This window comes from Doryrhamphus excisus, chromosome 14, assembly GCF_030265055.1.
Source record: "Doryrhamphus excisus isolate RoL2022-K1 chromosome 14, RoL_Dexc_1.0, whole genome shotgun sequence".
NCBI lineage: Eukaryota > Metazoa > Chordata > Actinopteri > Syngnathiformes > Syngnathidae > Doryrhamphus > Doryrhamphus excisus.
The window spans coordinates 17094091-17238269 of record NC_080479.1 but is presented as its reverse complement, the minus strand read 5'-3'; the positions used below and the strand labels follow the sequence as shown (position 1 = coordinate 17238269).

The 144179-nt window shown below is 38.2% G+C and overlaps 2 protein-coding genes across 6 annotated transcripts; both read right to left on the bottom strand.

The window, feature by feature from the left end:
• Window positions 1-63446: 63446 nt before the first annotated feature.
• lrrc71 (leucine rich repeat containing 71) lies at window positions 63447-94753 on the bottom strand. Of its 4 annotated transcripts, none has more exons than XM_058046255.1 (17): window positions 93743-94753; window positions 93613-93651; window positions 89358-89486; window positions 88989-89096; window positions 87784-87859; window positions 86719-86793; window positions 86566-86634; window positions 86313-86472; window positions 86150-86233; window positions 85068-85166; window positions 84483-84551; window positions 83229-83357; window positions 83079-83139; window positions 81335-81381; window positions 81125-81236; window positions 79701-79792; window positions 63447-68715 (listed from the first exon to the last, which is right to left on the bottom strand). In XM_058046255.1, the coding sequence occupies exons 1-17, from the start codon at window positions 93819-93821 to the stop codon at window positions 67474-67476; spliced, it is 2670 nt and encodes an 889-aa protein (XP_057902238.1). In that variant the 5' UTR covers window positions 93822-94753; the 3' UTR covers window positions 63447-67473. The 4 variants fall into 4 exon arrangements, with proteins under 4 accessions (XP_057902238.1, XP_057902239.1, XP_057902241.1 ...); XM_058046256.1 differs by having other exon boundaries at window positions 81335-81378; XM_058046258.1 differs by having other exon boundaries at window positions 81125-81233; window positions 81335-81378.
• A 126-nt stretch (window positions 94754-94879) lies between these two features.
• On the bottom strand, window positions 94880-143408 carry ash1l (ash1 (absent, small, or homeotic)-like (Drosophila)). Of its 2 annotated transcripts, none has more exons than XM_058046253.1 (27): window positions 143262-143408; window positions 142198-142292; window positions 136052-136833; window positions 128464-132835; window positions 124730-125405; window positions 123207-123383; window positions 123042-123136; window positions 121473-121546; window positions 119051-119096; window positions 118814-118922; window positions 117296-117502; window positions 117046-117192; window positions 115072-115180; window positions 113470-113619; window positions 112597-112664; window positions 112284-112450; window positions 110740-110892; window positions 110472-110526; window positions 108928-109060; window positions 106152-106409; window positions 103881-103967; window positions 103667-103757; window positions 103446-103584; window positions 103184-103356; window positions 102549-102715; window positions 100566-101016; window positions 94880-96961 (listed from the first exon to the last, which is right to left on the bottom strand). In XM_058046253.1, exons 3-27 carry the CDS (start codon window positions 136643-136645, stop codon window positions 96870-96872), a joined length of 8790 nt encoding a protein of 2929 aa, XP_057902236.1. In that variant the 5' UTR covers window positions 136646-136833; window positions 142198-142292; window positions 143262-143408; the 3' UTR covers window positions 94880-96869. The 2 variants fall into 2 exon arrangements, with proteins under 2 accessions (XP_057902236.1, XP_057902237.1); XM_058046254.1 differs by having other exon boundaries at window positions 143132-143398.
• Window positions 143409-144179: the final 771 nt, after the last annotated feature.

Here is a 144179-nt window from a genome sequence, read left to right as displayed (position 1 = left end):
ACGGGAAACCTCACACACACTCAACAGGGGCCCCAGGAGCATCCAAAAATGGCATAAAATGTCAAAATTTTTCAGTTTTTTCAACTTGCTCAAAATGCACTTTTCTGTCAAAATAAACACGGGAAACCTCACACACACTCAAGAGGGGCACCAGGAGCATCCAAAAATGGCATAAAATGCCAAACTTTTAAGGCGTCAATTTTTGAAAAAAAACGTAAGGGGTTAGTATGTCGTTTTTTTCAGTTTTTTCAACTTGCTCAAAATGCACTTTTCTGTTAAAATAAACACGGGAAACCTCACACACACTCAACAGGTCACCAGGAGCATCCAAAAATGGCATAAAATGCCAAACTTTTAGGGCGTCAATTTTTGAAAAAAAACGTAAGGGGTTAGTATGTCGTTTTTTTCAGTTTTTTCAACTTGCTCAAAATGCACTTTTCTGTTAAAATAAACACAGGAAACCTCACACACACTCAAGAGGGGCACCAGGAGCATCCAAAAATGGCATAAAATGCCAAAATTTTAGGGCGTCAATTTTTGAAAAAAAACGTAAGGGGTTAGTATGTCGTTTTTTTTCAGTTTTTTCAACTTGCTCAAAATGCCCTTTTCTGTTAAAATAAACACGGGAAACCTCACACACACTCAACAGGGGCCCCAGGAGCATCCAAAAATGGCATAAAATGTCAAAATTTTTCAGTTTTTTCAACTTGCTCAAAATGCACTTTTCTGTTAAAATAAACACGGGAAACCTCACACACACTCAACAGGGGCCCCAGGAGCATCCAAAAATGGCATAAAATGTCAAAATTTTTCAGTTTTTTCAACTTGCTCAAAATGCACTTTTCTGTCAAAATAAACACGGGAAACCTCACACACACTCAACAGGGGCCCCAGGAGCATCCAAAAATGGCATAAAATGTCAAAATTTTTCAGTTTTTTCAACTTGCTCAAAATGCCCTTTTCTGTTAAAATAAACACGGGAAACCTCACACACACTCAACAGGGGCCCCAGGAGCATCCAAAAATGGCATAAAATGTCAAAATTTTTCAGTTTTTTCAACTTGCTCAAAATGCACTTTTCTGTTAAAATAAACACGGGAAACCTCACACACACTCAACAGGGGCCCCAGGAGCATCCAAAAATGGCATAAAATGTCAAAATTTTTCAGTTTTTTCAACTTGCTCAAAATGCACTTTTCTGTTAAAATAAACACGGGAAACCTCACACACACTCAACAGGGGCCCCAGGAGCATCCAAAAATGGCATAAAATGTCAAAATTTTTCAGTTTTTTCAACTTGCTCAAAATGCACTTTTCTGTTAAAATAAACACGGGAAACCTCACACACACTCAACAGGGGCCCCAGGAGCATCCAAAAATGGCATAAAATGTCAAAATTTTTCAGTTTTTTCAACTTGCTCAAAATGCACTTTTCTGTCAAAATAAACACGGGAAACCTCACACACACTCAACAGGGGCCCCAGGAGCATCCAAAAATGGCATAAAATGTCAAAATTTTTCAGTTTTTTCAACTTGCTCAAAAAGCACTTTTCTGTTAAAATAAACACGGGAAACCTCACACACACTCAACAGGGGCCCCAGGAGCATCCAAAAATGGCATAAAATGTCAAAATTTTTCAGTTTTTTCAACTTGCTCAAAATGCACTTTTCTGTCAAAATAAACACGGGAAACCTCACACACACTCAACAGGGGCCCCAGGAGCATCCAAAAATGGCATAAAATGTCAAAATTTTTCAGTTTTTTCAATTTGCTCAAAATGCCCTTTTCTGTTAAAATAAACACGGGAAACCTCACACACACTCAACAGGGGCCCCAGGAGCATCCAAAAATGGCATAAAATGTCAAAATTTTTCAGTTTTTTCAACTTGCTCAAAATGCACTTTTCTGTTAAAATAAACACGGGAAACCTCACACACACTCAACAGGGGCCCCAGGAGCATCCAAAAATGGCATAAAATGTCAAAATTTTTCAGTTTTTTCAACTTGCTCAAAATGCACTTTTCTGTTAAAATAAACACGGGAAACCTCACACACACTCAACAGGGGCCCCAGGAGCATCCAAAAATGGCATAAAATGTCAAAATTTTTCAGTTTTTTCAACTTGCTCAAAATGCACTTTTCTGTCAAAATAAACACGGGAAACCTCACACGCACTCAACAGGGGCCCCAGGAGCATCCAAAAATGGCATAAAATGTCAAAATTTTTCAGTTTTTTCAACTTGCTCAAAATGCACTTTTCTGTTAAAATAAACACGGGAAACCTCACACACACTCAACAGGGGCCCCAGGAGCATCCAAAAATGGCATAAAATGTCAAAATTTTTCAGTTTTTTCAACTTGCTCAAAATGCACTTTTCTGTCAAAATAAACACGGGAAACCTCACACACACTCAAGAGGGGCACCAGGAGCATCCAAAAATGGCATAAAATGCCAAACTTTTAGGGCGTCAATTTTTGAAAAAAAACGTAAGGGGTTAGTATGTCGTTTTTTTCAGTTTTTTCAACTTGCTCAAAATGCACTTTTCTGTTAAAATAAACACGGGAAACCTCACACACACTCAACAGGTCCCCAGGAGCATCCAAAAATGGCATAAAATGCCAAACTTTTAGGGCGTCAATTTTTGAAAAAAAACGTAAGGGGTTAGTATGTCGTTTTTTTCAGTTTTTTCAACTTGCTCAAAATGCACTTTTCTGTTAAAATAAACACGGGAAACCTCACACACACTCAACAGGGGCCCCAGGAGCATCCAAAAATGGCATAAAATGTCAAAATTTTTCAGTTTTTTCAACTTGCTCAAAATGCACTTTTCTGTCAAAATAAACACGGGAAACCTCACACACACTCAACAGGGGCCCCAGGAGCATCCAAAAATGGCATAAAATGTCAAAATTTTTCAGTTTTTTCAATTTGCTCAAAATGCCCTTTTCTGTTAAAATAAACACGGGAAACCTCACACACACTCAACAGGGGCCCCAGGAGCATCCAAAAATGGCATAAAATGTAAAAAAATTTCAGTTTTTTCAACTTGCTCAAAATGCACTTTTCTGTTAAAATAAACACGGGAAACCTCACACACACTCAACAGGGGCCCCAGGAGCATCCAAAAATGGCATAAAATGTCAAAATTTTTCAGTTCTTTCAACTTGCTCAAAATGCACTTTTCTGTTAAAATAAACACGGGAAACCTCACACACACTCAACAGGGGCCCCAGGAGCATCCAAAAATGGCATAAAATGTCAAAATTTTTCAGTTTTTTCAACTTGCTCAAAATGCACTTTTCTGTCAAAATAAACACGGGAAACCTCACACACACTCAACAGGGGCCCCAGGAGCATCCAAAAATGGCATAAAATGTCAAAATTTTTCAGTTTTTTCAACTTGCTCAAAATGCACTTTTCTGTTAAAATAAACACGGGAAACCTCACACACACTCAACAGGGGCCCCAGGAGCATCCAAAAATGGCATAAAATGTCAAAATTTTTCAGTTTTTTCAACTTGCTCAAAATGCACTTTTCTGTTAAAATAAACACGGGAAACCTCACACACACTCAACAGGGGCCCCAGGAGCATCCAAAAATGGCATAAAATGTCAAAATTTTTCAGTTTTTTCAACTTGCTCAAAATGCCCTTTTCTGTTAAAATAAATACGGGAAACCTCACACACACTCAACAGGGGCCCCAGGAGCATCCAAAAATGGCATAAAATGTAAAAAAATTTCAGTTTTTCCAACTTGCTCAAAATGCACTTTTCTGTTAAAATAAACACGGGAAACCTCACACACACTCAACAGGGGCCCCAGGAGCATCCAAAAATGGCATAAAATGTCAAAATTTTTCAGTTTTTTCAACTTGCTCAAAATGCACTTTTCTGTTAAAATAAACACGGGAAACCTCACACACACTCAACAGGGGCCCAAGGAGCATCCAAAAATGGCATAAAATGTCAAAATTTTTCAGTTTTTTCAACTTGCTCAAAATGCACTTTTCTGTTAAAATAAACACGGGAAACCTCACACACACTCAACAGGGGCCGCAGGAGCATCCAAAAATGGCATAAAATGTCAAAAATTTTCAGTTTTTTCAACTTGCTCAAAATGCACTTTTCTGTTAAAATAAACACGGGAAACCTCACACACACTCAACAGGGGCCCCAGGAGCATCCAAAAATGGCATAAAATGTCAAAATTTTTCAGTTTTTTCAACTTGCTCAAAATGCACTTTTCTGTTAAAATAAACACGGGAAACCTCACACACACTCAACAGGGGCCCCAGGAGCATCCAAAAATGGCATAAAATGTCAAAATTTTTCAGTTTTTTCAACTTGCTCAAAATGCACTTTTCTGTTAAAATAAACACGGGAAACCTCACACACACTCAACAGGGGCCCCAGGAGCATCCAAAAATGGCATAAAATGTCAAAATTTTTCAGTTTTTTCAACTTGCCCAAAATGCACTTTTCTGTTAAAATAAACACGGGAAACCTCACACACACTCAACAGGGGCCCCAGGAGCATCCAAAAATGGCATAAAATGTCAAAATTTTTCAATTTTTTCAACTTGCTCAAAATGCACTTTTCTGTTCAAATAAACACGGGAAACCTCACACACACTCAAGAGGGGCACCAGGAGCATCCAAAAATGGCATAAAATGCCAAACTTTTAGGGCGTCAATTTTTGAAAAAAAACGTAAGGGGTTAGTATGTCGTTTTTTTCAGTTTTTTCAACTTGCTCAAAATGCACTTTTCTGTTAAAATAAACACGGGAAACCTCACACACACTCAAGAGGGGCACCAGGAGCATCCAAAAATGGCATAAAATGTCAAAAATTTTCAGTTTTTTCAACTTGCTCAAAATGCACTTTTCTGTTAAAATAAACACGGGAAACCTCACACACACTCAACAGGGGCCCCAGGAGCATCCAAAAATGGCATAAAATGTCAAAATTTTTCAGTTTTTTCAACTTGCTCAAAATGCACTTTTCTGTTAAAATAAACACGGGAAACCTCACACACACTCAACAGGGGCCCCAGGAGCATCCAAAAATGGCATAAAATGTCAAAATTTTTCAGTTTTTTCAACTTGCTCAAAATGCACTTTTCTGTTAAAATAAACACGGGAAACCTCACACACACTCAACAGGGGCCCCAGGAGCATCCAAAAATGGCATAAAATGTCAAAATTTTTCAGTTTTTTCAACTTGCTCAAAATGCACTTTTCTGTTAAAATAAACACGGGAAACCTCACACACACTCAACAGGGGCCCCAGGAGCATCCAAAAATGGCATAAAATGTCAAAATTTTTCAGTTTTTTCAACTTGCTCAAAATGCACTTTTCTGTTAAAATAAACACGGGAAACCTCACACACACTCAAGAGGGGCACCAGGAGCATCCAAAAATGGCATAAAATGCCAAACTTTTAGGGCGTCAATTTTTGAAAAAAAACGTAAGGGGTTAGTATGTCGTTTTTTTCAGTTTTTTCAACTTGCTCAAAATGCACTTTTCTGTTAAAATAAACACGGGAAACCTCACACACACTCAAGAGGGGCACCAGGAGCATCCAAAAATGGCATAAAATGCCAAACTTTTAGGGCGTCAATTTTTGAAAAAAAACGTAAGGGGTTAGTTAGTCGTTTTTTCCAGTTTTTTCAACTTGCACAAAATGCACTTTTCTGTTAAAATAAACACGGGAAACCTCACACACACTCAAGAGGGGCACCAGGAGCATCCAAAAATGGCATAAAATGCCAAAATTTTAGGGCGTCAATTTTTGAAAAAAAACGTAAGGGGTTAGTATGTCGTTTTTTTTCAGTTTTTTCAACTTGCTCAAAATGCACTTTTCTGTTAAAATAAACACGGGAAACCTCACACACACTCAACAGGGGCCCCAGGAGCATCCAAAAATGGCATAAAATGTCAAAATTTTTCAGTTTTTTCAACTTGCTCAAAATGCACTTTTCTGTTAAAATAAACACGGGAAACCTCGCACACACACAACAGGGGCCCCAGGAGCATCCAAAAATGGCATAAAATGTCAAAATTTTTCAGTTTTTTCAACTTGCTCAAAATGCACTTTTCTGTTAAAATAAACACGGGAAACCTCACACACACACAACAGGGGCCCCAGGAGCATCCAAAAATGGCATAAAATGCCAAACTTTTAGGGCGTCAATTTTTGAAAAAAAACGTAAGGGGTTAGTTAGTCGTTTTTTCCAGTTTTTTCAACTTGCACAAAATGCACTTTTCTGTTAAAATAAACACGGGAAACCTCACACACACTCAACAGGGGCCCCAGGAGCATCCAAAAATGGCATAAAATGCCAAACTTTTAGGGCGTCAATTTTTGAAAAAAAACGTAAGGGGTTAGTGAGTCGTTTTTTCCAGTTTTTTCAACTTGCTCAAAATGCACTTTTCTGTTAAAATAAACACGGGAAACCTCACACACACTCAAGAGGGGCACCAGGAGCATCCAAAAATGGCATAAAATGCCAAAATTTTAGGGCGTCAATTTTTGAAAAAAAACGTAAGTATGTCGTTTTTTTTTTTCAGTTTTTTCAACTTGCTCAAAATGCACTTTTCTGTTAAAATAAACACGGGAAACCTCACACACACTCAACAGGGGCCCCAGGAGCATCCAAAAATGGCATAAAATGTCAAAATTTTTCAGTTTTTTCAACTTGCTCAAAATGCACTTTTCTGTTAAAATAAACACGGGAAACCTCACACACACTCAACAGGGGCCCCAGGAGCATCCAAAAATGGCATAAAATGTCAAAATTTTTCAGTTTTTTCAACTTGCTCAAAATGCACTTTTCTGTTAAAATAAACACGGGAAACCTCACACACACTCAACAGGGGCCACAGGAGCATCCAAAAATGGCATAAAATGTCAAAATTTTTCAGTTTTTTCAACTTGCTCAAAATGCACTTTTCTGTTAAAATAAACACGGGAAACCTCACACACACTCAACAGGGGCCCCAGGAGCATCCAAAAATGGCATAAAATGTCAAAATTTTTCAGTTTTTTCAACTTGCTCAAAATGCACTTTTCTGTCAAAATAAACACGGGAAACCTCACACACACTCAACAGGGGCCCCAGGAGCATCCAAAAATGGCATAAAATGTCAAAATTTTTCAGTTTTTTCAACTTGCTCAAAATGCCCTTTTCTGTTAAAATAAACAAGGGAAACCTCACATACACTCAACAGGGGCCCCAGGAGCATCCAAAAATGGCATAAAATGTAAAAATTTTTCAGTTTTTTCAACTTGCTCAAAATGCACTTTTCTGTTAAAATAAACACGGGAAACCTCACACACACTCAACAGGGGCCCCAGGAGCATCCAAAAATGGCATAAAATGTCAAAATTTTTCAGTTTTTTCAACTTGCTCAAAATGCACTTTTCTGTTAAAATAAACACGGGAAAGCTCACACACACTCAACAGGGGCCCCAGGAGCATCCAAAAATGGCATAAAATGTCAAAATTTTTCAGTTTTTTCAACTTGCTCAAAATGCACTTTTCTGTTAAAATAAACACGGGAAACCTCACACACACTCAACAGGGGCCCCAGGAGCATCCAAAAATGGCATAAAATGTCAAAATTTTTCAGTTTTTTCAACTTGCTCAAAATGCACTTTTCTGTTACAATAAACACGGGAAACCTCACACACACTCAACAGGGGCCCCAGGAGCATCCAAAAATGGCATAAAATGTAAAAAAATTTCAGTTTTTTCAACTTGCTCAAAATGCACTTTTCTGTTAAAATAAACACGGGAAACCTCACACACACTCAACAGGGGCCCCAGGAGCATCCAAAAATGGCATAAAATGTCAAAATTTTTCAGTTTTTTCAACTTGCTCAAAATGCACTTTTCTGTTAAAATAAACACGGGAAACCTCACACACACTCAACAGGTCCCCAGGAGCATCCAAAAATGGCATAAAATGCCAAACTTTTAGGGCGTCAATTTTTGAAAAAAAACGTAAGGGGTTAGTATGTCGTTTTTTTCAGTTTTTTCAACTTGCTCAAAATGCACTTTTCTGTTAAAATAAACACGGGAAACCTCACACACACTCAACAGGGGCCCCAGGAGCATCCAGAAATGGCATAAAATGCCCAAATTTTAGGGCGTCAATTTTTGAAAAAAAACGTAAGGGGTTAGTTGTCGTTTTTTTCAGTTTTTTCAACTTGCTCAAAATGCACTTTTCTGTTAAAATAAACACGGGAAACCTCACACACACTCAACAGGGGCCCCAGGAGCATCCAAAAATGGCATAAAATGTCAAAATTTTTCAGTTTTTTCAACTTGCTCAAAATGCACTTTTCTGTTAAAATAAACACGGGAAACCTCACACACACTCAACAGGGGCCCCAGGAGCATCCAAAAATGGCATAAAATGTCAAAATTTTTCAGTTTTTTCAACTTGCTCAAAATGCACTTTTCTGTTAAAATAAACACGGGAAACCTCACACACACTCAACAGGGGCCCCAGGAGCATCAAAAAATGGCATAAAATGTCAAAATTTTTCAGTTTTTTCAACTTGCTCAAAATGCACTTTTCTGTTAAAATAAACACGGGAAACCTCACACACACTCAACAGGTCCCCAGGAGCATCCAAAAATGGCATAAAATGCCAAACTTTTAGGGCGTCAATTTTTGAAAAAAAACGTAAGGGGTTAGTTAGTCGTTTTTTCCAGTTTTTTCAACTTGCTCAAAATGCACTTTTCTGTTAAAATAAACACGGGAAACCTCACACACACTCAAGAGGGGCACCAGGAGCATCCAAAAATGGCATAAAATGCCCAAATTTTAGGGCGTCAATTTTTGAAAAAAAACGTAAGGGGTTAGTATGTCGTTTTTTTTCAGTTTTTTCAACTTGCTCAAAATGCACTTTTCTGTTAAAATAAACACGGGAAACCTCACACACACTCAACAGGGGCCCCAGGAGCATCCAAAAATGGCATAAAATGTAAAAAAAATTTCAGTTTTTTCAACTTGCTCAAAATGCACTTTTCTGTTAAAATAAACACGGGAAACCTCACACACACTCAACAGGGGCCCCAGGAGCATCCAAAAATGGCATAAAATGTCAAAATTTTTCAGTTTTTTCAACTTGCTCAAAATGCACTTTTCTGTTAAAATAAACACGGGAAACCTCACACACACTCAACAGGTCCCCAGGAGCATCCAAAAATGGCATAAAATGCCAAACTTTTAGGGCGTCAATTTTTGAAAAAAAACGTAAGGGGTTAGTATGTCGTTTTTTTCAGTTTTTTCAACTTGCTCAAAATGCACTTTTCTGTTAAAATAAACACGGGAAACCTCACACACACTCAACAGGGGCCCCAGGAGCATCCAGAAATGGCATAAAATGCCCAAATTTTAGGGCGTCAATTTTTGAAAAAAAACGTAAGGGGTTAGTATGTCGTTTTTTTCAGTTTTTTCAACTTGCTCAAAATGCATTTTTCTGTTAAAATAAACAGGGGAAACCTCACACACACTCAACAGGGGCCCCAGGAGCATCCAGAAATGGCATAAAATGCCCAAATTTTAGGGCGTCAATTTTTGAAAAAAAACGTAAGGGGTTAGTTGTCGTTTTTTTCAGTTTTTTCAACTTGCTCAAAATGCACTTTTCTGTTAAAATAAACACGGGAAACCTCACACACACTCAACAGGGGCCCCAGGAGCATCCAAAAATGGCATAAAATGCCCAAATTTTAGGGCGTAAATTTTTGAAAAAAAACGTAAGGGGTTAGTATGTCGTTTTTTTCAGTTTTTTCAACTTGCTCAAAATGCACTTTTCTGTTAAAATAAACACGGGAAACCTCACACACACTCAACAGGGGCCCCAGGAGCATCCAGAAATGGCATAAAATGCCCAAATTTTAGGGCGTCAATTTTTGAAAAAAAACGTAAGGGGTTAGTATGTCTTTTTTTTCAGTTTTTTCAACTTGCTCAAAATGCACTTTTCTGTTAAAATAAACACGGGAAACCTCACACACACTCAACAGGGGCCCCAGGAGCATCCAGAAATGGCATAAAATGCCCAAATTTTAGGGCGTCAATTTTTGAAAAAAAACGTAAGGGGTTATTATGTCGTTTTTTTCAGTTTTTTCAACTTGCTCAAAATGCACTTTTCTGTTAAAATAAACACGGGAAACCTCACACACACTCAACAGGGGCCCCAGGAGCATCCAGAAATGGCATAAAATGCCCAAATTTTAGGGCGTCAATTTTTGAAAAAAAACGTAAGGGGTTAGTATGTCGTTTTTTTCAGTTTTTTCAACTTGCTCAAAATGCACTTTTCTGTTAAAATAAACACGGGAAACCTCACACACACTCAACAGGGGCCCCAGGAGCATCCAAAAATGGCATAAAATGTCAAAATTTTTCAGTTTTTTCAACTTGCTCAAAATGCACTTTTCTGTTAAAATAAACACGGGAAACCTCACACACACTCAACAGGGGCCCCAGGAGCATCCAAAAATGGCATAAAATGTCAAAAATTTTCAGTTTTTTCAACTTGCTCAAAATGCACTTTTCTGTTAAAATAAACACGGGAAACCTCACACACACTCAACAGGAGCCCCAGGAGCATCCAAAAATGGCATAAAATGTCAAAATTTTTCAGTTTTTTCAACTTGCTCAAAATGCACTTTTCTGTTAAAATAAACATGGGAAACCTCACACACACTCAACAGGGGCCCCAGGAGCATCCAAAAATGGCATAAAATGTCAAAATTTTTCAGTTTTTTCAACTTGCTCAAAATGCACTTTTCTGTTAAAATAAACACGGGAAACCTCACACACACTCAACAGGGGCCCCAGGAGCATCCAAAAATGGCATAAAATGTCAAAATTTTTCAGTTTTTTCAACTTGCTCAAAATGCACTTTTCTGTTAAAATAAACACGGGAAACCTCACACACACTCAACAGGGGCCCCAGGAGCATCCAGAAATGGCATAAAATGCCCAAATTTTAGGGCGTCAATTTTTGAAAAAAAACGTAAGGGGTTATTATGTCGTTTTTTTCAGTTTTTTCAACTTGCTCAAAATGCACTTTTCTGTTAAAATAAACACGGGAAACCTCACACACACTCAACAGGGGCCCCAGGAGCATCCAAAAATGGCATAAAATGCCCAAATTTTAGGGCGTCAATTTTTGAAAAAAAACGTAAGGGGTTAGTATGTCGTTTTTTTTCAGTTTTTTCAACTTGCTCAAAATGCACTTTTCTGTTAAAATAAACACGGGAAACCTCACGCACACTCAACAGGGGCCCCAGGAGCATCCAAAAATGGCATAAAATGTCAAAATTTTTCAGTTTTTTCAACTTGCTCAAAATGCACTTTTCTGTTAAAATAAACACGGGAAACCTCACACACACTCAACAGGGGCCCCAGGAGCATCCAAAAATGGCATAAAATGTCAAAAATTTTCAGTTTTTTCAACTTGCTCAAAATGCACTTTTCTGTTAAAATAAACACGGGAAACCTCACACACACTCAACAGGAGCCCCAGGAGCATCCAAAAATGGCATAAAATGTCAAAATTTTTCAGTTTTTTCAACTTGCTCAAAATGCACTTTTCTGTTAAAATAAACATGGGAAACCTCACACACACTCAACAGGGGCCCCAGGAGCATCCAAAAATGGCATAAAATGTCAAAATTTTTCAGTTTTTTCAACTTGCTCAAAATGCACTTTTCTGTTAAAATAAACACGGGAAACCTCACACACACTCAACAGGGGCCCCAGGAGCATCCAAAAATGGCATAAAATGTCAAAATTTTTCAGTTTTTTCAACTTGCCCAAAATGCACTTTTCTGTTAAAATAAACACGGGAAACCTCACACACACTCAAGAGGGGCACCAGGAGCATCCAAAAATGGCATAAAATGCCAAACTTTTAGGGCGTCAATTTTTGAAAAAAAACATAAGGGGTTAGTATGTCGTTTTTTTCAGTTTTTTCAACTTGCTCAAAATGCTTTTTTCTGTTAAAATAAACACAGGAAACCTCACACACACTCAAGAGGGGCACCAGGAGCATCCAAAAATGGCATAAAATGCCAAACTTTTAGGGCGTCAATTTTTGAAAAAAAACGTAAGGGGTTAGTTAGTCGTTTTTTCCAGTTTTTTCAACTTGCTCAAAATGCACTTTTCTGTTAAAATAAACACTGGAAACCTCACACACACTCAAGAGGGGCACCAGGAGCATCCAAAAATGGCATAAAATGCCCAAATTTTAGGGCGTCAATTTTTGAAAAAAAACGTAAGGGGTTAGTATGTCGTTTTTTTCAGTTTTTTCAACTTGCTCAAAATGCACTTTTCTGTTAAAATAAACACGGGAAACCTCACACACACTCAACAGGGGCCCCAGGATCATCCAGAAATGGCATGAAATGCCCAAATTTTAGGGCGTCAATTTTTGAAAAAAAACGTAAGGGGTTAGTATGTCGTTTTTTTCAGTTTTTTCAACTTGCTCAAAATGCACTTTTCTGTTAAAATAAACACGGGAAATCTCACACACACTCAACAGGGGCCCCAGGAGCATCCAAAAATGGCATAAAATGCCCAAATTTTAGGGTGTCAATTTTTGAAAAAAAACGTAAGGGGTTAGTATGTCGTTTTTTTCAGTTTTTTCAACTTGCTCAAAATGCACTTTTCTGTTAAAATAAACACGGGAAACCTCACACACACTCAACAGGGGCCCCAGGAGCATCCAGAAATGGCATAAAATGCCCAAATTTTAGGGCGTCAATTTTTGAAAAAAAACGTAAGGGGTTAGTATGTCGTTTTTTTCAGTTTTTTCAACTTGCTCAAAATGCATTTTTCTGTTAAAATAAACACGGGAAACCTCACACACACTCAACAGGGGCCCCAGGAGCATCCAGAAATGGCATAAAATGCCCAAATTTTAGGGCGTCAATTTTTGAAAAAAAACGTAAGGGGTTAGTATGTCGTTTTTTTCAGTTTTTTCAACTTGCTCAAAATGCACTTTTCTGTTAAAATAAACACGGGAAACCTCACACACACTCAACAGGGGCCCCAGGAGCATCCAGAAATGGCATAAAATGCCCAAATTTTAGGGCGTCAATTTTTGAAAAAAAACGTAAGGGGTTAGTATGTCGTTTTTTTCAGTTTTTTCAACTTGCTCAAAATGCACTTTTCTGTTAAAATAAACACGGGAAACCTCACACACACTCAACAGGGGCCCCAGGAGCATCCAGAAATGGCATAAAATGCCCAAATTTTAGGGCGTCAATTTTTGAAAAAAAACGTAAGGGGTTAGTATGTCGTTTTTTTCAGTTTTTTCAACTTGCTCAAAATGCATTTTTCTGTTAAAATAAACACGGGAAACCTCACACACACTCAACAGGGGCCCCAGGAGCATCCAGAAATGGCATAAAATGCCCAAATTTTAGGGTGTCAATTTTTGAAAAAAAACGTAAGGGGTTAGTATGTCGTTTTTTTCAGTTTTTTCAACTTGCTCAAAATGCACTTTTCTGTTAAAATAAACACGGGAAACCTCACACACACTCAACAGGGGCCCCAGGAGCATCCAAAAATGGCATAAAATGCCCAAATTTTAGGGCGTCAATTTTTGAAAAAAAACGTAAGGGGTTAGTATGTCGTTTTTTTCAGTTTTTTCAACTTGCTCAAAATGCACTTTTCTGTTAAAATAAACACGGGAAACCTCACACACACTCAACAGGGGCCCCAGGAGCATCCAGAAATGGCATAAAATGCCCAAATTTTAGTGCATCAATTTTTGAAAAAAAACGTAAGGGGTTAGTATGTCGTTTTTTTTCAGTTTTTTCAACTTGCTCAAAATGCACTTTTCTGTTAAAATAAACACGGGAAATCTCACACACACTCAACAGGGGCCCCAGGAGCATCCAAAAATGGCATAAAATGCCCAAATTTTAGGGCGTCAATTTTTGAAAAAAAACGTAAGTATGTCGTTTTTTTTCAGTTTTTTCAACTTGCTCAAAATGCACTTTTCTGTTAAAATAAACACGGGAAACCTCACACACACTCAACAGGGGCCCCAGGAGCATCCAGAAATGGCATAAAATGCCCAAATTTTAGGGCGTCAATTTTTGAAAAAAAACGTAAGGGGTTAGTATGTCGTTTTTTTTCAGTTTTTTCAACTTGCTCAAAATGCACTTTTCTGTTAAAATAAACACGGGAAACCTCACACACACTCAACAGGGGCCCCAGGAGCATCCAAAAATGGCATAAAATGTAAAAAAATTTCAGTTTTTTCAACTTGCTCAAAATGCACTTTTCTGTTAAAATAAACACGGGAAACCTCGCACACACTCAACAGGGGCCCCAGGAGCATCCAAAAATGGCATAAAATGTCAAAATTTTTCAGTTTTTTCAACTTGCTCAAAATGCACTTTTCTGTTAAAATAAACACGGGAAACCTCACACACACTCAACAGGTCCCCAGGAGCATCCAAAAATGGCATAAAATGCCAAACTTTTAGGGCGTCAATTTTTGAAAAAAAACGTAAGGGGTTAGTATGTCGTTTTTTTCAGTTTTTTCAACTTGCTCAAAATGCACTTTTCTGTTAAAATAAACACGGGAAACCTCACACACACTCAACAGGGGCCCCAGGAGCATCCAGAAATGGCATAAAATGCCCAAATTTTAGGGCGTCAATTTTTGAAAAAAAACGTAAGGGGTTAGTATGTCGTTTTTTTCAGTTTTTTCAACTTGCTCAAAATGCATTTTTCTGTTAAAATAAACAGGGGAAACCTCACACACACTCAACAGGGGCCCCAGGAGCATCCAGAAATGGCATAAAATGCCCAAATTTTAGGGCGTCAATTTTTGAAAAAAAACGTAAGGGGTTAGTTGTCGTTTTTTTCAGTTTTTTCAACTTGCTCAAAATGCACTTTTCTGTTAAAATAAACACGGGAAACCTCACACACACTCAACAGGGGCCCCAGGAGCATCCAGAAATGGCATAAAATGCCCAAATTTTAGGGCGTCAATTTTTGAAAAAAAACGTAAGGGGTTAGTATGTCTTTTTTTTCAGTTTTTTCAACTTGCTCAAAATGCACTTTTCTGTTAAAATAAACACGGGAAACCTCACACACACTAAACAGGGGCCCCAGGAGCATCCAGTAATGGCATAAAATGCCCAAATTTTAGGGCGTCAATTTTTGAAAAAAAACGTAAGGGGTTATTATGTTGTTTTTTTCAGTTTTTTCAACTTGCTCAAAATGCACTTTTCTGTTAAAATAAACACGGGAAACCTCACACACACTCAACAGGGGCCCCAGGAGCATCCAGAAATGGCATAAAATGCCCAAATTTTAGGGCGTCAATTTTTGAAAAAAAACGTAAGGGGTTAGTATGTCGTTTTTTTCAGTTTTTTCAACTTGCTCAAAATGCACTTTTCTGTTAAAATAAACACGGGAAACCTCACACACACTCAACAGGGGCCCCAGGAGCATCCAGAAATGGCATAAAATGCCCAAATTTTAGGGCGTCAATTTTTGAAAAAAAACGTAAGGGGTTAGTATGTCGTTTTTTTCAGTTTTTTCAACTTGCTCAAAATGCACTTTTCTGTTAAAATAAACACGGGAAACCTCACACACACTCAACAGGGGCCCCAGGAGCATCCAAAAATGGCATAAAATGCCCAAATTTTAGGGCGTCAATTTTTGAAAAAAAACGTAAGGGGTTAGTATGTCGTTTTTTTCAGTTTTTTCAACTTGCTCAAAATGCACTTTTCTGTTAAAATAAACACGGGAAACCTCACACACACTCAACAGGGGCCCCAGGATCATCCAGAAATGGCATGAAATGCCCAAATTTTAGGGCGTCAATTTTTGAAAAAAAACGTAAGGGGTTAGTATGTCGTTTTTTTCAGTTTTTTCAACTTGCTCAAAATGCACTTTTCTGTTAAAATAAACACGGGAAATCTCACACACACTCAACAGGGGCCCCAGGAGCATCCAAAAATGGCATAAAATGCCCAAATTTTAGGGCGTCAATTTTTGAAAAAAAACGTAAGGGGTTAGTATGTCGTTTTTTTTCAGTTTTTTCAACTTGCTCAAAATGCACTTTTCTGTTAAAATAAACACGGGAAACCTCACACACACTCAACAGGGGCCCCAGGAGCATCCAGAAATGGCATAAAATGCCCAAATTTTAGGGCGTCAATTTTTGAAAAAAAACGTAAGGGGTTAGTATGTCGTTTTTTTCAGTTTTTTCAACTTGCTCAAAATGCACTTTTCTGTTAAAATAAACACGGGAAACCTCACACACACTCAACAGGGGCCCCAGGAGCATCCAGAAATGGCATAAAATGCCCAAATTTTAGGGCGTCAATTTTTGAAAAAAAACGTAAGGGGTTAGTATGTCGTTTTTTTCAGTTTTTTCAACTTGCTCAAAATGCATTTTTCTGTTAAAATAAACACGGGAAACCTCACACACACTCAACAGGGGCCCCAGGAGCATCCAGAAATGGCATAAAATGCCCAAATTTTAGGGCGTCAATTTTTGAAAAAAAACGTAAGGGGTTAGTATGTCGTTTTTTTCAGTTTTTTCAACTTGCTCAAAATGCACTTTTCTGTTAAAATAAACACGGGAAACCTCACACACACTCAACAGGGGCCCCAGGAGCATCCAGAAATGGCATAAAATGCCCAAATTTTAGGGCGTCAATTTTTGAAAAAAAACGTAAGGGGTTAGTATGTCGTTTTTTTCAGTTTTTTCAACTTGCTCAAAATGCATTTTTCTGTTAAAATAAACACGGGAAACCTCACACACACTCAACAGGGGCCCCAGGAGCATCCAGAAATGGCATAAAATGCCCAAATTTTAGGGTGTCAATTTTTGAAAAAAAACGTAAGGGGTTAGTATGTCGTTTTTTTCAGTTTTTTCAACTTGCTCAAAATGCACTTTTCTGTTAAAATAAACACGGGAAACCTCACACACACTCAACAGGGGCCCCAGGAGCATCCAAAAATGGCATAAAATGCCCAAATTTTAGGGCGTCAATTTTTGAAAAAAAACGTAAGGGGTTAGTATGTCGTTTTTTTCAGTTTTTTCAACTTGCTCAAAATGCACTTTTCTGTTAAAATAAACACGGGAAACCTCACACACACTCAACAGGGGCCCCAGGAGCATCCAGAAATGGCATAAAATGCCCAAATTTTAGTGCATCAATTTTTGAAAAAAAACGTAAGGGGTTAGTATGTCGTTTTTTTCAGTTTTTTCAACTTGCTCAAAATGCACTTTTCTGTTAAAATAAACACGGGAAATCTCACACACACTCAACAGGGGCCCCAGGAGCATCCAAAAATGGCATAAAATGCCCAAATTTTAGGGCGTCAATTTTTGAAAAAAAACGTAAGTATGTCGTTTTTTTTCAGTTTTTTCAACTTGCTCAAAATGCACTTTTCTGTTAAAATAAACACGGGAAACCTCACACACACTCAACAGGGGCCCCAGGAGCATCCAGAAATGGCATAAAATGCCCAAATTTTAGGGCGTCAATTTTTGAAAAAAAACGTAAGGGGTTAGTATGTCGTTTTTTTCAGTTTTTTCAACTTGCTCAAAATGCACTTTTCTGTTAAAATAAACACGGGAAACCTCACACACACTCAACAGGGGCCCCAGGAGCATCCAGAAATGGCATAAAATGCCCAAATTTTAGGGCGTCAATTTTTGAAAAAAAACGTAAGGGGTTAGTATGTCGTTTTTTTCAGTTTTTTCAACTTGCTCAAAATGCACTTTTCTGTTAAAATAAACACGGGAAACCTCACACACACTCAACAGGGGCCCCAGGAGCATCCAGAAATGGCATAAAATGCCCAAATTTTAGGGCGTCAATTTTTGAAAAAAAACGTAAGGGGTTAGTATGTCGTTTTTTTCAGTTTTTTCAACTTGCTCAAAATGCATTTTTCTGTTAAAATAAACACGGGAAACCTCACACACACTCAACAGGGGCCCCAGGAGCATCCAGAAATGGCATAAAATGCCCAAATTTTAGGGCGTCAATTTTTGAAAAAAAACGTAAGGGGTTAGTATGTCGTTTTTTTCAGTTTTTTCAACTTGCTCAAAATGCACTTTTCTGTTAAAATAAACACGGGAAACCTCACACACACTCAACAGGGGCCCCAGGAGCATCCAGAAATGGCATAAAATGCCCAAATTTTAGGGCGTCAATTTTTGAAAAAAAACGTAAGGGGTTAGTATGTCGTTTTTTTCAGTTTTTTCAACTTGCTCAAAATGCACTTTTCTGTTAAAATAAACACGGGAAACCTACACACACTCAACAGGGGCCCCAGGAGCATCCAGAAATGGCATAAAATGCCCAAATTTTAGGGCGTCAATTTTTGAAAAAAAACATAAGGGGTTAGTATGTCGTTTTTTTCAGTTTTTTCAACTTGCTCAAAATGCACTTTTCTGTTAAAATAAACACGGGAAACCTCACACACACTCAACAGGGGCCCCAGGAGCATCCAGAAATGGCATAAAATGCCCAAATTTTCGGGCGTCAATTTTTGAAAAAAAACGTAAGGGGTTAGTATGTCGTTTTTTTCAGTTTTTTCAACTTGCTCAAAATGCACTTTTCTGTTAAAATAAACACGGGAAACCTCACACACACTCAACAGGGGCCCCAGGAGCATCCAGAAATGGCATAAAATGCCCAAATTTTAGGGCGTCAATTTTTGAAAAAAAACGTAAGGGGTTAGTATGTCGTTTTTTTCAGTTTTTTCAACTTGCTCAAAATGCACTTTTCTGTTAAAATAAACACGGGAAACCTCACACACACTCAACAGGGGCCCCAGGAGCATCCAGAAATGGCATAAAATGCCCAAATTTTAGGGCGTCAATTTTTGAAAAAAAACGTAAGGGGTTAGTATGTCGTTTTTTTCAGTTTTTTCAACTTGCTCAAAATGCACTTTTCTGTTAAAATAAACACGGGAAACCTCACACACACTCAACAGGGGCCCCAGGAGCATCCAAAAATGGCATAAAATGCCCAAATTTTAGGGCGTCAATTTTTGAAAAAAAACATAAGGTGTTAGTATGTCGTTTTTTTCAGTTTTTTCAACTTGCTCAAAATGCACTTTTCTGTTAAAATAAACACGGGAAACCTCACACACACTCAACAGGGGCCACAGGAGCATCCAGAAATGGCATAAAATGCCCAAATTTTAGTGCATCAATTTTTGAAAAAAAACGTAAGGGGTTAGTATGTCGTTTTTTTCAGTTTTTTCAACTTGCTCAAAATGCACTTTTCTGTTAAAATAAACACGGGAAATCTCACACACACTCAACAGGGGCCCCAGGAGCATCCAAAAATGGCATAAAATGCCCAAATTTTAGGGCGTCAATTTTTGAAAAAAAACGTAAGGGGTTAGTATGTCGTTTTTTTTTCAGTTTTTTCAACTTGCTCAAAATGCACTTTTCTGTTAAAATAAACACGGGAAACCTCACACACACTCAACAGGGGCCCCAGGAGCATCCAGAAATGGCATAAAATGCCCAAATTTTAGGGCGTCAATTTTTGAAAAAAAACGTAAGGGGTTAGTATGTCGTTTTTTTCAGTTTTTTCAACTTGCTCAAAATGCACTTTTCTGTTAAAATAAACACGGGAAACCTACACACACTCAACAGGGGCCCCAGGAGCATCCAGAAATGGCATAAAATGCCCAAATTTTAGGGCGTCAATTTTTTAAAAAAAACATAAGGGGTTAGTATGTCGTTTTTTTCAGTTTTTTCAACTTGCTCAAAATGCACTTTTCTGTTAAAATAAACACGGGAAACCTCACACACACTCAACAGGGGCCCCAGGAGCATCCAGAAATGGCATAAAATGCCCAAATTTTAGGGCGTCAATTTTTGAAAAAAAACGTAAGGGGTTAGTATGTCGTTTTTTTCAGTTTTTTCAACTTGCTCAAAATGCACTTTTCTGTTAAAATAAACACGGGAAACCTCACACACACTCAACAGGGGCCCCAGGAGCATCCAGAAATGGCATAAAATGCCCAAATTTTAGGGCGTCAATTTTTGAAAAAAAACGTAAGGGGTTAGTATGTCGTTTTTTTCAGTTTTTTCAACTTGCTCAAAATGCACTTTTCTGTTAAAATAAACACGGGAAACCTCACACACACTCAACAGGGGCCCCAGGAGCATCCAGAAATGGCATAAAATGCCCAAATTTTAGGGCGTCAATTTTTGAAAAAAAACGTAAGGGGTTAGTATGTCGTTTTTTTCAGTTTTTTCAACTTGCTCAAAATGCACTTTTCTGTTAAAATAAACACGGGAAACCTCACACACACTCAACAGGGGCCCCAGGAGCATCCAGAAATGGCATAAAATGCCCAAATTTTAGGGCGTCAATTTTTGAAAAAAAACGTAAGGGGTTAGTATGTCGTTTTTTTCCGTTTTTTCAACTTGCTCAAAATGCACTTTTCTGTTAAAATAAACACGGGAAACCTCACACACACTCAACAGGGGCCCCAGGAGCATCCAGAAATGGCATAAAATGCCCAAATTTTAGGGCGTCAATTTTTGAAAAAAAACGTAAGGGGTTAGTATGTCGTTTTTTTCAGTTTTTTCAACTTGCTCAAAATGCACTTTTCTGTTAAAATAAACACGGGAAACCTCACACACACTCAACAGGGGCCCCAGGAGCATCCAGAAATGGCATAAAATGCCCAAATTTTCGGGCGTCAATTTTTGAAAAAAAACGTAAGGGGTTAGTATGTCGTTTTTTTCAGTTTTTTCAACTTGCTCAAAATGCACTTTTCTGTTAAAATAAACACGGGAAACCTCACACACACTCAACAGGGGCCCCAGGAGCATCCAGAAATGGCACAAAATGCCCAAATTTTAGGGCGTCAATTTTTGAAAAAAAACGTAAGGGGTTAGTATGTCGTTTTTTTCAGTTTTTTCAACTTGCTCAAAATGCACTTTTCTGTTAAAATAAACACGGGAAACCTCACACACACTCAACAGGGGCCCCAGGAGCATCCAGAAATGGCATAAAATGCCCAAATTTTAGGGCGTCAATTTTTGAAAAAAAACGTAAGGGGTTAGTATGTCGTTTTTTTCAGTTTTTTCAACTTGCTCAAAATGCACTTTTCTGTTAAAATAAACACGGGAAACCTCACACACACTCAACAGGGGCCCCAGGAGCATCCAGAAATGGCATAAAATGCCCAAATTTTAGGGCGTCAGTTTTTGAAAAAAAACGTAAGGGGTTAGTATGTCGTTTTTTTCAGTTTTTTCAACTTGCTCAAAATGCACTTTTCTGTTAAAATAAACACGGGAAACCTCACACACACTCAACAGGGGCCCCAGGAGCATCCAGAAATGGCATAAAATGCCCAAATTTTAGGGCGTCAATTTTTGAAAAAAAAACGTAAGGGGTTAGTATGTCGTTTTTTTCATTTTTTTCAACTTGCTCAAAATGCACTTTTCTGTTAAAATAAACACGGGAAACCTCACACACACTCAACAGGGGCCCCAGGAGCATCCAGAAATGGCATAAAATGCCCAAATTTTAGGGCGTCAATTTTTGAAAAAAAACGTAAGGGGTTAGTATGTCGTTTTTTTCCGTTTTTTCAACTTGCTCAAAATGCACTTTTCTGTTAAAATAAACACGGGAAACCTCACACACACTCAACAGGGGCCCCAGGAGCATCCAGAAATGGCATAAAATGCCCAAATTTTAGGGCGTCAATTTTTGAAAAAAAACGTAAGGGGTTAGTATGTCGTTTTTTTCAGTTTTTTCAACTTGCTCAAAATGCACTTTTCTGTTAAAATAAACACGGGAAACCTCACACACACTCAACAGGGGCCCCAGGAGCATCCAGAAATGGCATAAAATGCCCAAATTTTAGGGCGTCAATTTTTGAAAAAAAACGTAAGGGGTTAGTATGTCGTTTTTTTCCGTTTTTTCAACTTGCTCAAAATGCACTTTTCTGTTAAAATAAACACGGGAAACCTCACACACACTCAACAGGGGCCCCAGGAGCATCCAGAAATGGCATAAAATGCCCAAATTTTAGGGCGTCAATTTTTGAAAAAAAACGTAAGGGGTTAGTATGTCGTTTTTTTCAGTTTTTTCAACTTGCTCAAAATGCACTTTTCTGTTAAAATAAACACGGGAAACCTCACACACACTCAACAGGGGCCCCAGGAGCATCCAGAAATGGCATAAAATGCCCAAATTTTAGGGCGTCAATTTTTGAAAAAAAACGTAAGGGGTTAGTATGTCGTTTTTTTCAGTTTTTTCAACTTGCTCAAAATGCACTTTTCTGTTAAAATAAACACGGGAAACCTCACACACACTCAACAGGGGCCCCAGGAGCATCCAGAAATGGCATAAAATGCCCAAATTTTAGGGCGTCAATTTTTGAAAAAAAACGTAAGGGGTTAGTATGTCGTTTTTTTCAGTTTTTTCAACTTGCTCAAAATGCACTTTTCTGTTAAAATAAACACGGGAAACCTCACACACACTCAACAGGGGCCCCAGGAGCATCCAGAAATGGCATAAAATGCCCAAATTTTAGGGCGTCAATTTTTGAAAAAAAAACGTAAGGGGTTAGTATGTCGTTTTTTTCATTTTTTTCAACTTGCTCAAAATGCACTTTTCTGTTAAAATAAACACGGGAAACCTCACACACACTCAACAGGGGCCCCAGGAGCATCCAGAAATGGCATAAAATGCCCAAATTTTAGGGCGTCAATTTTTGAAAAAAAACGTAAGGGGTTAGTATGTCGTTTTTTTCAGTTTTTTCAACTTGCTCAAAATGCACTTTTCTGTTAAAATAAACACGGGAAACCTCACACACACTCAACAGGGGCCCCAGGAGCATCCAGAAATGGCATAAAATGCCCAAATTTTAGGGCGTCAATTTTTGAAAAAAAACGTAAGGGGATAGTATGTCGTTTTTTTCAGTTTTTTCAACTTGCTCAAAATGCATTTTTCTGTTAAAATAAACACGGGAAACCTCACACACACTCAACAGGGGCCTCAGGAGCATCCAGAAATGGCATAAAATGCCCAAATTTTAGGGCGTCAATTTTTGAAAAAAAACGTAAGGGGTTAGTATGTCGTTTTTTTCAGTTTTTTCAACTTGCTCAAAATGCACTTTTCTGTTAAAATAGACACGGGAAACCTCACACACACTCAACAGGGGCCCCAGGAGCATCCAGAAATGGCATAAAATGCCCAAATTTTAGGGCGTCAATTTTTGAAAAAAAACGTAAGGGGTTAGTATGTCGTTTTTTTCAGTTTTTTCAACTTGCTCAAAATGCACTTTTCTGTTAAAATAAACACGGGAAACCTCACACACACTCAACAGGGGCCCCAGGAGCATCCAGAAATGGCATAAAATGCCCAAATTTTAGGGCGTCAATTTTTGAAAAAAAACGTAAGGGGTTAGTATGTCGTTTTTTTCAGTTTTTTCAACTTGCTCAAAATGCACTTTTCTGTTAAAATAAACACGGGAAACCTCACACACACTCAACAGGGGCCCCAGGAGCATCCAGAAATGGCATAAAATGCCCAAATTTTAGGGCGTCAATTTTTGAAAAAAAAACGTAAGGGGTTAGTATGTCGTTTTTTTCATTTTTTTCAACTTGCTCAAAATGCACTTTTCTGTTAAAATAAACACGGGAAACCTCACACACACTCAACAGGGGCCCCAGGAGCATCCAGAAATGGCATAAAATGCCCAAATTTTAGGGCGTCAATTTTTGAAAAAAAACGTAAGGGGTTAGTATGTCGTTTTTTTCCGTTTTTTCAACTTGCTCAAAATGCACTTTTCTGTTAAAATAAACACGGGAAACCTCACACACACTCAACAGGGGCCCCAGGAGCATCCAGAAATGGCATAAAATGCCCAAATTTTAGGGCGTCAATTTTTGAAAAAAAACGTAAGGGGTTAGTATGTCGTTTTTTTCAGTTTTTTCAACTTGCTCAAAATGCACTTTTCTGTTAAAATAAACACGGGAAACCTCACACACACTCAACAGGGGCCCCAGGAGCATCCAGAAATGGCATAAAATGCCCAAATTTTAGGGCGTCAATTTTTGAAAAAAAACGTAAGGGGTTAGTATGTCGTTTTTTTCCGTTTTTTCAACTTGCTCAAAATGCACTTTTCTGTTAAAATAAACACGGGAAACCTCACACACACTCAACAGGGGCCCCAGGAGCATCCAGAAATGGCATAAAATGCCCAAATTTTAGGGCGTCAATTTTTGAAAAAAAACGTAAGGGGTTAGTATGTCGTTTTTTTCAGTTTTTTCAACTTGCTCAAAATGCACTTTTCTGTTAAAATAAACACGGGAAACCTCACACACACTCAACAGGGGCCCCAGGAGCATCCAGAAATGGCATAAAATGCCCAAATTTTAGGGCGTCAATTTTTGAAAAAAAACGTAAGGGGTTAGTATGTCGTTTTTTTCAGTTTTTTCAACTTGCTCAAAATGCACTTTTCTGTTAAAATAAACACGGGAAACCTCACACACACTCAACAGGGGCCCCAGGAGCATCCAGAAATGGCATAAAATGCCCAAATTTTAGGGCGTCAATTTTTGAAAAAAAACGTAAGGGGTTAGTATGTCGTTTTTTTCAGTTTTTTCAACTTGCTCAAAATGCACTTTTCTGTTAAAATAAACACGGGAAACCTCACACACACTCAACAGGGGCCCCAGGAGCATCCAGAAATGGCATAAAATGCCCAAATTTTAGGGCGTCAATTTTTGAAAAAAAAACGTAAGGGGATAGTATGTCGTTTTTTTCATTTTTTTCAACTTGCTCAAAATGCACTTTTCTGTTAAAATAAACACGGGAAACCTCACACACACTCAACAGGGGCCCCAGGAGCATCCAGAAATGGCATAAAATGCCCAAATTTTAGGGCGTCAATTTTTGAAAAAAAACGTAAGGGGTTAGTATGTCGTTTTTTTCAGTTTTTTCAACTTGCTCAAAATGCATTTTTCTGTTAAAATAAACACGGGAAACCTCACACACACTCAACAGGGGCCCCAGGAGCATCCAGAAATGGCATAAAATGCCCAAATTTTAGGGCGTCAATTTTTGAAAAAAAACGTAAGGGGTTAGTATGTCGTTTTTTTCAGTTTTTTCAACTTGCTCAAAATGCACTTTTCTGTTAAAATAAACACGGGAAACCTCACACACACTCAACAGGGGCCCCAGGAGCATCCAGAAATGGCATAAAATGCCCAAATTTTAGGGCATCAATTTTTGAAAAAAAACGTAAGGGGTTAGTATGTCGTTTTTTTCAGTTTTTTCAACTTGCTCAAAATGCATTTTTCTGTTAAAATAAACACGGGAAACCTCACACACACTCAACAGGGGCCCCAGGAGCATCCAGAAATGGCATAAAATGTCAAAATTTTTCAGTTTTTTCAACTTGCTCAAAATGCCCTTTTCTGTTAAAATAAACACGGGAAACCTCACACACACTCAACAGGGGCCCCAGGAGCATCCAGAAATGGCATAAAATGCCCAAATTTTAGGGCGTCAATTTTTGAAAAAAAACGTAAGGGGTTAGTATGTCGTTTTTTTCAGTTTTTTCAACTTCCTCAAAATGCACTTTTCTGTTAAAATAAACACGGGAAACCTCACACACACTCAACAGGGGCCCCAGGAGCATCCAGAAATGGCATAAAATGCCCAAATTTTAGGGCGTCAATTTTTGAAAAAAAACGTAAGGGGTTAGTATGTCGTTTTTTTCAGTTTTTTCAACTTGCTCAAAATGCACTTTTCTGTTAAAATAAACACGGGAAACCTCACACACACTCAACAGGGGCCCCAGGAGCATCCAGAAATGGCATAAAATGCCCAAATTTTAGGGCGTCAATTTTTGAAAAAAAACGTAAGGGGTTAGTATGTCGTTTTTTTCAGTTTTTTCAACTTGCTCAAAATGCACTTTTCTGTTAAAATAAACACGGGAAACCTCACACACACTCAACAGGGGCCCCAGGAGCATCCAGAAATGGCATAAAATGCCCAAATTTTAGGGCGTCAATTTTTGAAAAAAAACGTAAGGGGTTAGTATGTCGTTTTTTTCAGTTTTTTCAACTTGCTCAAAATGCATTTTTCTGTTAAAATAAACACGGGAAACCTCACACACACTCAACAGGGGCCCCAGGAGCATCCAGAAATGGCATAAAATGCCCAAATTTTAGGGCGTCAATTTTTGAAAAAAAACGTAAGGGGTTAGTATGTCGTTTTTTTCAGTTTTTTCAACTTGCTCAAAATGCACTTTTCTTTTAAAATAAACACGGAAAACCTCACACACACTCAACAGGGGCCCCAGGAGCATCCAAAAATGGCATAAAATGCCCAAATTTTAGGGCATCAATTTTTGAAAAAAAACGTAAGGGGTTAGTATGTCGTTTTTTTCAGTTTTTTCAAGTTGCTCAAAATGCACTTTTCTGTTAAAATAAACACGGGAAACCTCACACACACTCAACAGGGGCCCCAGGAGCATCCAGAAATGGCATAAAATGCCCAAATTTTAGGGCATCAATTTTTGAAAAAAAACGTAAGGGGTTAGTATGTCGTTTTTTTCAGTTTTTTCAACTTCCTCAAAATGCACTTTTCTGTTAAAATAAACACGGGAAACCTCACACACACTCAACAGGGGCCCCAGGAGCATCCAGAAATGGCATAAAATGCCCAAATTTTAGGGCGTCAATTTTTGAAAAAAAACGTAAGGGGTTAGTATGTCGTTTTTTTCAGTTTTTTCAACTTGCTCAAAATGCACTTTTCTGTTAAAATAAACACGGGAAACCTCACACACACTCAACAGGGGCCCCAGGAGCATCCAGAAATGGCATAAAATGCCCAAATTTTAGGGCGTCAATTTTTGAAAAAAAACGTAAGGGGTTAGTATGTCGTTTTTTTCAGTTTTTTCAACTTCCTCAAAATGCACTTTTCTGTTAAAATAAACACGGGAAACCTCACACACACTCAACAGGGGCCCCAGGAGCATCCAGAAATGGCATAAAATGCCCAAATTTTAGGGCGTCAATTTTTGAAAAAAAACGTAAGGGGTTAGTATGTCGTTTTTTTCAGTTTTTTCAACTTGCTCAAAATGCACTTTTCTGTTAAAATAAACACGGGAAACCTCACACACACTCAACAGGGGCCCCAGGAGCATCCAGAAATGGCATAAAATGCCCAAATTTTAGGGCGTCAATTTTTGAAAAAAAACGTAAGGGGTTAGTATGTCGTTTTTTTCAGTTTTTTCAACTTGCTCAAAATGCACTTTTCTGTTAAAATAAACACGGGAAACCTCACACACACTCAACAGGGGCCCCAGGAGCATCCAGAAATGGCATAAAATGCCCAAATTTTAGGGCGTCAATTTTTGAAAAAAAACGTAAGGGGTTAGTATGTCGTTTTTTTCATTTTTTTCAACTTGCTCAAAATGCACTTTTCTGTTAAAATAAACACGGGAAACCTCACACACACTCAACAGGGGCCCCAGGAGCATCCAGAAATGGCATAAAATGCCCAAATTTTAGGGCGTCAATTTTTGAAAAAAAACGTAAGGGGTTAGTATGTCGTTTTTTTCAGTTTTTTCAACTTGCTCAAAATGCATTTTTCTGTTAAAATAAACACGGGAAACCTCACACACACTCAACAGGGGCCCCAGGAGCATCCAGAAATGGCATAAAATGCCCAAATTTTAGGGCGTCAATTTTTGAAAAAAAAACGTAAGGGGTTAGTATGTCGTTTTTTTCAGTTTTTTCAACTTGCTCAAAATGCACTTTTCTGTTAAAATAAACACGGGAAACCTCACACACACTCAACAGGGGCCCCAGGAGCATCCAGAAATGGCATAAAATGCCCAAATTTTAGGGCGTCAATTTTTGAAAAAAAAACGTAAGGGGTTAGTATGTCGTTTTTTTCATTTTTTTCAACTTGCTCAAAATGCACTTTTCTGTTAAAATAAACACGGGAAACCTCACACACACTCAACAGGGGCCCCAGGAGCATCCAGAAATGGCATAAAATGCCCAAATTTTAGGGCGTCAATTTTTGAAAAAAAACGTAAGGGGTTAGTATGTCGTTTTTTTCAGTTTTTTCAACTTGCTCAAAATGCATTTTTCTGTTAAAATAAACACGGGAAACCTCACACACACTCAACAGGGGCCCCAGGAGCATCCAAAAATGGCACAAAATGCCCAAATTTTAGGGCGTCAATTTTTGAAAAAAAACGTAAGGGGTTAGTATGTCGTTTTTTTCAGTTTTTTCAGCTTGCTCAAAATGCACTTTTCTGTTAAAATAAACACGGGAAACCTCACACACACTCAACAGGGGCCCCAGGAGCATCCAAAAATGGCACAAAATGCCCAAATTTTAGGGCGTCAATTTTTGAAAAAAAACGTAAAGGGTTAGTATGTCGTTTTTTTCAGTTTTTTCAACTTGCTCAAAATGCACTTTTCTGTTAAAATAAACACGGGAAACCTCACACACACTCAACAGGGGCCCCAGGAGCATCCAAAAATGGCATAAAATGCCCAAATTTTAGGGCGTCAATTTTTGAAAAAAAACGTAAGGGGTTAGTATGTCGTTTTTTTCAGTTTTTTCAACTTGCTCAAAATGCACTTTTCTGTTAAAATAAACACGGGAAACCTCACACACACTCAACAGGGGCCCCAGGAGCATCCAAAAATGGCACAAAATGCCCAAATTTTAGGGCGTCAATTTTTGAAAAAAAACGTAAGGGGTTAGTATGTCGTTTTTTTCAGTTTTTTCAACTTGCTCAAAATGCACTTTTCTGTTAAAATAAACACGGGAAACCTCACACACACTCAACAGGGGCCCCAGGAGCATCCAAAAATGGCATAAAATGCCCAAATTTTAGGGCGTCAATTTTTGAAAAAAAACGTAAGGGGTTAGTATGTCGTTTTTTTCAGTTTTTTCAACTTGCTCAAAATGCACTTTTCTGTTAAAATAAACACGGGAAACCTCACACACACTCAACAGGGGCCCCAGGAGCATCCAGAAATGGCATAAAATGCCCAAATTTTAGGGCGTCAATTTTTGAAAAAAAACGTAAGGGGTTAGTATGTCGTTTTTTTCAGTTTTTTCAACTTGCTCAAAATGCACTTTTCTGTTAAAATAAACACGGGAAACCTCACACACACTCAACAGGGGCCCCAGGAGCATCCAAAAATGGCACAAAATGCCCAAATTTTAGGGCGTCAATTTTTGAAAAAAAACGTAAGGGGTTAGTATGTCGTTTTTTTCAGTTTTTTCAACTTGCTCAAAATGCACTTTTCTGTTAAAATAAACACGGGAAACCTCACACACACTCAACAGGGGCCCCAGGAGCATCCAAAAATGGCACAAAATGCCCAAATTTTAGGGCGTCAATTTTGGAAAAAAAACGTACGGGGTTAGTATGTCGTTTTTTTCAGTTTTTTCAGCTTGCTCAAAATGCACTTTTCTGTTAAAATAAACACGGGAAACCTCACACACACTCAACAGGGGCCCCAGGAGCATCCAAAAATGGCACAAAATGCCCAAATTTTAGGGCGTCAATTTTTGAAAAAAAACGTAAGGGGTTAGTATGTCGTTTTTTTCAGTTTTTTCAACTTGCTCAAAATGCACTTTTCTGTTAAAATAAACACGGGAAACCTACACACACTCAACAGGGGCCCCAGGAGCATCCAGAAATGGCATAAAATGCCCAAATTTTAGGGCGTCAATTTTTGAAAAAAAACGTCAGGGGTTAGTATGTCGTTTTTTTCAGTTTTTTCAACTTGCTCAAAATGCACTTTTCTGTTAAAATAAACACGGGAAACCTCACACACACTCAACAGGGGCCCCAGGAGCATCCAGAAATGGCATAAAATGCCCAAATTTTAGTGCATCAATTTTTGAAAAAAAACGTAAGGGGTTAGTATGTCGTTTTTTTCAGTTTTTTCAACTTGCTCAAAATGCACTTTTCTGTTAAAATAAACACGGGAAATCTCACACACACTCAACAGGGGCCCCAGGAGCATCCAAAAATGGCACAAAATGCCCAAATTTTAGGGCGTCAATTTTTGAAAAAAAACGTAAGGGGTTAGTATGTCGTTTTTTTCAGTTTTTTCAACTTGCTCAAAATGCACTTTTCTGTTAAAATAAACACGGGAAACCTACACACACTCAACAGGGGCCCCAGGAGCATCCAGAAATGGCATAAAATGCCCAAATTTTAGGGCGTCAATTTTTGAAAAAAAACGTAAGGGGTTAGTATGTCGTTTTTTTCAGTTTTTTCAACTTGCTCAAAATGCACTTTTCTGTTAAAATAAACACGGGAAACCTCACACACACTCAACAGGGGCCCCAGGAGCATCCAGAAATGGCATAAAATGCCCAAATTTTAGTGCATCAATTTTTGAAAAAAAACGTAAGGGGTTAGTATGTCGTTTTTTTCAGTTTTTTCAACTTGCTCAAAATGCACTTTTCTGTTAAAATAAACACGGGAAATCTCACACACACTCAACAGGGGCCCCAGGAGCATCCAAAAATGGCATAAAATGCCCAAATTTTAGGGCGTCAATTTTTGAAAAAAAACGTTAGGGGTTAGTATGTCGTTTTTTTTCAGTTTTTTCAACTGGCTCAAAATGCACTTTTCTGTTAAAATAAACACGGGAAACCTCACACACACTCAACAGGGGCCCCAGGAGCATCCAGAAATGGCATAAAATGCCCAAATTTTAGGGCGTCAATTTTTGAAAAAAAACGTAAGGGGTTAGTATGTCGTTTTTTTCAGTTTTTTCAACTTGCTCAAAATGCACTTTTCTGTTAAAATAAACACGGGAAACCTCACACACACTCAACAGGGGCCCCAGGAGCATCCAGAAATGGCATAAAATGCCCAAATTTTAGTGCATCAATTTTTGAAAAAAAACGTAAGGGGTTAGTATGTCGTTTTTTTCAGTTTTTTCAACTTGCTCAAAATGCACTTTTCTGTTAAAATAAACACGGGAAATCTCACACACACTCAACAGGGGCCCCAGGAGCATCCAAAAATGGCATAAAATGCCCAAATTTTAGGGCGTCAATTTTTGAAAAAAAACGTTAGGGGTTAGTATGTCGTTTTTTTTCAGTTTTTTCAACTGGCTCAGAATGCACTTTTCTGTTAAAATAAACACGGGAAACCTCACACACACTCAACAGGGGCCCCAGGAGCATCCAGAAATGGCATAAAATGCCCAAATTTTAGGGCGTCAATTTTTGAAAAAAAACGTAAGGGGTTAGTATGTCGTTTTTTTCAGTTTTTTCAACTTGCTCAAAATGCACTTTTCTGTTAAAATAAACACGGGAAACCTCACACACACTCAACAGGGGCCCCAGGAGCATCCAAAAATGGCACAAAATGCCCAAATTTTAGGGCGTCAATTTTTGAAAAAAAACGTAAGGGGTTAGTATGTCGTTTTTTTCAGTTTTTTCAGCTTGCTCAAAATGCACTTTTCTGTTAAAATAAACACGGGAAACCTCACACACACTCAACAGGGGCCCCAGGAGCATCCAAAAATGGCACAAAATGCCCAAATTTTAGGGCGTCAATTTTTGAAAAAAAACGTAAGGGGTTAGTATGTCGTTTTTTTCAGTTTTTTCAACTTGCTCAAAATGCACTTTTCTGTTAAAATAAACACGGGAAACCTCACACACACTCAACAGGGGCCCCAGGAGCATCCAAAAATGGCATAAAATGCCCAAATTTTAGGGCGTCAATTTTTGAAAAAAAACGTAAGGGGTTAGTATGTCGTTTTTTTCAGTTTTTTCAACTTGCTCAAAATGCACTTTTCTGTTAAAATAAACACGGGAAACCTACACACACTCAACAGGGGCCCCAGGAGCATCCAGAAATGGCATAAAATGCCCAAATTTTAGGGCGTCAATTTTTGAAAAAAAACGTAAGGGGTTAGTATGTCGTTTTTTTCAGTTTTTTCAACTTGCTCAAAATGCACTTTTCTGTTAAAATAAACACGGGAAACCTCACACACACTCAACAGGGGCCCCAGGAGCATCCAGAAATGGCATAAAATGCCCAAATTTTAGTGCATCAATTTTTGAAAAAAAACGTAAGGGGTTAGTATGTCGTTTTTTTCAGTTTTTTCAACTTGCTCAAAATGCACTTTTCTGTTAAAATAAACACGGGAAATCTCACACACACTCAACAGGGGCCCCAGGAGCATCCAAAAATGGCATAAAATGCCCAAATTTTAGGGCGTCAATTTTTGAAAAAAAACGTTAGGGGTTAGTATGTCGTTTTTTTTCAGTTTTTTCAACTGGCTCAAAATGCACTTTTCTGTTAAAATAAACACGGGAAACCTCACACACACTCAACAGGGGCCCCAGGAGCATCCAGAAATGGCATAAAATGCCCAAATTTTAGGGCGTCAATTTTTGAAAAAAAACGTAAGGGGTTAGTATGTCGTTTTTTTCAGTTTTTTCAACTTGCTCAAAATGCACTTTTCTGTTAAAATAAACACGGGAAACCTCACACACACTCAACAGGGGCCCCAGGAGCATCCAGAAATGGCATAAAATGCCCAAATTTTAGTGCATCAATTTTTGAAAAAAAACGTAAGGGGTTAGTATGTCGTTTTTTTCAGTTTTTTCAACTTGCTCAAAATGCACTTTTCTGTTAAAATAAACACGGGAAATCTCACACACACTCAACAGGGGCCCCAGGAGCATCCAAAAATGGCATAAAATGCCCAAATTTTAGGGCGTCAATTTTTGAAAAAAAACGTTAGGGGTTAGTATGTCGTTTTTTTTCAGTTTTTTCAACTGGCTCAAAATGCACTTTTCTGTTAAAATAAACACGGGAAACCTCACACACACTCAACAGGGGCCCCAGGAGCATCCAGAAATGGCATAAAATGCCCAAATTTTAGGGCGTCAATTTTTGAAAAAAAACGTAAGGGGTTAGTATGTCGTTTTTTTCAGTTTTTTCAACTTGCTCAAAATGCACTTTTCTGTTAAAATAAACACGGGAAACCTCACACACACTCAACAGGGGCCCCAGGAGCATCCAAAAATGGCACAAAATGCCCAAATTTTAGGGCGTCAATTTTTGAAAAAAAACGTAAGGGGTTAGTATGTCGTTTTTTTCAGTTTTTTCAGCTTGCTCAAAATGCACTTTTCTGTTAAAATAAACACGGGAAACCTCACACACACTCAACAGGGGCCCCAGGAGCATCCAAAAATGGCACAAAATGCCCAAATTTTAGGGCGTCAATTTTTGAAAAAAAACGTAAGGGGTTAGTATGTCGTTTTTTTCAGTTTTTTCAACTTGCTCAAAATGCACTTTTCTGTTAAAATAAACACGGGAAACCTCACACACACTCAACAGGGGCCCCAGGAGCATCCAAAAATGGCATAAAATGCCCAAATTTTAGGGCGTCAATTTTTGAAAAAAAACGTAAGGGGTTAGTATGTCGTTTTTTTCAGTTTTTTCAACTTGCTCAAAATGCAATTTTCTGTTAAAATAAACACGGGAAACCTCACACACACTCAACAGGGGCCCCAGGAGCATCCAGAAATGGCATAAAATGCCCAAATTTTAGGGCGTCAATTTTTGAAAAAAAACGTAAGTGGTTAGTATGTCGTTTTTTTCAGTTTTTTCAACTTGCTCAAAATGCACTTTTCTGTTAAAATAAACACGGGAAACCTCACACACACTCAACAGGGGCCCCAGGAGCATCCAAAAATGGCACAAAATGCCCAAATTTTAGGGCGTCAATTTTTGAAAAAAAACGTAAGGGGTTAGTATGTCGTTTTTTTCAGTTTTTTCAACTTGCTCAAAATGCACTTTTCTGTTAAAATAAACACGGGAAACCTCACACACACTCAACAGGGGCCCCAGGAGCATCCAAAAATGGCACAAAATGCCCAAATTTTAGGGCGTCAATTTTGGAAAAAAAACGTACGGGGTTAGTATGTCGTTTTTTTCAGTTTTTTCAGCTTGCTCAAAATGCACTTTTCTGTTAAAATAAACACGGGAAACCTCACACACACTCAACAGGGGCCCCAGGAGCATCCAAAAATGGCACAAAATGCCCAAATTTTAGGGCGTCAATTTTTGAAAAAAAACGTAAGGGGTTAGTATGTCGTTTTTTTCAGTTTTTTCAACTTGCTCAAAATGCACTTTTCTGTTAAAATAAACACGGGAAACCTCACACACACTCAACAGGGGCCCCAGGAGCATCCAAAAATGGCATAAAATGCCCAAATTTTAGGGCGTCAATCTTTGAAAAAAAACGTAAGGGGTTAGTATGTCGTTTTTTTCAGTTTTTTCAACTTGCTCAAAATGCACTTTTCTGTTAAAATAAACACGGGAAACCTCACACACACTCAACAGGGGCCCCAGGAGCATCCAGAAATGGCATAAAATGCCCAAATTTTAGGGCGTCAATTTTTGAAAAAAAACGTAAGGGGTTAGTATGTCGTTTTTTTCAGTTTTTTCAACTTGCTCAAAATGCACTTTTCTGTTAAAATAAACACGGGAAACCTCACACACACTCAACAGGGGCCCCAGGAGCATCCAAAAATGGCACAAAATGCCCAAATTTTAGGGCGTCAATTTTGGAAAAAAAACGTAAGGGGTTAGTATGTCGTTTTTTTCAGTTTTTTCAACTTGCTCAAAATGCACTTTTCTGTTAAAATAAACACGGGAAACCTCACACACACTCAACAGGGGCCCCAGGAGCATCCAAAAATGGCATAAAATGCCCAAATTTTAGGGCGTCAATTTTTGAAAAAAAACGTAAGGGGTTAGTATGTCGTTTTTTTCAGTTTTTTCAACTTGCTCAAAATGCACTTTTCTGTTAAAATAAACACGGGAAACCTCACACACACTCAACAGGGGCCCCAGGAGCATCCAGAAATGGCATAAAATGCCCAAATTTTAGGGCGTCAATTTTTGAAAAAAAACGTAAGGGGTTAGTATGTCGTTTTTTTCAGTTTTTTCAACTTGCTCAAAATGCACTTTTCTGTTAAAATAAACACGGGAAACCTCACACACACTCAACAGGGGCCCCAGGAGCATCCAGAAATGGCATAAAATGCCCAAATTTTAGGGCGTCAATTTTTGAAAAAAAACGTAAGGGGTTAGTATGTCGTTTTTTTTCAGTTTTTTCAACTTGCTCAAAATGCACTTTTCTGTTAAAATAAACACGGGAAACCTCACACACACTCAACAGGGGCCCCAGGAGCATCCAGAAATGGCATAAAATGCCCAAATTTTAGGGCGTCAATTTTTGAAAAAAAACGTAACGGGTTAGTATGTCGTTTTTTTCAGTTTTTTCAACTTGCTCAAAATGCACTTTTCTGTTAAAATAAACACGGGAAACCTCACACACACTCAACAGGGGCCCCAGGAGCATCCAGAAATGGCATAAAATGCCCAAATTTTAGGGCGTCGATTTTTGAAAAAAAACGTAAGGGGTTAGTATGTCGTTTTTTTCAGTTTTTTCAACTTGCTCAAAATGCACTTTTCTGTTAAAATAAACACGGGAAACCTCACACACACTCAACAGGGGCCCCAGGAGCATCCAGAAATGGCATAAAATGCCCAAATTTTAGGGCGTCAATTTTTGAAAAAAAACGTAAGGGGTTAGTATGTCGTTTTTTTCAGTTTTTTCAACTTGCTCAAAATGCACTTTTCTGTTAAAATAAACACGGGAAACCTCACAAACACTCAACAGGGGCCCCAGGAGCATCCAGAAATGGCATAAAATGCCCAAATTTTAGGGCGTCAATTTTTGAAAAAAAACGTAAGGGGTTAGTATGTCGTTTTTTTCAGTTTTTTCAACTTGCTCAAAATGCACTTTTCTGTTAAAATAAACACTGGAAACCTCACACACACTCAACAGGGGCCCCAGGAGCATCCAGAAATGGCATAAAATGCCCAAATTTTAGGGCGTCAATTTTTGAAAAAAAACGTAAGGGGTTAGTATGTCGTTTTTTTCAGTTTTTTCAACTTGCTCAAAATGCACTTTTCTCTTAAAATAAACACGGGAAACCTCACACACACTCAACAGGGGCCCCAGGAGCATCCAGAAATGGCATAAAATGCCCAAATTTTAGGGCGTCAATTTTTGAAAAAAAACGTAAGGGGTTAGTATGTTGTTTTTTTCAGTTTTTTCAACTTGCTCAAAATGCACTTTTCTGTTAAAATAAACACGGGAAACCTCACACACACTCAACAGGGGCCCCAGGAGCATCCAGAAATGGCATAAAATGCCCAAATTTTAGGGCGTCAATTTTTGAAAAAAAACGTAAGGGGTTAGTATGTCGTTTTTTTCAGTTTTTTCAACTTGCTCAAAATGCACTTTTCTGTTAAAATAAACACAGGAAACCTCACACACACTCAACAGGGGCCCCAGGAGCATCCAGAAATGGCATAAAATGCCCAAATTTTAGGGCGTCAATTTTTGAAAAAAAACGTATGTCGTTTTTTTCAGTTTTTTCAACTTGCTCAAAATGCACTTTTCTGTTAAAATAAACACGGGAAACCTCACAAACACTCAACAGGGGCCCCAGGAGCATCCAAAAATGGCACAAAATGCCCAAATTTTAGGGCGTCAATTTTTGAAAAAAAACGTAAGGGGTTAGTATGTCGTTTTTTTCAGTTTTTTCAACTTGCTCAAAATGCACTTTTCTGTTAAAATAAACACGGGAAACCTCACACACACTCAACAGGGGCCCCAGGAGCATCCAGAAATTGCATAAAATGCCCAAATATTAGGGCGTCAATTTTTGAAAAAAAACGTAAGGGGTTAGTATGTCGTTTTTTTCAATTTTTTCAACTTGCTCAAAATGCACTTTTCTGTTAAAATAAACACGGGAAACCTCACACACACTCAACAGGGGCCCCAGGAGCATCCAGAAATGGCATAAAATGCCCAAATTTTAAGGCGTCAATTTTTGAAAAAAAACGTAAGGGGTTAGTATGTCGTTTTTTTCAGTTTTTTCAACTTGCTCAAAATGCACTTTTCTGTTAAAATAAACACGGGAAACCTCACACACACTCAACAGGGGCCCCAGGAGCATCCAAAAATGGCACAAAATGCCCAAATTTTAGGGCGTCAATTTTTGAAAAAAAACGTAAGGGGTTAGTATGTCGTTTTTTTCAGTTTTTTCAACTTGCTCAAAATGCACTTTTCTGTTAAAATAAACACGGGAAACCTCACACACACTCAACAGGGGCCCCAGGAGCATCCAAAAATGGCATAAAATGCCCAAATTTTAGGGCGTCAATTTTTGAAAAAAAACGTAAGGGGTTAGTATGTCGTTTTTTTCAGTTTTTTCAACTTGCTCAAAATGCACTTTTCTGTTCAAATAAACACAGGAAACCTCACACACACTCAACAGGGGCCCCAGGAGCATCCAGAAATGGCATAAAATGCCCAAATTTTAGGGCGTCAATTTTTGAAAAAAAACGTAAGGGGTTAGTATGTCGTTTTTTTCAATTTTTTCAACTTGCTCAAAATGCACTTTTCTGTTAAAATAAACACGGGAAACCTCACACACACTCAACAGGGGCCCCAGGAGCATCCAGAAATGGCATAAAATGCCCAAATTTTAGGGCGTCAATTTTTGAAAAAAAACGTAAGGGGTAGTATGTCGTTTTTTTCAGTTTTTTCAACTTGCTCAAAATGCACTTTTCTGTTAAAATAAACACGGGAAACCTCACACACACTCAACAGGGGCCCCAGGAGCATCCAAAAATGGCATAAAATGCCCAAATTTTAGGGCGTCAATTTTTGAAAAAAAACGTAAGGGGTTAGTATGTCGTTTTTTTTCAGTTTTTTCAACTTGCTCAAAATGCACTTTTCTGTTAAAATAAACACGGGAAACCTCACACACACTCAACAGGGGCCCCAGGAGCATCCAGAAATGGCATAAAATGCCCAAATTTTAGGGCGTCAATTTTTGAAAAAAAACGTAAGGGGTTAGTATGTCGTTTTTTTCAGTTTTTTCAACTTGCTCAAAATGCACTTTTCTGTTAAAATAAACACGGGAAACCTCACAAACACTCAACAGGGGCCCCAGGAGCATCCAGAAATGGCATAAAATGCCCAAATTTTAGGGCGTCAATTTTTGAAAAAAAACGTAAGGGGTTAGTATGTCGTTTTTTTCAGTTTTTTCAACTTGCTCAAAATGCACTTTTCTGTTAAAATAAACACTGGAAACCTCACACACACTCAACAGGGGCCCCAGGAGCATCCAGAAATGGCATAAAATGCCCAAATTTTAGGGCGTCAATTTTTGAAAAAAAACGTAAGGGGTTAGTATGTCGTTTTTTTCAGTTTTTTCAACTTGCTCAAAATGCACTTTTCTCTTAAAATAAACACGGGAAACCTCACACACACTCAACAGGGGCCCCAGGAGCATCCAGAAATGGCATAAAATGCCCAAATTTTAGGGCGTCAATTTTTGAAAAAAAACGTAAGGGGTTAGTATGTCGTTTTTTTCAGTTTTTTCAACTTGCTCAAAATGCACTTTTCTGTTAAAATAAACACGGGAAACCTCACACACACTCAACAGGGGCCCCAGGAGCATCCAAAAATGGCATAAAATGCCCAAATTTTAGGGCGTCAATTTTTGAAAAAAAACGTAAGGGGTTAGTATGTCGTTTTTTTTCAGTTTTTTCAACTTGCTCAAAATGCACTTTTCTGTTAAAATAAACACGGGAAACCTCACACACACTCAACAGGGGCCCCAGGAGCATCCAGAAATGGCATAAAATGCCCAAATTTTAGGGCGTCAATTTTTGAAAAAAAACGTATGTCGTTTTTTTCAGTTTTTTCAACTTGCTCAAAATGCACTTTTCTGTTAAAATAAACACGGGAAACCTCACAAACACTCAACAGGGGCCCCAGGAGCATCCAAAAATGGCACAAAATGCCCAAATTTTAGGGCGTCAATTTTTGAAAAAAAACGTAAGGGGTTAGTATGTCGTTTTTTTCAGTTTTTTCAACTTGCTCAAAATGCACTTTTCTTTTAAAATAAACACAGGAAACCTCACACACACTCAACAGGGGCCCCAGGAGCATCCAGAAATGGCATAAAATGCCCAAATTTTAGGGCGTCAATTTTTGAAAAAAAACGTAAGGGGTTAGTATGTCGTTTTTTTCAATTTTTTCAACTTGCTCAAAATGCACTTTTCTGTTAAAATAAACACGGGAAACCTCACACACACTCAACAGGGGCCCCAGGAGCATCCAGAAATGGCATAAAATGCCCAAATTTTAGGGCGTCAATTTTTGAAAAAAAACGTAAGGGGTTATGTCGTTTTTTTCAGTTTTTTCAACTTGCTCAAAATGCACTTTTCTGTTAAAATAAACACGGGAAACCTCACACACACTCAACAGGGGCCCCAGGAGCATCCAAAAATGGCATAAAATGCCCAAATTTTAGGGCGTCAATTTTTGAAAAAAAACGTAAGGGGTTAGTATGTCGGTTTTTTCAGTTTTTTCAACTTGCTCAAAATGCACTTTTCTGTTAAAATAAACACGGGAAACCTCACACACACTCAACAGGGGCCCCAGGAGCATCCAAAAATGGCATAAAATGCCCAAATTTTAGGTCGTCAATTTTTGAAAAAAAACGTAAGTGGTTAGTATGTCGTTTTTTTTCAGTTTTTTCAACTTGCTCAAAATGCACTTTTCTGTTAAAATAAACACGGGAAACCTCACACACACTCAACAGGGGCCCCAGGAGCATCCAGAAATGGCATAAAATGCCCAAATTTTAGGGCGTCAATTTTTGAAAAAAAACGTAAGGGGTTAGTATGTCGTTTTTTTCAGTTTTTTCAACTTGCTCAAAATGCACTTTTCTGTTAAAATAAACACGGGAAACCTCACACACACTCAACAGGGGCCCCAGGAGCATCCAGAAATGGCATAAAATGCCCAAATTTTAGGTCGTCAATTTTTGAAAAAAAACGTAAGGGGTTAGTATGTCGTTTTTTTCAGATTTTTCAACTTGCTCAAAATGCACTTTTCTGTTAAAATAAACACGGGAAACCTCACACACACTCAACAGGGGCCCCAGGAGCATCCAGAAATGGCATAAAATGCCCAAATTTTAGGGCGTCAATTTTTGAAAAAAAACGTAAGGGGTTAGTATGTCGTTTTTTTCAGTTTTTTCAACTTGCTCAAAATGCACTTTTCTGTTAAAATAAACACGGGAAACCTCACACACACTCAACAGGGGCCCCAGGAGCATCCAGAAATGGAATAAAATGCCCAAATTTTAGGGCGTCAATTTTTGAAAAAAAACGTGAGGGGTTAGTATGTCGTTTTTTTCATTTTTTTCAACTTGCTCAAAATGCACTTTTCTGTTAAAATAAACACGGGAAACCTCACACACACTCAACAGGGGCCCCAGGAGCATCCAGAAATGGCATAAAATGCCCAAATTTTAGGGCGTCAATTTTTGAAAAAAAACGTAAGGGGTTAGTATGTCGTTTTTTTCAGTTTTTTCAACTTGCTCAAAATGCACTTTTCTGTTAAAATAAACACGGGAAACCTCACACACACTCAACAGGGGCCCCAGGAGCATCCAGAAATGGCATAAAATGCCCAAATTTTAGGGCGTCAATTTTTGAAAAAAAACGTAAGGGGTTAGTATGTCGTTTTTTTCAGTTTTTTCAACTTGCTCAAAGTGCACTTTTCTGTTAAAATAAACACGGGAAACCTCACACACACTCAACAGGGGCCCCAGGAGCATCCAGAAATGGCATAAAATGCCCAAATTTTAGGGCGTCAATTTTTGAAAAAAAACGTAAGGGGTTAGTATGTTGTTTTTTTCAGATTTTTCAACTTGCTCAAAATGCACTTTTCTGTTAAAATAAACACGGGAAACCTCACACACACTCAACAGGGGCCCCAGGAGCATCCAGAAATGGCATAAAATGCCCAAATATTAGGGCGTCAATTTTTGAAAAAAAACGTAAGGGGTTAGTATGTCGTTTTTTTTCAGTTTGTTCAACTTGCTCAAAATGCACTTTTCTGTTAAAATAAACACGGGAAACCTCACACACACTCAACAGGGGCCCCAGGAGCATCCAGAAATGGCATAAAATGCCCAAATTTTAGGGCGTCAATTTTTGAAAAAAAACGTAAGGGGTTAGTATGTCGTTTTTTTCAGTTTTTTCAACTTGCTCAAAATGCACTTTTCTGTGAAAATAAACACGGGAAACCTCACACACACTCAACAGGGGCCCCAGGAGCATCCAGAAATGGCATAAAATGCCCAAATTTTAGGGCGTCAATTTTTGAAAAAAAACGTAAGGGGTTAGTATGTCGTTTTTTTTCAGTTTTTTCAACTTGCTCAAAATGCACTTTTCTGTTAAAATAAACACGGGAAACCTCACACACACTCAACAGGGGCCCCAGGAGCATCCAGAAATGGCATAAAATGCCCAAATTTTAGGGCGTCAATTTTTGAAAAAAAACGTAAGGGGTTAGTATGTCGTTTTTTTCAGTTTTTTCAACTTGCTCAAAATGCACTTTTCTGTTAAAATAAACACGGAAAACCTCACACACACTCAACAGGGGCCCCAGGAGCATCCAGAAATGGCATAAAATGCCCAAATTTTAGGGCGTCAATTTTTGAAAAAAAACGTAAGGGGTTATTATGTCGTTTTTTTCAGTTTTTTCAACTTGCTCAAAATGCACTTTTCTGTTAAAATAAACACGGGAAACCTCACACACACTCAACAGGGGCCCCAGGAGCATCCAGAAATGGCATAAAATGCCCAAATTTTAGGGCGTCAATTTTTGAAAAAAAACGTAAGGGGTTAGTATGTCGTTTTTTTCAGTTTTTTCAACTTGCTCAAAATGCACTTTTCTGTTAAAATAAACACGGGAAACCTCACACACACTCAACAGGGGCCCCAGGAGCATCCAGAAATGGCATAAAATGCCCAAATTTTAGGGCGTCAATTTTTGAAAAAAAACGTAAGGGGTTAGTATGTCGTTTTTTTCAGTTTTTTCAACTTGCTCAAAATGCACTTTTCTGTTAAAATAAACACGGGAAACCTCACACACACTCAACAGGGGCCCCAGGAGCATCCAAAAATGGCATAAAATGCCCAAATTTTAGGGCGTCAATTTTTGAAAAAAAACGTAAGGGGTTAGTATGTCGTTTTTTTCAGTTTTTTCAACTTGCTCAAAATGCACTTTTCTGTTAAAATAAACACGGGAAACCTCACACACACTCAACAGGGGCCCCAGGAGCATCCAGAAATGGCATAAAATGCCCAAATTTTAGGGCGTCAATTTTTGAAAAAAAACGTAAGGGGTTAGTATGTCGTTTTTTTCAGTTTTTTCAACTTGCTCAAAATGCACTTTTCTGTTAAAATAAACACGGGAAACCTCACACACACTCAACAGGGGCCCCAGGAGCATCCAGAAATGGCATAAAATGCCCAAATTTTAGGGCGTCAACTTTTGAAAAAAAACGTAAGGGGTTAGTATGTCGTTTTTTTCAGTTTTTTCAACTTGCTCAAAATGCACTTTTCTGTTAAAATAAACACGGGAAACCTCACACACACTCAACAGGGGCCCCAGGAGCATCCAAAAATGGCATAAAATGCCCAAATTTTAGGGCGTCAATTTTTGAAAAAAAACGTAAGGGGTTAGTATGTCGTTTTTTTCAGTTTTTTCAACTTGCTCAAAATGCACTTTTCTGTTAAAATAAACACGGGAAACCTCACACACACTCAACAGGGGCCCCAGGAGCATCCAGAAATGGCATAAAATGCCCAAATTTTAGGGCGTTAATTTTTGAAAAAAAACGTAAGGGGTTAGTATGTCGTTTTTTTCAGTTTTTTCAACTTGCTCAAAATGCACTTTTCTGTTAAAATAAACACTGGAAACCTCACACACACTCAACAGGGGGCCCAGGAGCATCCAGAAATGGCATAAAATGCCCAAATTTTAGGGCGTCAATTTTTGAAAAAAAACGTAAGGGGTTAGTATGTCGTTTTTTTCAGTTTTTTCAACTTGCTCAAAATGCACTTTTCTGTTAAAATAAACACGGGAAACCTCACACACACTCAACAGGGGCCCCAGGAGCATCCAGAAATGGCATAAAATGCCCAAATTTTAGGGCGTCAATTTTTGAAAAAAACCGTAAGGGGTTACGTATGTCGTTTTTTTCAGTTTTTTCAACTTGCTCAAAATGCACTTTTCTGTTAAAATAAACACGGGAAACCTCACACACACTCAACAGGGGCCCCAGGAGCATCCAAAAATGGCATAAAATGCCCAAATTTTAGGGCGTCAATTTTTGAAAAAAAACGTAAGGGGTTAGTATGTCGTTTTTTTCAGTTTTTTCAACTTGCTCAAAATGCACTTTTCTGTTAAAATAAACACGGGAAACCTCACACACACTCAACAGGGGCCCCAGGAGCATCCAGAAATGGCATAAAATGCCCAAATTTTAGGGCGTCAATTTTTGAAAAAAAACGTAAGGGGTTAGTATGTCGTTTTTTTCCGTTTTTTCAACTTGCTCAAAATGCACTTTTCTGTTAAAATAAACACGGGAAACCTCACACACACTCAACAGGGGCCCCAGGAGCATCCAGAAATGGCATAAAATGCCCAAATTTTAGTGCGTCAATTTTTGGAAAAAAAACGTAAGGGGTTAGTATGTCGTTTTTTTCAGTTTTTTCAACTTGCTCAAAATGCACTTTTCTGTTAAAATAAACACGGGAAACCTCACACACACTCAACAGGGGCCCCAGGAGCATCCAGAAATGGCATAAAATGCCCAAATTTTAGGGCGTTAATTTTTGAAAAAAAACGTAAGGGGTTAGTATGTCGTTTTTTTCAGTTTTTTCAACTTGCTCAAAATGCACTTTTCTGTTAAAATAAACACTGGAAACCTCACACACACTCAACAGGGGGCCCAGGAGCATCCAGAAATGGCATAAAATGCCCAAATTTTAGGGCGTCAATTTTTGAAAAAAAACGTAAGGGGTTAGTATGTCGTTTTTTTCAGTTTTTTCAACTTGCTCAAAATGCACTTTTCTGTTAAAATAAACACGGGAAACCTCACACACACTCAACAGGGGCCCCAGGAGCATCCAGAAATGGCATAAAATGCCCAAATTTTAGGGCGTCAATTTTTGAAAAAAACCGTAAGGGGTTACGTATGTCGTTTTTTTCAGTTTTTTCAACTTGCTCAAAATGCACTTTTCTGTTAAAATAAACACGGGAAACCTCACACACACTCAACAGGGGCCCCAGGAGCATCCAAAAATGGCATAAAATGCCCAAATTTTAGGGCGTCAATTTTTGAAAAAAAACGTAAGGGGTTAGTATGTCGTTTTTTTCAGTTTTTTCAACTTGCTCAAAATGCACTTTTCTGTTAAAATAAACACGGGAAACCTCACACACACTCAACAGGGGCCCCAGGAGCATCCAGAAATGGCATAAAATGCCCAAATTTTAGGGCGTCAATTTTTGAAAAAAAACGTAAGGGGTTAGTATGTCGTTTTTTTCCGTTTTTTCAACTTGCTCAAAATGCACTTTTCTGTTAAAATAAACACGGGAAACCTCACACACACTCAACAGGGGCCCCAGGAGCATCCAAAAATGGCATAAAATGCCCAAATTTTAGGGCGTCAATTTTTGAAAAAAAACGTAAGGGGTTAGTATGTCGTTTTTTTCAGTTTTTTCAACTTGCTTAAAATGCACTTTTCTGTTAAAATAAACACGGGAAACCTCACACACACTCAACAGGGGCCCCAGGAGCATCCAGAAATGGCATAAAATGCCCAAATTTTAGGGCGTCAATTTTTGAAAAAAAACGTAAGGGGTTAGTATGTCGTTTTTTTCAGTTTTTTCAACTTGCTCAAAATGCACTTTTCTGTTAAAATAAACACGGGAAACCTCACACACACTCAACAGGGGCCCCAGGAGCATCCAAAAATGGCATAAAATGCCCAAATTTTAGGGCGTCAATTTTTGAAAAAAAACGTAAGGGGTTAGTATGTCGTTTTTTTCAGTTTTTTCAACTTGCTCAAAATGCACTTTTCTGTTAAAATAAACACGGGAAACCTCACACACACTCAACAGGGGCCCCAGGAGCATCCAGAAATGGCATAAAATGCCCAAATTTTAGGGCGTCAATTTTTGAAAAAAAACGTAAGGGGTTAGTATGTTGTTTTTTTCAGTTTTTTCAACTTGCTCAAAATGCACTTTTCTGTTAAAATAAACACGGGAAACCTCACACACACTCAACAGGGGCCCCAGGAGCATCCAGAAATGGCATAAAATGCCCAAATTTTAGGGCGTCAACTTTTGAAAAAAAACGTAAGGGGTTAGTATGTCGTTTTTTTCAGTTTTTTCAACTTGCTCAAAATGCACTTTTCTGTTAAAATAAACACGGGAAACCTCACACACACTCAACAGGGGCCCCAGGAGCATCCAAAAATGGCATAAAATGCCCAAATTTTAGGGCGTCAATTTTTGAAAAAAAACGTAAGGGGTTAGTATGTCGTTTTTTTCAGTTTTTTCAACTTGCTCAAAATGCACTTTTCTGTTAAAATAAACACGGGAAACCTCACACACACTCAACAGGGGCCCCAGGAGCATCCAGAAATGGCATAAAATGCCCAAATTTTAGGGCGTTAATTTTTGAAAAAAAACGTAAGGGGTTAGTATGTCGTTTTTTTCAGTTTTTTCAACTTGCTCAAAATGCACTTTTCTGTTAAAATAAACACTGGAAACCTCACACACACTCAACAGGGGGCCCAGGAGCATCCAGAAATGGCATAAAATGCCCAAATTTTAGGGCGTCAATTTTTGAAAAAAAACGTAAGGGGTTAGTATGTCGTTTTTTTCAGTTTTTTCAACTTGCTCAAAATGCACTTTTCTGTTAAAATAAACACGGGAAACCTCACACACACTCAACAGGGGCCCCAGGAGCATCCAGAAATGGCATAAAATGCCCAAATTTTAGGGCGTCAATTTTTGAAAAAAACCGTAAGGGGTTACGTATGTCGTTTTTTTCAGTTTTTTCAACTTGCTCAAAATGCACTTTTCTGTTAAAATAAACACGGGAAACCTCACACACACTCAACAGGGGCCCCAGGAGCATCCAAAAATGGCATAAAATGCCCAAATTTTAGGGCGTCAATTTTTGAAAAAAAACGTAAGGGGTTAGTATGTCGTTTTTTTCAGTTTTTTCAACTTGCTCAAAATGCACTTTTCTGTTAAAATAAACACGGGAAACCTCACACACACTCAACAGGGGCCCCAGGAGCATCCAGAAATGGCATAAAATGCCCAAATTTTAGGGCGTCAATTTTTGAAAAAAAACGTATGTCGTTTTTTTCCGTTTTTTCAACTTGCTCAAAATGCACTTTTCTGTTAAAATAAACACGGGAAACCTCACACACACTCAACAGGGGCCCCAGGAGCATCCAGAAATGGCATAAAATGCCCAAATTTTAGTGCGTCAATTTTTGGAAAAAAAACGTAAGGGGTTAGTATGTCGTTTTTTTCAGTTTTTTCAACTTGCTCAAAATGCACTTTTCTGTTAAAATAAACACGGGAAACCTCACACACACTCAACAGGGGCCCCAGGAGCATCCAGAAATGGCATAAAATGCCCAAATTTTAGGGCGTTAATTTTTGAAAAAAAACGTAAGGGGTTAGTATGTCGTTTTTTTCAGTTTTTTCAACTTGCTCAAAATGCACTTTTCTGTTAAAATAAACACTGGAAACCTCACACACACTCAACAGGGGGCCCAGGAGCATCCAGAAATGGCATAAAATGCCCAAATTTTAGGGCGTCAATTTTTGAAAAAAAACGTAAGGGGTTAGTATGTCGTTTTTTTCAGTTTTTTCAACTTGCTCAAAATGCACTTTTCTGTTAAAATAAACACGGGAAACCTCACACACACTCAACAGGGGCCCCAGGAGCATCCAGAAATGGCATAAAATGCCCAAATTTTAGGGCGTCAATTTTTGAAAAAAACCGTAAGGGGTTACGTATGTCGTTTTTTTCAGTTTTTTCAACTTGCTCAAAATGCACTTTTCTGTTAAAATAAACACGGGAAACCTCACACACACTCAACAGGGGCCCCAGGAGCATCCAAAAATGGCATAAAATGCCCAAATTTTAGGGCGTCAATTTTTGAAAAAAAACGTAAGGGGTTAGTATGTCGTTTTTTTCAGTTTTTTCAACTTGCTCAAAATGCACTTTTCTGTTAAAATAAACACGGGAAACCTCACACACACTCAACAGGGGCCCCAGGAGCATCCAGAAATGGCATAAAATGCCCAAATTTTAGGGCGTCAATTTTTGAAAAAAAACGTAAGGGGTTAGTATGTCGTTTTTTTCCGTTTTTTCAACTTGCTCAAAATGCACTTTTCTGTTAAAATAAACACGGGAAACCTCACACACACTCAACAGGGGCCCCAGGAGCATCCAAAAATGGCATAAAATGCCCAAATTTTAGGGCGTCAATTTTTGAAAAAAAACGTAAGGGGTTAGTATGTCGTTTTTTTCAGTTTTTTCAACTTGCTTAAAATGCACTTTTCTGTTAAAATAAACACGGGAAACCTCACACACACTCAACAGGGGCCCCAGGAGCATCCAGAAATGGCATAAAATGCCAAAATTTTAGGGCGTCAATTTTTGAAAAAAAACGTAAGGGGTTAGTATGTCGTTTTTTTCAGTTTTTTCAACTTGCTCAAAATGCACTTTTCTGTTAAAATAAACACGGGAAACCTCACACACACTCAACAGGGGCCCCAGGAGCATCCAGAAATGGCATAAAATGCCCAAATTTTAGGGCGTCAATTTTTGAAAAAAAACGTAAGGGGTTAGTATGTCGTTTTTTTCAGTTTTTTCAACTTGCTCAAAATGCACTTTTCTGTGAAAATAAACACGGGAAACCTCACACACACTCAACAGGGGCCCCAGGAGCATCCAGAAATGGCATAAAATGCCCAAATTTTAGGGCGTCAATTTTTGAAAAAAAACGTAAGGGGTTAGTATGTCGTTTTTTTCAGTTTTTTCAACTTGCTCAAAATGCACTTTTCTGTTAAAATAAACACGGGAAACCTCACACACACTCAACAGGGGCCCCAGGAGCATCCAGAAATGGCATAAAATGCCCAAATTTTAGGGCGTCAATTTTTGAAAAAAAACGTAAGGGGTTAGTATGTCGTTTTTTTCAGATTTTTCAACTTGCTCAAAATGCACTTTTCTGTTAAAATAAACACGGGAAACCTCACACACACTCAACAGGGGCCCCAGGAGCATCCAGAAATGGCATAAAATGCCAAAATTTTAGGGCGTCAATTTTTGAAAAAAAACGTAAGGGGTTAGTATGTCGTTTTTTTCAGTTTTTTCAACTTGCTCAAAATGCACTTTTCTGTGAAAATAAACACGGGAAACCTCACACACACTCAACAGAGGCCCCAGGAGCATCCAGAAATGGCATAAAATGCCCAAATTTTAGGGCGTCAATTTTTGAAAAAAAACGTAAGGGGTTAGTATGTCGTTTTTTTCAGTTTTTTCAACTTGCTCAAAATGCACTTTTCTGTTAAAATAAACACGGGAAACCTCACACACACTCAACAGGGGCCCCAGGAGCATCCAGAAATGGCATAAAATGCCCAAATTTTAGGGTGTCAATTTTTGAAAAAAAACGTAAGGGGTTAGTATGTCGTTTTTTTCAGTTTTTTCAACTTGCTCAAAATGCACTTTTCTGTTAAAATAAACACGGGAAACCTCACACACACTCAACAGGGGCCCCAGGAGCATCCAGAAATGGCATAAAATGCCCAAATTTTAGGGCGTCAATTTTTGAAAAAAAACGTAAGGGGTTAGTATGTCGTTTTTTTCAGTTTTTTCAACTTGCTCAAAATGCACTTTTCTATTAAAATAAACACGGGAAACCTCACACACACTCAACAGGGGCCCCAGGAGCATCCAGAAATGGCATAAAATGCCCAAATTTTAGGGCGTCAATTTTTGAAAAAAAACGTAAGGGGTTAGTATGTCGTTTTTTTCAGTTTTTTCAACTTGCTCAAAATGCACTTTTCTGTTAAAATAAACACTGGAAACCTCACACACACTCAACAGGGGCCCCAGGAGCATCCAGAAATGGCATAAAATGCCCAAATTTTAGGGCGTCAATTTTTGAAAAAAAACGTAAGGGGTTAGTATGTCGTTTTTTTCAGTTTTTTCAACTTGCTCAAAATGCACTTTTCTGTTAAAATAAACACTGGAAACCTCACACACACTCAACAGGGGCCCCAGGAGCATCCAGAAATGGCATAAAATGCCCAAATTTTAGGGCGTCAATTTTTGAAAAAAAACGTAAGGGGTTAGTATGTCGTTTTTTTCAGTTTTTTCAACTTGCTCAAAATGCACTTTTCTGTTAAAATAAACACGGGAAACCTCACACACACTCAACAGGGGCCCCAGGAGCATCCAGAAATGGCATAAAATGCCCAAATTTTAGGGCGTCAATTTTTGAAAAAAAACGTAAGGGGTTAGTATGTCGTTTTTTTCAGTTTTTTCAACTTGCTCAAAATGCACTTTTCTGTTAAAATAAACACGGGAAACCTCACACACACTCAACAGGGGCCCCAGGAGCATCCAAAAATGGCATAAAATGCCCAAATTTTAGGGCGTCAATTTCTGAAAAAAAACGTAAGGGGTTAGTATGTCGTTTTTTTCAGTTTTTTCAACTTGCTCAAAATGCACTTTTCTGTTAAAATAAACACGGGAAACCTCACACACACTCAACAGGGGCCCCAGGAGCATCCAGAAATGGCATAAAATGCCCAAATTTTAGGGCGTCAATTTTTGAAAAAAAACGTAAGGGGTTAGTATGTCGTTTTTTTCAGTTTTTTCAACTTGCTCAAAATGCACTTTTCTGTTAAAATAAACACGGGAAACCTCACACACACTCAACAGGGGCCCCAGGAGCATCCAGAAATGGCATAAAATGCCCAAATTTTAGGGCGTCAATTTTTGAAAAAAAACGTAAGGGTTAGTATGTCGTTTTTTTCAGTTTTTTCAACTTGCTCAAAATGCACTTTTCTGTTAAAATAAACACGGGAAACCTCACACACACTCAACAGGGGCCCCAGGAGCATCCAGAAATGGCATAAAATGCCCAAATTTTAGGGCGTCAATTTTTGAAAAAAAACGTAAGGGGTTAGTATGTCGTTTTTTTCAGTTTTTTCAACTTGCTCAAAATGCACTTTTCTGTTAAAATAAACACGGGAAACCTCACACACACTCAACAGGGGCCCCAGGAGCATCCAAAAATGGCATAAAATGCCCAAATTTTAGGGCGTCAATTTTTGAAAAAAAACGTAAGGGGTTAGTATGTCGTTTTTTTCAGTTTTTTCAACTTGCTCAAAATGCACTTTTCTGTTAAAATAAACACGGGAAACCTCACACACACTCAACAGGGGCCCCAGGAGCATCCAGAAATGGCATAAAATGCCCAAATTTTAGTGCGTCAATTTTTGGAAAAAAAACGTAAGGGGTTAGTATGTCGTTTTTTTCAGTTTTTTCAACTTGCTCAAAATGCACTTTTCTGTTAAAATAAACACGGGAAACCTCACACACACTCAACAGGGGCCCCAGGAGCATCCAAAAATGGCATAAAATGCCCAAATTTTAGGGCGTCAATTTCTGAAAAAAAACGTAAGGGGTTAGTATGTCGTTTTTTTCAGTTTTTTCAACTTGCTCAAAATGCACTTTTCTGTTAAAATAAACACGGGAAACCTCACACACACTCAACAGGGGCCCCAGGAGCATCCAGAAATGGCATAAAATGCCCAAATTTTAGGGCGTCAATTTTTGAAAAAAAACGTAAGGGGTTAGTATGTCGTTTTTTTCAGTTTTTTTCAACTTGCTCAAAATGCACTTTTCTGTTAAAATAAACACGGGAAACCTCACACACACTCAACCGGGGCCCCAGGAGCATCCAAAAACGGCATAAAATGCCCAAATTTTAGGGCGTCAATTTTTGAAAAAAAACGTAAGGGGTTAGTATGTCGTTTTTTTCAGTTTTTTCAACTTGCTCAAAATGCACTTTTCTGTTAAAATAAACACGGGAAACCTCACACACACTCAACAGGGGCCCCAGGAGCATCCAGAAATGGCATAAAATGCCCAAATTTTAGGGCGTCAATTTTTGAAAAAAAACGTATGGGGTTAGTATGTCGTTTTTTTCAGTTTTTTCAACTTGCTCAAAATGCACTTTTCTGTTAAAATAAACACGGGAAACCTCACACACACTCAACAGGGGCCCCAGGAGCATCCAAAAATGGCATAAAATGCCCAAATTTTAGGGCGTCAATTTTTGAAAAAAATCGTAAGGGGTTAGTATGTCGTTTTTTTCAGTTTTTTCAACTTGCTCAAAATGCACTTTTCTGTTAAAATAAACACGGGAAACCTCACACACACTCAACAGGGGCCCCAGGAGCATCCAGAAATGGCATAAAATGCCCAAATTTTAGGGCGTCAATTTTTGAAAAAAAACGTAAGGGGTTAGTATGTCGTTTTTTTCAGTTTTTTCAACTTGCTCAAAATGCACTTTTCTGTTAAAATAAACACGGGAAACCTCACACACACTCAACAGGGGCCCCAGGAGCATCCAGAAATGGCATAAAATGCCCAAATTTTAGGTCGTCAATTTTTGAAAAAAAAACGTAAGGGGTTAGTATGTCGTTTTTTTCAGTTTTTTCAACATGCTCAAAATGCACTTTTCTGTTAAAATAAACACGGGAAACCTCACACACACTCAACAGGGGCCCCAGGAGCATCCAAAAATGGCATAAAATGCCCAAATTTTAGGGCGTCAATTTTTGAAAAAAAACGTAAGGGGTTAGTATGTCGTTTTTTTCAGTTTTTTCAACTTGCTCAAAATGCACTTTTCTGTTAAAATAAACACGGGAAACCTCACACACACTCAACAGGGGCCCCAGGAGCATCCAGAAATGGCATAAAATGCCCAAATTTTAGGGCGTCAATTTTTGAAAAAAAACGTATGTCGTTTTTTTCAGTTTTTTCAACTTGCTCAAAATGCACTTTTCTGTTAAAATAAACACGGGAAACCTCACACACACTCAACAGGGGCCCCAGGAGCATCCAAAAATGGCATAAAATGCCCAAATTTTAGGGCGTCAATTTTTGAAAAAAAACGTAAGGGGTTAGTATGTCGTTTTTTTCAGTTTTTTCAACTTGCTCAAAATGCACTTTTCTGTTAAAATAAACACGGGAAACCTCACACACACTCAACAGGGGCCCCAGGAGCATCCAGAAATGGCATAAAATGGCCAAATTTTAGGGCGTCAATTTTTTAAAAAAAACGTAAGGGGTTAGTATGTCGTTTTTTCGCCCCAGGTTTTTTCAACTTGCTCAAAATGCACTTTTCTGTTAAAATAAACACGGGAAACCTCACACACACTCAACAGGGGCCCCAGGAGCATCCAGAAATGGCATAAAATGCCCAAATTTTAGGGCGTCAATTTTTGAAAAAAAACGTAAGGGGTTAGTATGTCGTTTTTTTCAGTTTTTTCAACTTGCTCAAAATGCACATTTCTTTTAAAATAAACACGGGAAACCTCACACACACTCAACAGGGGCCCCAGGAGCATCCAAAAATGGCATAAAATGCCCAAATTTTAGGGCGTCAATTTTTGAAAAAAAACGTAAGGGGTTAGTATGTCGTTTTTTTCAGTTTTTTCAACTTGCTCAAAATGCACTTTTCTGTTAAAATAAACACGGGAAACCTCACACACACTCAACAGGGGCCCCAGGAGCATCCAAAAATGGCACAAAATGCCCAAATTTTAGGGCGTCAATTTTTGAAAAAAAACGTAAGGGGTTAGTATGTCGTTTTTTTCAGTTTTTTCAACTTGCTCAAAATGCACTTTTCTGTTAAAATAAACACGGGAAACCTCACACACACTCAACAGGGGCCCCAGGAGCATCCAGAAATGGCATAAAATGCCCAAATTTTAGGGCGTCAATTTTTGAAAAAAAACGTATGGGGTTAGTATGTCGTTTTTTTTCAGTTTTTTCAACTTGCTCAAAATGCACTTTTCTGTTAAAATAAACACGAGGAACCTCACACACACTCAACAGGGGCCCCAGGAGCATCCAAAAATGGCATAAAATGCCCAAATTTTAGGGCGTCAATTTTTGAAAAAAAACGTAAGGGGTTAGTATGTCGTTTTTTTCAGTTTTTTCAACTTGCTCAAAATGCACTTTTCTGTTAAAATAAACACGGGAAATCTCACACACACTCAACAGGGGCCCCAGGAGCATCCAAAAATGGCATAAAATGCCCAAATTTTAGGGCGTCAATTTTTGAAGAAAAACGTGAGGGGTTAGTATGTCGTTTTTTTCAGTTTTTTCAACTTGCTCAAAATGCACTTTTCTGTTTAAATAAACACGGGAAACCTCACGCACATTCAACAGGGGCCCCAGGAGCATCCAAAAATGGCATAAAATGCCCAAATTTTAGGGCGTCAATTTTTGAAAAAAAACGTAAGGGGTTAGTATGTCGTTTTTTTTCAGTTTTTTCAACTTGCTCAAAATGCACTTTTCTGTTAAAATAAACACGGGAAACCTCACACACACTCAACAGGGGCCCCAGGAGCATCCAGAATTGGCATAAAATGCCCAAATTTTAGGGCGTCAATTTTTGAAAAAAAAACGTATGTCGTTTTTTTCAGTTTTTTCAACTTGCTCAAAATGCACTTTTCTGTTAAAATAAACACGGGAAACCTCACACACACTCAACAGGGGCCCCAGGAGCATCCAAAAATGGCATAAAATGCCAAAATTTTAGGGCGTCAATTTTTGAAAAAAAACGTAAGGGGTTAGTATGTCGTTTTTTTTCAGTTTTTTCAACTTGCTCAAAATGCACTTTTCTGTTAAAATAAACACGGGAAACCTCACACACACTCAACAGGGGCCCCAGGAGCATCCAAAAATGGCATAAAATGCCCAAATTTTAGGGCGTCAATTTTTGAAAAAAAAAAACGTTTTTTTTCAGTTTTTTCAACTTGCTCAAAATGCACTTTTCTGTTAAAATAAACACGGGAAACCTCACACACACTCAACAGGGGCCCCAGGAGCATCCAAAAATGGCATAAAATGCCAAAATTTTAGGGCGTCAATTTTTGAAAAAAAAACGTAAGGGGTTAGTATGTCGTTTTTTTTCATTTTTTCGACTTGCTCTTAAAGCACTTTTCTGTCAAAAATAAAAGTGGAAACCTCACAAACGCTCAACAGGGGACCCAGAAGCATCCAAAAATGGCATGAAATGCCAGATTTTGAATTTGGTGATTTTTGACAAAAAACGTAAGGGGTTAGTATGTCGTTTTTTTTTTCATTTTTTTGACTTGCTTTTAAAGCACTTTTCTGTCAAAAATAAAAGTGGAAACCTCACACGCGCTCAACAGGGGACCCAGAAGCATCCAAAAATGGCATAAAATGCCAGATTTTGAATTTGGTGATTTTTGACAAAAAACGTAAGGGGTTAGTATGTCGTTTGTTTTTTTCATTTTTTTCAACTTGCTTTTGAAGCACTTTTCTGTCAAAAATAAAAGTGGAAACCTCACACACGCTCAACAGGGGACCCAGAAGCATCCAAAAATGGCATAAAATGCCAGATTTTCAATTTGGTGATTTTTGGAAAAAAAAACGTAAGGGTACGTATGTCGTTTTTTTCATTTTTTTCAACTTGCTTTTAAAGCACTTTTCTGTCCAAAAAACAGGGGAAACCTCACACACGCTCAACAGGAGACCCAGTTCACGGATGATTATGGCCAACGAGCACTCCTTTTCAGTAACCTTAAGTAACCTTTCCAACAAGATGCATTTCACCATTGTATGTTTTTCAAGCTACTGTCAGCAAAAGGAGGGAACATTTGAACTGAATGGCTCGTCTATGCTCAAGAATCAATGATGTGGTTGTTAAATGGAAAAGAGTAAAATCAGCACAGTTTCTGGAGGTAATTTAGTGATGGGCTGGATTCATGGCAGCCCATCAGCCCGTCTGCAGACACCTGACTTTCACTTTTTTTTTTCTGCAATCAGCCTGCTAAGCAGTCCTGAGGCGGTGAGCACTGACAGTACAGGAGCACGCCTCAAAAAACACCACAGAAACAAGCTTTTTTTTTTCTTCTTCGTGTTTACGTGCAACAGTCAACAATCCAAGTCTGATGCAATTGTAGCATCAGAGTGGTGAGAATGTTAGGAGTCGGTACTCGCTCCAAAAAGGTTGAGTGAAGAAAGGAACTGGTATTTATTGAAATCATGGGGGGTGGTGAAAGCAGGGCAGCGATGGAAAAAAAAAAAACGGCGTGATGGACGGAACACTTGATGTTAGCTGACTGAATGGAAGTAAACTCCTACGGTGGAAAAAATGCAGCTCGGGACGCAAGGGTGTAATTCCATCACTGTGGGAAACCTGCACACCGTGCATGTAACATACTGTACAAAGACAGAACAGCATAATGCATAAGGCTAAAAATAACCAATTAGCTAAAAATGTAATCCAATACTTTTCTACAAGAGAGAAGAAATATGATCTCAGGGAAGAACTACATTTGAAAAAATTAAAATTAAAATTAAAATTAAAATTAAAATTAAAATTAAAATTAAAATTAAAATTAAAATTAAAATTAAAATTAAAATTAAAATTAAAATTAAAATTAAAATATTTTTTTATTATTTTAGAATCCAAATAAAAAGTAAAATACAATTTTTTTTTAAAATTTTTTAAAATTAAAAAACAAATAAAAAAACTTTAAACTATATTAGGAAAGCAGGAAGTGAACAAATGTAACAGTTACTGATTGTAAAAGTACCAGATGGAGGGGTAGGATTTAATAAGCTTTGCTTCTTCCTACTCCTTTTGGACATGTGGTACTGTGAATTGATTATGGGATGTTCAAATGAAATTAAACAATTACCATTCACAACCACATTCATAATCAGTGGGAATTGAACCCACTCTAGCTGGCAAACTCAACTATCGACGGTCAAAACCAGACTAGCCGTACCTGAAGACTTACCTTTTACCTGTTTATGATGTACATGCAGATTATCCTTCTCCAGGAAATGTTCTGGTACTTTGTTGTAAAAGTCTGCTGACCTCTTGGTGAGCTTGGTGAGATAATCCTCCATCTTGGCAGGCAAATTCATGTATTCATTCAGCAGACCTAGTGAGGACTGTTGTGGTTCCATATTTATCTATGCTGGTATCGACATATAAACAAACACTGAGACCAAGTGGAGGGATGACATCTTTATTCCACATGTCTTCAACTGTCAGGTAGCAGTACTTGGTAGCAGTAGTCAATATAGATAGATTGCTCTAATACACTACAAGGACGCAGATCATGCACATAAAACAATTTGTTAAACAGTGAGTCCATGATGTCGCGAGGTTTCTTCTCTATGGAAGGACGGCAGCGTATGACATTTCTATGTATTTTATCGTCTGATTAACAAGAATAAGGATGTCAGAAAAATGTTAAAACCTCACATTCGCTCAACAGGGGCCCCAGCAGCATCCAAAAATGGCATAAAATGCCAGAGTTTGAATTTTGTCATTTTTGACAAAAAACGTAAGGGGTTAGTATGTCGTTTTTTTCATTTTTTCAACTTGCTTGAAATGCACTTTTTTGGTGAAAAAAACTAAAGAAACCTCACACACGCTCAACAGGGGCCCCAGCAGCATCCAAAAATGGCATAAAATGCCAGTGTTTGAATTTTGTCATTTTTGACAAAAAACGTAAGGGGTTAGTATGTTGTTTTTTTCATTTTTTTCAACTTGCTTTTAAAGCACTTTTCTGTTCAAAAATAAAGGGGAAACCTCACACACGCTCAACAGGGGCACCAGAAGCACCCAAAAATGGCATAAAATGCAGGAGTTTGATTTTTGTAATTTTTGACAAAAAACGTAAGGGGTTAGTATGTCGTTTTTTTCATTTTTTCAACTTGCTTGAAATGCACTTTTTTGGTGAAAAAAAATAAAGAAACCTCACACATGCTCAACAGGGGCTCCAGAAGCACCCAAAAATGGCATAAAATGCCAGTGTTTGAATTTTGTCATTTTTGACAAAAAACGTAAGGGGTTAGTATGTTGTTTTTTTCATTTTTTTCAACTTGCTTTTAAAGCACTTTTCTGTTCAAAAATAAAGGGGAAACCTCACACACGCTCAACAGGGGCCCGAGAAGCACCCAAAAATGCCATAAAATGCCAGAGTTTGAATTTTGTAATTTTTGACAAAAAACATAAGGGGTTAGTATGTCGTTTTTTTCATTTTTTCAATTTGCTTTTAATGCACTTTTTTGGTCAAAAAAACAAGGGAAACCTCACACAAACTCAACAGGGGCCCCAGAAGCACCCAAAAACGGCATAATATGCCAGAGTTTGAATTTTGTAATTTTTGACAAAAACGTAAGGGGTTAGTATGTTGGTTTTTTTCTGTTTTTTTTCAACCTGCTTCTAATGCACTTTTCTGTTCAAAAATAAAGGGAAAACCTTACACACGCTCAACAGGGGCCCCAGAAGCACCCAAAAACGGCATAAAATGCCAGAGTTTGAATTTTGTGATTTATGACAAAAAACATATGCCGTTTTTCCAGTTTTTTTCAACTTGCTGCTAATGCACTTTTTTGGTCAAAAAAACAAGGGAAACCTCACACAAACTCAACAGGGGCCCCAGAAGCAACCAAAAATGGCATAAAATGTTGGTGTTTGCGGGCGTTGATTTTTGACAAAAAACGTAAGGGGTTAAATATGTTCCACTTTAATGGTGTAACATAATTCTGTCTCATGCACGTCTTTGAGAAGATGATTCCGTGTGTTAACTGCGAAGTTGGAATTTGGAGCGTCGATGGGGTATAAGCTAGTGTGAGACAACGGCGTCTGTCATCTCCTCTGACTCATCTCCTCGACCAATGAGGAGATGAGCTGCTTAGCACCGACGCTAATAAAAGACCATTAGCTCCGAGTTGCTTTGACGCCGGGATTAAGCTAGTGTTACGTTTTTGACGGCGGCAATACCAACATGTCGTATAAAAGCGACCCCGTACCAACGCTGGGGCGTATTAAATAATGCAACACATTAGCAATATATTTGCTATGGTATATATATATATATACATATACACACTTAGCACCATACTGGCAAGGTTAACAAATACATAAATAAAAATGCTTACGCAGGAGAAATATAATCCGAGATCACTTTCCCTTTACTGGGAAATGAAAGGGCAAAGATTTACTGCTTAATGTGGAGAATAATATCACGCCACGGTTATTTATCATCGCATGATTTGCCTCTCGCATGGACTATGAAGATAATCTCTCTGTGATATTCTCTCCTCGACGTCGCAAACCCGACTGACGATTTGCAATGTGACACACGAGTGGGTGCATTTTCAGCGGGTTCACTCGTGCCTCCGGCGCACAGTCATCTATGTGTGAACGCGCTGTCTTGGAGTTCACTGACAGATTAGCTTTGCTATCGCTAGACTGCAGTCATGCAATGCAAAAAATAAATAAAAAATAAAAAATGACGCGGAGCCACATCACCGGATCCCTCTCTAATCCACTTACAGTGGTGGTGGGATGTGGTCTCCGTGGACGGGGAAGGAGTGAGATGTCACAGGGAGGCTGAGCAGCTAGTATGGGAAAGTAAAGCTCATCAGTTATGGATGGCCCCACTTTGGCATGGCGCAGACACCGCAGATTGCCGTATTTAACCCCCTCCCCCGTTATGACAGATTGCTCTGTGACCACAAGCCAATTAGGATTAAAATGAAAAATAAAAATTTAATATTTTAAATTGTTAAAATAGAAAATATTTTTAATATTTTAAATATTTTAAAATATTTTAAATGGAATATTTTAAATATTTTTAATATATTTTAAATATATATATTTGAATATTTTTAAAAAATTAAATATGGGTTTGAATATTATTAGAGCCCTCTGGACATGAAATAACACCCCTATAGTCACCTTTACACTCGCATTAACCAATACTTTGAGCGAGAGGACTGGTCTACAAAAATTTTAATTTTAATTTTAATTTTAATTTTTTTTAATAATTTAAATAATTTAAAAATAATAATAATTTAAATTTTAATTTAAAAAATATTTCTTAGGATTAAAAATTCAAATTTAAAAAAAAAAACTTCAATTATTTTAGGAAAGCAGGAAGTGAACAAATGTAACAGCTACTGATTGTAAAAGTACCAGATGTGTCACGATGTGGGCGCCACCCTCTCGTGACAGCTCCTTTAGCTTCCTTCCTTGCCTCTGTTCCGGGTTTTCATGCCCTTATTTTGGTAACTACTTCCTTTCTTGTTCCCTTCCGTTTTCTCTCTGACTCATTTCACACACCTGTCTCTAATTTCCACACTCCCTATTTAGTTCAGGTGTGTGCTCTTTCGTTTGTGGCTTCATTGTCTTTGTGTTTGGTTTATATAAGCTTTGCTTCTTCCTACTCCTTTTGGACATGTGGAACTGTGAACTGATTATGGGATGCATTCAATTGTAATCTGATGCATGTTCAAATGAAATTAAACCATTACCATTTGTCAAAACATTAAAAAAAATATTTTCAAAGGCTGCCCAGCCACTCAACAAAACAGATTTGTGCTTGGCATGGAGCATCACACCATGGAGTTAGGAACGAGGGGGGTGGGGTGGGGGGCTGTCGTCTTAAATATGGGACCTGCCAGACACAAAAGAGAAGAGGATGTCTGCTGGAGGCCTCTCGTGTCCCTGAATAACCTCAAGAACACTTGAAACAGCCCAGCAGGTCACGAAGGTGCTGCAGTCCTTGAAGGACGCATTGGAAGACCTGATATTCACAGTCTCTTGCTGTGGGGGGCAATCACAATGTCCGGAGGTAGAGTCAGTCGTGTCTGTGTGAGTACACACTTGATGATGACAACATGACATCATCTAAAATACATAAAGGATGTCTTGTACTTCCATGCTACTTTCATGCTGTTTTATGCATATAAAACTATTAAAATATGTTGTGTCTAAACATTTTTGAGTCACATGGTCATATCACCTCGTACTTTGGTACGGGACAAAAAAAAACAAAAAAAGAAAAACTTAAAACTATATTAGGAAAGCAGGAAGTGAACAAATGTAACAGTTACTGATTGTAAAAGTACCAGATGGAGGGGTAGGATTTAATAAGCTTTGCTTCTTCCTACTCCTTTTGGACATGTGGAACTGTGAACTGATTATGGGATGCATTCAATTGTAATCTGATACATGTTCAAATGAAATTTTACCATTACCATTACCATATATTTGTAGGAAAGGGAAGTAGCTCCAGTTTACATGATATAAATAATGCGAGGGACAGCTCTGTCTTCTCGCTCTGCAGCCATGCAGCAGAAACATTAAAGTGACGGTGAGGGACGGGGGAGAACAATACAGCGGAGTTGTGTCTGATCTCCGCCCCGCAGGGAAACTGCTTGCAGCATTGCAAAGTCGTTCAATTACTTTCATCAGGTCTAAGGCCTGCCACAAGAACGCAGCGTTCAATTGCACGTGAAACAATGCTCGCTGGGTCGATGCTGATATGCTGCATAAAGGCGAAATAGTTTGTCCTAATGTCTGATTTTTTTTTTTTTTGTTCTAGTTCACCCAGGCTGCCCCCCTGCTGTCACTTTTATGGGTAGAATTTCTAGGTGCGGTCAAGTCATGAAAGGCGTCCAGTCTTAGGATCTGTTCTTTACTGATCGCCAGCCAATCACGGGGCACATATAGACAAACAACCATTCAAAAAAAAATAATAATAATAATTTCTACCGTTTTTTGTTTTTTTAGTACTCAGCAGTAGAACATTTGACGCTAATGCAGCCATATATATTTTTAGCCAAACTATCTATTCCACAACACAAAAAATGGTGCCTTCAATGCACGCTACACGGCTTCATGTTTCTTGACTTCCTGGTTTGCTGCGGAGATCTCTTTTACGTAGGAAATGTTCTTATCAAATGATTTTCTGGCTATTTTGTAGCAGTTTTTTACAGCTGTAAAACGGCACCAAACATGATCGATTCTATTGTGGAGTTACATCATCACCTTTTTTTTTTTATCTTGCACAAAAAAACATGTATAAATACATCTTTGAGTTAATCTTAGAGTTAATAGGCGAGACATTCAACTCGCAAGATGATATTTCTTGTCCCAAAAGTTGAAGCTAAACGATATTATTGCCAAACCAAATAAACCACTAAAGTAATGATAATAGTAATACATAACAATAATAATAATAATACCTAATAATGAAGTATATCATTTCATATGTCATCCTTCACTCTGTAAAGTTGTGTTATTTTTATTATGTGTTTATTTTATGTTATTTTTTTCACAAGAGTTTGTTAAATGTTTGCAGCATTTCCTGAAATGCTGGTTTTTCAACAATGACCAAACGTCCTCTTTTCAGAGGATAGGTCTTATCCTATTTTATTTATTTGTTTTTTGGTAATGGTAATGTTTTTTTTGTTTGAAGATGCATCAAATTTTAATTTTAATGTTAATCCACACACTGAAATGCTATGGCTAGCATAATGTAGTCCTAGCATATAAGTGTTTCAAATGTACTTCTTCCCTGAGATCATAAGTCTCCTCTCTTGTAGAGAAGTATTGGATGACATTTTTAGCTAATTGGTTATTTTTAGCGTTATGCATTATTTTAGCTGTTTGAAGATGAACTATATCAGCGAGTTGAAGTATTTGTGATTTTAGAAATAAAAAGTTAGTATGTTCTCTGCAGGCAGCATTATGAATTATCCTTACTGACCTTTTTTGCAGTACATTTAGCGAGTGAAGATTGCTTTTATAGTTATTGCTATTATTATTATTACCATTATTTAATCTATGATATCCTTACTTGGTCCAAACAGGAATTGAATGACCAGAATTGATGATGAAGGTGATGGAAGCGAGGAAAAGCTCTCGTCTTATCTGATGTTGTCCATCCAAAATTGATTAGCCTTATGTAAGACGACTGAAGGGGAAAATGCACGGCGTTGAGATTCAAAGTGAAACTAGAGAGATTCATTATTCTGTTTGAATAGCAGATAGTGTGAAACACACACACACACACACCTTCCATTTTTGTCTTGGCATTCATGACTGCAACAGTTCATCTCCATCACTCAGGTGCTAGGCCACACCCCTCATTTCGGGGGTGTTTAAGATATTTAACAGCATAGCAGACCCAGAACCACTTTGGAGCATCAGCATGCAATTAAGGAAGCAAATGTATTATAAACCCTCACTTATCGCAGTTAAGACTTCTAAATACAGTTTTTTAAACATTATTAGAGCCCTCTACAGATGAAATAACACCCCTATAGTCACTTTGGCACTCCTTTTAGCCAATATAGAAGTCCAAGTATCGGTTCGCGGGGGTGCTGGAGCCTATCCCAGCTGTCTTCGGGCGAGAGGCGGGGTACACCCTGGACTGGTCGCCAGCCAATCACAGGGCACATATAGACAAACAACCATTCACACTCACATTCATACCTATGGACAATTTGGAGTCGCTAATTAACCTAGCATGTTTTTGGAATGTGGGAGGAAACCGGAGTACCCGGAAAAAAACCCACGCATGCACGGGGAGAACATGCAAACTCCACACAGAGATGGCCAAGGGTGGAATTGAACCCTGGTCTCCTAGCTGTGCCGCCCCCTTTGCGAAATTAGTATTTTAGTATCAGTATAAATTAGTATTAATATTTGTATTGTTTATACACCTTTTGAGTATGAAGTTGCAGTGTGATGAATCGAGTGCTGTTAACAAAGTGTTTGTTCACACATGCACGGGGAGAACATGCAAACTCCACACAGAGATGGCCGAGGGTGGAATTGAACCCTGGTTTCCTAGCTGTGAGGTCTGCGCGCTAACCACTCGACCGCCGTGCAGCCGTCTGATTTATTAATTAATGTATTTTATTGAAAACAAAAAAAAAAGTGATGCTGAGTGTATTTTGTATTATTTTATCTACTATATTAGATAAAATGAGTGTAAAGGTGACTATAGGGGTGCTATTTTATGTCTAGAGGGCTCTAATAAATGGTATTTACAAGGTTATAAACAGGTTTTTCTATGCTCTAACTACCAAAATATTCCATTTATAAATAAGTAAAAAAAAAAATATGACAGTCAGGTCTGGAACCAATTAACCGCGATAAAGCAGAGATTACTTTACAGATGCTACAGGTTTAGGATGACAAATCCCCCCCCCCCCCCCCCCCAGGCACTGATGAGCCACGCTGTGCCTCTGTGTGTCTCCACACACACAGAGAGACACAACTACAGTTTTAGTCATTTTCATTTGCTTAGGACGGAGCTGCAGAGGGCAGCTGGTGCCCCGCCTGCTGGCTTTATGAGCTGTTAGAAAGCCGGGGGCCATTTTTTAAACAACCAATTAAATGAGAAGTGATCACAGGGGAATGCATACCTGCCCAGAAGGAACCATTAAATCTAATAAGAGGAGAAAAAAAATAGAAAAAAAAAATTTGGAAGCTCTGCTGAGGATAATTGCAGCCAGGGAATCCCCCCCCCCCTCGCCCCCCGCCCCCTTACCCACCCGTCACACTGTTTAAAATATTGTGCTGATCAGTGAACTGGGAATGAGGTTTGCAGCCTGAGAAATAATACGGTGGAAAAGCCAAGGGTGCTTAAACGTGAGAAATATGGGGTTGTCGATACACAACAAGGTTGCCGTTACATTGTCGCTTTGAATAAATGAGATGACATCGCAGGTTTTACCCGAAAAAAAAAAAAAAAAACACGCATGCACGGGGAGAACATGCAAACACCACATAGAGATGGCCGAGGGTGGAATTGAACCCTGGTCTCCTAGCTGTGTATTAGTATTTTAGTATCAGTATAAATTAGTGTTAGTATTGTTTATAAACCTTTTGAGTATTAAGTTGCAGTGTGATGAATCGAGTGCTGTGGGAGGGTGGGATTGAACACTGGTCTCCGAGCTGTGAGGTCTGCGCGCTGTAAAGATGACTTTTTGCTTCAGAGTTTCTTGGACACTAATATGCAAATCATTATAAGCAGCTGGTGGAAAACCTCCGGAAGTTCTACAAAAGCCCTTGGCTGGTCTCCTAGCTGTGTGGCCTGCGCACTAACCACTTCCTATGCCGCATGTCCTCCAATGAACTGCTTTGCTCAGACACAATGCAGAATGGGAAACTTCAAAACTCATATTGGTACTTCTTTGTATATTTTTAGGTACACTTTTGGAGTGTTAAGTTACTGTGTGATGAGTTTAGTGTTTTTTGCAAGTATAAACATGGCTAAATAAACATGGAGGAAACCGTAGTACCTGGAAAAAACCCATGCATGCACGGGGAGAACATGCAAACTCCACACAGAGATGGCCGAGGGTGGAATTGAACTTGGGTCTCCTAGCTGTGTGGCCTGCGTACTAACCACTTTCTATGCCGCATGTCCTCCAATGAACTGCTTTGCTCAGACACAATGCAGAATGGGAAACTTCAAAACTCATATTGGTACTTCTTTGTATATTTTTAGGTACACCTTTGGAGTGTTAAGTTACTGTGTGATGAGTTTAGTGGTTTTTTTGCAAGCATAAACATGGCTAAATAAACTAATAGATATAGACATGTTTTTGGAATGTGGGAGGAAACCGGAGTACCCGGAGAAAACCCACGCATGCACGGGTCAAACTCCACACACCTTTGGAGTGTTAAGAGGGTGGAATTGAACCCTGGTCTCCGAGCTGTGAGGTCTGCGCGCTGTGAAGATGACTATAGGGGTGTTATTTCATGTCTAGAAGTCTCTAATACATAATAACTTCACTACTTTTGGGTCTGGAAGTAATAAACCAGGGATTACTGTAATGTTAAACACAGAATAATTTAAGGTAATATTGGGTTAAAATCCTGATGTTATTGACATCGTTTAACCTTTAATACTGTTATAAAATATACAGTATATATATATATAGTATATTTATATATATATGGTGTTGTTACATTGTCGGTTTGAATAAATGAGATGACATCACAGGTTTTGCTCAATCTTATATTTTCAACACAGGACGCGGACATGGTCGTTAAATGCAGAGTAGTCGCCGACAACGTACAGGAAGTGGCATTGATTGTCCCGTCACGCCACTGCTACTGTATTGCTTGGGGTACAGGTAGAACACACAAACAGGCGTCACACATGGGGAGTATTTCACAGAGAGAGGTCACCTCTGCACACATGGATTTACGGGAGTGTGGGGGGGGGGGGTTACGTGGACAGTGATTCATACTACCCCATCCCTCTGCAGCGTCGATGACCTCACTAAATCTGGCTGGAGCTGTGGTTTTTGCCTTGTCTGCACAATCAAATTGGTCAACTGGATCAAAGGGGGGACGTGTGTGTGCATATATAAGTGTGTATATGTGTGTGTGTGTGTGTGTGTGTGGGAGGACTCGCCTCATAAATACTTGGGAGACAATCGGCATGAGACCAGAGGGGAAAAAAAAAAAAGTCAGCTTGAACCACCAAAGATCCTCGTTACTGTTAAACAAAGATTCCCAGTTTATTACAGCTTTAGTCTCTTTCATCTTTGCATCGGTTGACACGACGATGCGTTTGTGTACACCGGGATGTCCAAACTTCCACACACAGAGGACCTCATACTGGATATCAAAGGATGCGGCGGCACTTTGATATTTTTATGTACAGTAATCACTCGCTTATTTCCACAAAGTAGGATTCCTGCAGTTCTAAATACGGTTTTTAACATAGTTAGAGCACTCTAGACATGAAATAACACCCCTATAGTCACGGTTACACTCATTTATTCATTCATTTTCTACCGATTGTCCTCACGAGAGTCGCGGTGGTGCTGGAGCCTATCCCAGCTGTCTACGTGCGAGAGGCGGGGTACACCCTGGATTGGTTTGTCATATAGACAAACAACCATTCACACTCACGTTCATACCTATGGACAATTTGGAGTCGCTAATTAACCTAGCATGTTTTTGGAATGTGGGAGGAAACCGGAGTACCCGGAGAAAACCCACGCATGCACGGGGAGAACATGCAAACTTCACACAAAGATGGCCGAAAGTGGAATTGAACTCGGGTCTCCTAGCTGTGTGGCCTGCGCACTAACCACTTTCTATGCCGCATGTCCTCCAATGAACTGCTTTGCTCAGACACAATGCAGAATGGGAAATTTCAAAACTCATATTGGTACTTCTTTGTATATTTTTAGGTACACCTATGGAGTGTTAAGTTACTGTGTGATGAGTTTAGTGTTTTTTTGCAAGCATAAACATGGCTAAATAAACACGGAGGAAACCGGAGTACCCGGAGAAAACCCACGCATGCACGGGGAGAACATGCAAACTCCACACAGAGATGGCCGAGGGTGGAATTGAACTCGGGTCTCCGAGCTGTGAGGCCTGCGCACTAACCACTTTCTATGCCGCATGTCCTCCAATGAACTGCTTTGCTCAGACGCAATGCAGAATGGGAAACTTCAAAACTCATATTGGTACTTCTTTGTATATTTGTTAGGTACACCTTTGGAGTGTTAAGTTACTGTGTGATGAGTTTCGGGGTTTTTTGCAAGCATAAACATGGCTAAATAAACTAATAGACATACACATAGAATTGAACTCAGGTCTCCTAGCTGTGAGGTCTGCGCACTGTAAAGATGACTATAGGGGTGTTATTTCAAGTCTAGAAGGCTCTAATAAATAATAACTTCACTTTTGGGTCTGGAAGTAATAAACCAGGGATTATTGTAATATTAAACACAGAATACTTTACGGTAATATTGGGTTAAAATCCTGATGTTATTGACATCGTTTAAGCAACATCTGCGTATACTATCATAATAGAAGAATATGCAAATATTATAAACTAATACGACCAAAGATGCATTAAACTGGGATCCATTCTTTAAATGGTATTGCAATATTTGTACACATAAAAACCCCCAACACAGACATTATTAATATACAGCATACTCTACAGTACATAACTGACATGCATCGGATATGGAGAGCGGGATTCTCGTTATATATCAGTCAGTCAACACTTAACGGGTCCAGAGACCAGGTAGTTTGGTTAAACCAGGACTGCACAGTGAAAACAGACCCCCCTGCTGGGCCTTGGGAAAATAATAAAAACTGATTACTTCTGCCAACCTGAACGTTTCGGAGAATTGCTTAGCTCAGCGATGACAGTATTGGGTCAGTGTATTGTTCTCGTACAGTCGCGAATGCATCACAGAGCACGAAGTCCGTGTGTCAGTCATAGTTCAGAACCGCAAGAAAATTATATCACTCGGATTGGGAACCATCACTGGAACGGTCCGGATCCAAAACTCCTATCCCACTGAGAACACTGTTGCTCTAACTGGTCCAGAAGTTTATCCACCGAGTCTTCCTTGTTCTCCAGTTTCAGGTAACGTCTCCCAATGCCCAGGTCTAACCGAGGCCAGCTTTGGCGAGTCTGCTCCTCGGTGACATCCATGACCTGTCCGGGGATGTTAATGCAAACCCTCGAATGCGGGTCTGGTGTCATAACCGCCGGTTGAGTAGTACGACCGCGCTCTCTGTTAATGTTTTTTTCCATAGACAAAACGGTTCCGGTCGTGTACGGTTTAGTCCTGTAGCTCATGCTCTGGCAACGTCGAGGCTGAGCGGTCGGGGTATCCACATCGTCCAATCCGAGCGTGGACATGGAGCTGGCGGACATCAGGCAATTGTTGAGCTTGGCAAACGGAACCGGTTGGGTTTTACTGAGGTCCGTTTCGAACTGTGTGGAGTTACACGACGATGAATCGGTGGAAGGCGGAGGTACTGACTCTTGATGATGGACGGCTTCTGTGTGCAGGACTGGTTGCTGGTAAATTCCCTCCGCTGTGTCCTTCTTAGTGCTACCGGGTCTGGTCTGCAGCAAAGGTTCCGACCTCACCAGTTGCTGTCGACAGAAGCTATTGAGTTGGGCGGCGGGTAAACTGCTCACCCATTGATGTTTCGCCATGGAGTTAGCCGCCGCTATTTCTTGAAGGTCTGCCGAGGGAACGGCGGCAGACACGGAGCAGATGACACTTCGCATCTGCGCCAGAAGCATCTGAGTCTCCCGGTCCCGGTTCTCATACAGGACTGTGTTAGCGCAAATAAGAATAAAGAGCCCCACCCCCATGATGACCGGACCCAGCAGCTTCATCCGTTCACTGTGGATCAAGCTGACCGTCGATAGGAAACTCTTCGCTCCAAGACTCCAATTCCTCGACGTTTCGGAAACATTGTTCCCTTCCGCGGATCCCAGGATGGAAAAACGTGACATTCGGTATCCGGCCACGGCTAACGCAACGCCCACCAGGACGACGATGACGCCCAAAATCAGGAATGCTCCAGCGATGGAACGTAAGCGAAGCTTTCCTCGGATCACGCTGTTCTTCTTCTTTCGTCCACATAAGGTAAAACGAGGCTTCCGTCGACGGGAAGGTGACGTCGTAGCGCCCTTGGTCTTTTGGGTCTTCATGGTGTGGGTCACTCCAGAGCTTTTGGCTCCAGGTGACACCCAGTCAGAGCCCTTTGGAAGCAGAATAAATGTACTATTAAAAAAAACCCTGATTCAAATCATTCAAAAATAGTGAAAGATTAAATGAACATTTATCCAACATCCAACAATGCGTTCGATGCCAAACTCAAGGCTGCCATCTGGTGTTCTTTTATGTGGACTATGAAAGCCAAGTGGCAAAAACACAAAGCAAACCTTTACTGACCCAAAACTCTGATTTTACATTTTTACAAATATGGCACATCACCACATAATAACTCAGATTAATTGCTGGTCACTGGTATAGATGACTGTGATTGGCTGGCGACCAGTCCGGGGTGTGAAAAACAAAAACATGCTAGGTTAATTAGCGACTCCAAATTGTCCATAGGTATGAATGTGAGTGTGAATGGTTGTTTGTCTATATGTGCCCTGTGATTGGCTGGTCACCAGTCCAGGGTGTACCCCGCCTCTCACCCCAAAAGACAGCTGGGATAGGCTCCAGCACCCCCCCCCCCCGACCCTCGTGAGGATAAGCGGTAGAAAATGAATGAATGATTGGTATACATGAGCGACATTATATGGAGTTAATAAATCACTATACAGTTAAACCTTGGTTAGTGTACATATTTTCAGTTAACAACCAAAATGTATGCCAAAATTTTGCCTGAATTTGCGTACAATTTTGAGTTAGCGTACAACATGTCTTGCGTCTTGTCATGTTATTAATACACATAAAAACACGAAACATCTTTCATAAGAAAAAAAAAGTTTGTTTCTACCTTTTTTCCATTCTTTAGTAATCGGCAGTAGAACATATAGGTAAGTTTTAGGAAAATATCAGTTCCCAACAAAAAAAAAAGAGAGAGAAAAGGGCTATTTGTGAAAAGCTAAATTTCAAGCATAAAACAAATTTAGCTGTAAATATTTAGCCAAAATGTCATGATTCCATTCATGATTTCATAAATCACTATAGAGTGAAACCTTGGTTAGCAAACATATTTTCAGTTAACAACCTATGTATGCCAGAATTTTGCCTGGATTTGAATACGTTTTTGAGTTAGCATACAACATGTCTCGCGTCTTGTCATGTTATTAATACACTGTGTTAGCCCAACACAAAATGTTGTTAGCATCATATTAGCTTCCAACCAACATTTAACGTTACGTTTACCTTCATGGAAGACATGATTGTTGTCAATAGTGTTTCTCACCGTACGTCTTTACTTTTCTCCTACAAAATAAGCCAAAACGGAGCCAAAGAAAATTATTTTTCCTTTTCCTAAGTTTATTCTTGGAAAACCGACCTTTTTTTTTCCTCTTAACTCATTCAATCCCGTCCATTTTGGGTGATTTTGACAGATTTTGAAGATTAGACTCTCATCTTTCATCAGATTTTTTTTTTTTTTTAAGTTTGTTTCTACCTTTTCCCGTTCTTTAGTAATCAGCAATAGGTAAGTTTTAGGAAAATATCAGTTCCCAACAAAAAAAAAAAGTCTACCGGACTCTAATAATGTTAAAACCCGTATTTAGAAAGTCATAAACTCTAACTACAGAAATATGATGTTTATTATTGTTGAAGCCTACTTTGCGGTCAATTAACGGTGATTTTATGAACAGAAAAATAAGTGACAGGTCATTAAAAAAACAAGGAAAAATGGTGGAGACGTCTAAAATGAAAGGACGTACAAAAAAAAGTCTCAAGAACTCCCATGTTCCAAAAAAAAACAGGAAGTCAGCCATTTTTATCGGAAACGGCCATATTGGGAAAAAACTTTGGTCGGACGATGATATATCCCGACTCATGTAAACCCCCCCCCCCAGGTTATGTGAGGTTACAAAGGCCCGTTGAACGCTTCTCACAGCTTTAATTTCATTTTAAATTTGTCACGTAACGCGGCGGGCCGCTGTGCTGAAAGGATGGCAGTGAGAATTACAAATGAGGCATTCAAATCCTTGCGCTCAAGGCCGCCATGGGCTCCATTAGAGGCGGCAATCCGTCTTCTAATGTCATCGAATATTCCGCCGACACTCTGCCCTGTGAAAGCCCTGTCAGAGAACACCTCATCGTGTAAGTGGACTAAAGTAAACAGGAAGAAAGACATATTTGACAAATACATGACGAGCGTTTGGAGAGTAAATAAGTGGGGGCTGTAAATTGTAAGATTTGTGTACAGCTGGAATTGGCTCGGGGGCACCCGTGACCCGGAACAGGAGTCAAGACATGAACAAACCCAGCTGACTTTATAATGCATTTAATATGCATGCTGAGTTCTTATAAAATCCACTTCCGCCACCCTGGGGCCCTTTTTTCCACCCTGGACACTTCACCAAACATGATCTCTTCTATGGTGGAGTTGCATCATCACCTCTTTGTACCTCTTGCACAAAAAGACATCTTTCGGAGTGAGCGGTCGGGTAGAAAAAAAACAAAAATATGTCTTTGGTAGCGAATGAGTTAATTTTTTTGTCTTTTTGCCCAAATATTCTGACTTTATTCAATAATATTTTTATATATATTTTATACTCATAATATTATACCTTTTTCTATTTGTTGCTTTGTTTGTTTCTCATAATATAATGACTTCAAAAACATATCACCTTCTTTTTTGAATATTTCAACTTCATTTTTTTTAAGAATATTCCAATGTTATTCTTGCAAAATTATGCTTAAAAAAATTTTTTTTGATTATTTTTTCTTTTTACTTTTTTCTCTAAATATTTAACCTATAGCCAAAGATACAACTCTGGTAGCGAATGAGTTAATTTTTGGACTTTTTTGTCTTTTTGCCCAAATATTTTGACTTTATTCAATAATATTTTTATATATATTTTATACTCATAATATTATACATTTTTCTATTTGTTGTTTTGTTTGTTTCTTATAATATAATGACTTCAAACACATAACATCTTTTTCTTGAATATTTCTACTTCATTTTTTTCTTTAGAATATTCCAATGTTATTCTTGCAAAATTGTGCTTTTTTAAAAAAAAAATCAATTATTTTTTCTTTTTACTTTTTTCTCTAAATATTTAACCTATAGCCAAAGACACAACTCTGGTAGCGAATGAGTTAATTTTTGGACTTATTCCTCTTTTTGCCCAAATATTTTGACTTTATTCCCATAATATTTTGCCTTTATACTCATAATATTATACCTTTTTCCATTTGCTGTTTTGTTTGTTTCTCATAATTATTTTTTTCTTTAGAATATTCCAATGTTATTCTTGTAAAATTATGCTTTTTTTTCCATTCGATTACAACTTTTTTCTCTAAATATTTTGAAAATGATTCCAAAAATAGAACAACAGGAACCTGGCATCAAATGAAACAAACCCTTTGGGAAACATTTGCCCTCTAAAGTCATAAAAACAAGGGAATTTGAACCGGCATGACGCTAAACAAAAAAAAAAAATGCTCTCACTATGAAAACATTCCATTTATTAACAATGAATCAATGTTGCATCTTTTCATGATGGCCACCAGCGGATCCAAGAATTCCTGATAAGGTCATCCGCCGTTACTCAGCGGTTGTTTAGCACACTCATTCAGCGTTAATCACCGCTGAAAAATAATTGCGGTGAAACTCCTTAGACTGTTCCAAATTTTCCCTCTCGGTGGGAAGCTTGTAAAGTTAAGCAAATAGGAGAAACACATGCAATGCATGCTGGACTACAGGCAAGGGGCGGCGCCCTGGGGGTGGATATTTGGCCCCTGAAAGACTGAGAGGGAAACCCCGAAATCTTTGTTTGGAATATGAAGCTATATTAAATTACTGCGAGAATTAATGCTTTTAATGACCTATTATTAGTATTAGTCATCAAAACATATGCATACATAATCAAATTGTACATATTATTGGTCCAAATTATGTATTTTCAATCGTAGATATTGTTAAATAGCCAAAAATATCTCTAATGTAGTGTAATATTTTTTACGTGTTCCCCTTTAAGAGGCGGAGCTTGGGAAGTGACATGTGACATCAGCTAATTACAAGAGTGCCATTGCAGTAGCATTCTACTACTTATCTTTATCTTGATTACAAGGCCCCTGAAAGACTGAGAGGGAAACCCCGAAATCGTTGTTTGGAATATGAAGCTATATTAAATTACTGAGAGAATTAATGCTGTTTAATGACCTATTATTAGTATTAGTCATCAAAACATATGCATACATAAGCAAATTGTACATATTATTGGTCCAAATTATGTATTTTCAATCGTAGATATTGTTAAATAGCCAAAAATACCTCTAATGTAGTGTAATATTTGTGACGTGTTCCCCTTTAAGAGGCGGAGCCTGGGAAGTGACACATGTGACATCAGCTAACTACAAATGTGTTAGCATAGTTAGCAACAGTGTGGAAAGTGCCATTGTAGTAGCATTCTACTACTGAGCTTTAGCTTGATTACAAGGCCCCTGAAAGACTGAGAGGGAAACCCCGAAATCTTTGTTTGGAATATGAAGCTATATTAAATTACTGAGAGAATTAATGCTGCTTAATGACCTATTATTAGTATTAGTCGTCAAAACATATGCATACATAAGCAAATTGTACATATTATTGGTCCAAATTATGTATTTTCAATCGTAGATATTGTTAAATAGCCAAAAATATCTCTAATGTAGTGTAATATCTGTGACGTGTACCCCTTTAAGAGGCGGAGCCTGGGAAGTCCCTGTGTGACGGTCAGCTAACTACGAGTGCCATTGCAGTAGCATTCTACTACACGGCCACTAGGTGTCAGGAATATGCTGTTGTGCTAACGTGTGAGTATTTGTAATGTCTTATTTATGTTTAATAGGTCTTATTTTCCATGATAATGTCCACTATACTGGTTTAAAAGGGTCTAATATTGTGCTCTCACTATGAAAATATTCCATTTATAAATACAATTCACTTATGGATTGACAGACTGTATGTAACAAGGGCCAACTGTACTGGGGTTTGAAACCGGGTGAGAAGAGAGGACAAAGCAACCACTTCCGCATGGAATGGGAGGAAAACCTTATTTTCAATATTATTATTATTATATGTGATTATTATTATTTTTGACAGAATGTATGTAACAAGTGCCAACTGTACAAGGGTTTGAAACCGAGTTAGAGGAAAGAACAAAGTAACCACTTCCACATGGAATGGGAGGAAAACCTTCTTTTCAATATTATTATTATTATTATTATTATATAACCGAGTTAAACTGAGTTACAAGAAAGGACAAAATAACCACTTCCACATGGAATGGGAGGAAAACCTTCTTTTCAATATTATTATTTTAGACAGAATGTATGGAACAAGGGCCAACTGTACTAGGGTTTGAAACCGGGTGAGAAGGAAAGACAAAGTAACCACTTCCGCATGGACTGGGAGGAAAACCTTCTTTTCAATATTACTATTATTATTATTATCATACATAATTGTTGTTATTATTTTTGACAGAATGCATGTAACAAGGGCCAACTGTACTCGGGTTTGAAATCGAGTTAGAAGAAAAGCAAGTAACCACTTCCGCATGGAATGGGAGGAAAACCTTTTTTTTTCAATATTATTATTATTATTATATATGATTATTATTATTTTTGACATAATGTATGTAACAAGATCCAAGCGAGTTAGAGGAAAGGACAAAATAACCACTTCCGCATGGAATGGGAGGAAAACCTATTTTTTTCAATATTATTATTATTATTATATATGATTATTATTTTTGACAGAATGTATGTAACAGTTAGAGGAAAGGACAAAATAACCACTTCCGCATGGAATGGGAGGAAAACCTCTTTTTTCAATATGTCATATCAGAATTTATTCTTCATTCAAATGCATTTTTAATTATTTTCTGCATCCGGACCTCCAGTTATCCATTTTCTATACCGCTTACTCTCATTCGGGTGTTGGGGGGGGCAACCGTTTTTTTACATGTTTACAGTTTGCTGCAGGAAACCTGGACGGCTTCCAGGTCTGGTGTGAGAACCCACCAGTTGATGCTCGACCGCCTGATGTCAAGGTTAAAGAGAGTCACGTCAATGACAACATCTTCCATCTTCTTTTCCATCCAAACACGGCATTTTTAAAACTACATGTGCACAATCCACTCAGGAGAAGACGAGCGGAGTGTGAGGGTAAGCGGCGGGAAATCCGGCGTCCACAGTTGCAGTAATGCAGCACGCATCCATTAAACATGAGCACCGACACATGGCATGGCATGCAACACTTGTGTAAACTTGCCTGAATCCCCCCAAATCCTGTTGCCGCCTGCTCATAGTTTGAGCACACACCAGGAGATCCTAATCATTTTTTCCCAGGGTGTCACGTCTCCTGGAAAAGCGGATAATCCGGACTGAGTGGACCAGGGTAGTGGGAAAAGATGGGGGGGGGTGTTTTTTGTTGAGCCCAAAAAAAGGACGCTTAAAAAAAAAAGACTTTACTCCTTTGCGTCTCCTCCGCAAACGCCGCTTCCTTCCTTCTCATCCCGAGGAGGCTTGTCATGCAGCAGGGAGCCCCTCTGAAGTCTGCCCGCCCGCCCGCAGCAGCCCCCGTCCATCCGCGTTTCACATCACCGCCAACCCTTCCACAATAAGAGCTGCGGTTTTCAAAATAACGGTGTACAAAAATATAACCACATTGAAGCCAATTTTATACGGGTTGTAAGCATTTTTAAGGATAAAAATAGCAATGAAATAAACAAATACAAGGCATTGAGAAGATGTGATGATGTGTAGTACACTACGCTGCTCACTAGGTGTCAGTAATGTTACTGCATACTGAAACCTTTTCCACTTTTATGGCCTATAAATGTAGTTAGAATGTTGTATTATTGTGCTAAATGATGCTAAAGTGGGGCGGCACCAGTCCAGGGTGTACCCCGCTTCTCACCCCAAGACAGCTGGGATAGGCTCCAGCACCCCCGCGACCCTCGTAAGGAAAAGCGGTAAAAAAATGAATGAATGAATGATGCTAAAGTTTCAGATAATGAGGTCTGGAATTGAGCCCTAAAAGACGTTTTTGATGGCTCAAAAACGCTCAGTTTCAGAGGGTGTGGTTTAAACTGGATATCTGTGATGTCACAGAATGCTATGCTTCCTTATATGGGTGTGCGCTGTATAAGCCAGACAAGCTCTGATTCTGTGTTTACGTTGTTAGTAATGTCTCCCAGGAAGTGTTTCTTCAGGTGTAGGGGACAGACGTCACTCCAATCCTGACTTCCTTATATGGGCATGCACAGTTAAACCAATGGCAACCTTGCTTTCCTAAAGAGGCAAACATAACAATATTGGTCTGTCGGGTCTGGAAGCAATTAACCATGATGGACTAGGTTTTGAAACCGAGTGAGAAGAAAGGACAAAGTAACCACTTCCGCATGGAATGGGAGGAAAACCTTTTTTTTCAATGTCATGTCAAAATGTATGTAACAAGGGCCAACTGTACTAGGGTTTGAAACCGAGTGAGAAGAAAGGGCAAAGTAACCACTTCCACATGGAATGGGAGGAAAACCTTTTCAATATTATTATTATTATTATTGACAGAATGTATGTAACAAGGGCCAACTGTACTAGGGTTTGTACAGTAACAAAGTAACCACTTCCGCATGGAATGGGAGGAAAACCTTCTTTTCAATATTATTATTATTATTATATATGATTATTATTATTACTTTTGACAGAATGTATGTAACTAGGGCCAAGTGTACTAGAGTTTGAAAGCAAGTTAGAAGAAAGGATGAAGTAACCACTTCCGCATGGAATGGGAGGAAAACCTTCTTTTCAATATGAATATTATTATTATATATGATTATTATTATTATTATTATTATTATTGACATAATGTATGTAACTAGGGCCAACTGTACTAGGATTTGAAAGCGAGTTGGAAGAAAGGACAAAGTAACCACTTCCACATGGAATGGGAGGAAAACCTTCTTTTCAATATTATTATTATTGTTAGTAATGTCTCCCAGGAAGTGTTTCTTCAGGTGTAAGGGAAAAGATACATTTGTTTACAATTCCTAACAATGTTCTACTGACGCCACTCCAATCCTGACTTCCTTATATGGGCATGCCCAGTTGACCAATGGCAACGTTGCTTTCCCAAAGAGGCAAGCATACCAATATTGCATTCTTATGCTGATATCAGGTCGATAATTATCAGACATGCCTAATTTATTCAAATATAGGCGTGTAAATTTGGCTGTAGGGGTGTTACATTCTGTCTGAAGGGCTCTAATAATGTCACAAAGCCTATTTAGAAGGTCATAACAAGCATTTCTATGCTGTAATTATGAAAATATTTTATTTATGAATACAAAAAAATCTTACTTTGAACACATTTCTCACTCAGCTTGCAAGGTCAAAAACACTCTTAAGCGTTTGTAATTTAAACACGGAATATCGCTCATTAGATATAAATACAGATCCATATTTTAACATTCCCACGGAGAAAAGGACCAGATTGCCTTTTGAACAAAAATTCTGTTGACTAATGAGCCAAAAAATGTTTTTAAAATAAGTTCCACCAGGAGGATGGGAAGTATTTGGATATTTTAAAACACACACACACACATAAGCTATCAAACACGTTGGAGTGTTGATGTTTAATGACTTGTGAGTATGAATTTTTTAAAGTGTGTATGCCATCTGCTCAGACTCAGTTCGCTCAACGCTGAAATGTGAGGCGTATGACAGCATGCCTGGAAAAAGAAAGAAAATGCTATATTTGGTCTTGTTTGTATTTTTTTTTTTATCCAAATATTTCAGAGCTGGTGCCAGTAGTGGAGGCTAAGATGGAGTATTTAGTGTTCATTATACTCCTTGAATAAAACCAGGGAGTCTGAAGTACACAATCCACAACCGTCTAAGCAAAAGTGTAGGGATTTTGTCATCATAATTGTGTTCAATATCTGAATGCTCCGATGAAAAATTCATGAGTCAGTTATTATATCTGTGAAATGTTTTCTTTTCATCCGCAGTGCTAAAGCCTGCCAACACAGACGACTATTTGTCGCCATCTAGTGGAATAATATGGTAACGTACCAGGAAGTGAAGAGATCTGTTTTAAAATCACCGAACTATGTATATTTGAAGCCCGTTTCCGCCAGAAAAAAAATTTATATTAAAAATTTTGATAAGAAACTCATAGTTATGACATAAAAATTCAAAGTCACAAGCTAAGAAAGTCATACTTATTAAGTAAAAAGACGAAATTTTGAGATCTTAACTGCGCATGTGCCGAGACTCCAGTGAAGAAGGTAGCACATGCGCAGTTTGGATCTAATAATATGGACTTTTTTAGCCTTCCCTATCTCGTAATTGACTTTTTACTTCATAATTATGACTTGCTTATCTCATAATTATAACTTTATTATGTCTTAATTTCGACTTTTTATCTCATAACGTCTATTATTTTTTTAAATCTCATACGACGTACCCTTTGGGATATTTTTTAATCTTTCCGTGGCGGATTGACGACAAGATTTGCCTTGAACATTAAAAATACAAAAATAATTATTCTGAAAATAACTATTTGTAAAAACAAATAAGTAGTCAAAACTCCAGAAACGATGACAAGTTATGAACTTTGTTATGATACGATACACAATCAATGTTTTACTGGAGCAGATAATCCTGAGCAACGTCAATGTTGTCATTTCCCATCTGTAACGCTGTCGCTCACCACTAGATGGCGGTGTTGAACATGTTGGACGTTTTGTTTTGTATATGGCAAAGGAGGGCCGCATAGTGGAAAAATTAAAGGATATTATTTGAAGAAAAAATTAATCCTTTTTTGGCTTTTATTTTTAATATAATATAACTTTTACCCCAAACCTGACTGTTTGTTTGTTTCATAATATTACTACTCTTAAAATATAACATATTTTTTCTTTAATATTTCAACTCTATACTACCAAAATTGAATTATTTTGTATATTATATATAAAATATACATAAATATTTCGATATTACTATTTCATTCTCATAAAATTTTTCCTTTTTTCTCATCAGAATATTTTTTCAATTAAATAAAAAATAAATACAATATATTTTATAATTTTTATATTTTTTGAGGTATTAAAACTGTTTTTTTTTTAATTTTCCAACTATTTCGAATTTCTTCTGGTAAATTTTCTTCTCGTAATTATGACTTTTTTCCATAATATTTTGACTTTATTCTCATAACAATATAATTTGTTCCATTGCATAATTTTCACAAAATTCTAACTTAATTGTTATATTTTTCTAATAATAAAAATAAATAAATAAAAATTCTTTCATATATGCTGCTATAATGAAATTATTTTTCCTCATAATATTACAACGTTTTGCCCTTTATTCTTGTAAAATGACTGCTGATATTTCCATGTTTGATTTTTTTTTTGTGTGAAATGATACGTTTAGAAACACTTAGAAAGGCGGAATTGTGCACACGAGGGAAGAGATTTTATTGGAATAAAAAATAATAAAACAATCTTCCGATATAATGTATAAAATCGAACTCTTATTTCTCTCCTTTCGTTTCACCGTCTGAGCAATGCGACCCCTCACCCTCCTCTTCCTCTTCCTCTTCCCTTTTTTTGTTCAGCGGGTCCCTGAGTGCCATCACTTCCTGTATCTTTACGTAGGGCTCACACTCTGCGGCAAAGTGGTTTCTCTAAACCGGAGAGAGATCAGAAATCTGAACACTGAAGACAGTGAACAGTCAAGACAACAAAGGAGAAGGCTTGACATGAACCAAGTTCGAATCCTGGATTGGTCAAACCTCTGCGATTTTTCCTAAAGAAAATCTGCAGTGCGAGTTCTAAGACTGAGTTGCCAAGCAACAGCCTCCAAATCTTTAGGGACAAAATCCCTTCTGAGATGTCCACAATCCCGTTGTTGAACATCAGAAAACCAACGGAGGTTTCTCCACATTTTGGACACTAAATACTTATTTTCTTTAGATACTCTGTCTCTCTCTGCTAAAATAAACCTTCCCAGTAAAAATGAGTGGACGTGGATGTGGATGTGGATGGAGACCCACCTGGAGACAAAGACGCAGCAGACCTTTACCTCCATCTTGCATCTGCAAGGATGACAGGAACTGTGGTAGAGACAGCTCCGTTATCCTGTTACCTACACAAATATATATAAATATACACAGCATTAATGCCTTGAAGCAAAGTGTCATACAGTAGAACCTTGGTTAGCATCATCTCTTCCAGAAGGTCCGACTCTAACCAAAACATTCATACTCTAACCAAATACATGTTGCCCATAAGTGATCATGTAAATTCGGGATGAACGAGTACACCGCTATCTGTATCTGTAGCTGTTCACACGTCTAAATTATCTGTATTCGTATCCGCACTCGGAGTGGGGGCGGGGTGTAAACTGGAAGTGGGCGTGGTTTAACCATAAATGTATATTATTTTAAGTTTGAAATTGATTTGGATTGTTCGGAAGTTGCTATATGTATTGTTTACAAACAAGCAGACAAAAAAAACATAGTCCATGACTGATGCACGATCGTGCCCGCTGGCTTGAAAAAATGCATAGTTAAAATTGCAAGGGGCATACTGCAAAGTATTGAGAGGGGTGCAATAGTTTAGTCATATTTTAGTACACCACTAATTGTATCTATAGCTGTTTACCCATCTAAATTATCGGGGGTGTAAACAGGAAGTGGGCGTGGTTTAACCAGAAATGTGCGGAGCTTAAAGCTGTACATTATTTTAAGTCTGAAATTGATTTGGATTGTTCAGAAGTTACAATATGTATTGTTTATAAACAAGCAGACAAAAAAAACATGGTCCGTGACTGATGCACAATCGTGCCCGCTGTCTTGCACAGTGTAGTTAAGATTGTAAGGGGCATACTGCAAAGTATTGAGAAGGGTGCAATATTTTAGTCATATTTTAGTCATATTTTAGCAATACATGCAGAATGCTCGATGCCACCCTTGTGCCAGCCAATGCAGGTCAACATGTCAAGTGTAAGATGCGACACCAAATTGCTCACAGACCTGTTGTGAGCAAAAAAAAAAAAAATTGACGCCCCTTAATCATGACTGCAAAATAATGAACGAGAATAAAAATGAAAAAACAATTAGCGCCTAACAATCAAAATTACGAGTGCACCTGAACACCTCAGGGTCAAGTGAATGATGCAGAGTGTTTCATCTTGAAAGTTTCATTTACGTTGGCGTTCCAATTCACCCCCCACCCCCCACCCCCACGGCACCGTGAGTGGAGATTCACCCGAAAATGAAGCTTTTTTTTTGGGACACCACGGACAGAGTCCAGATAACGGACACTTCATACTCAACAATCAGGATCAAAACTAGTAGACTGCTTTAGCGGTGCATTCAGGTGCATCACATGCCTCCTCGGATATAAGTGGACACACCAACACATGCACATTGGAATCCTTCTGACTGTGTGACCAGCATGCTAAGCGGGTACTGACCTGCCAGGTTGAGGGAGGCGAGGCTGGTGTTCCCGGGAAGAATGAGATCTCCATTTCTGTGTTCCAGGGAATCACTCACGAGCAGATTCGGCATCTCTATTGGTTTTTTCTGCTGATGGGAGTAGAAGACACGCAAATGCTAAATTTAGCAAGTTGAATATTAATATATTTATCATATATATATTTTATCAATACTGAAATGGATGATACCTCTTGATCAGTTACTTGTCCTCGTTCGTCATTGTCTTGACCGTCTGCTTGGTCGATTGGAGGAAGCAAGAAAATGACTTTTTACTTCATAATTATGGCTCGCTTATCTCATAATTATAACTTTATTATCTCTTAATTTCGACTTTTTATCTCATAACTTCTATTATTTTTTTAAAACAAGATTCGCCTTGAACATTAAAAATACATATATAATTATTCTGAAAAAAATATTGTAAAAACAATATAAAATGGAATTTTGCATCATAATTGTGTTCATGATCTCAATGCTCCAATGAAATATTCACGAGTCAGTTATTATATCTGTGAAATGTGTTGATTTTTCTTTTCAACCGCAGTGCTAAAGCCTGCCAACACAGACGACTATTTGTCGCCATCTAGTGGAATGATTTGGTAACGTACCAGGAAGTGAAGAGATCTGTTTTAAAATCGCCGAGCTATATATATATATATTGAAGCCCGTTTCCGCCAGAAAAAAAATGAAATATTAAAAATGTAGATAAGAAACTCATAGTTATGAAATAAAAATTCAAAGTCAAAAGATAAGAAAGTCGTAGTTATTAAGTAAAAAGTCTACAGTTTGAGATCCTAACTGCGCATGTGCCGAAACTCCAGCGAAGAAGGCAGCACATGCGCAGTTTGGATCTAATAATATGGACTTTCTAGCCTTCCCGATCTCGTAATTGACTTTTTACTTCATAATTATGACTTGCTTATCTCATAATTATAACTTTATTATCTCTTAATTTCGACTTTTTATCTCATAACGTATATTATTTGTTTAAATCTCATACGAACTCATTCGCCTTGAACATTAAAAATACAAAAATAATTATTCTGAAAATAACTCTGTAAAAACAAATAAGTAGTCAAAACTCCAGAAACGATGACAAGATATGAACTTTGTTATGATACGATACACAATCAATGTTTTACTGTAGCAGTAAATAATATTATTTTTAATTTCATAATATTACTACTCTTATTACTACTCTTAAAATATAGCATATGTCAACTCCATACAAAATTCAATTATTTTTTATATTATATATAAAATATACATATATATTTCTATATTACCATTTTATTCTCATAGAATATTTTTTTTTCTCTTCATATTTTGACATTATTTTTTAGATATTAAAGCTATTTTTTTCATTTTCCAACTATTTTGAATTTCTTAAATTTTCTTCTCGTAATTATGACTTTTTTCCATAATATTTTGACTTTATTCTCATAACATTATAACTTGTTTTTCCGCATAATTTTCCCAAAATTATAACTTAAAAAATCAATAATAATAAAAATAAGTAAATACAAATTCTTTCATATATGCTACTATAATGAAATTATTTTTCCTCATATTATTACAATGTTTTTCCCTTTATTCTTGTAAAATATTTTGCTGATATTTCCATGTTTGATTTTTTTGTTGTGAAATATGTTTAGAAACACTTTTGAAAGGCTGAATTGTGCACATGAGGGAAGAGATTTTATTGGAATAATTACTACTATATATGACTATATTACTACTCTTAAAATATAACATATTTCATATTTTTATTTTGTATATTATATATAAAATATACTTATATATATTTCTATATTACCATTTTATTCTCATAAAATGTTTGATAAAATTGAGTAAAATGTTGATTGGAGGAAGCAAGACAATGTATAAAAACATGAATGGAAAAAAAAGTATTAATACGTCATCGCTAATCACCTTTTTTTGAACACTTTTGGTCTTTTCCCGGCGCACGTTTCCCCTCCGGTTTTGATGACTCCTACAAGAAATAATAATAATAATAATAATAATAATAATAATAATACAATCTGTTCATTCATTCAATCATATACTTTATTTACGTCATACCCGTTTTTTAGCTGTGCTTTTGCTCTCTCCTTTGCCGGAGCTAAGTGAAGCGGCGCTAGCTGCAGAAGGGAGATGGTCAGCGGGCAGCTTGGCAACAGACGATGGGTCAACATCTGCTGGAGAAGACGACTGAAAAAAGGCATAAAGTCTGTGAAATATTATGTTGAAATATTCATAGACCATATGGTTGACACTTGCAATTTCTTTATTCACGAGGCAAGTTTGAAACGTTATGCAAAAATAAATGCAGTCATCAAGCAGAATTGCCAAAGAAATATGTTAATATTTGGTGTGAGAGATTTGCGGAGTACCGCTAGGCACTGTTGTTGAACACCTATTTATTTATTTGTTTAAGTGTTTGACCTTAGTCGACTATGGACATAATCTTATGAATCAGATTTGACGATGAAAATCCTTGGTCAAAATAAAAATAAAAATAAAAATAAAAATAAAAATAAAAATAAAAATAAAAATAAAAATAAAAATAAAAATAAACATAAACATAAACATAAACATAAACATAAACATAAACATAAACATAAACATAAACATAAACATAAACATAAAAATAAACATAAACATAAACATAAACATAAACATAAACATAAACATAAAAATAAAAATAAAAATAAAAATAAAAATAAAAATAAAAATAAAAATAAAAATAAAAATAAAAATAAAAATAAAAATAAAAATAAAAATAAAAATAAAAATAAAAATAAAAATAAAAATAAAAATAAATTAGGAAAGCAGGAAGTGAACAAATGTAACAGTAACTGATTGTAAAAGTACTATGGACATAATCTAATGAATCAGATTTGACGATGAAAATCCTTGGTCAAAGTATATGCAAAAATAAAATAAATTAATAAAAATAAAAATAAAAATAAAAATAAAAATAAAAATAAAAATAAAAATAAAAATAAAAATAAAAATAAAAATAAAAATAAAAATAAAAATAAAAATAAAAATAAAAATAAAAATAAAAATAAAAATAAAAATAAAAATAAATTTGGAAAGCAGGAAGTGCACAAATTTAACAGTTACTGATTGTAAAAGTACCAGATGGAGGGGTTAGGATTTAATAAGCTTTGCTTCTTCCTACTCCTTTTGGACATGTGGAACTGTGAACTGATTATGGGATGCATTCAATTGTAATCTGATGCATGTTCAAATGAAATTAAACCATTACCATTACCATTTATCTAACACCATAACAAAACAATGAAACATTTTGAAATAAAACGGACTCACCATAGATGCCAATTTGTCCTCCTCAGTCAGCCATTGTGGTTGTAACTTGGCTTGTCGAAAAATTTTGTTCTGATCAACAGAAAAATGCTGATGTCACTAAAGGCCGGCTAGCTGGCCCTCAGAGGCAAACATTTTTTTTTTGCTCATTGCTCATTGCAACATTACCCACTCTCTTGTACGTGGATGCAGTGGAACCTCGGTTAGCAAAAATTTAACCTCAGTTTGCATACATTTTTCCAATTAGCGTACAATATAGCTCATGTCATGCAGTTTTATGAATACATTGTGCGAGTCCAACTTTGCGTCCTAGCATCTAATTGTTAGCATCCTATTAGCTTGCTAATACATGAAAACAGGAAGCTCTGTCACTCTTCTATGATGATGTCATCAGCCACTAAATGTAGTTCTTTGCTAACTAAAACAGTTACAGCACAAGTCGGAAAATTGTCGACACACTTTTTTAACTTTTACTTTACTTTTACCTTTCCTTTACTTGACTTTACTTTACCTTACCTTACCTTACCTTACCTTACCTTACCTTACCTTACTTTACCCACATAAAAAGATCCAAAAAGGGAATCATACCATGAAGCGTGAACGTAGCTTTACACAATACGTTTTCTCCAGAAGCATTTTCCTTCTTTCCACAGTTTCTTCATGGGTAAGCACAATCTCGCCAAGAACCTGATAATAGAAAGAGTCAGTAAGGACATACACTACCGCCTAAAAGTGTTTTCCAAAGAAAATTTTTTTTCCTGCATTTTGCAGACAATTTTTATCCATCATCCATTTAAATGTTTAAAATTAAAATTAAAATTAAAATTAAAATTAAAATTAAAATTAAAATTAAAATTAAAATTAAAATTAAAATTAAAATTAAAATTAAAATTAAAATTAAAATTAAAATTAAAATTAAAATTAAAAAATAGACATTTGACCTCATTTTACTTCGTACTTCAGCATGTGACAAAATTAAAATTAAAATTAAAATTAAAATTAAAATTAAAATTAAAATTAAAATTAAAATTAAAATTAAAATTAAAATTAAAATTAAAATTAAAATTAAAATTAAAATTAAAATTAAAATTAAAATTAATAAATTAATTTTAATAATTAATTAAAATTACCGAAGTACGAGGCGTATGAGCACCCAATGCCATTATGGGTACCATAGTAAGTGTCAATATAGTGATATATATAGCACATCATGACTGGTTCAAGACTCTTCATCCTTGTATTTAGCAAACATCAACTGCTTGTATTGTTTCTTGAATTGGCTCATCGTTGTGCATTGTTTGAGGTCCTTACTCAATCCATCCCATAGTTTGATTCCACATACTGAAATGCTATGGCTTTTTAACGTAGTCCTAGCATAGAAGTGTTTCAAATGTACTTCTTCCCTGAGATCATATTTCTCCTCTCTTGTAGAGAAGTATTGGATGACATTTTTAGCTAATTGGTTATTTTTAGCCTTATGCATTATTTTAGCTGTTTGGAGATGAACTATATCAGCAAGTTGAAGTATTTGTGATTTTAGAAATAAGGAGTTAGTATGTTCTCTGTAGGCGCCATTATGAATTATCCTTACTGACCTTTTTTGCAGTACATTTAGCGAGTGAAGATAGTGTAGATACGTTTCGAAAAACACATCTCAGGTCAATAAGTACCATAGCCAGTTCAGTCGCCCCCGAGTCGCCAATCTGATTGTTGGAAAGTGAGAGGAACAGCAAAGTACGATTGAAACGCAGGCCCTGAAAATGACAACAAAAGAGTCATGAACCGATTTGAGTCGTCTTGAGTCGTACACAGTCGCTTACATTATGGTCGTACCTTTGCAATGTACACAGCACCGGCATCCCCGATGTGGTTGAATGACAGGTTCAGTGAAACGAGGCTCCAGTTTGCATATCTGTTTGTTGAGAGAGCCAACCCAAGAAGGCGTGCGCCCTCGTCTCCGATCTGGTTGTTGCGCAGGTACAAGTGTGTGAGACTTGTAAAATAAAGAAGTACACAAAAGGAATCGGATTTAGTTGACATCGTGTTTTGTAGCGCAAGGGTGATTTTTTAAAAGATTGACACTCACACGCTTCCTTCCGATAAAAGATGGTGGTGGCTGTGTTCTAAGAGAGGGTTGCCTTCTAAAGTTACAACCCTATTAAAATTCAGTGTATGAATTATATTGAAGAGTAATTCAGACCTGGACTCAAGTCTTAAGTCAAAGGACTGCTCAACTCACCTGAGACTCAAGCTTAGAGATATAGCCTCTGACAGCGTGACGACCATTGGATCCGTCAATCCTGCCTGCCAAAAACTGGACAATGGTGGAAAATTAAACACAGATAGTAATAATATTTGCGGAATGATACTTGTGACCAGTGGCGTGCGGTGAGGTTCATGGCCGGTGAGGTACTGACTCCTTTGTCAGTTTTTTTTATGTTTTTGGAATGTGGGAGGAAACCGGAGTACCCGGAGAAAACCCACTCATGCATGGGGAGAACATGGAAACTCCACACAGAGATGGCCGATTGTGGAATCGAACTCAGGTCTGGTAGCTGTGAGGCCTGGGCGCTAACCATTCACTCGCCGTGCAGCCGCCAAATCACTAAAACATTAGCAGAAATTGACTTTGTTCTTGGACACTACAACGCAGATCATTATAAGCAGCTGGTGGAAAACCAACCATTCACACTCACATTCATACCTATGGACAATTTGGAGTTGCTAATTATGATGGCCGAGGGTGGAATTGAACTCAGGTCTGGTAGCTGTGAGGCCTGGGCGCTAACCACTCGCTCGCCGTGCTACCGCCAAGTCGCTAAAACGGTAGCAGAAATTGACTTTGTTCTTGGACACTACAATGCAGATCATTATAAGCGGCTGGTGGAAAACCAACCATTCACACTCACATTCATACCTATGGACAATTTGGAGTCGCCAATTAACCTAGCATGTTTTTGGAATGTGGGAGGAAATCGAAGTACCCGGAGAAATCCCACGCATGCACGGGGAGAACATGCAAACTCCACACAGAGATGGCCGAGAGTGGAATCAAACTCAGGTCTGGTAGCTGTGAGGCCTGGGCGTTAATCACTCGCTCGCCATGTAGCCACCAAGTCGCTAAAACGGTAGCAGAAATTGACTTTGTTCTTGGACACTACAATGCAGATCATTATAAGCAGCTGGTGGAAAACCTCCGGAAGTCTGACAAACAACCATTCACACTCACATTTATACCTATGGACAATTTGGAGTCGCTAATTATGATGGCCGAGGGTGGAATTGAACTCAGGTCGTGGCTTACTCAAGGCTGTGCAGCGTATGAATGGAGGAAATCATCTTGCTCAGCACTCGGATGACCTGTTCTTCTACTTTCCATCCTGTGAATAATCACACCAACATGATATTGTCATTTATGGTCACTCTAAAAGTCAGGAAGACTGGTACCAGTCATGACACCATAATGGTGCATTCTGCAGACTTGCATAAACAAGCAAGATTCATTTCCCTGCCAAAGCTCACCACCCAACCATTGGATCGTTCCAGTGAGAGATCACTGGAAAGTACATTGGAAATTAGGTCAATGAACTGTAACTGTTACATTTGTTCACTTTCTGCTTTCCTAATGTAATTTGTTTTTTTTTTTGTTTTGTTTTTTGACACGTACCAATTTTAATTTTAATTTTAATTTTAATTTTAATTTTAATTTTAATTTTAATTTTAATTTTAATTTTAATTTTAATTTTAATTTTAATTTTAATTTTAATTTTAATTTTAATTTTAATTTTAATTTTAATTTTAATTTTAATTTTAATTTTAATTTTAATTTTAGTCACATACCGAAGTACAAGCTGATATGAGCATCCAATGACGTAATGGGTACCATAGTAACTGTCAATAAAGTGATATATATATATATAGCACATCATGACTGGTTCAAGCTTATTAAATCCTACCCCTCCGTCTGGTACTTTTACAATCAGTAACTGTTACATTTGTTCACTTCCTGCTTTCCTAATATAGTTTAAGTTTTTTTTTTTGTATTTTATTTAATTTTTTGTCATGTACCGAAGTATGAGGTGATATGACCATCCAATCCAATCCTGCTTTCCTAATATAGTTTAAGTATTTATTTTATTTGTTAATTATTTTATATTTATTATTTATTAATCTTTTTTATTAAGTATTTATTTATGTATTTTTTTAATTTTAATTTTAATTTTAATTTTAATTTTAATTTTAATTTTAATTTTAATTTTAATTTTAATTTTAATTTTAATTTTAATTTTAATTTTAATTTTAATTTTTTAATTTTAATTTTTTAATTTTAATTTTAATTTTAATTTTAATTTTAATTTTAATTTTAATTTTAATTTTAATTTTAATTTTAATTTTAATTTTAATTTTAATTTTAATTTTAATTTTTTAATCACGTACCAAAGTACTGAAGTAAAATGAGGTGTAATGTCTACAAGTATTTGTCTGATGTGTGTTGGAAAGAGTCTTTACCAAAAACCTTCATGCTCTTTGGACTGAACGGGTCTCCATTCTCCAGCTCCACTTGGAGGGCCGGTTTCAACGCATCAGATACGGCCTTTTTGTGGGCCTGCCTGCCACCTGAAGAAAGATGAAATGATTAAATATACAGTACTTTGGTACAAATGGGTTTCGAACAAAGCAGATACCATAAATGTACTTGAAGGTGATATTGTACGTAAGAGACATTGTGGAAGTAACTTAAACCCTAATACCCAATCCCCACCCATCGGGAGGAGTCCCCAGTGACACACTATACACACTGAAAAGACATAGACTACTCGAGACTGTGTACTGTGTGTACTGTGTGTACTGTGTTAATCATAAAAAGGTGATGCTTACCTGTGACGACTTCTTTGAATTCTGCGTTGGTGGCGGACTTGGTCTTCAAAGTTGGAACATCTTTCATCTCCACAAGAGCACAGAGCCCAGGAAAATCGGTCATCACATTACCAGAGCATTCATAGTCATCTGTGAAGACCGGGTGCAGGGCAACATTAAAGCAGTGGGGTCCAAAGTGCAGCCTGGGGGCCATTTTTGGCAGGAAAGTGACGTTTTTTTGTATTCTTATTGGCTTTTAGCATGTTGTAAAAAAATAAATTTGCATTTTTAACACACAAGGCAGGATTTGAACCACACTATAAGTACTTTAAGCACACTATTAGCAATTCTATGTTTGATCAAAGTTACTTAAGATTTGTCAGATCTAACATAATGTTAATCGTAGCATGTATTTCACTGCTTCCTGGTTCAGCACTATGAGTTCACCATGAGTGAAATGGACTTGAGTTCTACTGGCCAGGGGTGCCGTATAAAGTTAGGACAATTCCAAGGTCTCCTGACTGCCGAGGAGGGGGCAAAAAATTGGTCCAATAGGGTTGTTTCGGGTTATTTGCTTTAGACTAAAGACCGTCATGCACATACGGGCGAATATTGTTCAGTGTTTGGACTACATTAGGTAAGTCCCACATGGCAGACATGATTGTTTTGGGTTTGACACACCTGTGTAGTGTGGAAGTAAGTGGGCAGGGTACACTCACTACAATAGTACAAGTCACAGGTGATTGACAATGAAAGGCATCTATTGGCGTATGCCGATTTTGACAGAAATCGGCATATCGATCTGAGTATTTACATGACTACTCAACATAAACGATTGCTAGCAGCAGCTACAACCCATGTCATTATTATTATTATTATTATTATAAAGTTTTATCAGTTTCAGTTTTCATTGGGAAAAACAATTGTAAACAATTATAAACAAACAATTATAAATATCATGCAAAATCAAAATGTGACTCAGTTAAAGTATATTCTCAGTCCTATATTATGTCATATTAGTTTTCATAAAATGCGCTTATGAATCCATTATTGTGTATCATAACACCCCAAGGTCATAATCAGCCAAATGTGCCTTTTGGACTTTCCAATTTTGACAAGAAAAAAATTGATTTTCCAAAGTTTTTTTATATTCATTGTATAAATATGGCGTTATGCTGTTAGAAATGCATTAAAAAAATAAAAATATATATAAAAAATAAAAAATATAAATAATAAAAATTAAAAAAAATAAAAAATAAATAAATACTAAATAAATAAACTGCCAGCAGACAATGTTTTTTCTTTAAAGTAAGAAAAAATAATAAAAAAATATATATGTATATATATATTAATAGCAAAGTGATTATGACATATACATTTCCAGAAAGATATTTCGTCCCTTTCCCAGTAACATATTTTTTTTTACGATGAAATTAGGTATATTAAATCTGCAAAAATTGCATTTTCATATCTAAATAAAATGTAAACAAATAATATATGATTCTCTATACCTTATAAATAAACCACAAGTAATTTTCCCAACTTCTAAAAACATTTTATTTACTTCCAGAAAACATGAAAATGACATAACAGGGTTTGGTTTCTTCTTATTTTGCCTGAAATACAAAATTGTAAGGATAATATTTTTTTTATCAATATCAATTATCCATTTATATATTATTTATGATTTCAATCATGCATTTCACCAGAAACGTAATAATTCCACTTCAGGGAATATGAACTTGAATAAATGTTATCAGCTCAACTTCCAGTGATGTAACCCGGACGGTCCTGGCTCACATTGACTTTCAGGGGTTTCGTTAAAATGAAGCGGTGCCTCTGATTGAAGCGTAGAACTGGACCTGACCCTGGTTTGAATCTTTGTGTTCCTCCATTTCTTTCTGTTGGCCATCTTCTCTCTTTGACTTTGCTCGTTATCGCACTTCTTCTTCCCCGCCTCTCTGTCTTTGTTCCATTTGTCCCTCCCTTGCTCAAGGTACTTTCTTCTTCTTTCCGGGTTCGCATCACGGCGCGCACGATATTTCTTTGCTATCTCGGCTCCGCTTGACCTGATTCCTTGAAAAAGACAATTCAAAAAGGTTGCCTTAACTCCCATAACTGAAATATGTGTCATAATGTGTCAATATATCGTTGACCAGGTGCTTAGTGATGTGGCCATCATTATGAGCAGCGCAGTCCGGCGCAGCGCGGCGCACCCACTCAAAGAGGGAGGAGAGACAATTCAAAAGGTTGCCTTAACTCCCGTGTCATAATGTGCTTAGAGATAAAGGGCTATATATCGTAGACCAGGCGCTAAGAGATGTGGTCATCATCATGAGCAGCGCAGTCCGGCGCAGCGCGGCGCACCCACACAAATAAGGAGGAGAGACAATTCAAAAGGTTGCCTTAACTCCCGTGTCATAATGTGCTTAGAGATAAAGGGCCATATATCGTAGACCAGGTGCTAAGAGATGTGGTCATCATCATGAGCAGCACAGTCCGGCGCAGCGCGGCGCACCCACTCAAAGAGGGAGGAGAGACAATTCAAAAGGTTGCCTTCACTTCCATAACTGAAATATGTGTCATAATGTGCTTAGAGATAAAGGGCTATATATCGTAGACCAGGCGCTAAGAGATGTGGCCATCATCATGAGCAGCGCAGCCGGGCGCACCCACTCAAAGAGAGAGGAGAGACAATTCCAAAAGGTTGCCTTAACTCCCATAACTGAAATATGTGTCATAATGTGCTTAGAGATAAAGGGCTATATATCGTAGACCAGGTCTTAAGAGATGTGGCCATCATTATGAGCAGCGCAGTTCGGCGCAGCGCGGCGCACCCACTCAAAGAGGGAGGAGAGACAATTCAAAAGGTTGCCTTAACTCCCATAACTGAAATATGTGTCATAATGTGTTTAGAGATAAAGGGCTATATATCGTAGACCAGGTCTTAAGAGATGTGGCCATCATTATGAGCAGCGCAGTTCGGCGCAGCGCGGCGCACCCACTCAAAGAGGGAGGAGAGACAATTCAAAAGGTTGCCTTCACTTCCATAACTGAAATATGTGTCATAATGTGCTTAGAGATAAAGGGCTATATATCGTAGACCAGGCGCTAAGAGATGTGGCCATCATCATGAGCAGCGCAGTCCGGCGCAGCGCGGCGCACCCACTCAAAGAGGGAGGAGAGAAGATGTGGCTCATTTGCATACTAACAGTAATTGGATGTTTACTGAGGGAAGGCGGGGGGGCTATGAAAAAATATCCAGCACAGGAATGGAGATGAGCGATTCTTTTTTTTTTTAGGGGAGTCAGACCCGGTTGGCGTCATACTTTCAGCTGCCATCAGGTTGAATTCCTATTACGCATGACGTCTTTGATCTGACATCAGATGTGATGAGAGAATTACTACGAAAAAAAATGTACATACTGGTTCAGGCGCTTACATTAAAAAGCGATTGTTGGTTGCATTGTAATGTGCCTTACACTCTGAAAAACCTGCAATGTGATTTTTTTTTGTTGATGTGTCTGAACTGTGCAGGGTCCGCCACCGCGCCAAACTCGGCGCAGCCCAGTCTACCAAATTGGCTGCGCAAAGTGGTGCGCTGGATGAAATTACCACTGTGTCGGGTGCGCCACGCTCCGCAACAAAATTAGAACCCAAATAGTTGAATAGTTTCCGTGCCTAAATATATAAAATAGTGAGCCAAAAAGATGGAAAATTGGTTAGAATGAGTTTATACAATATGGGCCGAGGTAGGAAGGGGATTGTTATGTAAAATGTAGCATATGTCCATGCCTTTTTGGCTAAAGTTAGCATTCAATGACCAATGGGTACAATATTACATCAACATGATGACTGAGCACTCTTAACAAATATAGTTCAAATTTTTGAAAAGTTATTATGTTAAATCTTATTTCACCAAGCTTGACACCATTGCACTATAAACATAAAATTAATAAAAGGTATACAAAGGGTGACTACTTACTAGAAAAGTAGCTTATGTTCATTTCCTCCATTGACGAAAATGGAGGAAAGAGGAAAGTGACGTCACTGCTCATATCTATGATTCCTTAAAGGGAAAGTTCCCTTATAATGACAGGCGACATTAAAATATAATGGTAATTTTACAAATATCTTTACGGGAAATAATACATATTATTAATATAAGACTCATTTTGATCATATAACCGGGCGAGGACGATACAATCATATTAACAGACACCAAAAGGCACTTTTGGCTGATTATTTACCCCACGATATAGACCAATGTACTTACCAAACGTCCGAGTAGCCGATGTTTCATTGCTAGGAGCTCCTGTGGGAAAAACAGGACATAATTTTTAATAATAATGCAGTAGTTGTGTCGAATAGTCTGTAAAACATTTAAGTTGACAGATGAAATCTACCTGTTTGGACCGGAGCCGGCTCTTCAACTTCTGGGGCAGTTTTCTCTGACTTCTCTTTAGCTTGTTTCTTCCTCGCCATGTTTATGTCTTTACAGTGTTGCCAGGGGAGGCGGAAACTACGCGTAACTATGGCAACGTCCTATGCAAGTAACGCGAGACTTAATAGCCACGCACACATATCTGTCAACTCTGCCGTTTACACCGGGGAACTACTGTATTTTGTCATTATTTCCTGGTGCCGGTTCGATTTAATGGCTTGTCGTGTTTTAAGTTTCACGGATAAAGAGCGGCAGTGTTTTCGGGCCGCTCGGAAACACTCGGGAAACATCGGAGCACATCCGGTAGACGGTAAAGTCGGGGAGTTACACCTTCACAGTAAAAGCGCGGCTACTAGAAGTAGCTTACATATGAAATTAAAAACACAAAACAATAAATAAAGACATCATTCGTATCATAGTGTTTGAACCAGACTTTTCCTGGAATGTTTTCGACGAAATTTTTAACATGTGTGGCCATATTCTTTGAATTTAACACATTGTTATGCCGCGAAGTACACTTCTAAAAAATGGACCTGACGGAAGCCATTGAGGATAATTCCGTATATATGTGCTTCCTATTGTGTATAAAACAAAAACAAGCATAATGTAACCGAGGTTTTCATCAAAATGACGAATATGGTCTTGTTAAAGTTTAATAGGAAGGAAGGGCGACTACCGGCAACACACTTCCGTCCTTCACAGTAAAAGCCCAGCGCGTGCTTAACAGACTAACGAAGGAAAATCGTCAAATTAGTAAAAGTAAAAAAATAATACAGACTTAATATCAACTTACAAATTTGAGTTAAGAGTTTGTTTTGACGACGCCGAATTCACACACGATATTAGCATATGGGAACAACAATGAGCTGAAAAAACGGGGGAAAATATAATAGTATTTGTGTCAGCATCGGACAAACATGTATACAATTTTGCTGCGTTCAAGGACTCGGGAAAAAATACCTCACGAAGTAATGAACACAAAACAAACATGCATAAAACATTGGTCAAAACAGTGTATTACTTTCTAAACTGATATGTAATAATAATTTACAAAACTATATATTTTTTAGTTTTTTTTTAAAGTAAATTAAAACAATAATTCACGATAATGTAGTGCTTTTTTATTAAAAAACAAACAAAAAAACAAATATAAAACAAAAAAGTAAAAACCAACAGCTTTTTTTTCCCATGACTTAAGAATCATAATTACAAACCTTTAATAACGAGTGGGAGAGGTTATTTCTTTTTTTTTTTCTTTTTTTTTTGACAAACTGTACACATCACAAAATGCCAGTCTGCCATTTACAATGCTTGCATCTTATTTTGTGATTGTCTAAAAAGAAAGGAAACAAATCACAGAAAAAAAACAAAAACAAAACACAAATACAAGTACAAGCATCATATACGATGACCGCTATCACAAAAAACAGAACCATTTCCTATTTGAAAGATGACAAAACATCATCGATAATAATAATAAAACAGGAACGTGTTCATGGTTTCCGTCGGTGTTCACTTTTGTTTCTGTCACTCCTCAAAAATATTTTTACATTTTCATGTTGGCTTGTTTTTTTAGTGTTCAACACTTTGCAGCAAAAAGAAGGAGTGCATTCCTCCTTTTATAAAAAGCATTATTATTATTATTATTATTATTATTATTATTATTATTAACAATATTCTGCATCACTGCCGTGTGTCCCGATGCCTTTCTTTTTGACATTCTTCTCACTCATGCAAAATATTAGCATGAATTTCATTTCCAGGCAAACAAAACGTGTTTTTTTTTTTATGCTGTGAGGACAGATTACGGTGAGATTTATAAGACATAATAATAAAAAAAAGTGTCTTCATAATAGCAATATGAAGAACTTAGAATATTAGCATTATTATAATAATTGCAATACATTTAGGGCTGTACAGTACAATAAGAAACACAAAATGTCAAGATATTGCTTTTGGAGAAAACCCCTCAAATGTGTGTTTATGTACATAAGTTGGCACTGTACAGAAAAAAAACCGTATGGTGGATTTGTGGTCAGTTTATAACATCGGGACACCGCAGTTTTGTCCCTTTTTATGTGTTTGAAGTGGGTGTAAAGAAGGGGAGGGGCTTGTCAGATATTCTATTCAAACATTCTCCATGGCAACAAACACAAAAAAAGACCAAAAAAAAAAAAAAAAAATTCCCCTTCCCAAATATACAGTATACGCTTGTCTCACGGAATATAAGAAAATATTACCATCACGATACATTTCATGTTAAGCGTTGTTTTCCATAGTTTTGTTTTTAAATCGTTAATTGCCATTAAGCCCTTGTTTTTTTTTCGTAATTTTTTTTTTCTTTACAAAAAAAAAAAAAAAAAAAAATGAAATCTGGTAGACTTACATATACACTAAAAGTGTAAAAACAGGAAGTCGGACAAACAGCACACGGCCGAGTAAGGCGTTACAGTTCAAGCCGGTGCACACGTCCCACCTGATTTAGTTAAGCTGGTGAATCACATCGTTTTGGAAAAGATGAGCATCTTTCCAGGGGGGGGAGGGAAAAACATAAAAAAAAAAAAAAAAAACTTAAGAAGTTTGGACAAAAAAAAAAAAGCACACATCCAGTTTTGGAAAGTAGGCTGACTACAGTATATAACGAGGGGGCAAAAAAATGACGATAAAACTGCATCATCCAGTACTTTAGTGTGTTTTTTTTGTTACGGATACATTGACACGCAGCTTCACGATATATATATCCATCCATGGTACCAAAAAGTGCAGTTCATCCACCTCTTTTTTTTCCTCATGAGCAGCATCTCCTCCTCTGTTAAGTCTGCAATTTCTGACATTGCAGCAAGTTGGCCACAAGGGGGAGCAATTCATCATCTGCCATTGACTTGACTTGACTCCTTATCAATGTAAGAGCTAATTAATTGAAAGCTTCCTTTTAAAGTCGATGACTCCAAAACCACCTTCAATCATCTCGGGAGTCTTTGCGAAGGTGAAATAGGAGATCCGGCCAAGCCCCCCCCCCTCCCCCTCCCCACCAAGCAAGGCTCATTTCCTGTCTTGCTTAAAAGAAGGGCAAGGTAAAAGTAGAAATGTTATTTTCGGCCGACAAAATCACCAAATCCTAGTGTCCGTCGCCGTAGGCGTCGCCCAGCGCCCTCCTCCAGGAGATAAGTGACATCTACGGCTGTTGGAAGAACACAAAAAAAAAAAGCGGGCGCTTAGGAGTTTTGATAGAGATAGATAGCGGAAAAAAAGGTAAAAGTATAAGAGAAACAAAGAAAAAAAAAGGGGTTCTTCTGGTTCATCTTCAATGTGCTAAAAAGCTTTTCTTTCAAGGGTGTGTGTCCAAAAATTACTCAGGTGTTCAGAAGTCATTTTTTTGGGGGGGGGGCAGGGTGGTCGGTCTTTGTGAGATGAAGAGTCCTTATGGTTTCCTAATTTTTTTTTCTTGAAATATCATTAGTCGATGTCGCTTTTGATATGCTTTGTCCTTCAATGAATCCTGCAGACACGCTGCCAACTGTCATAAAAAGATGATTAAAACTATGCGAATGTGATGATAATAATAATAAATGTAATAAATATGTCTTTGCTGTGTACAATTTAACGGCTTTGATCATATAAACAGGTAAGAATCAATCTTAACCACAGCCTCATTTAATGCAGTACTACTGTACTACTTGTACAGTAATCCCTCCTTTATCACGGTTTATTGATTCCATACCCGATCATGGGAAATAAATTTTCCACAAAGTAGGATTACTTTTTTTTTTTTTTTTTTTTTAAATGGAATATTTCTGTAGTTACAGCACAAAAAAAAAAAAAAAATTGTGACGTTCTAAATAGTTTTTAACATTTTGAGAGCCCTCTGTAAATGAAATAACACCCCTATAGTAACCTTTCAGTAATGATGTGCTATACATATCACTCTATTGATAGTTACAATGGTACCCATTATGTCATTGGATGGTCATATCACCTTGTACTTCCAAACGTGACAAAAAATAAAAAATATTAAAAAAAAAAAACTTAAAAAACTTAAACTATATTAGGAAAGCAGGAAGTGCTTCAAATGAAATAAAACCATTACCAATTAACATAGCATGTTTTTGGAATGTGGGAGGAAACCGGAGTACAAATAAAAATAAATAAAAATAGTCATATAAATAAAAATTTAATTAAAAATTTAAAAAAATATCAAACAAAAAACAAAAAAATAACCAAACAAAAAAAAACTAAACTGTATTTAGGGTATTAGGCAACAGTATTTAATTATTTTGGTCATTTTTTGGCTTGGAAATGCGTCAGTTAAGCAAAAAATACATAGAATTTACCTTTGTTTTTTTTTTTTTTTTACTAATAAAGGGCTTATCCACGAAACAGCATTATTTATATTTGGAAAAACCGTGTTAGAGTGAATCCTTGTGAATTTTCCACAAAGTAGGATTCCTTATTTTTTATATGGAATATTTCTTCAATCTTCAAGAGAATTCACTGATTGTAGTCGGGTCTGGAATCAATTAACCGCAATGAAAGAGGAACAACTATACATATTACGTGTTTGAATGCGTTTTCTGAATGCCTTAGGTTAGTATTTAATTATTTTGGTCATATTTTTGGCTTGAAAATGCTAAAGTTAAGCAAAAAAATACATAAATTTACCTTTTTTTTTTTTTTTACTAATAAAGGGCTTATGCACGAAACAGCATTAAACCGTGTTAGAGTGAAGCCTTGTGAATTTTCCACAAAGTAGGATTCCTTATTTTTTTTTAATGGAATATTTCTGCAGTTACAGCCCAAAAAAAAAATTTTTTTGCGACCTTCTAAATAGTTTTTAACATTTTGAGAGCCCTCTGGAAATGAAATAACACCCCTATAGTAACCTTTATAGTCCTATTACTCAATTTAGCAGGCATAACAATAAAACAATAAAGTCTGCCATCAAGTCTGGTGCTTGTGTGTCTCACTGAACATTACAGGAACGTTACTTTGGAATCAATTAACCGCAATGAAAGAGGAACAACTATACATATTACGTGTTTGAATGCGTTTTCTGAATGCCGTAGGTCAGTATTTAATTATTTTGGTCATATTTTTGGCTTGGAAATGCTTAAGTTAAGCAAAAAATACATAAATTTACCTTTTTTTTTTTTTTTTTTACTAATAAAGGGCTTATGCACGAAACAGCATTAAACCATGTTAGAGTGAAGCCTTGTGAATTTTCCACAAAGTAGGATTCCTTATTTTTTTTAAATGGAATATTTCTGCAGTTACAGCACAAAAAAAAATTTTTTTTGCGACCTTCTAAATAGTTTTTAACATTTTGAGAGCCCTCTGGAAATGAAATAACACCCCTATAGTAACCTTTACAGTCCTATTACTCAATTTAGCAGGCATAACAATAAAACAATATGGTCTGCCATCAAGTCTGGTGCTTGTGTCTCTCACTGAACATTAAAGTAACATTACTTTGGAATCAATTAACCGCAATGAAAGAGGAACAACTATACATATTACGTGTTTGAATGCGTTTTCTGAATGCCTTAGGTTAGTATTTAATTATTTTGGTCATTTTTTTGGCCTGAAAATGCTTAAGTTAAGCAAAAAAATACATGGAATTTACTTTTTTTTTAAACTAATAAAGGGCTTATCCACGATCAGATTTTTTATATGGAATATTTCTTCAATATTTCTTCAATCTTCAAGAAAATTCACTTATTGTAGTCGGGTCTGGAATCAATTAACCATAATGAAAGAGGAACAACTATACATATTACTTGTTTGAATGCGTTTTCTGAATGCCTTAGGTTAGTATTTAATTATTTTGGTCATTTTTTTGGCTTGGAAATGCTTAAGTTAAGCAATACATAAATACATAAATTTACCTTTTTTTTTTTTTTTTACTAATAAAGGGCTTATGCACGAAACAGCATTATTAACACAGCATTATTATTATATTATATTATTCAGGAAAACCATGTTAGAGTGAAGCCCTGTGAATTTTCCACAAAGCAGGAATCCTTATTTTTTTTAAATGGAATATTTCTGCAGTTTTTTGCGACCTAAACATTTTGAGAGCCCTCTGGAAATGAAATAACACCCCTATAGTAACCTTTACAGTCCTATTACTCAATTTAGCAGGCATAACAATAAAACAATAAAGTCTGCCATCAAGTCTGGTGCTTGTGTGTCTCACTGAACACTACAGTAAGTACTTACTGTACTTTGCAATGTCAGTTGTAAGTACTTTGGAATCAATTAACCGCAATGAAAGAGGAACAACTATAAATATTACTTGTTTGAATGCGTTTTCTGAATGCCTTAGGTTAGTATTTAATTATTTTGGTCATTTTTTTGGCCTGAAAATGCTTAAGTTAAGCAAAAAAAAACATTTTTTTTTTTTTTTTTTTTTTTACAAATAAAGGGCTTATCCTTTGGAAAAACCGAATTAGAGTGAAGCTGTGGAATTCCAAGTGCAAAGTGGCGAGGGATTACTGTCCTGCAAATCAATTGTGTTTGCAGCAGAATGAGAGTAAGACTGCAGCTCGGACAAAGCGGGAAAAGGCGGCAGGTTAAAAAAAAAACAAAAAAAAAAACGATAAATTAGAGAAAAGTCACTATGGAGCACAATATGACGAATCCCCGCTTTCCGCTCACCTTCTTTGCGTCAAAACAAAAAGCTCAGCTTCCGTTCGACTCCCATCGTTAGCATTGAGAAAGCGTTATGAAGCAAAAGACCTCTCAATCATCTGCTGACCTACCACCCTGCTTTGTGTCTGCTCCCTCACCATTCTTGTTGGGTGTTCTGTGCAGCAAATCCAACAGAATCTTGTTGAGACGCTCCCGCTGGGCCTCCCGCCTGCCCAGCGCCGCCGGGTGGTGGAGCGGCGAGCAGGCCGAAGAGGTTGGCTGCTCCAGCATCTCCTCTATCCGTTCTGTGGAGCTCTCCTCCAGCTCCTTCCGCTCCTCGGCTTCAGTCCCTTCCCCTTCTTCTTCTTCTTCTTCATCGTCCTCGTCCCCGTCGGCTCGTCGAGGCTTTGCCTGTGAAAGTTCGGGATCGTCCGGAGCCCCGTCCGTGATGTTGTCGTCGGGTCTCGCGTCTTCAGCCTGCGGCGGGAAGTCCTCGCCCCTCTCACATGAAGAGCCGTCGTCCTCGCAGCCTTCAGATCCTTTGGAACGCTCACTTTTCCATGCCGAGCGACCCCCGTTCCTCTTGTAGTTGTTGGGTACATAGTGAGGCTGCAGAAAGAAAATTACAATAAAGTTTTTTAGAAAAAAAAACCCATGTTGGTACATTCTGATACATACATACACAGATGCTAAAACTACTCAACATTAAGTCAATATTCATTCATTTTGTACCGCTTATCCTCGCAAGGGTCGCGAGGGGTGCTGGAGCCTATCCCAGCTGTCTTCGGACGAGAGGCGGGGTACACCCTGGACTGGTGGCCAGCCAATCACAGGGCACATATAGACAAACAACCATTCACACTCACATTCATACCTATGGACAATTTGGAGTTGGCAATTATGATGGCCGAGGTTGGAATTGAACTCAGGTCTCATAGCTGTGAGGCCTGCGCGCTAACCACTCGCCGCCAAGGCGCTAAAACGGTAGCAGAAATCGACTTTTTGCTTCAGAGTTTCTTGGACACTACAATGCAGATCATTATAAGCAGCTGGTGGAAAACCTCCGGAAGTCCTACAAAGCCCTTTGGCTTCAGTATGTTACTGAAGATTCATTCATTTTCTACCACTTATCCTCACAAGAGTCGCAGGGGGTGCTGGAGCCTATCCCAGCTGTCTTTTGGGGCGAGAGGCGGGGTACACCCTGGACTGGTGGCCAGCCAATCACAGGGCACATATAGACAAACAACCATTCACACTCACATTCATACCTATGGACAATTTGGAGTGGCTAATTAACCTAGCATGTTTTTGGAATGTGGGAGGAAACCGGAGTACCCGGAGAAAACCCACGCATGCACGGGGGAGAACATGCAAACTCCACACAGAGATGGCCGAGGTTGGAATTGAACCCGGGTCACCTAGCTGTGAGGTCTGCACGCTAAACACACGACCGCCGTGCAGCCCCATTAAGTTAATATATGCCGAGCTTTTGGGCAAAACACATTAACATCTTAGCTTAGTGGAAAAGGTGACAAAGCAGTAATCCGATGAAGTAATCCTTTGTTTATCGCGGTAATTGGTTCCAAACATGACCATGATAAATTCAAATAGGATTCCTCATTTATAAATGGAACATTTTTGTTTAGTATGGGCATAGAAGACATGTTTACAACCTTGTGAATATGATTTTTTAACATTATTAGAGCCCTCTAGACATGAAATAGCACCCCTATAGTTACTGTTATACTCCGATTACCCATCAGAGTATACATAATAAGAGAAAATAATACTTGTAAGAAATACTATAAACTGTTAGCATTGGAAGAGTTCTTTGTTGTTCTGTTTTTTTTTTTTATATGCATATTTCTTGACAAAAAATAAGACCGCAGTGGTGTAGTGGCTAGCGTTCTGGACTTTGGAGCAGATGCCTCGGATTCGAATGTCCACTAGTAAGCAACCAACGGTATACGTCAGGAAGGGCATCTGGAATATAAAGGGCTCACAAGCTGTTGCTGTGGCGACTACGTAATCAGGGAAAAAGACGAAAGAAACAAACAATTTCCTGACGAAAAATACCAAAAACATTTTGTAGGGTAAAGTCTTAGTTGTTAGCAACCAATAAAGCAAAGCAAATATCTTACTGAGAAGTCTCTCTTGGGTGTCAGTCGCTTGGGGAAATGGTTGAAGGCGTACGGCTTGGTGCACACTGGGTAGCGGTTACGATGGATCTTGTAGAAAAGGTGAGCCGACTTGTCCAAGCGGTAATCGCAGATATACACATCTGGCTCCTTCACACCCTTTGGTCGTCCTGGAGGTGGAAAATGGAGCGTATTAGTCCAGACAGGCAAACAGTAGGGAAAAAAAACACAGGGAAGTCCGATATCTAAAGATCTACATATAAAATATATTCATAATATATTCATATATTTAAAAAAAATAAAAATAAAAAAACCTAAACTATATTAGGAAAGCAGGAAGTGAACAAATGTAACAGTTACTGATTGTAAAAGTACCAGATGGAGGGGTAGGATTTAATAAGCTTTGCTTCTTCCTACTCCTTTTGGACATGTGGAACTGTGAACTGATTATGGGATGCATTCAATTGTAATCTGATGCATGTTCAAATGAAATTAACCATTAATTTACCATTATCATATTATGGATATATATTTTTTTTAAAACTGTGCCAGAGTGAAGCCGTGCAATTCAAAGTGTGACGTGAGGAAAGAAAGCTAATAATAAGCATCCGTTTAAATAAACTAAGATGTTTTCTCACCTTTACAGTACGTGTAGAGATCGAGAACACAGCAGGGCGCCACCACTGCTTCGAGAGGGACGATCTCGTAGAGCGGCATGCGAAATAACTCGTTCTGGTAGAAGCGCCGTGACGGCGAATGGTGTGTCTCGTGAGGGCGGAAGTAGTGGTGGCCAAAGGCAAAGCGCTCACCCCTTGGTCGGGTAAGATGACAAAGAGCAGTCAAAAGTTTAATAATAAAAAAATAATAAACATGAATATTGGTTGATTTGATGATTATTACTTTTCATTTTTCCAGAGTTTCTCAATGCGGAAGATGTCGAGTTTGTCTCGGTTGACGTGAGACAGGAGGCGGTACGACTGTCTGACAGGCTGACCCTCGGGTGTGCGTCTGCTGTCTCTCATGAGGTACACACAATCCCCTGCGTATACACACACACACACACACACACACACACACACGGGTTACTTTTTGTAACCACTATAAAAAATGTCTAACCATACCTTGGTGTAGAAGCAGGTCATCTCTTAAGAGGCAGATGTAATACACTGAGCCTGCCTGGGCGTAGCTGGGTTGAGGCAGCATGGGCACTTCCTGTAATGTAAAAAAAAAACAAAGAGAAAGAATAATTTCAATGTCGGGGGGGGGGGGGGGGGGTTGTGACGGAAACGTGACTTGGACCCAGCATCGTGTTCTGGCATCCTCTCACAGACATACTCTGTCCACTGGCCTCGGCTCACACTGCTCACACAGGTAGTGCTCCACCTCCGTCTCCAACCGCATGCAATCACAATGCTGCCAAACCTACAACACAAACATATTCTCCATTATGCTGATGGAAAAAAAAAACACATTGCTGTTCTATGTCAGTGGAAGTAACAACAACATGCTTGCTATTGTTTCTTGCTATTGCCGCTTATCCTCACGAAAGTCGGTATACATACTGGTATATGTTTGTATATTTATTAGTTATAACTTGGGAGTGTTAAGTTGCTGTGTGATGAGTTTAGTGATCGCCCATGCATGCACGGGAGAACATGCAAACTCCACACAGAGATGGCCGAGGTTGGAATTGAACCCTGGTCTCCTTGCTGTGAGGTCTGCGCGCTAACCACTCGACCGCCGTGAAGTCAATTTCTTATTTATTCATTTTCTACCGCTGTTCCTCACGAGGGTCAAGGGGGTGCTGGAGCCTATCCCAGCTGTCTACGGGCGAGAGGCGGCGTACACCCTGGACTGGTCGCCAGCCAATCACAGGGCACATATAGACAAACAACCATTCACACTCACATTCATACCTATGGACAATTTGGAGGTCTGCGCACTAACCACTCGACCGCCGTGCAGCCAATATATTGGTATATGTTTGTATATTTATTAGTTATAACTTGGGAGTGTTAACTTGCTGTGTGATGAGTTTAGTGATCGCCCATGCATGCACGGGGAGAACATGCAAACTCCACACAGAGATGGCCCGAGGTTGGAATTGAACCCTGGTCTCCTTGCTGTGAGGTCTGCGCGCTAACCACTCGACCGCCGTGAAGTCAATTTCTTATTTATTCATTCATTCATTCATTTTCTACCGCTTTTCCTCACGAGGGTCGCAGGGGGTGCTGGAGCCTATCCCAGCTGTCTTCGGGCGAGAGGCGGGGTACAAACTGGACTAGTGGCCAGCCAATCACAGGGTACATATAGACAAACAACCATTCACACTCACATTCACACCTATGGACAATTTGGAGTCGCTAATTAATTAATTTAATTAATTAATTATGTTATCCGGAGTACCCGGAGAAAAGCCACGCATGCACGGGGAGAACATGCAAACTCCACACAGAGATGGCCAAGGGTGGAATCGAACCCTGGTCTCTTTGCTGTGAGGTCTGCGGCTAACTACTCGTCCGCCATGCGGCCTTTCACAAGAATTACTTATAAAAATTACTTACTAAAATATTTATGTCATTAGGGTGTACAAAAATTTTTTTGCAACCTTCTAAATAAGCTTTTTAACATTATTAGAGCCCTGTAAAAATGAAATAACACCCCTATAGCCACCTTAATATTCATATTACCCAATGTAGTAGACATAATAACAGAATTAGACATTTAAGGCAGACAGAGAAAACCCACGCATGCACAGGGAGAACATGCAAAACTCCACACAGAGATGGCCGAGGGTGGAATTGAACCCTTGTCTCCTCGCTGTGAGGTCTGCGCGCTAACCACTCGACCGCCGTGAAGCCACGTTCTCATTTATAAATCAGATATTTTTGTAGTTAAAAAACTGTTTACAATCTTCTAAATACAGTTTTGAACATTATTAGAGCCCTCCAGACATTAAATAACACCCCTATGATCACGTTTAGACTTGGATTACTCAATATAGTAGACTTAAAAACAGAAAACAGAAAAGCCATGTTTTGTGGGGTTGTATATGTGTTGTGTTGTGCTTGGTGAGCTTGAATGGGGGGCGGACAGGAAGTGACGTCGGGAGTTCAGAGTTGGGTTTTTACCATGACGTGGGTTACGGACGGAAGAGTAGCTCGTGCCCGTAAGTGAGGTCATTCAAACCTGCAATAAAAGCCTGTTGTTCCGTGATCAAGTCTGGTGCTTGTGTGTCTCACCCAACATTACAGTAACATTATGAACACTTACTGACCAGCATACAATATTAGGAATAATCACATATTTGAATGCATCTTCTGAATGTATTATATTTTTAATTTTACTTAAAATGCATTTTATTTTTATTTTACTTAATTTAGTCATTTTTATGATTGAAAATGCTTAAATCAGTACTTGATTATGTATATTTTTGACTATAATAATGAGCCGTAGTCAACCACAAAGCAGCATGAGTTGGTGAGCATAAGCGGGATCGACTGGAAGTGGCTTCAAAAATGTATAATTCCGATAAAATCATATAAGGAATCTCCACTATTGCGTAATAGTACTGCATGAATTAGAGTACTTCCGTCCGTTCCTTACCATACACTTTTCACACTGGATCATCAGGCCCTCGTCCTTGTACATCTCACAGATGCAGCGGATGACGTCGTCGTCCTTGTCATGGGATCCATGGTGGTGGCCGTGGTCCCGCTCGAGTGAGTCGGAGCTGTCGGCCTCGCTGGCGGTCTCGCCCACGATCTCATCGATCTGCACTGCAGCCTCATTACGTGCGCTGTAGTAGGCTTTCCGTAGCCGGCACACATCCCTGCCGATTGATGACTTCCTGCCGTAGTATTTCTATTGTGGAAAAACAAAACAGTTGGATAGTAATCACTCTACAAGGTTGAAGTAGCTAACAGCGCCTCACTTTGGTGCTAAATGAATGTAGACACCGCCATTTGCAACAAGTGCTTGACGGTGATGTTGTGAAAGTAACATCTTGTGGTAACACAGTACAATAAAGTACACAAAATGACAGTAGTTAATGAGGAAATAACCTAGTGAAGTCTCAGCACGACCCATAAGTTCCTATAAGTCAGAATGACAACACTCAAGTATGTTTACCAGAAAAACACAAACATGATGTCACCTGGTCCTTTTGTGGCAGGGCTGAAATGCTGTGGAAACGTTTTGTTTGGGATTAAGTTCATTCTCATGACAAAGAGACACATCCTAGACCAGGGGTGGGCAAACTTTTTGACTCGCGGGCCGGGGGGGGGGGCAGACTATATATTTTACACGTAACAGTCCACCTGGTATTATTGTATCTGTAAAATTGTCATGCAATCTGCTATTATTATTTATTATTTTATATTTATATTTAAATATTTTAAAAATAATAAAATATTATAATAATTAAAATAAAATTAAAATAATAATTATTAAATTATTATTACGTAAAATATGCAAATATAACAATATTATTATGTATAATTAATATAATAATTTGCATTAATATAATAAATATAATAATCATAATAGTTATAATAAAAATATAATAATTATTATTTAAATTTTTATTATTATTATGTGCTTGTGTCTCTTTTTTCAGGAGCACTTTGTAAACAACAGACCATGTCAAACAACGAAATTGATACAACCATCAAAAGGTTGGCTCAGGCCATGATGCCAGGTTGTATGTTGAGTTTAAATGAAATACTTTTGAAAGATTGGGCGGGCCGTATTCAAACACTTGGCGGGCCGGATGTGGCCCTCGGGCCGTAGTTTGCCCACCCCTGTCCTAGGCACTCGCATGTATTATTTGAAGCATCCAGATAACACTTTGAAATTATTATCTGGCTTATAAACTAAACTGGGATAACGATAATGAAGTAACACGTTTTGCTTTAGATGTACAAGTACACCATAAATACCACATTGGGTTCATGCAAGAGGAAATAACCTAGTAAAGTCTAAGTACGACCCATAATTTCCTCAAAAGTTCCTTGAAGTCAGAATGACAACACTCAAGTATGTTTACCAGAAAAACACAAACATGATGTCACCTGGTCCTTTTGTGGCACGGCTGAAATGCTGTGGAAACGTTTTGTTTGGGATTAAGTTCATTCTCATGACAAAAAGACACATCCTAGACACTCGCGTGTATTATTTGAAGCATCCAGATAACACTTTGTTATTATTATTAAGCTAAACTAAACTGGGATAACGATAATGAAGTAACACGTTTTGTTTTAGATGTACAAGTACACCATAAATACTACATTGGGCTCGTGCAAGAGGAAATAACCTAGTAAAGTCCAAGCACGACTCATAAGTTCCTCAAAGGCTCCTCAAAGTCAGAATGACAACACTCAAGTATGTTTACCAGAAAATCACAAACATGATGTCACCTGGTCCTTTTGTGGCAGGGCTGAAATGCTGTGGAAACGTTTTGTTTGGGATTAAGTTCATTCTCATGACAAAAAGACACATCCTAGACACTCGCATGTATTATTTGAAGCATCCAGATAACACTTTGTTATTATTATTAAGCTAAACTAAACTGGGATAACGATAATGAAGTAACACGTTTTGTTTTAGATGTACAAGTACACCATAATTACCACATTGGGTTCATGCAAGAGGAAATAACCTAGTAAAGTCTAAGTACGACCCATAAGTTCCTCAAAAGTTCCTCAAAGTCAGAATGACAACACTCAAGTATGTTTACCAGAAAAACACAAACATGATGTCAGCTGGTCCTTTTGTGGCAGGGCTGAAATGCTGTGGAAACGTTTTGTTTGGTATTAAGTTCATTCTCATGACAAATAGACACATCCTAGACACTCGCGTGTATTATTTGAAGCATCCAGATAACACTTTGTTATTATTATTAAGCTAAACTAAACTGGGATAACGATAATGAAGTAACACGTTTTGTTTTAGATGTACAAGTACACCATAAATACCACATTGGGTTCATGCAAGAGGAAATAACCTAGTAAAGTCCAAGCACGACTCATAAGTTCCTCAAAGGCTCCTCAAAGTCAGAATGACAACATGTTTACCAGAGAATCACTAACATGATGTCAGCTGGTCCTTTTGTGGCAGGGCTGAAATGCTGTGGAAAACGTTAGTTTAACGATAATGAGGTAAAACCTTTTGTTTTAGATGTACAAGTACACCATAAATACCACATTGAGCTCATGCAAGAGGCAATACACTCAATATATTGAAAAATTATGTTTTCATCATATTTTTGTTCAAAAAAGAACAAAAATATGCAAAATTCCACTGCATCATGTTCTCTGTGCATACAGTATCATTCACAGCAAAGGGTACATTCATTGGAGCACAGAATAGCACACTTGCCTACCTCAGCATTGCGGAAAACTTTGAGCATGTCCGTGTCGAATGCTTCGACTGTCTTGTAATGACCCGTGAGGATTTGCTTCTCAATGGTGCTCAGGTCCAGAGGGTCAGGAACCTTCTCGTAGTAGTGGGTGTTCCTAATGGTGCACAAAAAGAGTCAAGAGTTAGGCATCTTTTTTTAATGTAATAGTGCTTTATTTCATTTTTTTAATAATGTCATCAGTTCACACCATGTGGAACTTTACACTTTAAAATGAATTTAGTCCGAGTAAGCAACATTTTAAAGGACGGTTAGCATCAGCTAATAGTTTTAGTTTTATTCAGTTTTAAGTGAATAGATGGTTGCTAAAATGTGTTGGAATAATGTGTTAGGCGGTTTATATTTCACGAAGAATAAATAGGAAAATTAATTTAGAAATATTTGGTTGTGTCAACTCCAACTTTTTGAGGATATAAAGTTAAAAATATTTTTTTAATGAATTTAAAACACTATGAAATGCTATTTTACTATTGAGACTTACTGTAGACATACACATAGACTTTCTTTATTGTCATTGCACAATAACACAGCAGTGAAATTTTCCAACAAAATGTCGTTGCCTGGCTCCCGTATAATAATAAATCATAAATAATAATGTGGAGAATAAATAGATGACATCAAATATGAACAATGTACAGCGTAAACAGTCATTTGTACAAATAATTTAAAATAAATAATAATAATAATTAAAATGAAATTGATAAATAATATGCATCCCTCGCCACATCAGATATTAATTTATAATAAATTCATAATACATAATAATAATAAATAATAAATCCTGTAAGCATTTTCAAGCATAAAAACCAAATGAACTGAAATACAAGGCAGATTGAAGTTGTGAATGTAGTATTGTGCAATGGTCACTAGGTGGCAGTAATTCTTAAGAAAGAATTTTAGTAAGTTTTATTTATGTCTTAAATGTCTCATTCTGTTATTATGTCTACTGCATTGAGTAATATGAATAATAAGGTGGCTATAGGGGTGTTATTTCATTTTTACAGGTCTCTAATAATGTCAAAAAGCATATTTGGAAGGTTGCAAAAAAATTTGTACGCCCTAACGACATAAATATTTTATTTATAAATAAGAAATCGTAGTTTGCCGTAATTAATTAACAATATCCAAACGAGGTTACCAAAATAAATTAAAAAGTATTACTAAATTACTAAAATTACAAAAAATTACTAAAAAAATACTAAAGTAATTCTTGTGAAAGGCTGCACGGTGGGCTAGTGGTTAGCGCACAGACCTCACAGCTAGGAAACCCAAGTTCAATTCCACCCTCGGCCATCTCTGTGTGGAGTTTGCATGTTCTCCCCGGGCATGCGTGGTTTTACTCCAGTTTCCTCCCATATTCCAAAAACATGCTAGGTTAATTAGCCACTCCAAATTGTCCATAGGTATGAATGTGAGTGTGAATGGTTGTTTGTCTATATGTGCCCTGTGATTGGTTGGCCACCAGTCCAGAGCACTTTATGTTACATTAAATGAATTTCCAGTCTTACCTTTTCCGTGACGGGAGGCTCACTAGTGGAGCAGCAAGTGTTTGGCCTGATGAATCTGAGGTTAAAAGAAACAAAAAAAAAAAGAAGTCAAGAGATAGGGGAGACATGGGTTCGATTCTCCGTTTTGGCCATCTCTGTGTGGAGCTTGCATGGCAACCCTAAATTGTCCATAGTGAATGATTTTTTTTGTCTATATGTGCCCTGCGATTGGCTGGCGAATTACCGCGCACCGCTATACAAATAAAATATCCCAGAGTAAGCTACTCACCTTTGTAACTGGTAATCATGTCCGAAATCTCTTTGAAGATGTGTGCGAGTCGAGCGGTGCGCGTGACTTCCGTGTTTTCCTCGGCGGCAGCGAGCCTCCGCGTGCGCACTGACCGTGCCGTCTGCAGGGCTGAAAACTGCGTGAGGAAAACATCTGAAAAAAGGAAGGAATTCAAGAATGAATTTGCTTGTGTGGTTATAGTCCACCAATAAAGTCACATATGAAATATAATAGTAGTGAGGAAATAAATATATATATATATATATATATGGCGACCAGTCCAGGGTGTACCCCGCCTCTCGCACAAAGACAGCTGGGATAGGCTCCAGCACCCCCGGCGGACAAGCGGCAGAAAATGAATATATATATATATATATATATATATACACATATATATATACATATACATATATATATATATATATACATATATATATATATACATATATATATACATATACATATATATACATATATATATATATACATATATATATATATATATATATATATATATATATATATATATATACATATATACATATATACATATACACACACATATATATATATATACACACACATACACATATATATATTATACATACATACACACACACGTATATACACACACACATATGTGTATATATACACACACACACACACACACACACACACACATATGTGTATATATACACACACACACACATATGTGTATATATACACACACACACACGTACACACACGTGTATATGCACACACACACACGTACACACACGTGTATATGCACACACACACACGTGTATATGCACACACACACACGTGTATATGCACACACACACGTGTATATGCACACACACACACACACACGTGTATATGCACACACACACACACACACACACACGTGTATATGCACACACACACACGTGTATATACACACACACACGTGTATATACACACACACAAATGTGTATATACACACACACACATATGTGTATATACACACACATGTATAAACACACACATGTATAAACACACACATACACACACATGTATATACACACACATGTATAAACACACACATGTATAAACACACACATGTATAAACACACACATACACACACATGTATAAACACACACATATAAATCTACACACAAATATACACACACACACACATATATATACACACACACATATCTATACATACACACGCATATAAATATACACACATATATACATACACACACATGTATATACACACACACATGTATAAACACACACATGTCTATACATATACACAAATATACACACACACGTATATACACATATATACACACAAATGTATATATACACACATAAATATACACACATATACATACACACATACACACACACACACACACACGCATATACACACACACACACGTATATACACATACATATATGTATATATACAGACACATATGTATATATACAGACACATATGTATACACATACATACATACACACACACACACACATCCATCCATTTTGGAAGAATTACCTGACTTAATGTTGCCGTCATCACGGATGACTCCTCCCCAGCGGGTGTAGACGGACAGGCTGCTGGAGTCTCTGTCCCTCTCACCCTCTCGTTTGAGTAACTCCTGTTTCTCCCTCATTTTCTCCCAGTTTCTTAGCAGGAACACTCGATGCTTGAGCACAAAGTTCCTAGCGATGGAGAACACGGGTAGAAGACGAAATAATTAGAAGCAAATTAGACCTAAACACAGTTAATGCATTAACTCAAAAATAACTTTGTCTTGCACTTTGCAGCAATGACCACCGTGTGTGTGTGTGTGTGTGTGTGCAGGTACCGTTCTCTGTTTGACATGGGTTTCATTAAGTGAGGGTAAAACTTGTTGCTGTCACTTGATTCTTCCTCCTGAAAACACAGAAAAAGGTTATTTGTGTCAGACACACACTTTTTTTTTAATTTAATATTTTATTTGGGCAAATATATGAAACATTACAGTGCATTTCTTACATCAATGAAAATATAACTTTCCATTATTTACATTTGTATTCAACTATCTGATCACAAGCCCAAAAGTAGTAGGCTGAAGCAAAAGCTTATGAATAATATAAATAATAAATCATAAAATAATAACATATTTAAATAATAAAATTATAAATAATAAAATACAAATGCCTACCCCTTTTTTGCAAGATATAATCATGTTCATGCCACAGTCTTGTTTTCCCCTGTTATTATTATCATTGCAATATTATTATCATTATTGTTATAATCGTTATCATTATTACCATTATTATTGTTATTATTATCACCATTATTATAATCATCATTAATATTACCATTTTCATCATTATAGTTGTAACACGTTTTTTTTATTTTATTTTATTTTATTTATTTATTTATAATATTTTTATTTATTTATTTTTAATTATTTAATTATACAGACTTCATTGCTTCTTGTAGAATGCTGTATCATTCCATGTGTTGTTTTCTGAAATCCGCACTATTTGTGCTTTTATTGTCAATTTATTAGCCCACTCCCCCCCCCCCCTCCTAAGTGTAACATTTACATATCATTTTTTTGGGATTGCATGTGTCTAATCTTGTGCATTAAAAAAATAAGAACAAGAAAACAGAGAAACAAAACAAAGAAAACAAAGAACCACTTTTGACCTCAAAAGTCAAAAATCCGGTGCCCGAAGGTACGACTTACTCGTTTTTTAAGATGGTGTTTGGATTTCCGCTTCTCTTTGAGGCGACCCAGTCGCCGAGTCCCGCCCGCCTTCCCTGGAAGTCCGTTGATACGCTGGCTCTTTCCTCCGATAATGCCTCGGCACGACTCCGAGCCACACTTACACACTTGCTGTGGAGTCAAATGATTGACAGGGCTGTCAAAGTTGAGTTAGAAATTCTCTATAACGCACAATTTTTTTGCACTTAATTAGAATAATCTTTGTACATTTTCTCTTCACATTAGTATTACTTTATTCTCATAATATTTGGAGTTTATTCCAAAAATATTATAACTTTTTCCCCAACCTCATTTTCCAAAAATGTGAACTTTTAATTAGTTTCTCATTATTTTATTTTATTTTTTTTTTTTTAAAAGATGTATTTTGTCTTCAATATTCCAACCCTATCCCACGAAAATTACTGGGGGTGTCATTTTTTTCATGAATTTATTTATGTAAAATTGTAAAAAAAAAAATTTTGGCATAATATAATATATGGCATAATATTTTGACTTTATTTCATAAAATTAGAAGGTATTTTTTCCAGTTCTGCTGCTGTTGTTTTTTTCCCTACAATTTCACATTATTTTGTGATTATTACTTTATTCCCATAATATTTTGACATATCATAATAATATCATAATATTTTGAGTTTATTCAAAAATATTATAACTTTTCCCCAACCTCATTTTCCAAAAATGTCAACTTTAATTTGTTTATCATAATATCATGTTATTAAAAAAACTATGTATTTTGTCTTTAATATTCCAACCCTACGCCACCAAATGACAAGACTTGTCCTCATAACATGAGTTTATTTTTGTAAAATTGCTATTTTTTTTGGCATAATAATTTTTAATAATTTTTTTGACATAATTTTCACTTTATTTTATAAAATTAAAAGGTCTTTTTCCAGTTTTTTTCAAATATTTCACATTATTGTAAACGTTCTTCTCATTGTTATTATGACTTTATTCCCATAATATTTTGTCATATCATTATATCATAATATTTTTTCCAAAATATTATAACTTTTTCCCCAACTTAATTTTCCAAAAAATTGAACTTTAATTCGTTTCTCATAATATCATGTATTAAAAAAAATATATGTATTTTGTCTTTAATATTCCAACCCTATGCCACAAACATGACAAGACTTAGTTTATAGAGTTTGTTTTTGTAAAATTGCGACTTTTTTTGCATAATAATTAGATTTTATTTAATACGATTAAAAGGTATTTTTTTCCAGTTCTGCCGTTGTTGTTTTTTTGGTAATTTTCCAACTATTTCACATTCTTGTAAACATCATTGTTATTATGACTTTACTCCCATAATATTTTGACTTTATTCTTGTATAATTTTCCTTTTTTTTTTAATGTTTTCTTGTTCTTGTTAAATTTAGGGCCGCACTTTGGAGTCCCACTAATTTAATACAATAAAGCAACACCCTCCTGTTTTATTATAATGTAAAAAAAATATGATTAATCCTGATCAACTATAAAAATCTAGTGATTAATCACAGTTGACTGCCCTAAAATAGCAAGTAGGAGACAAAAAAAAAAAAGACAAAATATTTTTTTCACCTGCTCTTCTGTGTTGAAGGAATGAAAGTTGTAGTCGTAGGTGAGCTCCGTACCGCTGCTGATGTCCTTGAGCGCAAACAGACCAATTCTGTACACCCCATTAACTGACCTGAAAGTCAGAAGGACTCGGTTTGAGTGAGTGCGCCTTCCTCATGAATAATCAGTCCATTGCAGAACGAAATGAAGCACAAGGACATTTTGCACATCAGCTACAGCAAATATAGCAAATATAAAGCCGCATTTTCAAGGAAGAGATTATTGCAATAAGCAGGACCTTTTTGTCTTATGCAACGATTCGCCGTTACTATGACAATAAAACAGGGAAAAAAGGAAGAAGAGCTAAGTTCTGTACGCTTTTTAAGTGAGGCCCAGTGACAGGATGGCTGACCTTTGAGAGGTCAAAGTCCTCCATTGCTCTTTTTATTTTAGTTAAGCCGCTCTTGGTTACACAAGCGTGCACATCAACATGCAGCCTCGTGCCTCGGATTGAGAAGATGGCAGAGGAGGGAAGAACCTCGCAGACATTTCTCTGAGGTTATAAAATGCTCACAACTGCAATTTGTCATTGTGCCAACCAGTATTATATTTATATTTTTATTACCATAATTATCGGACATCCCTAGTTATAAAACATATACATATTTATATATTTTTTCAATTGTTGAGAGTATCAGAAGGAATACATTCCAAAATGCCAATCAGTATTATATTTATATTATATTATTTATATTTATATATTTATTATCAGAATTATCAGTACTGATAATTATCGGACATAACTAGTTATAAAATATATATATCTACTTTTTTCAATTGTTGAAAGTATCAGAAGGAATAAATTCCAAAATGACAACCAGTATTATATTTATATTTATATGTATGTATTATTTTTTATATTTATTACCATAATTATCACTACTGATAATTATCGGACATCCCTAGTTATAAAACATATACATATTTATATATTTTTTCAGAAGGAATAAATTCCAAAATGCCAACCAGTTTTATATTTATATTATAATATTTATATATTTATTACAGTAATTATCAGTACTGATAATTATCGGACATCCCTAGTTATAAAATATATACATATTTATATATTTTTTCAATTGTTGAGAGTATCAGAAGAAATAAATACCAAAATGCCAACCAGTATTATATTTATATTTATATGTATGTATTATTTTTTATATTTATTACCATAATTATCACTACTGATAATTATCGGACATCCCTAGTTATAAAACATATACATATTTATATATTTTTTCAATTGTTGAGAGTATCAGAAGAAATAAATACCAAAATGCCAACCAGTATTATATTTATATTATATTATTTATATTTATATATTTATTACAGTAATTATCAGTACTGATAATTATCAGACATCCCTAGTTATAAAATATATATATATATTTATATTTTTTTTCAATTGTTGAGAGTATCAGAAGGAATAAATTCCAAAATGCCAACCAGTATTATATTTATATTATAATATTTATATATTTATTACAGTAATTATCAGTACTGATAATTATCGGACATCCCTAGTTATAAAACATATACATATTTATATATTTTTTCAATTGTTGGAGAGTATCAGAAGGAATAAATTCCAAAATGCCAACCGGTATTATATTTATATTATATTATTTATTACCATATCGGACATCCCTAGTTATAAAATAAGATATATATATATATATATTTATATATTTTTTTCTCAATAGTTATAAAATCTATATATACTATTTATATATTTTTTCAATTGTTGATAATTATCAGACATCACTAGTTATAAAATCTATATATAATTATATATTTTTTCAATTGTTGAGAGTATCAGAAGGAATAAATTCCAAAATGCCAACCTCAAGAGAATAGCATTTTCCTCAACTATACACGAGAACCCAAACGCATCGCCAAAATGACCACCGGGAGGTAAAAAGACGCTCAGACACTCACCACTTCTGCATCTCACAGTTGGGTTCACAACTGTGGTTGATGAAGCGTGCCTCATTGCCCATTCTGTAGCTGTCAATCACCATGCCACTATCCAGGTTGAGACAGTAATGGCCACTGTGAGCAAAGTACTGCTGCATCATACGACTCCTAAAAAGTCCACAAGTACAAGTTTGAATTTAACAAAAAATAACAAATAATAATAATAATAATAATAATGCTCCTGTACAGTGCATGGTTTCGAGCATCTCACCTGAACTCGTGCTCGCTGACCACTTCTCCCAGGTACTCGATAATGAACTGACCAGACCGGAGACTCTCCTTGGTACGGATGCCCCAGCCCTTGCCCTCGGCACGAAATCGCTCCAGACATTGGACCCATTCGTGCCTCTGGATGTGCTGGTTGTCACACTGCTCGCGGCATGGACAAGTGCTGGGCGAGCATTCGGCAAAACTCATCCTGGAGAAAGACATGACAAGACATTTTACGTCGATACAACTAGATACAGGGGTCTCAAACTCGCGGCCCGCGGGCCAAATGCGGCGCGCGAGACGCTAGTTTGAGGCCCCCCACCTTGATACCAAAGTTTAATGTTGAAATGACAGCTTAAAGCTTAAAGATTAACATGATTTTGCCGCCGCCCATACTGTTACCCTTACCCTGTTACCCCGCCCTGTTTTGCTTTGGATTAGCAATGAAGCTAAAGTAGGGGTGGGCAAACTTTTTGACTCGCGGGCCGCATTGATATAACAAAATTTCCAGGGGAGGGGGGGGGGGGCAGACTATATATTTTACACGTAACAGTCCACCTGGTATTATTGTATCTGTAAAATTGTCATGCAATCTGCTATTATTATTTATTATTTTATATTTATATTTAAAAAATAATAAAATATTATAATAATTAAAATAAAATAATAATTATTATATTATTATTATGTAAAATATGCAAATATAACAATATTATTATATATAATAATTAGCATTAATATAATAAATATAATAATCATAATAGTTACAATAATAATATAATAATTATTATTTTAATTTTTATTATTATTATGTGCTTGTGTCTCTTTTTTCAGGAGCACTTTGTAAACAACAGACCATGTCAAACAACGAAATTGATACAACCATCAAAAGGTTGTCTCAGGCCATGATGCCAGGTTGTAATGTTGAGTTTAAATGAAATACTTTTGAAAGATTGGGCGGGCCGGATGTGGCCCCCGGGCCGTAGTTTGCCCACCCCTGAGCTAAAGGCTTATGACGCTGGGTACAAATAAATGCAGGAAATGATTTGGAATAAAAGCGGAAAATACACATCAAGATAAAGCATCTCATCAAACATGTTGTTAAAGTTACGACGCTAAGTATGATGCTAACTTGCTAATTGGGTAAAAATATTAAGTTTCATTAATGTTCATGTTAAAAGGTTAAATAAATGTTAATACTGTACATTTGAATCTGAAAAAAATAATTTCTCTACCAACTGTTACGTTTTTATTATTTGCGGTTTTATTATTATTTTACTTATTTATTACTGATTGATTGATTTATTGTCTTCATTCTTAATTTGTTTATATTATTTTTAATAAATGCGTTTTTTTTTTTTTTTGAAAACCTGATGCGGCCCGGCTTCACCCAGAACCTAGCTCCGGTGGCCCCCAGGTAAATTGAGTTTGAGACCCCTGAACTAGAGTGTGATTTGATATTTATGTTTCTATTCATAACAGTTGTATTAGAACTCTTTGAATGCTGGTTCTATGTTACCTATTCAGGCAGTCATCCAGACAGCCTTTTTCGTTTGTGTTCTCGGGACCTCGACAGCTGCAGGTAGTTGTTTCATAACCAGAGAGGGGCTTGACATCGACATATACATCTGTGAAACAAATAAGGACGGTGTGGTCAGTCAACATCACGTAAACCCACGCTGCCTGCCTGACAATATATACGCTATACAATTTAGTATATTATAGTGGGAATTGAATAACGACTTTGAGTACTTACTTGATCTGATTTTTTTATAAAGAGGGACGTCAGGCCTTTTGTATAGCTGGGAAAAAAATGAACAAACAAAAGACAGCCTCATTAGAAAAACAGTAGACAGGAAATGCAAAAAGGCTGCATCCGAGTGGTTAGCGCGTAGACCACGCAGCTAGGAGACGAGAGTTCGAGTCCACCCTCGGGCATCTCTGTGTGGAGTTTGCATGTTCTCCCCGTGCATGCATGGGTGATCGCTAAACTCATCACACAGCAACTTAACACTCCCAAGTTATAACTAATAAATATACAAACATATACCAACCTATATATCGGCTGCATGGCGGGCGAGTGGTTAGCTCGCAGGCCTCACAGCTAGGAGACCTGAGTTCAATGCCACCCTCGGCCATCTCCTGTGTGGAGTTTGCATGTTCTCCCCGTGCATGGGTGGGTTTTTTTTTCCCGGGTACTCCGGTTTCCTCCCACATTCCAAAAACATGCTAGGTTAATTAGCCACTCCAAATTGTCCATAGGTATGAATGTGAGTGTGAATGGTTGTTTGTCTATATGTGCCCTGTGATTGGCTGGCCACCAGTCCAGGGTGTACCCCGCCTCTCGCCCCAAGACAGCTGGGATAGGCTCCAGCACGCTCACGACCCTCGTGAGGATAAGCGGTAGAAAATGAATGAATAAATGAATGAGTGAATGAAGGAATGAGTGAAGGAAGCAAGGAATGAGTGAAGGAAGCAAGGAATGAGTGAAGGAAGGAAGGAAGCAAGGAAGGAATGAGTGAAGAAAGGAAGAAAGGAAGGAGTGAAGGAGTGAAGGAAGGAAGGAAGAAAGGAAGGAATGAGTGAAGGAAGGAAGGAATGAGTGAAGGAAGGAAGGAAGGAATGAGTGAAGGAAGGAAGGAATGAGTGAAGGAAAGAAGGAATGAGTGAAGGAAAGAAGGAAGGAAGGAAGGAAGGAAGGAAGGAATGAGTGAAGGAAGGAAGGAAGGAATGAGTGAAGGAAGGAATGAAGGAATGAGTGAAGGAAGGAATGAAGGAATGAGTGAAGGAAGGAAGGAATGAGTGAAGGAAGGAATGAGTGAAGGAAGGAAGGATGGAAGGAAGGGAGGAATGAGTGAAGGAAGGAAGGAATGAGAGAAGGAAGGAAGGAAGGAAGGAAGGAATGAGTGAAGGAAGGAATGAGTGAAGGAATGAGTGAAGGAAGGAAGGAAGGAAGGAAGGAAGGAAGGAATGAGTGAAGGAAGTAAGGAAGGAAGGAATGAGTGAAGGAAGGAAGGAAGGAAGGAATGAGTGAAGGAAGGAATGAGTGAAGGAATGAGTGAAGCAATGAGTGAAGGAAGGAAGGAATGAGTGAAGGAAGCAAGGAATGAGTGAAGGAAGCAAGGAAGCAAGGAAGGAAGGAGTGAAGGAAGGAAGGAAGAAAGGAAGGAGTGAAGGAAGGAGTGAAGGAGTGAAGGAATGAGTGAAGGAAGGAAGGAATGAGTGAAGGAAGGAAGGAATGAGTGAAGGAAGGAAGGAATGAGTGAAGGAAGGAAGGAATGAGTGAAGGAAGGAAGGAATGAGTGAAGGAAAGAAGGAAGGAATGAGTGAAGGAAAGAAGGAAGGAATGAGTGAAGGAAAGAAGGAAGGAAGGAAGGAAGGAAGGAAGGAAGGAATGAGTGAAGGAAGGAAGGAATGAGTGAAGGAAGGAAGGAATGAGTGAAGGAAAGAAGGAAGGAATGAGTGAAGGAAAGAAGGAAGGAATGAGTGAAGGAAAGAAGGAAGGAAGGAAGGAAGGAAGGAAGGAAGGAAGGAAGGAAGGAAGGAAGGAAGGAAGGAAGGAAGGAAGGAAGGAATGAGTGAAGGAAGGAATGAAGGAATGAGTGAAGGAAGGAAGGAATGAGTGAAGGAAGGAAGGAATGAGTGAAGGAAGGAATGAGTGAAGGAAGGAATGAGTGAAGGAAGGGAGGAATGAGTGAAGGAAGGAAGGAATGAGAGAAGGAAGGAAGGAATGAGAGAAGGAAGGAAGGAAGGAAGGAATGAGTGAAGGAAGGAATGAGTGAAGGAATGAGTGAAGGAAGGAAGGAAGGAAGGAAGGTAGGAAGGAAGGAATGAGTGAAGGAAGGAAGGAAGGAAGGAAGGTAGGAAGGAAGGAATGAGTGAAGGAAGGAAGGAAGGAAGGAAGGAAGGAATGAGTGAAGGAAGGAATGAGTGAAGGAATGAGTGAAGCAATGAGTGAAGGAAGGAAGGAATGAGTGAAGGAATGAGTGAAGGAATGAGTGAAGGAATGAGTGAAGGAATGAGTGAAGGAATGAGTGAAGCAATGAGTGAAGGAAAGAAGGAAGGAAGGAATGAGTGAGTGAAGGAGTGAGCGAGTGAGTGAGCGAGCGAGTGAGTGAGTGAGTGAGCGAGCGAAGGAAGGAATGAAGTAAGTTGAGGTAGACAATATGACTGCTCACCTGATCATGTTTCCACAGCCAGAGGATGTCATAAGGCAGTTGGAAATCGATGCGTTTCTGTCTCAAGTATTTACCTGAAGCATCAAACAGGAAAAAAAAAATGATGTGAAAAAACAGTGTTGATCTGCAATCTTAGGCTTGGAAAACTTACTGAAAGCTTATTTGCTTAACCCACCACCATAGAGACACAGAACAAGCCAGCAATTTGTGGTTACCAATAAAAGGTGTGCTGCCAGACATTATTTTTCCAACCACATGCTATGAGAGGCCAACTCCTACTACTGAGCTCTGATGAAGCTTTGCTGTTTTGTTGTCATTCCTTTGAACCACATTACATGACCAGTGTAGACACAGCTCGGTTAAGAATAGATTCACAAACGTAAGAACACATTTGGCCTCATGCTGCTGGTGTTTTTATGGTGTTTTGCAGTAATCCCTCGTTTATCACTGTTAAGTGGTTCCAGTACGAGGATTGGTAGTGGTAATGGTTTTATATCATTTGAACATGCATCAGATTACAATTGAATGCATCCCATAATCAGTTCACAGTTCCACATGTCCAAAAGGAGTAGGAAGAAGCTAAGCTTATTAAATCCTACCCCTCCATCTGGTACTTTTACAATCAGTGACTGGTACATTTGTTCACTTCCTGCTTTCCTCATGTAATTTTAAGTTTTTGGGGTTTTTAAAAATTATTATTTTTATTTTTTTTTGTTTTTTTACAATCAGTAACTGTTACATTTGTTCACCTCCTGCTTTCCTAATATAGCTCAAGTTGTTGTTCTATTTTGGATTTTTTTAATTTTTTAATTAATTTTTATTATATTTTTTTTATTTTTTGTCACGTATGTCCAAAAGGGGTAGGAAGAAGCTAAGCTTATTAAATCCTACCCCTCCATCAGGCACTTTTACAATCAGTAATTGTCACATTTGTTCACTTCCTGCTTTCCTAATATCGTTTAGATTTTTTTTATTTATTTATTTTTTTTAATTTTTCTCTTTTTACTTTTTAAAAAAAGTTTCAGGTTTTGGGTGCAAATCAAGATCAAAGAAGTTACCATATACGGTTCCTTGCCCATTTAGGGTATGGAAAAGGGACAGGTCAAACTGCACAAGGTGACATCAACAGAGGTACTGTAGTTATTGATCACAGCCCATGATGTCACTTCCTGTGACGTTGTCTGATCTTGGCTGATTGGCATGAGAAAGTCACATGACTTGCTGAGACATGGGAAAACCCTGTTTTTTTTTAAGTTACCATATATGGTTACTTGCCCTATAAAGGGTTAACTTGACTATTGCACTGAAATGAGAAGCTCTCCAATCTCATGTTGTACATCTTGTATAATAACAATAAAGGCCATTCCATTCCATTCCAAATGATGCAAACACACACCGAGTATTGTGCAATGTGGATTTGGTCCACTTGTGCAATGACCCGTGACAACTCATCATTATCTCAACGACACGAGTCAACAATAAATCCACAAGTACGAGTACAAATATGCATATATATTACGTTTTCATTGACTGTCAGTATCCATGAAACAAGACAGACATGTGACTCACCAACATGTATGGGTGCTGGAAATAATCCATACTCATGTTCCCCAGGTATGTACTCCAGTTTCTCTTTCTTTAGCTGCAGGAGTTGACTGCGGGGGCTGGGAAAATAAAATAATAATGTAAATCCCTGAGGTAAAAAGTGTGACATGGGGTCAAGTGAAGACTTACTCTTCGGTCTTATACACATCAGAGTAAAGTCCCGCCTTCTGGAACTTCTTCTTTGGAGGTCTAGCTGGTCTCTTCTCCCGTTGGCTGGTGGTCACGGGGATGGCTGACGTTTGCTCCTTAGAGTCGGCGTCTTGACGTTCAGTGGCGTGATGGCCGTCTGTCTTATTCTCCCCTGAGCTAAGGACAGAATAATGTTTAAACAGGTTACATATACATCGAACACTAAAATTAATATGCATTCGGATATAGAGCAGAACTATGTTTATGTTAGCGCGCAGACCTCACAGCTAGGAGACCAGGGTTCAATTCCACCCTCGGCCATCTCCTGTGTGGAGTTTGCATGTTCTCACCGTGCATGCATTGGTGATAACTAAACTCATCACACAGCAACTTAACACTCCCAAGTTATAACTAATAAATATACAAACATATACCAATATATCGGCTGCACGGCGGTCGAATGGTTAGACCTCACAGCTAGGAGACCAGGGTTCCCATGCATGCATGGGTGATCACTAAACTCATCACACAGCAACTTAACACTCCCAAGTTATAACTAATAAATATACAAACATATACCAATATATCGGCTGCATGGCGGTGGTCGAGTGGTTAGCGCGCTAGGAGACCTGAGTTCAATCCCACCCTCGGCCAACTCTGTGTGGAGTTTGCATGTTCTCCCCGTGCATGCATGGGCGATCACTAAACTCATCACACAGCAACTTAACACTCCCAAGTTATAACTAATAAATATACAAACATATTCCGATATATCGGCTGCATGGCGGTCGAGTGGTTAGCGCGCAGACCTCACAGCTAGGAGACCTGAGTTCAATCGTTTGCTGGTTCTCCCCGTGCATGCATGGGTGATCACTAAACTCATCACACAGCAACTTAACACTCCCAAGTTATAACTAATAAATATACAAACATATACTAATATATCGGCTGCATGGCGGTGGTCGAGTGGTTAGCGCGCAGACCTCACAGCTAGGAGACCTGAGTTCAATCCCCACCCTCGGCCATCTCTGTGTGGAGTTTGCATGTTCTCCCCGCGCATGCATGGGTGATCACTAAACTCATCACACAGCAACTTAACACTCCCAAGTTCATTCATTCATTCATTAATTTTCTACAGCTTTTTCCTCACGAGGGTCGCAGGGGTGCTGGAGCCCCCCCCAGCTGTCTTCGGGCGAGAGGCGGGGTACACCCTGGACTCACTCCCAAGTGGAGTTTGCATGTTCTCCCCGTGCGTACGTGGATTTTTTTCCGGGTACTCCGGTTTTCCTCCCACATTCCAAAAACATGCTAGGTTAATTGGCGACTCCAAATTGTCCATAGGTATGAATGTGAGTGTGAATGGTTGTTTGTCTATATGTGCCCCGTGATTGGCTGGACACCAGTCCAGGGTGTACCCCGCCTCTCGCCCGAAGACAGCTGGGATAGGCTCCAGCGCAGCGGTAGTTATGTTGACATGTTAATAACTTAATATGCATTCAGATGTAGAGCAGAACTATGTTTACCTTTGGAAGTGACGGATCTCATCCTGGGCAAGCCATCCCCTTCCAGATCCCGGTCTTGACCTCGCCACCAGGCTGCTCAGGTTCTGTTCTTTGTCCGGCAATTGCTCCATCGTGTCTTCGACCTCCCCTTCTTCCTGTTCTTCTTCTTCTTCTTCTTCCTCCTCCTCCTCGCCATCATCCCGTTCCCAGTGTTTCCTTTTCTGGCCTTTGCTTCTCTGGTCTTTGACAACTGACTCTATGGTATCTTTGACAGTGTCCCCATCCCAGAGCCTGCCCCCCATTGGCCGATCACCCACTCCCACTCTGTGCCGTGTTTGATTGATTTCAATGGCAGGCGGTGGCGATGGCGTCGGCGAGGGTAGCGGGTGTTTCCTGGGGCGTCCGGGGCCCCTCTTTTTCACCATATTGTTTCCCGTTCGAGCTTGCCTCTGCAGCTTCTTGGCACGGAGGATTTTGTTGACATGATGGAGGCTGTGCTTGGATGGCTGAGCGCGATGAGATTGGTGAGGCAGGGAAGCGTCGGGGCAGCAGTCTTTGGGAGGGAAAACGCACGAGGAGGCCGATGAGCCGTGAGAGTAAAACATGGACGACTGGCGATGGAGTTGCTGACGACGGTGCATGGATCCTTCAGGCCCTTCGGAGGTTGCGGGGCCTCTTGTCGGTATAGTTGGAGTCTCTTTTTTTTTTTTTTTAGAAACAGAAGAAAAAAAACAATTAAATGATTTGTGCAGTTTTATTGCAGATCTTTGCGTTATACAGTATCAGTTATCAAATTCATATCAGTTCATGTTATTGTTGTGAATGTCATTTTCTTTGTTGTGCACTTGTTTGAATCCAGTTCATGGATGTTCTGTTAGACGGAAAATTTCGAGGTTAAAAATGTTTTTATTAATAACTACTTACTTTCATTTTGTTATTGTTTTTTTCAAACTTTTTGATATCATGACAACTTTTAACCTTCCTCTTGTGTTAGCTTTCTGGTATCATGTCTTATTGTTAACAGGTCGGTTTTGACCCATGTATTAAATCAGCTATAAAATACACTAAAAAACTATAAATTACCATCAAATTTGCTTCTCATGTCTTGGTTACCTTCTTAGGCTTCCTCATCCATGAAAATGTTGGTTTTTAATACTTTTTGTGTGAGCATGTAGGCCTTTTTTTTTGTCACTATACCCCTCCATTATAATTTCCAAATATGGTAAAATGAACCTCAAAAGAATATTATATTAATATATATAAATATATATAATTTTAATATATAATTTAAATTTTAAATAATACATTTTAAAATTATAATAAAATTATAATAATAATTAATATAATTATTATAATAATAATAATATAATAACTGATTATATTATATTATTAAATTAATGTTAATTATTAAATTAATAAATAATAAAATTTTAAATAATATAAAAAAAAATAAAAATAAATCATATAAAAATAAAAATAAAAAATATATTTCATTTATATTTATAATATTATATATATAAAGGATATTATATATATATATATATATATATATATATATATCATATTTATAAATTGATTAATAAATAATAAATAATACATGTATTTAATTAAACACTTTTATTGTCGAAAATCGGAACCAAAGCACTGAAAAAGTTTGTATATTTTTCTGTTTTTAATAAATGCGTTTTTTTTTTTTTTTGGAAAACCTGATGCGGCCCAGCCTTGCCCAGACCCTAGCTCCAGTGGCCCCCAGGTAAATTGAGTTTGAGACCCCTGGCCTAAATGAATACATATACTTTCTTCATTGGAAGTCAAAAGTCCATTATGTTTCCCCAATAACTCATTTTGACAACCCAACAGATCAGCAGTCGAGCTAAAATTGATTTTAAATCATTGTTGGATCCGTATCAGATTAGTAGACAAACATTGATTTCCATCAATCACATGTTCATACACTCGGAATACTTTTCATTTCATTGTTTCCCCACTATAGAGTTCAGTCTGTGACCACCACACGACCCTGAGTCCTGAGTACTAATCCAGGATTACCCTGTCTTGGTTTGAAGTTAAAACAGCACCATTCCGACTAAACAGTGGCCTTATTCTATTCCCCCCCACACACATTTCCAATGTGGCATGAACCAAGAAAAACATTATATATATACAAAACTCAAATAGAAATACATGATGAGTAAACAACAACCATTAGCAACATTAGCTAAGGGTCTGCTAAACAATCGGACCAGGAGATTCAAAAGCGACATAAGCTAAATATAAACTTGCTAAGAAAATACTCCACGCCTTGGCTAAGATGAGTATTGGCTGAAATACTACATCAACTGTGGTCATCCGCTTTTTCAGTGCAGTTATTATGTATTTTTTTTGCCAAGCCCGTAACCACTACTAAGCGCTACCAAATGTCAGGCAGTGTGAGCGTAGATCATTTTACTGTTTTTTTTTCCCCTCCAGAAACAACTTTATGTAGGAACAGAAAAAAAAAACAATAATACTTGATACTAGCATTTCTTGTCTGTTTGAATTTCACAGATTTCTATTGTATGTACTGTATTTATTATTTAATCCTCCTCTTGTGTTATTTTAATGCATACAAATAATCACATAATTTTGCAATATTTTGAGCTCACAACCGAAATCATAAGTGTACAATTAGCCAACACAATGACAACCAGCTCCTCTTCTCATCATGTAAGCTTCAGGGGATTCTCATTTTGACCGCTTTTTCCAGTATACATGTGACGTGAATTCACTCATTTGATTTGGATTTGGCTGATTTCACATCTACAATTTGGATCTTTAAAAAAAAAAGAAAATACATATCTATATAAAACATGTGCCGAGTTTAATTATAAAATATTAGCAAGATTGAACTTTATCTTCTCCTGTTCCCGGGTAGCGTTCTTTCAGCGAATGCTGAGATATGATGTAACACGCAGCTCGAGGTGTTCTTCGATTTAAAAAATAAAATAAAATGGAGGCAAGCAATCAGCACTGGACTGCTGCGGAAAGTTTTGTTTTTGATTCAAAATAAATTTCAAAATGTGAAAAACTGGCAATACTATGAGGATATTATGAGGAGTAGCATGTTTCAATAAAAAATATATTTTTTCAATTTTTTTAAATATTTTTTATAATTTTTTGATTTTATTTTTATTATAGTCTCACTATATATATATATATATTTTTTTTTAATGCTACTCATAATATTATGAGTTTATTCCCTGTGAGGATAAGCGTTAGAAAATTAATGAATGTATGAATGAATATTATGAATAAATAGCTATTCCAACAAGCGAAAGAAAAACTCCAGGAAGTCGGTATCATGTGATGTTGATGTTTACGTTTTACTGGGCATGCCCCCCATTGACTATTCTGGTACTATTCTGATTATAGCGGCGCATGTAGACACGCGATTGGAATATTCCTTTCCATGTATACCGTTGCATTGGGAAAGATTCCGTGGCTACTGTCATTGTGCCCATGAGCAAGACACTCCCACTCATCGTCCCTCCGGTGCGGACCATACTGGTGTGTGAATGTGAATGAATGTTTTGGTGGTGGTTGGAGAGGCCGTGAGGCACAAATTGGCAGCCATTATTCGGTCATATTGCCCCAGCGCAGCTGTGACTACGGATGTAGTTTACCACCACCAGTGTATGTGACTGAATAATGTGTTGACTTCTTTGATTTCTTTGTCGAGAAGATGTCGAACAAAAGTGGCGACGATTTTCACTTACCTAATTCTCTTCTCTCTGCCGATATCGAAGGGTCCTTCCTTAGTTTTCGTTCCAAAGAGGAGAAGCTGGCGTTCCCTGGCGCTGCCTCGTTCTTTCTGTTCCGACACCCCCTCAAGTTAGTGCGGGTGAAGGCGGAGGCAAACAAGTTTGTGAGATTGGGAGAATCGTGGCCCCTGGGTTCCACGTCTTCGGTGGGCGTGAGAGGCTCCTCGTCTTCACTGTCCGAGCAAGCGGGAAGTTCTTGAGCGCGTCCGTCTGAGAAGGGGCCTTGACTGGGTAATACGTGACGACGTGAAAGCTTCGAGTAGTCGTTCTCGGGGCTCCCTAATCTAAACCAGGACTCTGCAGAGTGTTGGTTTTTGGAACTGTTTCCCAGAGTTAGTCTCGACGGTCCCAAACAAGATACCGAGCTTTCTTTGCGCTTGTACCGATCTGCGGAAGACGAGGATGAAGAAGACGGAGAGTTGGATAACGCGGCACCACCAGGCTTGCTGGAACTGCTGCCGGAGGTTCTCCGTCCAAAGCGACATTGTTGCAAGGACTCCGCCATTCCCAGGCTACCGAGTCTTTCCGCCTTGCCTAATGCTCTGCCGTCGGACAAACCCGGCCCGGTTCGATTCCCCGGTGCTCCTATTGCTTCTTCTTCGTCTCTGTCGTCGTCGGCGCATCGCTCTCGGTGTTTGTGTCGGTGTTTGTGTTTGTGGTGCCAGTTGAACGACAACTCGGAGGACATGGGTGGGTAAAGAACGGGGGACCTTCCACCTCCTAGGTAGTCCTGCCTAAGTAGCTTGTGTTTCTTCTTGTGGAACTTAGAAGGGTTTAGGAGGAGGTGCGAGGGGTGGTGATGATGCATGTAAGACGTCGGGGGCGGTGGAGGGAAAGTGGGCGAATGAGTAGAATGGTGAGAAGGGGCGGTGTGGGGCGACTGATGATGCGGGTGAGGGTACAGAGCGCTAGCCGGAGGATAGCCCCTGTAGTAACCCAAACCGAGGGGTCCGGAGGAATAAGGAACACTGTAAGACGGATGGTAGAAGCCGCCGCTGGAGAGTGGGAATCCGAGCCCTGGTACAAAAGCTACTTCGGACATGGACTCTCTGGGTTTCGGGGGTCGCCCGCGTTTCTTTTTCATGTCCGGTTTGCGGACATAGTGCAACGGGTCGCAGGAATACGCAGGGTGGGAGTAGAAGCTGCCAAAGTTAACCCTGAAGATTGTGGGCAGGAGATCTCGGTGGATGTAATGATGTGGCGGAGGGCCAGTGGGGCTACTTAAACCGGCGGCACGGTTGGCGACTCCCGGCATTCTTTTTGCTCCTGCTGACAATGCGATGCCGCTGCCAAGGCGGTGCCCCGTGGTACGGTGCGCTATGCGGATTTCACTCATTCTTATAACAATTTCATCCAGTTCAGCGAGAAAGTTCGGGTCGATGCGCCGGGAGCGGAGTTGGAGGTATTTCTTCTTGCGTTTTCTTTTCTGTCGTTTAAGTTTTTCATATCCCGGGCACCCGTGGTTACGGCGTTTACACTTATGTTTATGTTTTTCCTTGTGTCCCATTAAGGACGCAGAGGAAGCCGCCGGGTGAGGTCTCAGCGGATCCGGCGATAACCTCGTCGCGTGCGGCGACGGAGAAGGCGACGGATGTTCCACGAGCACGGCCGAGTGGCGGCGCCTGCCTCTGGAATTAAGCCCCATGCGGGCGCCCACAGCTGAACCGATGACCCCAGGTATTAATAACCCGCTGCCGATCCCGGCCGCCAACCCGATTCCTCCCAAGCCTCCTGTGCCGGCTTTCTCGCCGCGATCGGAGGTGCTGTTGTTGTCGGTTCCGATGCCGCTGTCACTGGGCACCGTTTCCTCGCTGTGGGACTCGCTCACCGGGGATGGGGTGGCTTCTTTCAGTTCACTGAGCGGGGCGGGCGAGGTGGGGTGAAGCGGCCGAGGAGGGGATAGCTTGTGGTAGTTGTAGTGCTGCCTGTAGTGGTGGTGGTGCTGGTGGTGGGGGTGGGGGTGGTGGTATCCACGGAAAGATGACTTTTTCTGAGAGCCTGACGTCGCCATCGATAAGGTCGAGCCAAGGACAGGATTGCGGAGATTCGGGGCGGAGAAAGTCGGAGGGGGGAAAACGAACGTGCTGTGACTGTGATGGGCGTTTGAATAGTGCGAATGACCGGAAAAGTGCACCGATCCCGGCTCGACGAAACTGGCGTCGCTAATGGGACTATGGCCGCCGCTCGATTGGGAGAGAGACGGGGAAGGGAATATTTCCGAGTGCTGTTGCTGAGACTGATGGTGATGCAGAGGAGACGTGGTGGTGGTGGTGGTTGGGGACAGGAAGGGTTCCGGCGGTGCCGTCGACGCCGTGGCGCTCGGCGCTTTCGGTTTACGACCCCTCCTCTTACCCATATATATTGTGCCTTTTTTGCTAACGTTAATTAGCGGTCCTAGTTTCCCGCCGAGCGAAGCGGCCAGAGACGACAAAGACTGCGATGCGGCTCCCACGGATCCAATGACCCCGCTCGGGGTCACTTTGGGAGGGTCTTCTTTTCTCGGTCCTAACAGGATCTGACTAAGAATCCGCTTCCGTTTGACACTTTTCATTTTGTTGATTTTACCGATGATTGTTTTCATAATCAGCTGACCGTTGCCTTTGTTGTGATATCGCCGATCTCCTGAGTCCCCAGCCTCGGGAGCTAATGTCGGGGGGTGACTCTCTTGGGGTAAGGTCGGCGGGAGCCGCTTCGGGCGTCCACGTTTTCGAAGCATAGGTTTCGGCGGGTTCAGGTCAATCTCCGGATGCAGAACAGGGGGGTCTGGTTCTTCTTTAGACTTTAAAAAAGTTGAATAAACCTTCGATGTTGCCAATTTATTCGACGGACGCCGACAGGCTGGCGCGTCGAGCGTTGGCATCTTGGACTTTGGTCTTCCCCTTTTCTTGACCTGGGGTTGGAAGATATGCGACATTGAACTTTGTTGGAGAATATTTGGTTTGGTTTTATTTGAGCTGGGCGGTCTACCTACTGGTCTCTTAACCGCGGTATCCAAGGCGGACGATAAGGGTATGGTGGTTTTGCTCTGGTCAAAGGGCCCGTCGTGGCCTGCTCTTTGACTATGTACTTTGTTGATAGCGCGGCTCCAGCGAGGCTTCCGGCCTCGACGTTTTTTAAGAGGTTTACTGTCCTGCTCAGTCGCGGAATCCATCGAGGAATCCGGGGACTCGTCTCGGAGAGGGGTTTGTGGGCTGTCTTCGATATCCGGTTCGGGCGAAGTGGATGCTCTTGGTCTTACGGCTTCCGGAGGGCTGCTGGTGCGTCCCCGGTTGGGGCTACGCTTACACGGACTCAAGTTCATGTCCCGATCCGCTCGGATTGACTGACTGCAAGATCCTTTGTCTTTGCCTTCCGGCTTTGCTATTCCTGTCAAGGAGCAATGGGTCAGGTCTCTGGAGATGTCCCTTCCCGGTTCCCTCAGATTTGGAACGCCGTCGTCCGCCGAGGCGGGCGTCTCTCGAGCGTGGTCGGCTAGCGAAGCGGCCGGGGAGCTTCGGTGACTGATCCTTTGTTCGGCTGTCGTGGTCGGGGAGGGGGAAAGCGGACGAGACGGCAGAGTTGTTGTGCTGGGTGAGCAGAGAGTAGCGCACGTCTGCGGTTTCGGAATGCTACCGTTCATGTTGTCGTTGTTGATGTCCTTCGCCAAGGAAAGGAGTCGGGTACTTCCGCAGGTGAGCGCCGTAGTACCGCTATTACCGCCGCTCGGGTTAATACTGCCGCTACTGGGTTTCCCGGTCCCATCTGCGTCCTCCTTCGTTTTTAGCGTCAAGGTGGGCGAGTTCTCGACAACGCTGTCTTTGTTCCGAGAACCGTACGGCCGACCAGGCGGCCGTGACACCGGGAGCGGGGGAGAAAGGTGAGCCATTCTTGAATAGGTGTTCCGATTGGCCATAGCTCGGTCTCGCTGCTTTGCGGTGGGGGTCATAAAACCTGAGCTTGAAATGGGGGCAGCGGCGTCAGTCTTAGCAGGTTTGACGGGCTTGGGGGTCTTTGACGGCGGGCAGGTCGCTATGAGCTGAGCTAATTTCTCCGTGACGGTGGGGGCTCCCCAGCTTTGAACGTCCTTGTCCTTGTCTCGTTGACTTTCACTGCTGTAGGTGTACTGAGGTGGTTTAACGCCTTCACCGCTAGCTTCTTTTGATACAGGCGTCGGTGACGAAGGTGACGACGCCCGCTGGCTGAATTGCAAAGTTGGCGTTTTCTTCCCAGATGGGTGAAGTTTGCCGTCCGGGAGAGGGCGATGAAGATTCAGGGGTCGCTCAGATGTGGCGGTAGCTACTTTAGTATCTGACTTTGCATCCGATACGCCGTCCATCTTTGGGGGACCCTGTAAAAACAATGCATTAAAAGTTACTGTGAGCTAACAGGTGGGAACAGGGCACATATAGACAAACAACCATTCACACTCACATTCATACCTATGGACAATTTGGAGTCGCTAATTAACCTAGCATGTTTTTGGAATGTGGGAGGAAAACCGGAGTAATGCACAAGGAGAACATGCAAACTCCACACAGAGATGACCAAGGGTGGAATTGAACTTGGGTCTCCTAGATGTGAGGCCTGGCGCTAACCACTCGACCGCCGTGCAGCCGCACATATTTTTATTCATTCATTCATTTTCTACTGCTTTTCCTCACTAGGGTCGCGGGGGTGCTGGAGCCTATCCTAGCTGTTTTCGGACAAGAGGCGTTGTACACCCTGGACTGGTGGCCAGCCAATCACAGGGCACATATAGACAAACAACCATTCACACTCACATTCACACCTATGGATGAATTTGGAGTCGCCAATTAACCTAGCATGTTTTTGGAATGTGGGAGGAAAACCGGAGTACCCGGAGAAAACCCACGCATGAACAACAGGCAAACTCCACACAGAAATGGCCGAGAGTGGAATTGAACTCGGGTCTCCTAGCTGTGAGGCCTGGCGCTAACCACTCGACCGCCTTAAAGATGTTTATGTGAAGCAAAATAACAGACATGGCCGAGGGTGGAATTGAACTTGGGTGTCCTAGACGTGAGGCCTTGCACTAACCCCTCCACCACCGTGCAGCCGTACATATTTTTATTAATTCATTCATTTTCTACCGCTTTTCCTCACTAGGGTCGCGGAGGTGCTGGAGCCTATCCCAGCTTTCTTCGGACGAGAGGCGGGGTACACCCTGGACTGGTCGCCAGCCAATCACAGGGCACATATAGACAAACAACCATTCACACTCACATTCATACCTATGGACAATTTGGAGTCGCTAATTAATCTAGCCAATTAACCCACGCATGCACGGGGAGAACATGCAAACTCCACACACAGGTGGAATTGAACTCGGGTCTCCTAGCTGTGAGGCCTGGCGCTAACCACCTCCCCACCATGCAGCTGCACATATTTTCATATTAAACAATAACTGCTCCAATCTGTAAGCCTTTGGACAATATCATATTCCTTTACTTCTGTAATTCTCAAAAAGCAAAACTCGTATTGTATAGATTCAATACACAGTTGTGATCCTTTGAAACACTATTACAATTCTTAATGTGCCCTTAACTGTTTCAATTTAGTAGCAATAAATAGCATTGAGCGCGGCCCGGGCAAGTCAATAACACTTAACTAGGGTCAGACTGGGGACAAGGAGGGAGAGCTGTGGAGGTCATCCAGAGGAGGGGGATGTGGGGGAAGGGGGACAAGGGCGAGCAGTGACACAGACAAAATAGAGCGCAGATCACCAGAGGCCAGTGGAACGAAAACACAGGCCCAAATACGACACAAAGACTATTTTAATGAGCGCACCACTCCATCATCTCAAATGATACAATAGTTCATTTGGAGTTGAAACAATGATATGGAAAAAACGCAACAAAACTGAAATTTTCACATTTAAAATTAATGCTTTTTAAATGACATTATTTTCATAGAATTTTTTAAATTTATTTTCTTTTAAATTATATTTTTAGAATGTGCCGCAAGCCAATAAAAAAAAAAAACAATAACTTTGAACACCCCTTAGCAAGGGCGACATATGCTAGGCAGTGAAAACAAAGTAATTTGAAGCCAAAGACATACAATAGCTTAAAGTTTTTATGACGGTGAAGCACCTTTTGTTTGGCTACCGGCACCCGAGCTTTTAAAATGCGAAAACCCTTTTCTTTTTTTCTTTTAAATACAGGAACAATATTTCACCAGGATGTATCGCTGCACTAACTGAAATCAATATTTATGCCAGTGTATTTTTCACAAGTTCTGACATGCCATATAACTCATTTTGTCATGTAAATTGGGACAAAATAACCTATTTGTACAGGAAAATATAATAACAATCAATGTAGCACTGTATATTATACCTTGCATTAAATAGTATCTTATTTAATTTATTGTCATTTATTGTTGTTGTCTCCAATTAAAAGGCAGGAATACTACGGTCCACATCGCCGTGAAACAATGTTCAATTTTTACGGAGGTGGGTGACATGCTAAGCGAGAGGTACCAGTTATTAGCTCCTTATGCTGGTTGACAGTCAAAATGCAAACTGTAATTTAATCCTAAAACCGGATTAATCAAGGCCTGGCCCGTGGACCAGTTGTCCATTTCTGGAGTACAGCAACACATGCTATATTCCTATATTCCGACACTTCGGGAAGTCGGGATGTCATTAATTGTAATGGTAATGGTTTCATTTCATTTGAACAAGCATCAGATTACAATTGAATGCATCCCATAATCAGCAAAGCTTACTAAATCCTACCCCTCCATCTGGTACTTTTACAATCAGTAACTGTTACATTTGTTCACTTCCTGCTTTCCTAATATCGTTTATAGATTTTTTTGTTGTTTTTTTTTAATTTTTTAATTTTAATTTTATTTTTACTACTATTTTTATTTTTTTGTATTTGTACTCCTCCCACATTCCAGTAACATGCTATGTTAATTGGTAACAGTAATGGTTTAATTTCATTTAAACATGCATCAGAATACAATTGAATGCATCCCATAATCAGTTCACAGTTCCACATGTCCAAAAGGAGTAGGAAGAAGCAAAGCTTATTAAATCCTACCCCTCCATCTGGTACTTTTACAATCAGTAACTGTTACATTTGTTCACTTCCTGCTTTCCTAAAGCTTTTTTCTTCCTTTTTGTTTTTTAATTTAAATTTAAATTTTTATCCTCATATAATTTAAGCTTGTTTTTAATTTTAATTTTAATTTTAATTTTAATTTTAATTTTAATTTTAATTTTAATTTTAATTTTAATTTTAATTTTAATTTTAATTTTAATTTTAATTTTAATTTTAATTTTAATTTTAATTTTAATTTTAATTTTAATTTTAAACCGGGAAGTCTGGGCTTCCCCTGCTGTTACATTTGTTCACTTCCTGCTTTCCTAATATAGTTTAGTTTTTTTTATTTTTTTTGTTTGTTTTTTGTTTTTTTTTTATTTTATAAATATTATATATTTTTTATAATATTATTATATATTATATAATATTATAATTTTTTTTTTAATTGTTGAATCACAACACTTAACACCGCCCCCGTGTTCCCCACTTACCCGTTTTCCTGCTGTACTCCCATTCACTTGAGGAGTCGCCGGGGAAGCTGCGCTGGCTGCGGGAAGTCCAGGAGGAGGCGGTGTCGAGGCTTTAGAAGATGGGTTGGATGAAGATGAAGAGACCGGTCTGCTCACACTCGGGCTCTGCTCCTTCTCTTTTTCCCTGACATGAGACGGGCTCTGGCTTTGGCTGCCTGGTCCATCAGCTGTATTCCCTGCACGGTTCCCTCGAGCGCTACCGCCTCCCCGCCCCGTGTTCCTCATTGTAGCCCGGAAGGCTGGTCTGCATACATAATTCTCCAAGATCTTTGGAGGTTTCTTCATGCGTTTTGCTTGAAGGCCGATCTTCAGTTTGACATTGCCCTCGGATAGGTTGCTCTCCTTGACGGAGAACTGCGACGCGTCGCCGCCAGCGCCTCCGGGTCCGCCTGCTGCGGCGCCGTCAGAGACACCGGAAGCCTCTTTCTCTCTGTCCCGCTTCTTCTCCTCGTCTTCTTCCATCTTTCCAACCCCTCCCTCTTTCTCCCGATCCCCAGAGGGAACACCCGAGAGAAGAGGTGGCGTTGCGGTTCTTCCCTGAACCTTCTGATCCATCGAAACTTCAGGGGCTCAAAAGTGTACAAGGCAGGGAATGTGTTTCCCAGGAAGAATAAAGGATAGGGAGCGGGATAGGGATGAGGGGAAAGGGGGAAGGGGGGTTAACAATGAGGAAGAAGCTCTCCTTGTTTTGAGGGGGTTCCGATCCTTCCCTGTCTGTCCGTCCCTCTTTCTCCGTCCTACAACTGTAGAAGAAAAGAAAGGTGGAGAGAAAGTGGAAGCAAACTGTTATTAATCATGAAGACCAAACCATTTTTTATCATATTTTTGGTTGAAGACCAATGGATCAGGATGGCTAATGGCTCCACATAAAAGTGACACAAAGAGTGACAATGAAAGAAAATGACAGAGACTGACAACATGTGTAATGAAAGAATTGTCCAAAAGGAGTAGGAAGAAGCAAAGCTTATTAAATCCTACCCCTCCATCTGGTACTTTTACAATCAGTAACTGTTACATTTGTTCACTTCCTGCTTTCCTAATATAGTTTAAGTTTGTTTTTGTTTTTTTTTATTTAAATTTAAATTTTCATCCTAATATAATTTAAGTTTTTTAATTTTAATTTTTGTAGACCAGTCCTCTTGCTCAAAGTATTGGGTAATACCAGTGTAAAGGTGACTATAGGGGTGTTATTTCATGTCCTGAGGGCTCTAATAATGTTCAAATCCATATTACATTTGTTAAAATATTCAATTCATAATACATTATTCAGGGGCTGCAAAATGAATTTTAATTTTTTTTATTTAATTTTAGTTTTTTTTATTTAATTTTAATTTTAATTTTAATTTTAATTTTAATTTTAATTTTAATTTTAATTTTAATTTTAATTTTAATTTTAATTTTAATTTTAATTTTAATTTTAATTTTAATTTTAATTTTAATTTTAATTTTTTATTTTAGACCCTACTGAGACTGCTGCCCCCGCAACCTGGACCCGGATAAGCAGAGGAAAATGGATTTTAATTTTAATTTTAATTTTAATTTTAATTTTAATTTTAATTTTAATTTTAATTTTAATTTTAATTTTAATTTTAATTTTAATTTTAATTTTAATTTTAATTTTAATTTTAATTTTAATTAAAAAAATTAAAAAGATTACAATTGAATGCATCCCAAAACAGTTCCACATGTCCAAAAGGAGTAGGAAGAAGCAACGCTTATTAAATCCTACCCCTCCATCTGGTACTTTTACAATCAGTAACTGTTACATTTGTTCACTTCCTGCTTTCCTAATATAGTTTAAGTTTTTTGTTTGTTTTTTTTTTTAAATCACGTACCAAAGTACAAGGTGATATGACCATACAATGGCTAGCAGTTGATGTATTTTAGCAGCGCCTGTACCCTCCCTGATTCACTTAAGTCACTGGCTGAAAACTACACACTGCCATTGACCACACAAACCATAACAAAATAACACCGCCCTTGTTTTTTAGCACTCAATCATTCTCTGTGTATTCACCATTTTAAGCATTTCCATCCGCTTCCCCTTTCCACTACTCCACACATTTGCAAAGGGGCAGTTAGTGACAGCACACAAACTGAAGTAACTGTGGTCTCAATAACAAAAAACACATTTTGCTCGCCACACGGGGCCAACTCGACTCCCTCACTAACTTTGTTACAGAAGAAGCAAGCAGCAACAAGGATGTGGTGCTTGTGTTTTCAGATTTGCTCCTCATAGTTTGTGTTTATTTCATGTTTTATTGCCCCCCCAAGGACCTGGTTGGTAGAGCCCAACAGCACAAAAAGAGGCCACAGGAAGCCTATTTAAGGAGGTTTGATAAAAGAATAGACGTCTTAGTAAAAAAAATAAATAAAGTAATCCACAAATGACTTTTGCTGTAATGTGGCGCTACATAGAAAATAAAATTACACAAAATTAACTTTTACAACTTAATATTATTTTGACTTTATTCTCAACTTTTTTTTCACAACCTTTTTATGAATAATGCCTTATTTTCAATTTTTTTTGACTTAATATTTTGACTTTATTCTCTATTAGGAATTATTCTTAGAATCATTATTTAATGATAATAAATAACTATGTATTATTTGTTCCCATATTATTTTGACTTTATTCTCAACTTTTTTTCACAACCTTTTTATGAATAATGCCTTATTTTAAATTTTTTTGACTTAATATTTTGACTTTATTCTCTATTAGGAATTATTCTTACAATCATTATTTGATATGATAATGAATAACTATGTATTATTATTTGTTCCCATATTATTTGGACTTTATTCTCAACTTTTTTCCTCTTAGTAAAAAAAAAAAAAAAAAGTTATCCACAAACGACTTTTGCTGTAATGTGGCGCTACATAGAAAATAAAATTACACAAAATGAACTTTTACAACTTAATATTATTTTGACTTTATTCTCAACTTTTTTTTCACAACCTTTTTATGAATAATGCCTTATTTTCATTTTTTTTTTACTTAATATTTTGACTTTATTCTCTATTAATGATAATAAATAACTATGTATTATTATTTGTTCCCATATTATTTGGACTTTATTCTCAACTTTTTTCCTCTTAGTAAAAAAAAAAAAAAAAAAAAAAAGGTTATCCACAAACGACTTTTGCTGTAATGTGGCGCTACATAGAAAATAAAATTACACAAAATTAACTTTTACAACATTCAGACATCCTAGCACCATATTAAAAACAGAAACTAGTCTGAAGGGAACAAATTGTGCGAACATAAACTCTGTGACGGGAAAAATGCCAAAAGCAGGCCCGAAACATAGTAAACAACTTCCTGTGTGCTCCCGCCCCTTTCCAGTGTACTCCCTGCCGATTTCCCTTTGACTCCAGCAATACAGTAGTAACCCACCCACCCATCCACCCACTCCCACATTACTGGCATGAGTGCTGGTGTCCAACAGAGTATACAGTATAGTCTCTTTCATGCTTTTTTTGCTCCGTGGGGAGGAGCAGCGAGCCAGTCTAGTCATACATGTAATAAACACGTGTAATTTGCGTGTTTTTAAAACCCCGTTTAACAACAGAACATGAAGTTATTTGACGGGATGGGTCTTGGTTTCGTTTCAAGCAGCCTAAAACACACAACATCCAGAGCTCCATGTATGTACTATACAGCTTATACTGACGAGAGAGTGAGTTATAATGAGCCTGTAAGGTGCGTGCTACAAAAACAGGTAGCATCAAATCTATCTGTGGCGGTCCAAATTCATTTGTGGCGAGCCACTACAAATAAATTCATATATTAATGTGCCGCAAACATGAAAAAAAGCTGTATTAACTTGGACTGTTTATGCATTTGGGCTGCATGGCGGTCGAGTGGTTAGCGCGCAGACCTCACAGCTAGGAGACCAGGGTTCAAGTCCACCCTCGGCCATCTCTGTGTGGAGTTTGCATGTTTTCCCCGTGCATGCATAGGTTTTCTACCACATTCCAAAAACATGCTAGGTTAATTAGCGACTCCAAATTGTCCATAGGTATGAATGTGAGTGTGAATGGTTGTTAGCATTTCGGCTAACCCACGAGTGTCCTAACTCTGACTGCCAAATAGTGATGCTATGCTTCCAAGTTATGTCTCTTTACGTAAATACTTTTTCCTCATAATAATACAACATTATTCTGGTAAAAATATGACATTTTCTTGTTAGATTACAACTTTTTTTCTGTTAATATTTTGACTTTATTCAAATAATATTACAACTTTTTGAGTTGCAGGGCTCACTCCATTCATGCCGTTGTTCTATGAAACCAAGATGCGCTTCATGGCTGTATTTTTTTATCATAATATTACATTGTTTTGATGATATTATGATTTTTTTTGTTTTAGATAACTTTTTTTCTGTTAGTATTTTGAATGTACCACCATAATATTATAACCTTTCCCCCAATCCAATTTCCCAAATTTATTTTTAATTTTTTTTTACCATTTCAACTCTATGGTACTAAAATGACTGAATGTATTTTCTCCTTTTTTTTATTACTAGCTTATTCTCTTAAAACTCTTAATATTTTGACTTTATTCTGTATTAGTAATTATTCTTTGAATCATTATTTAATGATAATAAATAACTATGTATTATTATTTGTTCCCATATTATTTTGACTTTATTCTCAACTTTTTTCCACAACCTTTTTATGAATAATGCCTTATTTTCAATTTTTTTTTACTTAATATTTTGACTTTATTCTCTATTAGGAATTATTCTTAGAATCATTATTTAATGATAATAAATAACTATGTATTATTATTTGTTCCTATATTATTTTGACTTCATGCTCTACTTTTTCCACAACCTTTTTATAAATAATGCCTTATTTTAAATTTTTTGGATTTTATGCTTCAACAATAATGTTATTTTTCCTCACAATATTACAACATTATAGTAAAATTATGTTTTCCCCTTTAATATTTATTGATTTTATTGTTTTATTGTGCTGCTGATTCTTCCATTTTCGCTTTTTCTTTTTTAATTGTTTTTCTGAAATCCTATTTTCCAAATGCAACATGTGCCACACTTTAGACCCTTTGGTTCCCATATTATTTTGACTTTATTCTCAACTTTTTCTACAGCTTTTTTTTATAAATAATGCCTTGTTTTCAATATTTTGACTTTATGCTTCTATAATAATGTTATTTTTCCTCACAATATTACAACTTTTTCCCCTTTAATATTTATTGATTTTATTCTGCTGCTGATTCTTCTATTTTCGCTTTTTTTTTTTTTTTTATTGTCTTTCTGAAATCCTATTTTCCGAATGCAACACGTGCCACACTTTGGACCCTTGCTCTCTAACCGTTCCCTGCAACCCCAGTCTTTATTTCTACTTGATCCCTCACCACAACTTGGAGCAGGGGTGGGCAAATATTTGGACTCGAGGGCCGCATTGAGTTAACAAAATTGTCTGGGGGGCCAGAACATATATTTAACACACACACACTATTTTATGCTTATCATTTTCCTTGAATTATTTGTCTAATTTTATCTGTAAAAGTGTTATCCTATATCAGTTGTATGTTCTCATGTCCCTTTTTTAGGATCACTTTAAACATCACACCACATCAAACTATGTCATTTAATTTTACAGTTTTGTTGTTTATTTTTTACTAAATCAGACATCCGACTTGCAAGTCATGTTGCCAGTTTGTATGTTAAAAGTTGAAGTTACTTAGAAAGCAACTGGCGGGCCGGATTCAAACGCTTGGTGGGCCGCATGTGGCCCCCGGGCCGTAGTTTGCCCACCCCTGACTTGGAGCATCTTCAGGGGGGGTGGGGGGAATCAACACAGTGACAACATCCTCTACATATGGGGAGGGGGGCAAAGGGAAGCTGATCCCACTGTGGCTACAGTGCATGCATGTTTGATAAAGATGTCTGTGCAATCCAAACGCCTGCCATTATCATTGCAAATGACAAATCCTGCACAGTCATCCTTGTTTAGTCATACTAAAATGCCGCTGAAACGAAAGTAAACACGTCTGCGAGTCATCCCGTGACAGCCGTGGATGGCTTCTCATGCATTCGTGCTGACAGTTGTGAAAGACACGCCACATTGTTACTGACCTCTTCTAGTTGTCCACGAACGTCGTTTCACATCATTTGGCTCCGTGTCCTTCCTCCGTGTATGTCAACGTGGCGGCTACATATTACTCCACGTGCTAAAAAAAATGACAAAACATGAACTATATAAGATGTGGGTATCGACACTACACGCGCGTGTGTGTGTGTGTGTGTGTGTGTGTAAAGCGACAGAGCTGAGTTTATCGATGTCATGAACGCACCAATGACAGTAGCCATGTGTCGCAGCTGTTATGTTACACTATTAACATTACCGGTTGTGATGCGTTCAATGGTGCAAGGATATCAATCAATTTGGAAGGTGGCGGAAAACTATCCCCGGTACACCTAGCAACAAGCAGTGTAATAGCTTCCCCAAATACGGTGCTATTAATTATCACAACAGAGGCGATGCAGACAGTTTTAAAAGGATGGCGTCGTCGCTAAACATGCTAAATATAGCGTGAACTAATTAATAATGATGTTTAATGCATTACTTTACCAAAATATTGACAATGTAAGTAGCCCTTTCAGCGGGTAACTTGACTGCTAATGTTTAAGGATGAGCGGGGCTGTTTTCACCTAGCAAAGGCTTAATTTTAAACGGAGTTTAAATGGGTAGTACATTCCGACAGTCTTTCTATGGTACGCCACTTCTGTAATGTTAAAAATTGTTGAATTGATAGTACTAATATGACAGTACAAGACAAGTATTGTATATTATATTCATCCCCCCCGTCACATCCTTCGCATGCACTCGTGTTACATCTCGGCTACAACGGCTAACGATGCACTAGCTAAGTCCGCCAAACCAGAAAAAAAAATGTTACACGTCGCCAAGAATACAAACGCGGATTTTAAAATCACGGATAATTACACTCATATATATATATATATATATAAAGAGTAACATTCCAGCGGTACAAAATAACAAACGCACCACCGTGTAGGTTGTTTAAAAAAAAAACACTGTCAACAAAATGGCGGCTACGTTGAATCAACATAGAGCACCGAAATGGATCTCCGTATTAAATTCCTTCTTCTTTGGTAGTAATATCCATCTTCCTTACAGGGTGTTATATCCTGAATTTCTTCCGAGATGTTCCGAAAATGCACTCCGACGCGCCGTTAGCTGGGCCTGGATGTGTCAGCACGGGCCTCTCTCGTTGGTGGGGCCTCCATGTCTGCTCAGCCCGTGTCACTAGAGTGTCAGTCCCGCACGGGCATTCTCAGCCTCGGGGAGGGCGGGGGAGAGCAAGCCGGTGAGGGCGGGGGAGAGTGGAGGAAAGGAAAGGAGGGGAAAGGAAAGGAAAGGAAAGGAAAGGAAAGAAGGAGGCAAATGCCACTTATTCGGTTGCTGTGGCTTCCCTGAGATCTGGAGCTCAAAGTCACATTTCATATTTTCATATTTTGTGGCATTTTGCCTTCACGGCTGCGGTGTGTTTGTGTCACAAACGTGAAGTGTCCATGCTAATGTGCTAATCCATAAATAATTGTCCAGGCAGGCTGGCAGTACTGACCTTGTTATTCCATTCAAGTGCAGCACAGGCCAGTCAATTCATGAAGTGGGGTCCATTTGAATAATTCATCATTCAACTACACTATATGAGAAAAACAATATCGTGTTTCGAGTCCTCCCTCCATTGCATCAAATATCTTACTCAACAAATCTGAGGTTTCGTCTTACATTGGAAGCAACGTCTGGAAATTATTTCAATAAATTGAGTTTGGTCAGGGGTGTCCAACATTTGGCATGGGGTACTGCAATTATCACATCACACATCATACAATACTAAAGATTTTAGCAAAACATGCAAAAACCTAGCATACTAAGGTTCATTCATTCATTTTCTACCGCTTATTCTCATGAGGGTTGCGTGCGTGCTGGAGCCTATCCCAGCTGTCTTTGGGCGAGAGGCGGGGTACACCCAGGACTGGCGGTCGCCAGCCAATCACAGGGCACATTTAGACAAACAACCATTCACACT

Excerpts from the sequence above, each read along its gene's own strand:
- lrrc71 (XM_058046255.1), bottom strand. The coding sequence starts at position 93,821 with ATGGCGAGGAAGAAACAAGCTAAAGAGAAGTCAGAGAAAACTGCCCCA. Across the intron at positions 81,382-83,078 it reads CCAAAAGTGTTCAAAAAAAG|CAGACGGTCAAGACAATGAC; the intron begins GTGATTAGCGAT and ends CAATCGACCAAG. Across the intron at positions 81,237-81,334 it reads GACAAGTAACTGATCAAGAG|CAGAAAAAACCAATAGAGAT; the intron begins GTATCATCCATT and ends TACTCCCATCAG.
- ash1l (XM_058046253.1), bottom strand. The coding sequence starts at position 136,645 with ATGGATCAGAAGGTTCAGGGAAGAACCGCAACGCCACCTCTTCTCTCG. Across the intron at positions 119,097-121,472 it reads GGCTGTGGAAACATGATCAG|CTATACAAAAGGCCTGACGT; the intron begins GTGAGCAGTCAT and ends TTTTTTTCCCAG. Across the intron at positions 115,181-117,045 it reads AACTGTGAGATGCAGAAGTG|GTCAGTTAATGGGGTGTACA; the intron begins GTGAGTGTCTGA and ends TCTGACTTTCAG.